The 144,179-nt window shown below is 46.2% G+C and overlaps 1 protein-coding gene and 1 long non-coding RNA gene across 4 annotated transcripts; both read right to left on the bottom strand.

Moving 5' to 3' along the window:
- Positions 1–15,665: 15,665 nt before the first annotated feature.
- On the bottom strand, positions 15,666–97,322 carry Col6a3 (collagen type VI alpha 3 chain). 3 transcript variants are annotated; one of them, XM_020187569.2, is made up of 44 exons: positions 97,075–97,322; positions 81,360–81,480; positions 79,367–79,984; positions 73,132–73,734; positions 68,311–68,895; positions 65,871–66,470; positions 64,088–64,660; positions 61,990–62,598; positions 59,642–60,247; positions 57,580–58,194; positions 55,794–56,393; positions 54,819–55,156; positions 53,920–53,998; positions 52,722–52,867; positions 51,359–51,451; positions 50,767–50,820; positions 49,872–49,943; positions 49,191–49,217; positions 49,043–49,087; positions 48,871–48,924; positions 48,133–48,195; positions 47,472–47,537; positions 46,968–47,021; positions 44,521–44,556; positions 43,911–43,973; positions 43,268–43,330; positions 41,788–41,850; positions 40,537–40,599; positions 39,338–39,388; positions 39,092–39,127; positions 38,599–38,661; positions 37,576–37,638; positions 36,079–36,111; positions 35,957–35,993; positions 35,841–35,852; positions 35,254–35,747; positions 33,335–33,431; positions 31,955–32,653; positions 30,547–30,649; positions 28,043–28,539; positions 26,468–26,731; positions 25,274–25,372; positions 17,398–17,562; positions 15,666–16,415 (listed from the first exon to the last, which is right to left on the bottom strand). In XM_020187569.2, the coding sequence occupies exons 2-44, from the start codon at positions 81,448–81,450 to the stop codon at positions 16,375–16,377; spliced, it is 9,633 nt and encodes a 3,210-aa protein (XP_020043158.2). In that variant the 5' UTR covers positions 81,451–81,480; positions 97,075–97,322; the 3' UTR covers positions 15,666–16,374. The 3 variants fall into 3 exon arrangements, with proteins under 3 accessions (XP_020043158.2, XP_073928169.1, XP_073928168.1); XM_074072068.1 differs by lacking the exons at positions 15,666–16,415; positions 17,398–17,562; positions 25,274–25,372; ... (5 more) ...; positions 35,254–35,747; positions 97,075–97,322 and adding an exon at positions 95,829–96,035 and having other exon boundaries at positions 35,797–35,852; XM_074072067.1 differs by lacking the exons at positions 15,666–16,415; positions 17,398–17,562; positions 25,274–25,372; ... (5 more) ...; positions 35,254–35,747; positions 97,075–97,322 and adding an exon at positions 93,697–93,876 and having other exon boundaries at positions 35,797–35,852.
- Positions 97,323–99,639: 2,317 nt separating this feature from the next.
- Positions 99,640–103,301, bottom strand: LOC141422412 (uncharacterized). Its single transcript, XR_012446955.1, has 3 exons — positions 102,572–103,301; positions 101,777–101,901; positions 99,640–99,918 (listed from the first exon to the last, which is right to left on the bottom strand). It is a non-coding gene; the product is annotated as an uncharacterized lncRNA (long non-coding RNA).
- Between the last annotated feature and the right edge of the window lie 40,878 nt (positions 103,302–144,179).

Here is a 144,179-nt window from a genome sequence, read left to right on the forward strand (position 1 = left end):
GGGGCTGGGACATGGCTCCAGGCAATCCCAAGCAAAAACACCTCTGTTCTTGTACTGGTGACAGATTTGCTTCTCGGGATTGCCATCTCTCTCACCTGAGGATGCCTTGCAGGTCTTGAGGGCATCCCCAGTCATGGCGGATATTAACTCCCGAGTTGATATTGGGAGTAGATTATAATACAGTAGAAGACAAGGTACCTCTTTTGTCAGGTTAGCGGGGTCAAAGTGTGCCCAATATTGAAGGATATAGCTGAGTGCAGAATCCACTGGGATAAAGGTGGCTTCCCCCATTTTGGCCTGTGAAAAGAGAAGGAGCAGAGAAAGACAAGATCCCTTAGAGGATCTTGGGAATTCCAAGAACCCTCAAGGTGTCCTGTAGGGGTCCAAGGAATCCTGGAGTCTAGAAGACTTCCTTCCATTTACCCTGACTATGGTCAAATAACTCTGGCTCAGGATGGGCACTGGTGTTGCTTTCTCTTTTGGCTTTCTCCCAGGGCCATGTCCAACCCCTATTTGAGGGATCCCAGGGTAAAGAGCTTGACTCTGTGCCTTTACCCAATTATTATACTTTTCTCTGATCCAAATGCTTGGTTAAATAAGGTCAGAGAACTGCACTGAATGACTGAAACAAACAAAAGGGGAATTAGGCTCTCATTGACCTCTTTTAAGAAAAGAGACTTAGGAACTGGAGAGAGACCTCAGAGGACTTCTCGAAAACCTGAGCAGATGAAGAATGAGTCAGAGCCAACTCCCAGGGCCAGCTGTGAGACCTATGTGTGGTCTTCATCGAAGGCAAAGCGGGAAGAACAGATGAAAACCTGGGGCTGCCAGCCAAGGCAGGTAAGAGTTGCAGAGAGCTGCCGGGAACTAAGGGCCCATATGCCTGCAGCTCTAGCTGTAATACTAGGAGGTGGCAAAGGGCAGAATCAGCAAAAAGCTAAAACTGCCAGAAATAGTGGAAGTACTGAGAAGGTGAGACGTGGTAGGAAGGCTGAGACTGTGGAGGGCCAGAGGTAGCAGCCAAAGCTATGAGAACTGAACGCCCTGGTCTCTAGGCGGGTTCAAAAGCACAGCCATGTGTTAAGAACTGAGGGTCCCAACACCGTGAGCTTAGGAGCTGAAACTGCCACTGGGTGTTAGTACCCCAACCCTACAGCAATAAGCCTCCAGCCTTAAAAGTTTGGAGCCATTAAGCCTGTGGGTTTGGAAGCCTAGTTTGTAAGACTCTGCAACTCCAGGCCGTCGGCATTAAAGGGAGCTGCTCAGTGCCTCTCCATGATCTCTATCAAGATATAGTGCAAAATATCCCGCAGTCAGCCATTGGAAGTGAACTGTAACTCAGTATCTGTAAACCAGAGATTAAAAACTGGCCCAAGAGTCAGATTGCCTGGAAGACATTTACTTGGCAGTAGTCCACTAAAATCTTCAAACGTAAATTGTCCTCCTTATTTGCCTCAAACCTCAGCACTCCTATTGTCCCATCCCTCCTGTGGCTTTCCTCATCTTCAAGCCCTTCATGGCCCTTGAAGGCATGTAAGCATGTGGTCCCACCTAAGCCAAGCATCTCAGCGAGCTCCAAGAGGACCCCAAGGGACCGAGACAGGGTGGTCTTGGAGACTAGTGGTAGGAGCTGTCCTGGCTACTGAGGCGTACATTTCCGCTTCATTCTACCCAGCTTTGACCATCTCTGGTTAGAGACCAGAGCCAGGAGCCTCGTGGTCAGAAAGGTTCCAAGAGGAGGAACTGAGAAGCTCTAGGCTCAAGCCATTTCTCTGAAAACCGACAATTAGTTTGGGGTGGGGTGTGATAACAACTTCTGCCAAGCAAGGAGATCAGAAGAGCCCCAGTGAGACCCAGCAGACAGTTCCTATATTTTCAGAGTCAATGAAAACCGGCTGGTGCAACAGAGCCTGCTGACTGCTGAAGTTCACCCAGCTATTTTTAGTCCTCCTTACTGCCACGCTGGCAGAAGCTTCCTGCTAAATGGCCAGCAATGGGCGCCATGTGTGCAGGCTGGAATGCAGCACTGAATCCAATCCAGGGCCAGCACGTGTTTCCTTAAAAGGCATAGGAAGAGAAAGCTAGGGAACAGGGCATGGACCCCAGGTGGGGATGCATCTCTGTCCTCCACAGCTCTCTGTGGACTATTGGCTCATCAGAATCTTCTTACTAGCAGACTTGCAGGGAAAGTAGACTTTTATTTTGAAACCCTGAGAAGGACGATTTGAACCTGTAGTTATGATGCATTGTGGCCATCTGAGGAAAGACAATCCTAGTGTGAGTCATTTGGGGCAGGGACCCTGGAGCCACTCATATAAATTCCCCCAGGCATTTACTTTATAAATCAAAGCTGTTCAGCCAGTTGGTTACAGATCAACGCTAAACAAATCCAGCCCTCAGTTCAAGCTTTTCCCAAGGCAACCTCACAGGAAGAAAATGCCTTCAGAATATATTAAAGAATGGAATGGAATAGAATAGAATTAGAATATATTTAAATTTGAAACCTTTATTCTGAATAATGCAAAATATGTATAAGTTATTTCTGGAAATGGCTCATACTTATTTTTGGTGAAACATTAATTTCCTTGATGAGGTAGGAGAGTCAATAAAAGTGGCAGGCACTCTGTTACCAAAGTCCTTTTTTGGTTTGCACACACCCACACAAAAAAGAATAGAGACAGCCAGGTATGGTGATGTGGTTCGTGCCTGTAATCCAGGCTACTCAGGAGGTGGAGGTAGGTGGATTGCAATTTGAGGACGACCCTGTCTGAAAACAAACTTAAAAGCAAAAGGATGGGGGGAAAAGAATGTGTGGCTCAAATGGTAGAGCACTTGCCTAGCAAGCTTTGGGATCCTGAGTTCAATCCTCAGTATGGAGTAAGAGGGAGAGACTGCGAGAGAGAGAAAGAGAGAGAGAGAGTCTTTATGCACAACCCTAAACCCATACTCAACATCTACTGTCTTCAATTCTTGCCACAGCCCACAGAGTTGGATCTGGCCCTGAGATTAATGAAGGAGGAAAGGAGGGAGGGGGTCTAGGTGTGGCTAGAGGTTGGGCACAGATCACCCAACTCTAGGGTTTCAGCAAAGCCAGTTGACAGTCACCATAAAGACCTGACTTTCCTGGCCCACAGGGAAGGAACCAGGTAGACTCCAAATGTCTGTAAATCCTATTAGTTCAAGTATTTCCTGTCAACAAATGCTGTACAGATTTACTTCTGATGACTTGTTTTTCTTTGGAAAAGATCCAGGAGTTAGTTGGGAAGAATAAAGCTTAGACCATTGAAATGCTTGCATAGTCAAATAACACAAATCATTGAGTGTCACGGGTGCTCACAGAAGCACTCATGCCGGCACAATCATGGATGTCCTCAGCTCAGGTCTCCTTCCCAGAGCCCCACCGATTGCCAGGTTTCTGGACCTGCCCAGGACGTAGGTTTGCTTAATCTAAGAGGAATCCCATTCATCTTGCAGACCTGGCTTAGGAAAGGCTGTGTGACCCAATTTTAACCAGAGAAAGCCACCTCCTTGCTTCAGACTTCCAATGGCTTTCTATCGTGTTGGAATAGAATCCCCAGTTCTTTGCCAAAGTTGAGGGATCTGTAGAACCCAATGTGGCCATTCTCTCTCTGACTTCAACTCCTGAGACCCCCACCTCTACCCACATTGGTCTTGATCTAGGCATGCTGGCCGGTTTGCTATTTCTGAAACACATCAGGCTCCTTCCACCTGGGGCTTTTGATTGAGGATCCTCTTCTGGACCTTCTATGGCTGGCTCCCTCTTGCCTTTTGAATTTCAGCCTATGACTCACCTCCTCTGAAAGGCCTGTCCTAAACACAAGGAAGTTCGTCAGACTGCTGCAAGTGGTGCGGCCCCATTTAGCAAGGGCTTTGCAGGTGCTGCCTTTCCTCACCATGTAAGGTGCACAGGAGTGTCTGCTCACCCTGTGTCCCCAGTGCTTGACTAAAACCTAGCCTGCGTTAGGTGCTCAAAAAGCGTCTGCTGTGTCAGTTATTGAATGAATGAATGGTTCTCAGTTGCACATTGCAGACACTTAGCTGGTTAACACAAGAGAAGATTGTTTAATCAGAAAGGTCTTGGGAAAAGTAGGAAACCCAGTTCCAAGAATGGATAGGAGGCAGGGAGCTAGTGCACAGATCCATGCTAGAACCGACATCACAGATGGGTCCTGCAGAAGTCTACATGCCACCTGACATCAGCAGAGTCCTTTACCAGAGAAGTTTGCTCACCCATTGGGTACAGTGTATACACAGCAGGCTCTGGTAAGAGCTCAGAACATGTGCTCAGATGGGGCAACCCCTCCCTTCTTTCCACTGGAGTAACCATGGGTGGACAATGCAGACTCTGTCACCATCCTCATCCACACGGCTCTCTCTCATCCCCTTGACTTTGTCTCCACTTCAGTTTCTGCAGGTGTCTGTCCAAACTCACTGGTTGCCAGTGTTGTTTGTGCCTTACTCCTCAGCCCACCTCTGAATCAGCACCTACGGTGGCTGGTCCCAGGTCGCCAACAGCTCTCCACCTCAGTGACCATGTCTCCTGCTTCTCTTCCCACGGACGCTGTCCAGCAAGGGTGTACACAGGGCCACCTAGAAACACAGAGACTTAACACCCTCACCAGATAACCCTCAATCAAAGAGAGATAAGAGCAACAGATAGCACCCGGCTTCCTCATTGCATGGTCCCCAGCTCCTCAGTGGCTCCCAGCTACTCACATGACAACGTGCTCTAAACTAACACACTTTTTGTTGAATTTCTCATCTCTCTGTCTTGTTTCTCAGTAATTAAACTCCTGCATCCCTTATACTTTCCCAGTCAAGCCACCTGCATCCAAAATGTGATCAGGGTCTGCTTTGGGGAAACCAACGTAAGACTGAAATATTCTTCCTCAGGCGTATAGGTTCCCCCAATTTCTTTTTATTGTGCTCACTATTTCTGTTTCTACCATCTCTGGAAAATTGATGCAAACACTGGAAATTCCTCATTCTCTTAAAATCAGACTTTGCCTGGCTCATTCCCTCTGCAGATACCCAAACACCTTCCATTGGCTGACTTTTTTGCAACAGCAGCTGGAAGATTTGCACAGACACCTCTGACTCAAGACAGGAAAATGGTATCTCTTTTCCAGGCTGAGAATTACTTGGAAGGCATCTTCGTTATGCCCAGAGGCCCTTTCTCTGTTGGTTGTTACCCACCCGCCACTACCAAATGGCTTCAGGCTACAACAGTTGGATTTTAAAAAACTGCTTCTTTGGCATTTTGCTCTCCAGTAATTTGGTGCCCACCATGTGGGCAGCAGAGTCAGGACTGACAGAGAAAGGGCTCCCTGAACTGACTCCACCTAGGGCCTTGACTTCTAAAAGACCATCCAACTCAGACACATGACTCCAGGAACACAGCCAGGCCCCTTTGAATGCAATGGGCCTTAAAGCAACTTGCCACCAGCTGCAAAGGACCATATGAGACACAGACAGCATTGGAGTTCAGACCAGCAAGTAAACAGTGAAGCAGCAGAGCAGAGAGCCATGCCTGGCCTGTGGCCTGAGACACATGGCTTGGCACTGTGGCAGCTCCCACCTTCCCCAGAAGCCGCACCCAACTAGGTGGAACCCCTGAAAGCCTAGCTTCTGAGGAGCAGCTGGGTCCAGCTGGAGACCTAACCAGGGGAATTTGGCAGGAAAATATGACCTGTCCTCTAAACATGAATCACTGTGAGGAAGAAATTTCAAATGTATCTCAAGGGCTCACAATATTAGCTTCCTACAAAAAGACTGGCACCCATTCACTTGGGGTGGGATTCCTTTCTAATTCTGGAGGAGATTCTAAGAAGAATTCAAGTCCAAAGCACTTGTGTTCAAAACCCTGTGAAGATGCCCATGAAAGGACTGAGATGCCTTCATATTTGGTCCAAACAGATGCACCCTTATCTGGGCCTCAGAACCCAGCAGCAGGTGGCCCTTAGCCCAGGCCACTTCTGCACAAGCCTGAGACACATGCCTGGACACTGACTTCACCAAGTCCTTCCAAAGCAGCTAAGGAAAATGAAAAAGGGATGGAAAAGAGCAATGAAAGGACAAGGGAGGAGGACAGGGATGCAGTACACCCGAGACAGGACCAAGAGGTCACAGAAGGGTCTGGGGAGGGAATGCTTAGCTCTGGGAAAAGACACATGGCTTGGATCCGACCTCCAGAGAAACAGCTGGAGCCTCTGAGAGTAACACCGAGCATCCTTCAAGGATGTGCTCCCTGGAGCTCTGGGAATGGTGCTGGGTCAGGGTGACTTGTACATTAGGTCACAGCTGGGTAAACGGGATGGGAGAACTGGACCACTCCGACCCTCTGTTTCGTCATCTGCAAACTAGGCTAACAACTGCCATGGACTGCACCTCTTGAGACAGTGTGCATAAAGCACCTAGTCCCGTGCTATACCAGCAGTGCAGCTGGCTGGAGGTGACGTGTGTGCACTGAGGTCACACTAGTTGTTAGAACACCAAGACCTCAGAGCCTCATTCCCACACAGGTTTGTTTCTAACTCAAAAAGTCCAAAACGGGTGTGTTTTATTGGCAAGCCACCTTCCACTCGACCACTGCGTGGATGTTAGGATCACGGACATGCCAGGGGTCAAGACAGGACAGTCCTCCATGTGGTCTGGCAAGGAACCAGTGTTGGAGAAGGAAAGCAGCAAGCTGCCAGGGGTCAGGAGTCCCGAGGCTCAACAATCACTCGCTAGCTGAGCCTTGTGACCGGATGGTCTGACACAGGGTTTGACATTGCTTGCTTTATGGGAATAAATGTGAAAAACTGAGCCTGGAAATTATATCAATTGTTACATTTGTTGAATCAGAACATACCCTGCAGCCCACCACTTGGTGGCACATCACTCTGGTCTCTCTGTGTCCCTGCCATCTGCCTGGCTGACCTGGCATCTCGTCCACACACAGCCTCAGAGGGTCCTTGAAGCCTCTCATTTAGTGCTCACCCACTTACACAGGCCACCACACAGCTCCCCTTTCACTGAGTGCGGCCAGCTGTTTGACGGCCCCTCGCGCTCCTTCCTCTCACCCACCCCAGGCCAACCTTGCACCTCCCGTCTTCCTCCTTCATTGTACCTCCTCGCTCTGCTCTAGGGATCTCACTTCTCCTTCTCTTTCTCCTTCTCCTTCTTCTTCTTCTTCTTCTGGCAATAATGAAGGTTTGAACTCAGGGCTTCAATCTTGGTAGGCAGACCCTCTACCATTTGGGCCCCTCTGCCAGCCCTTTTTGTGTTAGCTGGTTTTGAGATAGGGTTTCACTTCACACCCAGGAGGGCCTAGACAGCAATCTCCCATCTGTGCTTCCCCATATAGTTGGGATGACAAGTGTTTACCTGGTTGAGATGAGGGTCTTGTGAACTTTTGGGATGGACTCTAACTGCAATCCTCCTAATCTCTGCCTCCCCAGTAGCTAGGATTTCAGGCTTCAGCTACTGCACCCAGCTTCAAAGTCATTTTCTTGATGAGGCCCACGTTGATCCCCTATTGAGGTCTGGAGGCACAGGGATGACTGCCCCAATCCAGTGCCAACCCTTCTCTCATCCACCTTGCCATCTGTACAGGCACTATCATCTCCCATGGCATCCTGTCCCTGCTCATTGTCTTGCTTATGACGTTTTGTCCATCTCCTCCTCGGTCATGGATCCAGGGTTGCTTGTTCCCTGAAATCCCAGAGTGGGCCGTAGGACCTGCTACGGAGAAGGTCCTGTTGGGTGGGTTAATATCACCCATTAATGATCATTACTGGACAAGACAGAATGAGGATGTGGAATCTCCATGTGAGCTGAAGTTTGGGGTGGCAGAGCCTACTGATTGCCCTCTACTCCATCCCCAGACCTCGTCCTGGGTGCAAAGCAGATTTGGAGGAGCCCAGGTGTGTGGGCGGGGACAGCATTGCTACCAGCAGAGGAAGCCAGGAGCAGCACCTGGAGGGCTCTCTGTGGCAAGGCTACTCCTCACGGTCACAGCTTTCCCTCTGGAGTCACAGCACCGCTCCAAGTGTCCCTGCATGGAGGTGAGCATAGTTTCCCTTTCCTGAGCTGCCAGGTTTCTTCTGTGTAAGTGCAGGACAGGAACCCAAGGAAGGGGACGGTTGCCATGGTTGCCCTTCTCCTCAGCGCTTCCCTCCCCACACCTTACAGACTTACTGTTTTCTCTAGTTCCCCCAAGGAGCTTTGGGTCCATGAGAACTGCATTTCCAGGTCCTGCCATGCAACTTACGCTTGTAGAACATGGAAAGGGATGGATGGGTGGATGGGTGGGTGGATGGGTGGGTGGTTGAATAGGTGAATGATGGGTGGATGGGTGGACTGAGTGGGTGGTTGGGTGGATGGATGGATGGGTGGGTAGGTAGGTGGGTGGATGGATGGGTGGATGGATGGGTGGATGGGTGGGTGGGTGGATGGGTAGATGGGTGGATGGGTAGGTGGGTGGATGGGTGAATGGATGGGTGGATGGGTGGATGGGTGGGTGGGTGGATGGATGGGTGGGTGTATGGGTGGATGGTAGATGGGTGGATGGATGGGTGGATGGATGGGTGGATGGGTGGATGGGTGGGTGGATGGGTGGATGGTTGAATAGGTGAATGATGGGTGGATGGGTGGATTGAGTGGGTGGTTGGGTGGATGGATGGATGGGTGGGTGGGTGGGTGGGGGGATGGATGGGTGGGTGTATGGGTGGATGGTAGATGGGTGGATGGATGGGTGGATGGATGGGTGGATGGGTGGATGGGTGGATAGGTGGGTGGGTGGGTGGGTGGATGGGTGGATGGGTGGATTGAGTGGGTGGTTGGGTGGATGGATGGGTAGGTGGATGGGTGGATGGTAGATGGGTGGATGGGTGAATGGATGGATGGATGGATGGGTATATCCATCCATATGGGAATAGTGCAATTCCAATATGAAAATATTCTCTAGTTTAGAATAACTTGTTGGTAAAGGTAAAATAGTTTATGATTAAAAAAAGGTTTAAGTCCAGAAACATTTCAAGAATATTTAAATCATCACATCAGAAATTGTCACTGCCTAAATTTTGTTGTATTTGTTTTTCAGATTTTTTTTCTTGCAAAAGAGAAGCATGTATTTGTGAGTATGAATGTGCACTTATACAAGGAGTTATCGCATTAAATATACAGACATGAACCTTTTTAAACATTCTACCATAACTATTGACTGGTTATCTGCATGTACCATTTAGGAACTTTATGCATGTTTAATGTCCACTTCTGTTTTCCTCTTGTGAATGAAGCACGGTGCATTTAATAGGCAGGCTCCTCTCGTCGGCCATTTTCAGGACCCCTAACTCATTTTGTCAGGGCAAGTGATTCCATAAGGAATGTCCAGACCTTGCTGCGTCTCTCCTGTCCTGAGGATAAATGTGGCTGTAAACTAACTGGGAGAAGAGTCACGAAAGTGCAAATGCATCCTCCACACCTGCCAGGGAACTGCAGAGTGCTGCCCACCTTGAGGAAGTTCTGGCTGCTTAGGTAGACTCGTCTGTCGAAGCTCATTAGTCAGCCCGCCTAGGTGAGCGCCTTTATTCTATGTACAGTGTTTCCAAATTGCACCTTTTGGATGCAAAGTTTATATTTTAAAAATGCAATAGGATGAAGGAACCCCACATGAACAGCGCGGGAAGCAAGCAAAACCCAGGAAGAGGAATGGTTGCCACCTGCCATCCCTGGATTGTTATCCCAAGGGAAGTGCCTGAGGCAAGGGTCAGGCCTGAACTGTAAGCAGCTGAATGCCAGACAGAGGCGGGGAGGGGCAGGCAGAGATCTAACACAGGGAAGAGGAACTCTTGAGGGAGAGGAACTTTGGGGATGGGACGGTGTATATGGCCATATGGATTTGAACCATGGAGTGGTGATGGTAATGGCTTTTCTTCCTTCTCTCAAAAAGCCTTCAGCAAGCCAAGCTTGGTAGCACACACGTATAATCTTGGCTACCCTGGAAGGTGTAAATAGAAGGATCATGGTCCAAGGGCAGTCCTGAGCCAGATGAATAGACCCTATACGAAAAACAACTGGGGAGGGGGCGCTGAAGTGATAGAGTGGGTCCCAAGCAAGCACAAGGCCTGAGTTCGAACTCCAGTACCACAAAAAAAAAAAAGCCTTCAGTAATATGTCACTTTGTTGCAAATGTGTGTGACAGTGGCAGATTCCTAAAGCTACATGGTGTTTCCTTGATACACTGGGCTTTTCTTCAAGGAGGGCAAAGAGCAAGAATGGAGGCTATGAACAGAAAAACATTCACACCTGAGTGAAATGAAAATGACTTAGCCCCCTCCGCTGTCCTGGTGGGCCACCAGTCTAGTTGAGGGGATAAAATTAGTTGATGATTCATATTGGGAAAAGTGGATTGTTTTTTATCTTTAGAGCTCTTTATTTATGAAGGTTAGTGCTATTGTTGTCACGTTCATTATACCTACTTTTCCATTCTGTAATAACTTATTTTGACAGTTTCCCTGGGTAAAGTGGATTTAAAGCAAAATGGAAGGCAAGCATGATTCTGCCTCATAGGGGATGTGGCAGGAGGACCCCTTCCTTCCGCAGCAGCTGAGGACATTTTTGAAGGCTAGAAAGTGCCCCTGGATATTCCCCAGCGCAGGGACACACAAGGAGGAGGACCCTCGAGGCACAGGGTCTGGAGGGGTCAGCAGAAGGCACTGAGGCCATGCAGATGGCATCAGTGACCTCAGTGGCACAAGGTGCTGGACAGTGACAAGGGGGCTGTCTCCAGCAAGAATGTGTTGCACCACCCACCCACAGCCCAACCCCACCCCAGCCCTGATCCATCAGACAGTGCTGGGTGGTTCTGTTCAGTGCAGTTTCATGCCACACCACAAGACCAGGAATGGTGATGGGGGTCCTCTCTGCATCTCATCCCTGCCTCCAAGCCATCACCCTCCCTTCTCCTTCAAACCTACATGGGTCTATGAAACTCCTGCCTTCTAGCCCAACCCCCAGCCACGACTTCTCGCCCACCACCTCCCTGTCTCCCTGACGAACCACCTTCCTCCCTGACTACCATCTCCAGTGGTCTCAGTATTCACAGAGACAACCCACTCAGCCCAGTCCTCTCACTCCTAGCACCTCCACTGACTTAGTCACTCATGTCAACGGTCACTCCCTAGACCATGTCAGCACCAGTAACTGAGCTCTCCTGCCACAACCTCCACCATAGCAGACTCCCTCTGTGGGGTTCCAAGAGCCAACACTGTAACCACCTTTTGGTGACCCCTTACCTGCTTTGTCTCTCTCTTTAACAAATCCACCTGGAAAAATTGCAACCCTAGGGAAAGCTGCTGTGTGCACACAAGGACACACAACCCCTGGGCTCACTCCCCAGGACAGCCAAGTCACCAGTGAGAGTTATGGAAAATACTCACTCACTCCCTCACGCCTCAGCTGTGCTGAGAGACACATGTGCCACAGTGGCCCCATGGGATTAAGCTTCAGGCCCCACAGTGAGAGCTGACTACCCACATTTTTATTAGCATACATTAATTGTACAAAGGAGTTTCATTGTGATGTTTCCAAAGAAGTGTACAGTAGGCTTTGATCAGATTCATCCTATTAGCCCCCTCCCTGCCCCCCTTTATTATTTAGTGGGTTTCATTACTATATTCATCCCCAGTAGCCTCTCCCCTCCCCACTGACCACCCCTCAACAGTTCCCCTTTTATGCTCATGCCCCATTATCGTTGTTATTATTGTTATTAATTAGGTCTAGGCTCCTTATATGAGTGGAAGCATGCAATATTTGGCTTTCAGGGATTGGCTTGTATCATTCAACATGATAGTCTCCAGTTCCAACCATTTTCCTGCTAATTTTGACATAATTTCATTCTTATTCATGGCTGAATGATGCTCCATTGTGTGTATTCCACATTTTCTTTATTCATTTGTTGGGTAATGAGCACCTAGACTGATTCCACAACTTAGCTACTGTGGATCGTGCTGCTGTAAACATGGGTGTGCAGGTGACTCTTTTGTATTTTTGTTACAATGGGGACATGTCTATGAATGATCCAGGTTCTTGGAGAATTGAACAAAGAATTGAAGATAAAGCACAGAAATATCAAGCAAAGCATAGATTTATGGCAAGCAGAAATACACTCTCACAGAGGACTGGAGCAGCCCTGAGCAAAGAAGCTGAAGGTGCTGATTCTCCTGTCTGTATTATAGTTTAAGACCCAACCTATGGCTGAGGCAAAGCAAAAGGGGGCTGAGAGGGTGTTCCTCTTACGATTGACAGCTTTGATTGACAGGAGGAAGTTACATAACTTATTTTTGATTGTGCATGTCTCTACTCAGAATGCATCCTGTTATAATCACATGCATGGCCTGCAGTCCGTATGTATGAAGATTTAAGTACTGGGGGGTGTCTCAAAAGGTCATCTGAGGAGAGGTTCCCCAGCTGTCAGTGCATGCATTAGTTCCAAGACTTTCCCCTTGGTGTAAACTTCCTCATAATGGAGGCCACTGAGCTGACCACAAAAAAAATGGGATTCCCAAGGACATTCTAAGTCAGATGCTTCCTGAAGTGGGTCATGCCCTACATGGGATTTGGGACATGACATTTTATGCGGTCAGTCTCCACTCCCTCCTGACCAACCTATACTTCCCTATTCTCCTGCCTCCTGCTGACTTACTGCCCAAGAGTGGTATAGAAGGGTCATAGGTACGTCTATCTTCTGATGAGCTGCCATACTGATTTCCATAGTGGTTGCACTAATTTATACTCTCACCAGTTCTGTATAATCCTTCTCTTCCCTATCTCAGTCCCCACACCCCAGCTGATCAGTAACTTCATCTCCCAAATAAACTGCTTAAACCCAATCCCTAGATCTAGGAGCTGCTTCTGGGGATCCAAGAAATAATACCAGCTCCTGAGGCACATCAGGCCCATTTTATATCCATGGCAGAGAAATCAGCAGGGAGAAAATGGAGGGCCCCAAACTCTTTGCTCCTTAAGTTCCCATGAAGGTTGGTGCTGCGTGTTTGGTGGAACGTTTTCACTGAACTAATCACCAAGGGCCACAGCTTGGATCACTGAACTGGGTCCACCACAGTCACTGCTGAGGCAGAAGGAGGATCCAGGGAGAAGGTCCTGGTGGCCTTGTAAGAAGGGCTTCTGCAAAGAAGTTGCATGCTTCCCTCCACTCCATGAAGAAAGGAGAGGAATTCAGCTGGTTGTCTTCTGAAACCATAGCCTACACGGCCTTAAGAGAGTACACAAAGTTGCATGGGGCAGGGTTGGGAGAGAGGAGTATCTGAAACATTTTTTCCCACCACCGAGTCAAGGGCTGAAGCCCTGCTCTCCATTGACGCCATGCCCAAACACTGAACCTGCACAGAGATGTAGTGATTGATCAGAAAGAAGAGGGGAGACCACTGGGTGTGGTAAGGTCACCTTCGTTTCCCATGGATTAAGTGATTCTAGAAAAGGATGGGAGTTCACTTGCTTATGCTCCTCAAAGGGGAGTCTGTTGGATAAAGGAACCCAGCACCCACTCATAACCCTCCTGCTTCATACTTCTGAGTTCTCAGATTACAGGCAGGTACCATCACGCCTGGCAACACATATTTAATCTAAGGAGTCAAGTATGGTATTGTCCTTAAGTGCTATTATGAAAAATTATTTAAACTAAATTGTTAGTAAGTGAAGTAGGGCCTTCAGTGGATTTCACTTAAATGGAGATGCACAAGGGGAGGAGAAAGTTCATCAACAGCATATCCCTCAAGCTAGGCCCCCAAGCTTCCTCCAAAGAACCAGTATGTGCCACACTAGGGAGTTAGCATGGGGAATCTCCCACAGACAGGAGCCAAGGGCAAGGCAGAGGGGAGAGCAAAGCAACAGACAAACATCAGATGAAACCTCCCCTGTGGAGTCCAGTAAGGATCTCCAACATGGCACCCTACAGGCCAGAGGATAAAAAGGGAGGCATGAGAGATCGGGGCATGGTCTCCACTCAAATTCCATCCAGAGCCAGGAGTCAAACCTGTGTTGGGTTTAAGACAGAAAGGCCTTGACTAGAATCTGAGTTTAAGATTTTTAAGTTGGCAGGACCCAGCCTTAAGACCCAATGGTGATGGTCTCACTATCCAAGAATGATGAGAAGGTAGGATTTGGTCAAGATCTCATCGCGGGAGCTGCAACCTCAAAGGCAGTGTTAGAAGCAGGTGCTGGAAATGCTAAGATTGTGTTATGGGTTGAGCTGAAAAGATGAAGTCCTAACCCCCCAAGCACCTCAATGTGACCTTAGTTGGAAATAGGGTTATTGTTAAGATGGGGTCATACTGGTAGAGTAGGAGCAGCAGTGCCCAGGCTGGCAACATCAGAAGGTGAGCAGAGTCAAGGAAGGAGTCCCCTCACGTTTCAGAGACAGCACAGTACTGCCAATACCGTGATTTTGGACTTCCAGAGCTAGAGCTAAGAGCTGTGAGAGAATAAATTTCTGATATGTCACTTTGTGACAGAAGCACTAGCAGACTCACACAGTCTGCTTTGTGTTTTATACCTCACCCACTGTTCCAGAAAGGATCCTCTTCCTTGGCCTCACTGCAAACATACCTTTACTCTGATGGGATAAACTTGTCAAATACACTCAGCCCGAGGGAGGCATGCAGGCATACTTATATTAAAAGGGCTATTCCTGTGGATCCAGAGAACACACAGAACAGTCCTGAAGAAGGGCATTCCAGGAGATATCCGAACACCATGTGAGGCTACCAGGCTGTGAGGGCTTATGAGGGGTCCCCAAAGCTTGGTAATTCTCCTGAAGCTATCTTGATGCTCAGCTGGGGCCTCCAGGCAGGCACACTACAGAAAAACTCAAATCCCTACCATCATAGACCATGAAGCCATGAGTCTGTCCCAGAATCCCCCCAAATTCCTAACAGAGCCCGCCTCCCACACTGCCCTTTGCTTCTCGCACACTGACATAGACACAAAGCTCAGTTCTTTCCCCAGTTTCTACAAAGATGTGAACAGTCTAAGAGCTTAGAAATTTCCCTACATCAGTGTGATCTTAGAACAGTTCTGCTCATACCTGAGGTGCTGGGTTCCACCCTCGGCAGCTGTCAGGGTGTATTTTGCCCAACAAATTCAGTTTCCTGCCTATGTGGGATTCAGGTACCACCTGAAGATGTATTATTTGGTTTTGGTTTTTGTGTGTTATTTATGAAGATAGGAGAGAAGGTCTTTAAGGGGGGGAAATACACACTCACAGACACTCAAATCCAACTACAATAACTGTATGCTTTTGTCTTGGAGACTCCAGAAAAGGGGTGACGTCCAGAGAAAACACTGCATATTAGCCATGATGAAGTAAGAACAAGACAAATCCCAGGTAAAAAAAACTGGAGAGGCAGGGACAGGCTGAGGCCCTGGAGTCACCCAAAAGTCAGAGAGAACAATGAAAGCCAGCCCTACCAGAAAGGAGCATGCTGTCTATGGAGTGGACTTCCTGGCACACTGTCCACAGAGCTCTCTGTCCCTGAAACCAAAGGGCAGTGCCCACAACCAGAGGCTGTGGTTCAAATTTCACCAGCTTAGGGGTGTTTCTGACAATGAGTGCTACAAGACAGCCAAGAAAGACCAATCAATGACACTTTCAATATACTTTATTAAAAAGTTTCTTTGTATAAATTTCCTAAAGATTTTAAAATTAAACCCCACCCCTGCATTCAAAAAAAAATGACATTTGAGGAATGCCAAAAATATTCTCTATTATGACTTTCTTTCAATCCTTAATTGAGGCGTTGGTCCCAACAGTGCACACAGATCAAGGAGTTTGCTTCATTCTATCTAGACCGTTTCTCAGAAGATTTTGAAGAAGAAAATGAGCTTGAAGCCTAATCCAGGAAACTGGGGGGAAGAAAAAGGTGGACTCTTCTTTCTCCACTAAAGCCATGCTTAACTAAGGGGAAAAATGAATCGAGCATAAGGATACAGAGGAGCTGTGACATTGGGGTTATTCTGTAGACTTTACTTTTGCCCAGTACAGGCATAAGGTGAAACTTCAGAGGGAATTTGGATTTATAGGAATGTTCACATAAACACCAGCAGTGGCTAACTAGTACATCAAGTTCAAAGTATACGATAGAACTGCCTGGAGACAGAGCGTGGGGTCCACAGACTCGTATAGCACCATATTGACAGGTCGCAGGGCAGAAGGCTTCCTCCCGAGGTCGAGTATCAATCAAAGCAGGAAATGGCACAGTGCCAGGGAATCCGCCCCGAGCTTCTACAAAGACAGGTGGAAATGGCTGCCTCCTTCTTCTCCTAGAGGTAAGTGTTGCTGGCCAGCCACGCCTAGGTTCCCATCACATTGACGACTCTGGGTTTGGGGACCACTGAGCATGGAGAGAAGGAAGAGTGGAGTGAGGGATGGAGCAAGAAGACAGGAAAAGGCCATGTTAGATGCTGCATTTACCATGACATGCCCTGTGGCTTCTAGTCCTCCTCCTTTTCTCTCTTTCCCACTCAGTACTGTCATTGGTTCCCTGTGACATTCTTGCCTTCAGGGTTGGGCTGTCTGTGCAACGTGAGTGCGTCCTCATGACCTTTCTGCCAATTCAACCCTCTCTCCTCTGGCACTGACCCCAGGCTCCCGTCAAGTTGCTGCTATTTTATTGCCAATCAAGTCACCCAATATGACAGAGATATTGGGTGACCTCAATGTCAATGTTATTTACAGGAAGCAAAATTACTTAAAGATGTATCTATCTATGGGGATACTGATCTTTAAGTGTTACCTGCAACTGATCACTCTACTATTTTTCTAATAACCATTCTTGGTACGATATTTTATGAGTAACAGGTAAAGAGAGACAAGTAGTTGGCCATGTGTTTCTTCACTGGTAGAAACACAAGCATGGTTTTTGGAAGCAAGATAGTAATTCAAAAAATGAATTTCAGGCTGGGTGCTGGTGACTCACGCCTGTAATCCCAGCTACTCAGGAGGCAGAGATCAGGAGGATCACAGTTTAAAGCCAGCCCCGGGCAAACAGTTCGTGAGATCTTATCTCAAAAAACCCTTCCACACCCCCCCAAAAAATAGGGCTGGTGGAGTGGCTCAAGATGAAGGCCCTGAGTTCAAGCCCCAGTACCCTCCCCACCAAAAACCCCCCCAGAATTTCATAAGTGTGCTTGTAAAATTTAACTTTTTGCTTATTTTAAATGTATTTCATTTCAACATCTTCCTGATCTGAATGTGTAATGTTCTTCTTTTTCAGCTACGTCACGATCATGGTACTTCAAGCATTTTTCAAAGGCAAGTTTTTGACCTGGACCTCTTATTTGCAGTGCCTATGAACATACAGAATGACTGCTTACCAGGAGCACAAACTTTTTCACATTCTTCCTGTGATTTAAATTTGTTCTCATTTCCCCCACAACCTCCAAACCAAAATCTCCCGCAGCTTTTGGTGTCTGGATCATAGTACCAAAACAGATTAAAACTCCTGCATGTTCCTGGATCTTTCGGCAAGTGACATATATCTGCAATATCAAGATGAGAGGAAAAATATTATTACACAGAGCTGGTTACACCCAGCGCTGGGGCTGACAGGCTGACCGCAAAGATGAAGCAGAGAACTCAGAGAAGGGTTACTGGTTGCAAAACTCTCGCAATCAGCCAAGCCTCAGTTTCCTCACTGAGGTATAATATAATAATCACCCACAACTTTGCCAAGGGCAAATAAAATCATGCCTCTGAAAGGGCTTTACAAAGTACACTTGAACTCTTAAGCGTTATTGGATATTGAAAATGAAAAGAACTGGCCTTTCCCTCTCTCTGGTCTCTGCGGCATTTTGCTCTCCAGAACCATGGACCTTTCCACTCCTTAGCAAAATCATACTCAAATTCTACAAGAATATACTCCAAAAGTAAGGCTGCTCAAGCCATGTAGACTGAAATGAGTGGAAATGAGCATTCGTCATGATGCGTGTGCACACACGCGTGTAGCTGAGTGCCTTCCTGACCTACCACGTGAAACTAACGCAAAGATCTGCCACTGAGCTTCAACTCACGCCACAGAAATGTCCCACAGCAAAGCCCTTTGTAAGCCCAAGAAGCATTTGTTCTCCAGTTAAGGAAGTTTATGTTTTAAATGCGCCCTTCTGACGTCGCCCAGCTGCAGAGGCATGCTGAGGTCCCCCCAGTAGGGTAGAGGAAAGTTTATGGTTCATGCAAAGTGAGGCTTCTGTTTACAGAGCTTTCTGGCAAACCCCTGAGTGTGCTGGGAAAGACATACATGGATGTCAACTGCTCTCTGAAAGTTTGAAAAACTAAGCCTTCTTTCAACAAAGCCCCTGGAGCAGATAATGCTGCGTGCTTGTGTGGGAAGTTGTAAGCCTGAATCTTCCAGCTCTGCCCTCACAGGGCTCCTTGGTCTCCAGCTGGGCAGGTCAGGCACCACTGCAGAAGGGGTGGTATGTGCAGGTCTGACTGATACCAGAAGGGAATGGAAACCTTAAGTCTTCAAGTTGATCATCAAAGTCAGGTCAGCCACGACATGTTTACTCAAAGGTATGCAGGACTCCAGCTCAGAGTTGGTCTCAAATGAATCCTGGTTGCTAGGTGGTGGGGGCGAGGGGATCGTCACCAAGCTGGTGAAACACAAAATCATCTACCTGCAGACCCTCTCCAAAGCCCAGGGAGCCTATGGTCCACCAAGAGCCTCAGAAGACCCAAGGAAAGCAGAGTAAAATGGTGACACCTCAAACAGACTCCTTTCTCTGGAAAGCACCAGTAAATAAAGGCAAATGCCTGGCTTTCAAGGAATGTCATGGAGAGAAATTAGGTAGGCAAGACTATTTAGCCACCAAGACACATTCTTTCTCTGCCTGTGGGATCTCCTGCAGATGTGAGGCCCAGGTCAAATGTCTTGTGCTTTTCTTCTTCATTCCCATGCATTATCCAAACAATCCCGGCTTGTTCCAAATTATTTGTTCCACATGCTCCTCAGTCCTGGCCATCTCTGTTCCCACTCGCCAGGCTCTTCTGAAGCAGAAGCAAGAAGTCCATCTGGACCCCAGGACTCTGGGCAGCGCTGTAGCAGGCACTCTGCCCCACTGACCCATCGACCTTCCCAGCTTCCTTTGCTTCTCACCATGGCTCCTGCATTGTCCACCCTTATTCCAGCAGGAATCACTGTGAGACCCTGTCAGGCTTACTGAGGGACCCTAAGAACCTGTTACTACAGATAAATGCAGATGTGCAAAACAAAGAGAAACGTATGAATGAGAGATCCACACTATTCACAGACAAAAACTTGGGACTCTCCATTTTTAAAGCATGGTAAATTTTATGTTCTTATAAAGTCTTATAGTTTTAAACCCCACATCCTGACTGCTGAGACCCCATTAGTCTTGGGGGGGGGAACTCTCCTAGCTATATCTAATCAGCAAAAACTAATTAAAATGTCCAGCAGCACAAAGGGAGATGGCTCCCTGAGTTTAATCTGGACCTTTTCTTAGAACAATAAGGTTTAGACTCAACAGTTGTTCCTGTTTTCTTTCTCAAAGAAGGTGGCCCCTTTGGGGACAATTCTGTGGTGTTTGGCTGTGTAGTCATTAATTTTCTCCTTTTTATTATTGAGAACCTAATACAGCCTAAAAGACATGGAGGGAAAGCCATCCGCAATCTTTCCTGGCTTACTTAAATACAGAATCACAATGAAATAATCTTCATTTTATAAGAGAGAATTATGGGGCTCCTTGGTTCCAACCATCCTCTGTTGGTCACTGGGCTTGAGTAAGCATCCATGTATGAGAAAGAAGACCAAGTTCAGGGAATCCCCTATGTTCACAAAAGCCAAAACAGAACATCCTAAAAGCAATCCTCCCTTAGCAGGGTGCAGGGCACCCTGGAAACACAGGCCATGTTTGTGACAAAGACATGTGTGTGCACACACATGTGACCTCTCAAGGCATGCACGTGCCCACACATAGTCTTCATGGAAAGAAACCAGGAAGGCTGTGCCTCAGATTCCTAGTGGAGGTCATCAGTGGCCAACCCTGTTGCCACAGTGGGGAGTCATGTAGCTCTACATTGCTCCCTATGTCCTGAGTTCCTCAAAGTACTCTTTGAAACAGAAAATATGTCAGCTGGAAAACCTTGCCTTTTTTTGTCGTTTGGGATTTCCAGTGTGCTTTGACGGTTTGCAAGCCTGCAGGTCACAGTGGGGATTTCAGTGCTTCCCTAGCAAAGTGAAGGGGTGGGGGTGTCGAACCCACAATGTAAATGCGTCAGCGTCATGGTCTTAAACTCAGAGGGATTTAATTGCTTCTGTCTGGCGTTGGTGTGTTGATATAAAGTGTTTCCAAAGCTCAAAGGCAGGTACAGGTTTCCTGAATGAGAAAAACGTCCTCATGGCTACGTTTTGGTCATTGGCTGATTCCAAAAGGGCCAGCAAAGCATTGGTATTTTCAGCTGTATTTTTAAATATAGTTGTGACTAAGTTTCGGACCCTTTATTCTCTCAGATCTTGACCAAATACACTTTTATTTTTTAAGATTTCACAATTTAAAAAAATCCAAATACCCTTTGATGCTCGTCATAATCCAATTGGAGCACTTGATCACATTTTCACCAGAGATAAGCACACAGCCTCAAAGTGGGCAGTTTCCCCTAGCCAAGTAGCAAGAACATTTGTGGCTGTTCGTCTCCACTGGAGGGGCTTAGTTCCTAATTATCAACCCACAGTCAGACTTTCTCCATCGCATCACCTTGGGTCAGTCAGTGATCTACTTCCCCAGAGGAACATGACTAACCGAATGCTGGATCACATCAAATCTATCTTAATTTAGTTTCTGTTCTACTAACTAACACCAAACACCACCAATAAACCATAACATGCCACCAATTAGAATTCACATTTTGGTTTCAAAAATCGTTTTACAGTGAGAAAAAAAGTGTGCACCTTAAAATCAATAAAATAAGCAAAATGTTGGTGAATATAAAATGATAGTTTCTTCAGAGCTCTCTGATTGACCCAGTTATGCTTGCTCAGACAAAATGTGCTCCATTCTGGCCGGGCACAATGCCTCACACCTGTATCCTAGTTACTTGAGGGGTGGAGAACAGGAGGATTGAGGCTCACGGTCAGCTCAAGCAAGAAGTTCACAAAGTCCCTTCCCAAACTATGGCCGGTACAGCAGCACATTCTCACCAACCCAGCTATGCAGGAAAGCACAACTAGAAAGGTCACGGTCTGGTCCAGCCAGTGAATAAAGTGAGACCCTATCTCAAAAATAACCAACATTGAAAGGGCTGGCTGAGTGGCTGAAGTGGTACAGCATCTGTCTAGAAATTGCAAGGCCCTCAGTTCTACCCCCCAGTACCTCACACAAAAAATTGATCAGACCTACAGATTGTTGACTTTCAGAATAAGTAATAAAAAATATCAAACGTTTGATTAGTTAATTTTGGCTAAATCCAGCATTCAAACTTTCCTCCAATACATATGGTTAAGTTAATAATTTGGGATTCATTTTGTAAGCACTACAAAAAGTAAGTTTCTGGATTTCGATGTTTTTGCTGTTGCAAACAAACCTCAAGAGTCTTAGCATGCAAAGAAATATGCACAGAAAATGTCTATCCAAGGCTTCTCTAGGGAAAAATGAGAAGGGTTTGGGGAGAGGTGGTGAGAAAACTCTAAAACCAAAATTAACCCAAAGCACTGTCAGACCTAGCAGTGATAAAGCATGTGACCAAATGCCTGGTGCGCTCAGCCACTCCACACTCTCCTGTGATAATGGAAGATTCAGCCAGTGCTGCTCACTGCCACTTACAGGCAACAAAACTGGCTGGATTATTTTTTAAGTGCTGAAGAAAACTAAAGGTAGAGTGTAGCTTGGGAGGAGGGGAAGGATTCATTTTCCTTTTGTTTTAAAAAATACCAGTTTTAACTGTTTCCAGTAAAATCATGTCATATTGCAAAGGCTAGAATCTTGACCAGAAGTAACAATGCTGCAGGTTGGCTGGTGGAATCAGCCTTGCCTCCAGCCAAGGCCACACAGCCGCTCACCCCCTGCCCCAAACAGGGCAGACAGTCCATGGGGAGCAAAGCAGCCCCCATGCTCACTGGCACAGCATGTACTTAGCATGCACAAGGCCCTGAGTTCAATCCCCACCACCACAAAAGAAAAAAAAAAAAAAGGCTATCTCCTTGCCCTGCACTGGAGAGAGAGCCTAGGACTCAGGCCACCACACTTCCTGAATCCAAAATGGGAAACTATGATAAAGTGTAAGTCCTTAAGACAGAATATTTTATTCATGGAGGTAAAAAAAGCAAGGATCGGTAGCTAACATTTAATACAAAGAAAGGGATACATCTCTGCAAGTCTAAACTGTGTTTCTAACTAACTTGCTACAGAAAAGAATAAAATATCCATACAGAAAAAATAAATATAAAATAAAATATATAAACATGCAAAGTAAAAAATACGTGTCTATGTACAAAAGATTATTTTAAAACCTAATTTTGTCTGAGTTGTCGAGGAAATATATCTTTGGAGAAATAAGGGCCGTTACAGTCATTGCTATTTGGATAATTGCTATCTGGATGCAAAACTTGTTACTTTGTTTTTACATAATCACATAAAGAGTGGTTTAACACGAGTGATTATACAGCGATTGCCATTGCTTTTTCTATCTCTAAAAATGTAAATATCACTAAAATATTTTATTCCCTGAAAAAAATATCTAAGTTAACAAGGGGGAGGGGGAGGGGAGGGAAGAGGCTGGGGACTCCTAAGAGGAAAGATAAGAATTCATTTCTTGTTCTGCTTATCCCCTTTTTGTCCTCCATTTTGAACTTCCAACATTTTGAAGTAAAATACCTAGCTCATGTAATTCATAATGCATTCTCACGAATGGCTGGCGGATGTCCAGACAAAGAATTCTAGGCACCTTCTCCAGGCTTGCCTCGTGGCCTGTGGCTGTGTGGATCAATGGTCAGTTGTACAGGACCTTGCCCTGAAGCAAAGCACGGGATTAATGTCTGCACTCTGTCCTGAATCACTGGTAGGAAATTCACACATATGCACGTGCACACATGTACACACACAGAGAAGAAACATGCACACCCCCTGTCTCAGCACTGTGTACCACCAGAGTGAAGGAGACAATTTTAGATTCAACTATGTCAGGCTACCTGTAGCCTTAATAGAAGCACAAACCCCAGATTTTTAAAATCTTTTCTCTTTATCACATGGAGCGAGGAGATCTATGTATTAAAGGTTTGGATTAGCGGAGCCTGTGGTACCTGCCTGAAATCCCAGCTATTTGGGAAGTGGAGGCAGGAGGAGCTAGAATTCAAGGTCAGGCTGGGCAGTTAAGGAGACCCTATCTCAAAACCAAAATACAAAGAACAGGGCTGGAATACAGCTTCCGTACCACAAAAAAAAGTCTGGGTCAAAACCACTTCCCTAATTCTGAAACTTGCAACTCTAAAAAACTAGCCCCAAAGAGATAGAGGTGCAGAGTTAGGAAACACTCCAAACTATCCGATTGGAGTTAAACATAGATGAAATGAGATGCAGACGCTACAAAAATGGTCAGATAGAGAAATAAGCATTATTCTAAAACTTACAGTGGGAAAGAGCGAAATGAGGACTATGTGTGTGACCGCTCAAAAGCTAGTGCTGACCAGATTTGTGTTTAAAGATTAGGTTGTTTACTTTAGTTAAACACTGTTTATATATTCTCATCCTTCTGGACCACACATAAGAGAACCAGAAAATCCCTGAATCTTGCAGTCTGGTGCTTTCTCCAAGTTATCATCTGTCAGTGGAGCAAGAATTGGCTAAAAACTCTGTTCCCCACACTTGCGAGGGACAGAGTTAGAGTGGGGAATGGTGCACACAGATTTCAGTGCTTTAAAGTGAGCACCAGGTCTGTGCCGACCCTGGTCTTGGAGGAAAATCTAGTGTGTTCTCTTTGGCTTCCCTTTGAGGTCAAACCCAGTGCTTGGTGAGCCTCGTCAGGGCCCAGCATGCTCTGGGGCATTGGGAGCTGCAGGGCACGCCCAGCCCCTTCCAGGCAGGCGACAAAGTCCCATCTGCAGGCCTTCAATGCAGGACTCAGAAGTAAAAGGGTTGAGACTCAAGTTTTCTTCCCCCACACCCTACCACATGGACACAAGGGAAGTCCATAAGCAGAAGAGGGCCTTCTAACAATCTAAAAGAACCAAGAGGCCTCTACTCTTCCACTAGCCCCAAGGAGACAGAGGTGCAGAGTTAAGAAACACTCCAAACTATCCAATTGGATTTAAACATAGATGAAATGAGATGCAGACTCTACAAAAATGGTCAGATAGAGAAATAAACATTATTCTAAAACTTACAGTGGGGAAGAGCGAAATGAGGACTATGTGTGTGACCGCTCAAAAGCTAGTGCTAAAGCTTCTGCAATGCATATTAGCATGTGCCCTTTGTTTACATATTAAAGGCCATGGCTGTTCTTAAATCTAGCTCAGTACAAAAGCAGCTGCAAATGGCTCTTATAATTATTTACAGAAATAAGCACTGTGATGAGAGATGCTTTCTCCTACCTCACTGGGGCTGATACACCAAAAAATAGCAGATTGTGCCCACACTCAGCAGAAACTGTTTGCTTTGGGGTCTATAAGAGAGATATCTAAATTGCCATGGGATTTTGATATTTTGTGAGTGTTCGCGTGTACATGTGTGTGCACGTGTGTGTGAGTATGTATGTGTTGGGATTGAACTCAGGTCCTTGGGAACGTTGCTGAACTACACCCTTAGACATACTCCCAGCTTGGAAGTTTGATTTGTGCAATGTGGGTCCCAGTGGGTTCCTGTCTGGGTTGTCTTGTGTTCTCTTGTTAGATTAACCCCTAAGCAGATGAAACCCTATTCTTGCAGCACCACAGACCACAAATCAACCCTACTGTTAGTGTGAGGCTCAGGGGAAGTGACTAATTGATGCACAATCCTGCCTACAGCCTTGGAAGCAACTCTCATCCGACTTTCTCTGAGAGGCAGGGTGCATCTCCATTTGCAACTGGAAACATACAGAATGAGACCAAAGAGGACCACTAAGAGTCCGACTTTGGAACTTGCCCCTTAGAAGTCATTAAGTGTGGTCCCAGGCAGATGAGCTAGGATAAAGACCTCAAAACATTTGCAGTTCTTAGAATGCTTTCCTGTTGTCATTGACGGACCTGATGTTTTCACAACTCACCTGTTTTAGTAAGAGATAACGGTTCCATGTCCACCACTAGATTAATGCCTGAACTAGACACTGACCGTGATGACTGTGCAGGAGGAGGCTGAGTTTTCTCTGTAAAAGAAAAATTCAAGCAGCTAGTAAGTAAATTAGAAACCAAAGGGCTGAGGAGTCCTTGCTTTCATGATTACCATTTCTCTAAGGGTGGCCCAGCCAATGCAAAACGCAAGAAGTCTCTGACACAATGGGATATGTGTCACATTCCTCTACTGACAGGCAAATGAGGGAATCGCAAACTCCTGAGCAAATCCTCGTCTCCACGTAATCCCTTCTGTTGCTACCCCAGAGAATGATGTCTTAGGGTTGAAGAGGTCTTTGGGCAAGCACAGCAATTGGTCTACCCCAAGGCTGCTGAGCGAATTCCTTCCCTGAGGCACAATTTCTCCATGTGAATCACACTGACCTAAAGAGCACAGGCATCTCCTTCTCTTTAGAGCAGATGGGTCAAGAAGAACTCAGACAGAAGAGAGGAAAGGGGCCATGAGTAATTAAGAAAGGCTAGAAAATCCTGGCACAGAAGCGGGTACCTGTAGTCCCGGTTACTCAGGAGTTTGAAGCAGGGCATACAAACTAAGCCTTTAAAACATAGTGAGTTCCCATCCCCACCCCCCAAGAAAAGGAAAACAGGCAGCCTGAAAAGGTATGTGAGGGCAGGCAGCAGAGCACAGGACTTGGGAGACCCAGGAAGGAGGCACTGGTGGCCTCTCTACCATAGCTACAGATACCCTGCAGCCCCAGGCATCAAGCCTTCTCAGACTACTCCACTACTCTCTAAGGAGCCCAGTGACTGGATTGGGTGGGGCGTCCATTTACTGGACACAGAAACAGAGGCAGGGCAGTGGCCACAGAGAGCTTCCACCAGGATTGAGGCCCTCTTTCCTCGCTGCTACCTTCGGTGGACTGTTCTCAAGCCCAGGAGATCTGGTTTCCTCCACCCAGTAGCCAAGGCCCAAGAGTGGGAGCACATTTCACGTGGGACCCCATCTTCCACTCTGCTGTTTTGTAAAGTTAGAGTGCAGCCTAAGATTTTTTTTCATTTCATTTTGGATTTTGTTGTTCTTGTTACTATGTTAGGGTTTCTTTTATGTCCATTCGATATTCTGTGCAGAAAGCAGAGCTGACCGTTCTTGAATCAACCAAGTTACTTACTTGTACTAAAACTTCCTTGGTAGATGGCTTTGACCTGAGACCGCAGGTAGCAGACAGCTGCCACGTGATATGTGTGCCCAGCCAGCAGGCCCCCAATGACACGGTCAGTGATTGTGAGGTTCTGCCTCAGAACCAAGGACTGGTCATGGGCTGAGGTGACAGTGAGGTCATAAAAATAAGAACTAGGGGGCTCGGGTCTGTCCCAGTGGAGTTTGGCGCTGTTCTCTGTGACTTCAGACACTTGGATGTCTCGATACGCTTTAACTGAAAGAAAAATCAAAGCAGAGTGTCAAGATAAACAATAAAATCTTCCTCCCCCATAGTACTCAGGTGAGAGAGGAGAACTGAAAGGGGTGTGCACATAGACAGCTGAACTGAAATTTGGGTGACATAAAGTACTATCTTGTTCAATCTCCCAAGAAATATCAATCTGGACATCTGTCAGCATGCATGACATGTGACAATCACAGTAATGACAAGTCTCTTATTCATCAGCAAGGTGCACAACCACCTTTTTGGTTTTTGTTGTTTGGAGTTATCTTTTGCTATTAGGGAGATACCCTGAAAATGCAAGTCCAGTGCACTGTGCTAATAGGAAGTTAAATGTTCAGTACAAAATGAGCCTGTGATTGAAAATGCGTGAAGTCATGAAATTTTAGGACATGACATGAATTCTTTCAGAGGGATTTCTGCTTTCTCTACTCATGAAGTGCAATTTCCATCCTTAGATGAGCAACATATTCCACCTTCATCTTCCTTTATGGCTCGTGACATTACATAGTATCTTCTAGCACCTTCTTTGAGGAAAAGGGAAAAGTGAAATAACACACTCTAGGTTTTATTAACACCTCACCACAATTCTCATGTCCTGTCAAGTTGGGAACATGTTTTACTTATGGTCAGAACAAGCATGCAGGCTAGCCTTTGGGCTGGGGTCTGACTTCTGTTTTCTGGGCCTCCTTTCTGTGACCATATGCCTCGTGGAAAGAACAGAGTTTATGGTTGCCAAGGGCCCCATCCAGATATTTCCAAGTCAAGGCAGGACTGGCTCCAAAAAAAAAACAGAAACATCTGACATCTGGCTTGCAGCCCAAGAAGCAAGGGCAGGCTTTTCCTTGTCTAACTCCATCTGTAGAGTCTAAACCCTCTCCCACTTAGAACCTCATCCCTTTCACTTGGGCAACAGGATTTCCAGGCAAAGTGGCTATACCACAATGACATCCCAGGGAGAATGGGAGCTCCCACTCCATGTGGAGGCAGGGCTGGGGCAGCCTGGAAGCACAGGAAGGAGATACTGAAAGCTGGAGGCTCCTCAGCTGCACATTGCATGGACCTCACCAGCCTCAAGAAGGTCCTAAGAGGAAGAAGACTGCTTTCTCATATAGGAAAAAACAAAAGCAATGCTTTGACCATCCTGTGCTTGGACTAGTACCTTTTAAATACATCATCCAGATGTACAAATCTTAGACCAGAGACCATATTCCAACTTCTTTATAAGAAGGCTTCGAGAGCCTTGCCCTCAGAGCAGAAAATGAGGGTGTAACAAGGTGGCAGCCCTCATCAGGACTTTCTTACCTACAGACTTAGCAGTGTCTGACTTGGTGGCAGCGGCTGGTTTGGCCTGTGGCCTGGGAGCCTCTGGCTTGGTGGCAGCTGGCTTTGCAGCAGTGGCAGGTGGTCTCACTACTGCTGGCTTGGCCCCTGCAGGCTTTGCTGCTGCAGGCTTTGCCACCACTGCAGGTCTGACTGTGGCTGTGTTTGTGGCCACAGGCTTGGCAGCCATGGGCTTTTCAACAGCTGACTTTGCAGGGGCTGGATTTGCAGGGACTGGCTTTTCAGCAGCTGACTTTGCAGGGGCTGGATTTGCAGGGACTGGCTTTTCAGCAGCTGACTTTGCAGGGGCTGGATTTGCAGGAGCTGGCTTTTCAGCAGCTGATTTTGCAGGGGCTGAATTTGCAGAGGCTGGCTTTGCAGGCGCTGGCCTTGCAGGTGGCAGATTTACAATCATTGTTGGTTTTGTTGTGGTCACTGGTTTGGATGTAGGACTTGAAGTAACATTGTTTGGAAAGTTTCTGTTAAAAAAAATTAAACATTACCTCTCCCCATACTTTTTTGTACACTATCTGAATAGACATACACCATGAGCTATGTGTAATTTGCCATTGTGGCAAAATGCATGCTCTAGGTTTTATAGATTATGTGTATATGGTACATGATGCATTAAATTTCTTATTTTTAGAATCTATGCTACTAAGATGTTGTATAGCATATAAAAATAGAACCCTTCAGAATGAAGTTTACATTGCACTACAAATACAGCTGATATCTTAGTTTCAATTTAAAAGGAAATTAAAAGAGAAAAGAATAAGTAATAGTTAATAGTGTTTTAATTATTACAATTAACACACTGAAACATACACTAAAATTAAATAGACTCAGTAATAGCTATTTTCACTATAAGAAAATATTCAGTCAGCAAAATGCCACATTGTGCTGTAAAGTCGTAAAGTTAAAATATAATGTTTTGGTCCTACATCATATTGTTGGAAATGTATGTATTTTCATTTGTGTTAACTTTTGTGAGGGGTAAACAATTTCTCAATCTATTATAGCAACACCATCAGACAACAGGGATGCACACTTTGTTCTTGCTTTTAGATGAAAATTCAATCATTTTATAGACACATCACACTACATACCAAATGTTAAGTTACTTCGGTCATTCTGTTTTCCTAAACATGTGAAGGGAATAATCCAGAGAAATAATGAGGTCAATTAAAGACTAGAAAAATAGAGCCCATACCCCAGACCAAGCAAGACCACCAACATAATGCCTGGGGAAGGGTCTTGCCTGCCTTGGTAATGATTTTTGACTTTCTAGCCTGAGATCTGGAGCTAGTCCTTGTCAAAAAGAAAGAGATGAAACACTCGAGGTGCCATAGAAGATTTGCAGTAGGAGGAGGTGGGCTCTCTTACCCCACCCTGAAGTTTAGAGTGAACTAGGGACTTATTTTCCAAGGATCATTTGAATCTCATCTCATCTGGCATCTACAAAGACCAGAACCTCCAACAAAGCATGACATGCTGTGGCATTCTCTTGAGGGACACAAATTACTGGTATTCTAAATGCTCAGTTCCTTCAGCCACAACCCCCTGCCTAGCCCTCTGTCATATGGCCACCATTGATGGAGCAGGGCATGAGCCACTGAGCAAGTGCCAGGCAGCAGCATCACCCTGGGTACCACAGTCCTGCTCATCTCTTAGCTCTGTCATTCCTCTTCCTGGTAGGACACACACAATATCTTCTATTGTACTACCATCAAGTTAGTGCAGAATTGATCATTTTAAGAAGATACAGAGCCCAGTTTTATGTATCCAGTCCTCCTTTATGAAATCCTTTCACACTAGATGTGGTAGATTGTTTGCACATCTGGCCTCAACTTTCTGTCTGTGCCCACGCCCATGTATGATATGGCAGGTCATACCCTCAGACCCAGTCCTTCATCCTTAAATCTAGCTGACCTTTAGACATGCTTTGATAAATGGAATGTGTCAGAAGGTAGCAGTGTGCCAGGTCTGGCTTATGTATGTCTCAAGAGATCTTGTACACTTCTGCCTTTTCTCACGGAAACCTGCTTGCAACCTTGTGAACAAGCCCAGGTTTTGTCCCCTGGAGAATGAGAGACCACATGGAGCAGAGATGAACTAACCCAGCTGAGATCACCCTGCACCATCCAGGGCACAGCTGACAAACTCATGACCACAAGCATAGAAGGGAGCCCAGTGGAGACCAGAAGAACCACCCAGCTGAGCCCAGCCAGAAATTTCTAACCCACAAAATTACAAATCAAATAAATTATCCATTAAGTTTTGGGTAGTTTGTTATAGAGCAAAAGCTAATAGACCTAACAGATTCTTTAAGAATCTTAAGTTCTTAAGAATTCTTTAAGAATGACCCACGTTACCTTCATGTTTTCTATATTTCAATGTCTTCATCCACAAACTTAGGGGTTGGTTGGAGGACCTCTGCATTTCCTCTAGCACTACGATTTTTTTAAAGAACAATTATAATCACTTACACTTGTTTGTCACCAAACTTCACACCATTCCTTGATGGTTGGTCTCCCTGGAACCAATCACACTGCTTCCTAATGTCTGGAGACAAGTAAAAAGCATTCTCACCTAGAGAAAAGAGGAAGAAACAACATTTGAACCACATGTGAATTACATAGAAATTGGAATTAGTCTACTAAAGAGTTAAGTGGATCACATAATATTTATTTAGTCAATAAATAAAATTTGAATTTATTAATTCTTCCATATAAGCTAAGTCCAGTGATTCCAAACACTAAAAATGATGGTATTTGGTCCATAAAACATCTTAAGACAATATGTTCTATTTGGTAGTATTTTGGTCATTAGGTTAAAGATAATATTTACTCAATGTGAGGGGGAAGACAGAAAAATTCAAGTGGAGATTTAACAACTTCCAAACTCTGAACATCAAATTATAATCCAGTGACATTTAGTGGATTCTCAATGCTTTGCTGAACAAAACTTTGGTTTTAATCTTCTGAAGACAGGAACATTGGTTTCTGAGAGAACCTGAGCATTACTTTTGCTTCACATTTTTTTCCCTAAATCTTTCAGAAGACAGGCTTCACAAATGTGAATACTATATTCATGGACCTCAACTTTCCCTTGAGTAGTAAATATTCAGCGTGGCCATGCTTGCTTATGCTTTATACGTTTCCCTTATTTGTTCGATATGTGGCCTGTGCTGACTCACTGTGCCAGACCCTGGGGAATATAACTGATGCTGCATGTCTCCAGGAAACACACAGTATACCACGACCACAGACCCACAAACAGAAGACCAACATGTCACAAGATAGATGCCTGGGTCCAGTGTCCAGATTGACCATGAGCAGGTCTTAGGAGAGGGAGCATCTACAGTGAGGAAGAACATGGAGAGAGATTTTGAAGACAAACATGGCTTTGCTGCTAAGGCAGAGGGAGAGGACATTCTAGGAAGAAGAGATCCATTGGCAAAGACCCAGAAGAACCACGCATGGGGTTGGAGGCTAAGCCCAGATTGATGAGACCCCTTCTGGAATCTTTTCTCAACATCCACACCAGGATACACTTCTTCATGACACACCAGCATATTACTCATAGTAAGTGTGTGCTTAACCCATTTGACTACCCCGGTATAAAATCTTGGGAATACCAACACTGCATTGGGGCCCAAATACAGTGGAATAAATGAGTGAGTGAGGACAAAGATTGTTGTCTGTGTGTCCCCTGCTTACTCTGGTTCCTAAAAAGCCTTTCTGGCATATGGCTGGTGTCAATATGTATTTGTTGAATGAATGGACAAGTTCATGGTGGCCCACTGGTATCTTTCCCATGACTTGCTTCTCCAAGGATTTGGGCCAGCACAGAGCACAGCCAAGCAAGTCACGTGATCTGTGACATGGTACTTACTGCTGACAAAGGATGGCAACAGCCTCCCAAAGCGCATCAAAGGCTCCTCATTGAGCTCGGTTGACTTATCCACTAGTTTGAAGAAGACGTCATTGGGCTCACTGGCGAAGCCATACACCTCCTTGACGTTCACTTTCCGGCCAATGCCCAGAACCACGAAGAAGTAGCCCTTGCATTTGGCCTGCAGGATGGCTCTCTGTGCCTCCTCCAGCTGCTGCTTCTGCATCTCACCTGTGATCATCAGCACCACAATTTTCAGATCGCGTGGGTTGGGTGTACTTTCAAAGACGTTCTCTATGGTGTAGTCAATAGCTCTGCCCAAGGCCCTGGTTCCCTGCAGCTGTGTCATTCCTCTACTGAGGAAGTTAAGCAGCTTCTCCTTGGAGCCATAGTCCATCAGGGAGAATTCCACCTTCCCAGGCGGCACGCTGGCATTGCCTGCAGACTCGTAGGGTGTGTGCTGCACAACAGCCACTCTGGCAAAGTGCTGGGAAGCCTTGGGGTCTGGGCTCAGGTCCAGCTGCCTGACCAGGTAGCTGATATACTTCTTCATCTCGTTGAACTGGAACAGAGTGGTGGACTCTGAGCTGTCCAAGATGAAAGCCAGGTCAATGTCTGCATCGCTGCCTGCTGCTCTCCTGTCCCTGAAGGAAGGTCTCCAGCTGCCGAATCCACAGGATGGGTCAATGTTGCAAATGTCTAGAAAGAAACACCATTTTTTATTCTGTGACCCTGAGCTGCCTGTCCTGCTGGGAGACAGAGTGACTGAAACTGTCACATGAGATAGACACCTAGCTCGGTGTGATGACACAGGCCTGTAATCCCAACACTGGGGAGGCCAAGGTAGGAGGATCCAGAATTTAAGGCCAGCATGGGCTACATGTTGTTACCCTGCCTTTAAACAACAAAGGAAAAGAAGCTTACTTATGCCTCACTGCCTTAACTGTGGCCAGATTTCATTACTAACTGAAAGGAGTAAACTAAAATCTTTGTAGTATGCTCTACAACACTGATACTTAAAAATCAAGATGGGAAAAAACATTACTCTCCTTCTTTGCCACTCTGAAGAAGTATGTTCTGAGAAGTCACTCAATCCAAACATTTGAATTCTAGATTGTAAGGTCAGAACTTGAACAGAGCCTTTCTCCCTTGTTATCTGTAAAATTAATTAGTCCCCTTAAGAAGAAAAACTCTGTTTGGGGGAACCCACTTTAACTGTGGAAGCTACTTACACAGCTTTTACACTGGTGACGAAATTTTTACATGAGTCTTACTTTACTGCGAGCTCTTTACACATAACTTCACTCAAATGTCCCTCTGCAGATGTTGGGTTTTGCAGCTGCAGGTGCACAGATTTCCCCTGAGATAAAAGAACCTTACCCAGGCAAACGTGGCAAGTGAGGACATTCTTCAGAAAGTCTGTGAGGTCCCCCCTGGCCGGCAGGACGAGTGCATGCCCCACTGCTGTGTTGTTGATCTGGTTTAAACAAAAGGAGTGCTTGGTACAGGAGTGTACAAGGTAAGAAACCACTCAAAACATAGCTGAGTAGTAAGTCAGTCACACCAGTGAGGTCAACTTCCCCACGGCTCAGGTTCTTCTCAATATATTTTGGAATGGGGGGCACAGAGCCCAAGAAGGAACCATGGTTTTGTTCTAATGTGATGCACTGAAGTTTAAACACCACTCCTCCATGTTCTTCTGAACCTAAAGCAAAATTTTTTAATCTTTCTGGGTTCCATTTCCTCTGCTATAAAGTGGGAATAGCGACACCTTCCTGATAGGGTTGTTTGGAGGATTGAATTAGGTATCTAAGTAAAGCACCTGGAGTTCCCTGTAGCAAATAGTAGGGATGAAAATATGTTGGGCTCAAACTCAGGGCCTTCTGTATGCATGGCATGTGCTCTACTGCTGAGCTACGCCTCCAACCCTTCATGATGGCTATTTTTAGCAAGCATGGCAGCTAACAAATATGAGTTCCATTCCTTCCCTGTCCTCTTGGGTTCAGATAATGACAAAGCAAGTGAGGAAATCACTCCCAAGAGATGTGAAGTATCCCACCTATCACAGTGGCCTGTGTGCACTCAGTTATTATCCACTCAATTGAATAACTAACTCAAATGAATGAGTGAATAATGAGTAAATGAATGCTTTTTATCTTGCAGGAAACATGCTGTTAAGAACCACCATGCCCTGGTCACAAAGGTCCCCTCAACAGCCCAAATCTAGTACTGGTCTCCCAAGTCCTGTGTTTTGCACTCCAACCGGCCTGCCATCTGGCAGCATAAACACTGAGGGATGGCAGCAATGACCCAACTGTCACTTGCTGACACCAGCAGTGATAAAACCATAAAATGCCCAGTTAAGAAGGAAAGACATTAGAGACCATCTTGCCCAGCCTGGCCTTTGAGGAGAGAAAGGTAAGACAGAGAGGTAGAGCGCCATGTCTATGCAACTTTAGATGGATAGGGGACAAGAATAAGGATCAAAGACTCCTGACCCTGGTCTGGAGTTCCTTTGCATCTGTTGTCCTTGTATCTTGAAGAGTACCACCGGAAGTTCCCTAAATAAACATCAACTGATCAAAATTTACTTGTAAGCAAGTTATGTAAGCAGCTGAGAAGGGGCACAGGCCTCTCCATAGGTGGCCTGGAGCCTGGCTAACAAAAGGTTAGCACAGTGACGCACACTGGGAGTGCCAGGGTCACTGACGTGTAGGGAACCTCACTGAGAGGCTGTAGTAGACCTCAAGGACCAGCACTGACAAATTCCCCTCCAGGGCTGGTTGAGGCAGAGCAGGGTGGGCTGTTTGCCTAGGGCTTCTTCTCACTTGAGCCCATCACTGATTTGGGATCTTCCTCCCCACAGGTAGGGACTCATGCTGCAACCTTACTGACCTGTTGCAGGCACTAAGTGCCTGGATGGGGTCATGGGAAACAGAGAAAGATATCTAGGGAGAAACAAGACTGTTCCAACCTTCCAGACCCTCATGAAGAAACCACCCATTGGGAGACAGAGAATTCACCAGTACTAACTCCTTGGCTTGGGGGATGGGGACAGAGCCTGGCTGCCTGGCCTGTGCTGTCAGCACGTGTGGGGCCTGAAGAGAGCAAGTTACAAACATCTGGATGTTGACCCAGTGCCAGAGTCATAAGTGTATGGAAAACTCACAAGAGGTCTACCTTGCTATAAGCTTTTAGAGTTAGGGGACCCAAATCCACCATGGAAAGTGCCATGTGCCTGGCAACCTTCTCAGGGACAAGAAGTGGGGAGAGACCACCAAAGCACCCAGACTCCAGACCTGCAAGGCATTGATGAGCTGTCGGTCCTCCTGGCTGGTAAGGAACAAGGGTGTGATTCCTGCATCAGAGAGTTTGAGCACCGCCTCGCGCAGCTGCGGGGACTCTCTTGTGGGCTTGTTGCTGAAGAAAATGGCCACTTTCCTCATCAGGAACCCGTTCCTCACACGCTTGAACGTGTTTCTGGCCACAAATGACATGGCTGTCTCCAGACTCTGTTGCTTGGATGTCAGAGACACCTGGAGGTTCTGAATGCTGTCCAAGAGGGCGGACTTCTTCCTGGAGTCAGCAAAACGGATCTCGGTGGTCACCTCATTGTTATAGGTGACCACAGCTACTCGGGCCCCCCTCGGGCAGTTGCTTTCAGCAATGGTCAGATCACCCACGATCTGCAGCAGCACATCTCTCATCCGGCTAAAGATGTCTTGGGTGACCCCCTCTGAGGTGTCCAAGGCAAAGGCAAGCTCTGTCGGGAAGACAGGGCACTCCAGGGGCCCTGTGGAAAGTAGGTATTGTAAAGACAAGCTTTACTCACTGGCAAGGGTCTTGCTTTCCTCAGAAGAAAGTCAAGCCACCGAAATCCACTCACCATAGCAGCAAGCTGTAAGGAAACACAGAGAAGAAAAGGGTGAGAGGCAGGCCTACTGTGTGAGGGCTGCAAGAGTGAAGCTGATGGGCTATGGACACACAAAATTATGTACTCACGGCATTTATCCTTGATGCTCTGGATCAGCGCACATTGCTTAAAAAGAAAACAGAAGAGTACGTAAGGAGAGCAGCTAACACGCAGACAAGACAATGGTTCACACTGGGCATGGGCTACTTACATCAATGGAGTCGCCTCGGTTGCCCTTGTGACCCTGTAAAAGCAAACAGAAAGGCTGAGAGATGGAGGATGTGGTGGACAGGGGTGGTGGAGGAGAGGGTAGAAGGACGGGTGGGCATGATCAGAGCGTGATATATAATGTATGGCGATGTCAATGAAACCCATTGATTCGTATAGTTCATTTGTGTTAAAATTTGTAACAATAAAAATAAATAGAAAAAAACAAAAGAAGTGCCTTTGGTCACAGAAACATGACAGGAAGACAAGGTGGATGTTGGATAACCTTGGTCGTTTATGGCCTCTCCCTCTAAACTTGACTCCAGCTCTTGCAGAGCAAAAGAGAGAAGACTTTGACAGTAAAGTGTTTCCCCAGAATGTCACCTGGCTTTGAAGTAGCTCCACACCCAGACAGCCTGGAGGCTCCTTTGCTCAGCCATGTAGATCACATACTTGAACTTGAATCTGGACATTGCTTCTTCCTAAGAAGAGCTTCTGGCTCTTGTGTGTGCTTCATCTATCCTGTACCCCAGAAGCCAAGGTAAGGAACCACTGAGCTGTCTTCACCCCCTCCATGGAGAAATCACCTGATCTCCACTGGGTTGTCCCATCTGGATCTGGGGACAGACTTTTGACTACTCTTAGCGTCTGTCCCAATGTCTTGTCAGCCCAATGGTCAAGCAGTCATCTCACGGGCCAGTTAGCCATCTTGCCCTCTGGCAGTTTCTCCTACTTGGCCTTCTGCAGTAACTGACCTAGCATACCTCTTAAGTGCTTTACTCACTGAAAGTGAGAGGGTCAGACCCACCAGACTCAGTCCTCTTCTCCCTGGTCCCTCAACCTTTCCTTCTAGAAGTGAGAAACTGACTCCTGAATCGTGTCCATTCTTCTTTAAACCTCATCCACTGCAATATAGGGACTAAGTCAGATAAGGAACAAAGATATCAGTTCTAAAGAGTCCTCCTGGATTCTGGTGGGAACAGGACAAGTAATTTTAAACCATGTATCGGTAGCCACCTTGGGGATTTCACAGACCAAAAGAAGTATTCCCCAAACCTGGACCTGAGATATTTATACATTTTCACAAGACACAAGCAAAGGGTATTGAAATTTATTCCACTTTCCTCTGTACAAATCTATATCAGGAAATCATAAGTTAAATTATAATATTCCCTAGGCTACAGAATAGCACATGAAACACTTTTTGTTGTTCGTTTTACAGTGCTTGGGATCAAGCCCAGGGCTTGAGCTACCTCCCACTGTTTTCATGAAATACTTTTTCAAAGTTTCTTGTTACTCCAAAACTCTAAGTTCTTTTTCTCCATTATGGCATCAAAAGGAATAAAAGTGAACAACAACCAAAAAACAAAACAAAACAAAAAAGCAGCAAACCTTCTGTGTGAGGAAAGAAGAGGCAGAGACGTCTTCAGGGATCAAGTATAAAAGCCTCCAGCCTCCTTCCCTACCCCAGGGGTTTGCATGGAACTGGGTGGGTACTTACAGATGGCCCTGGGTAGCCAGGGTCTCCCTTCTGTCCTACTATCCCCGGAGGTCCTGAATTTCCCTAGAGAGGGCAGAACAAGCATTTTTTGGTTATGGTAGAAGATGCAGTTGGAAGGGATGACAAAGGTGACCTACCCTAATGTTCCCCCATCCCTCACTTTAAGGGAGCTCAATTGTCTCCAAAATTCAAGTGCACAGACAATGACCTTAGTAAAACTACTGTGAGTCGCTACAATTGTGCTAAAGTAAGACCCATGCTTGTCTCTGAACCATTAATAAGATTATCTCTGAATGCCAGAGAGAACTGGAAAGTGACAATGAATTGAATTAGACAATTGTTCACTGTAATGAGTCCGATGTTTCAAAATTCTACCTTCAGCAGTACTGCTCTAGCTCGACCGTCTTCACTGATCAAATTAGCAGGATAGTTGTAATTATTAGCTGTATTTCAAGCTAAAAACAACCGTTAGCAACATTTACCTATATCTGGACCACAATTTGCAATTCGAGACTCAGTACACTCAGGAGAATGAGTGAACATCCATTGGAAATGGGGGTCCAGAACCAAAAGCAGTTAAAGAGCAGTCTCATTGGCCAGGGGTTGCTGAGCTCCCGGCCGCAGCCTGGCTCAAGCCCTCAGAAGCATCCCGTGCACCCATTAAACCCTGCTGCCTCACAGTCTGGGAGGCCAATGGGACTGTGCACGCTGTTGACATCATCCAGACGAGACTTAAGCCTCTCTTGCACCACGCTGGGGGTGACTATGGGCTATTGAGGTGTGCTGGAGGAAGAGGCTCACAGGAGGTCCCCACAGTGGGTATTGCTGAAGGAGGACAGTGCAGCTCACAGCCTGGCAGGATTGTGAGCACATTGGTCTGAGGCTCAGGGTTTCCCTTTTCCACCCTCAGCTATCCCTGGCCAGGTCAAGCAGGAAGAATGATGGTTTTCAAAGGCCCCAGCAGTCTGCCACACTGCCACGTGCTTCTCATTCCCACCAGTAACAAGGAGCAGGTGGACTCACCCTTCGGCCTCTGACACCTTTTGGTCCTGGTGCACCATCTGTCCCAGGCTCACCAGGGGTACCCTGGGAAAAGAGCCAAGAAGCAGCACATCAAGTTCTAGACCAGAAGGCCCAGCTGGACCCAGTGGGGCATCTGGACCACACTTTCCAGGGTAGTGGAAGAGTTAACTGAATTACTTCTCCAGAGGGTCCAGTGTGTTTGTGGCATTTGCAGACATCCTGGATTTATTTAATCACTAAAGATAAGTTCATGTAAATTATGGCATTTTTCAGCTTACAGGTTCTGTGGATCACAGTCCTGCTCCGTTTTCACCCCCAAGAACCAGTGCACTCTCACCTCAATCGACAGGTCTTAGAGAAGGTGTGGTCTCTCCCAGGGCAGCCCCGTTAGTGACAGGCTGGCTTGAGACCAAAGCCAAGATATTCCAATACAGTTTGTGTACACACCAGGCTTCTCCAAACATGGAGTACTCCATCACCCAGGGATATTTACCTTTGGTCCTGGGTACCCAGGGAATCCTCTTTCTCCCTGTGAAAGATAAATGAATGACTCAGGGTTGGGTCCCAACTTAAGTCTATCTAAAAAAAAAAGTTATCTTGCAAGAAAAAGGTCTGAAGACTTACCAAAACACAAATATCACTAACATACAAAAATATAAAGAAATTATTCTGTAAAAATACAAGCGGGCAGGATCTCCTAGCAACAGGGGCTCTTTATGAAGCCTGGGCAGGTACTTACTTTTTTGCCTCTGCGTCCTTCACCTCCAACTCCATCTCGCCCATCATCTCCCTAAGAGTGGGAAAGAGACCATCACTGCAGGTGGCTGTGCTGGGCACCCACACCCATCAGGTCACTCTGCTACTGCCCTGAGCAGAGAGTCCATAAGTTCCTGAAATGTTTCTGGACTGAGGTACAAAAGCAAGTATACTTCCTGCCATATCCCATCCTTCAGGTGCTTAAGCTAGGCCATGTCTGTAGGATGATCTAGCAGCATGGTGCTGGTAGACAAAATGCAAAGAACTGCAAATGCTCTAATATGATAAAGAAATGTAAAATGCAAATGTGACGTAGATACCGACAGACGTGGCATCAGAAGCTCATCGAACCAGGGAATGTCAGAGATGGAACAAGATTCCCTCCTGTGTCCTTGAGTCTGCAAGGTTACTTCAAAACAGGGACATTGATCTCGACCCCTCAGGCCCCCTGAGTCTCCTGTGTGCAGGTCTCTCTTCCCTGTCCATAGGCCCAGGCCCCTTCCTTCCAGGCATCCCTCTCCAACACCTGTGCACCCTGCACGCTCGGATCCATTCCGAATGGACACTGTTTATTATTCCAAAAGAATCAGAGAATTTATATGAAATACATATCTAAGCTTTGGGTGTAACAGCCTGATGAACTGGGTCTATCAGTACAGCTTTCAGACATAGTGATTCATTTTAGAAAAATTCCATATGAATACGGATCTCTTTTTCCTACACAGAAATGTGTGTCAAAAAGTATTATTAGTGAGTAATTGGAGAATTCTAATAACATTTCAAACATAAGCTGTTGAGGGAATAATCTCTATTCCTAGGAACCCCATTCGAAAGAAATTGTCGGTATCTGCATGGAGACCTTACGAAGTCCCGTTCCACTTTAACCCAAGGACATTTACTTTCTGCAGAAAAGCGTCATCGAGCCACATGTGCAGGACCTAAAAGGAAGGTGCTTCCAGCTCCAGGAAAATATACTCACTCATCAGGAAAAAAATGTCCTTACCCACTCTCCTGCCCCACCAGTGGAATAAAACTTATGTCAAAAGTCATTGTCTGTTTAAAACAGCAGGTTTCACTATTTTCAATGGTATCCCCACTAATACAAGAAGCAACACTCAACACCCCTTGAGAGCACACATCAGGCTTCCTGCACCCTCCAGCAGGGTCACTGGGTGGCCTTACCGTCTCCCCACGGGGCCCGCGGTTCCCGATGCCTCCCTTTGGCCCTGGCTCTCCAGGCTCACCCTATACAGAGGGAAAAAAGAAAAGGTGCTGTTTGCTGAAGCTGGCCTACAGGGAGCCCAGGCCGGCTGCTTTAGTGGTACCTCTGTGGTGACCAGGGGGACTTGCTGGCCACATAGGTTTGAATGAAATTATTTTTTATTGCAGTAATCCAGGCACAGAAAGACAGCTACTACATGTTCTCACTAACATGTGGAAGCTAAAAACTGGAGGAGCTCGTAGCAGAGAGAAGAACACAGTCACTAGAAGCTCAGAAAGCAGGGCATGGAGAAAGGTTGCATAATGGGTGCCAACACACAGTAAGGAAGGAGGAAAAGTTACAGTGCATCATAGCACAGTACAAGAAACACAGTTTATAACAGCTTATTACGTATCTCAAAATAACTAGAAGAGAGGCGGTCAAAGGTTCCCAACACAAAGAAAGGCTAACTGTCCTGATTTGCTCTTGACTTGGTACTTCGATGTACCAAATAACACACTGTACCAATTATAAATATATACAGTTATTATATTTCAATTTTTAAAAGAACAAATGTGTGTTTTAACTGCAACATTTATGTGTGGACTCCTGTGCTTGTTTCTTCTGTAGCATAGGGGACAGGCTAATGAGGATGAAAGACAGAGAAAGAGAGCAGGTGGCAGGAAAGAGACCCAGGTCATTCAGCAGTGATCCAGCACCAGGAGACACAGAGCCCACCCAGCTCTTTGACTGGGAAAAAGTCATTTTTTTCAGACTGGTGATAGTTGTCATTTTCCTCCAGGCTGTAAATTTTAGCAGGGTCTCAGCTTTTGTGTCCCAAGTTTGCTGTATCCCCAGTGGTGGGATCTGGACCTCCTGGGTGGTCTCCTGGGTCACAGAGCTGCCACGTGTGAACTGCCCATTCTGTGTAACACCGTGACTGTACAGAGCTCTGCCTGGCTGCTCTGGGGCTCTGAGGTCACTGTTCTGTTGGCACATGCCAAGGCAACGATAGATCAGACAATCAACCAGAGGTTGGAGGAAGTTGAGAAAGAGAAGCCAGTCTACTAAGCCAGTGGCAAGGACAGTGACCCCACTGATGGAATGCTACAGCAAAAGGATAGGAGATGTGCAAACTAAGCCAGTGGACAGAATGACAAATGAGAGAGAGGAAACAAGTGTATCTGGCCAGGTCCCCACCTTGGCAAAGCTCTACCTTTCTCCAGACAAACCTTTCTTCCCAGGGGACCAGTTCTGCCACGTTCTCCAGGAGCCCCAGCTGTACCTGCGCCTCCCTGCAGCACAAGGAGAAGGAAGTGCGTAAGGTCTTCACTGCCTGGGTCTCTGAATCCACACTCTTCCCTGCACTGTCGTCTCAGCCCTCAGGGCAGGTGATCTGTTTTGCCTACATCCCACAACTCAACGTCATGCTTCGTGCCACTGATTCAAGAGGCTTCAGCAAACTTGAAGTGTGGTTGTTGCCTCCCAGGACCATTCTCCACAAACTGGTGCATGAGCACAACTAGATCACAACTAGACACCACGCCCCGACTTCATGTGACTTTGTTCCCCCTCCTGTTCTACACCCCACACTGAGCAGCTGACGTATACAGGTACACAAATACTTATTAAGTGAATGAGTAAATCAATGAATCAAAGTAACTCTTAAAATGAGGTACAGGCTCACACCTGCAATCCTAGCTACTCATGAAGAAAAGATTAGGAGGACCATAGTTCAAAGCCAGTTGGGGCAAATAGTTCTCAAGACCCTATCTCGAAAATACCCATCACAAAAAGGGCTGGCAGAGTGGCTCAAAGTGAAGGCTGTGAGTTCAAGCCCCAGTATTACAAAAAAAAAAAATGAGGTGCAGCCTATACAGTCCAGAAATGCCCCTAAAATTGATAGTGGGGAAGCACAAACTGATGCCCGTTTCTGGGGCTAACGATTTTGCTGGTTTAAATTCTTAGTTAATTAGAAGTTAAACAAATGTTTTAAAATGCAGAAATTTTAAAAATAGGTATTTCTCAGCTCTCAAGCATAGAACTTTCTAAGTGAATGACAGCCTTGCAAATTTCCTGCTGGCCTCCACTTTTTTGTGCATTTCTTTGGCAACAGACCTGCTTGTTACCAGTTCACTAGTCATTGTGACTTTCTGTAACAAGTGACAGCATCTCTCCCTCCGTATTATCTTAGTCTCAAGAAAAAGCAGGACAGAGAGTTCCTGGCCACTGACCCTGGCCCAACAACAACACCATGTTTCTGCTCCTCACAGCCAAGAGCTGAGATGCATACTGGTGTCTGAGGTCCAAGGACATTTAAGGAACATGAGGATAGGGAAGTCCTTGTATCAGAAAAGGGGTTATATCTAGTCAGAAGAGGCCTGGTATGAAACATTTCACATAATCTAAGTATTTTAGTGACTTTAGCTAGATTTTACACAGTCTCATCCTAAGACTTCTGAGACGAGGCACATTCTTCCCTTGCCTACCACAAGGGCCTACAATCTGGAAGGAGTAATTTGGGGACTTAGAAGTCACTGGAGCACCAAGAATGGGGGGAAAGATCTCTTATTTCCTGGGGTTTATTTAGTAGCCAGTCACTGTGAGGATTCAGGTTGGATCCAGGATCTCTGTTGCCACAAAGTAAGGTTACAGGGCAGGTCTGCCTATAATACTTCATCCACAGAAGTCTGTGGATTGAGATCAACTTACCCGAGGTCCAGAAATGCCTTGTTCCCCAATCAGGCCTGGAGGACCAATGGGACCAGGTGGGCCCTGAAGAGTAAAAGGTCACGGTTACAGGCAAGTACTGTTGAATTCACTCTCCATGAGCACCCCCTGGATGAAATCCATTCACAGTAGCCAAAAGATGGAGGTAACTTAAATGCCCAGCAACCGACAAATGGGTAAACTATGTTATATGCATGCAATGGAGTATTATACAACCATTAAAAGGAATGAAATTCTGAAGTATGCTGCAACATGGCTGAACCTCAAAAAATTACACTAAGTGAAAGAAGACAAATTCAAAAGGCCACCTATTAAATTATTTCATTTATATGAAGTCGCCAAAGTAGGCAAATCCATAAAGACAGAAAGATAGCTGGTAGCCAGAAGCATGGGGTAAAGGGTGATGAGGAGGCTGTGTCTCGTTTGAGACAAAAGAGTCTCCTATGAGATTAATAAAAATGTTTTGCAATAATTGCACATGGTGAACATCCAACACGCCACCTAACTGTTCACTTTAACAGGGCGAATTTTGTGTTATGTAAACATCACATCACCTTAGGGTTCGTAAAGTACCCAGACACCTGGGGAAATATCACAAGGCATGCAATGCTCAGGGGCCACTTACCTGTCCACCTCTGGTACCTTGTTCTCCTTCAAAGCCTGGCTGGCCTGGATTGCCCCTGTTGCCCTTAGAGACAAGAGAAGACGCAGGGTGGCATCAGGATGGCTTACAACATCGGTTCTTTGTTCTATGGTCAGCTCTGAACTAGGGAAACAGGGAAAATGCAGCACCCCCCTCCAGGCCACAAGTAAACACAGTAACCCCAGGATGAGGTACTGAACCCAAAGCAGCCGTCTCTCTGCACTTGTACAACTGCTTCTCACCCTTGCCTCACCTGTTTCTCAAGAGAGTTTTGTAAAATAAGGATATTTTTAGACTTAAGCTTGTCTGACATAGGTGAGAGGACAGATATGTGGGTTCTTCGTGGAAGGGAGCTCCCCAGGACACCACCTTCTCAGCTGTTTTCCTTCCTTTCACCCACTCTGGGAATCATTTCAAAGACCTGTACCAGGGACTGAGTTTGCTGTGATGGTGAGAAAGAGGGCAGTAGCTCTTTGTGCTTGGCTGCGGCAGTCTGTGCGGTGCCTCATTGCCCAGGCTGACTGTGTCCTAGAAGTCACCTGGGTGTGTGACAGTGTGACTGAAGAACAGAAGTATCAATGCAGGAGCTTACCTTCACTCCTGCAGGTCCCCTTCGGCCAAAGCCACCCTGTAGAAAAAGTCAGACAGCTGTTAGAGGCAGATGGAGACACGAGCATAGGGTCTGGGGCTCACTGAGACTTAACCTGAGTATCTATCTGTTGCTGTCACCCACTTTGTGCCAGAGACCAGCAGCTGTTCCTAGGCAGCACTGGGGAAAATTGCATAAACACTCCCTTCCTCCCCTCTTGCTCCTACACTGCTCCTACTAATAGCTCCAGTGGAAGTTTGAGAATTACTTCAGACAGCCAAATAAAATACTGATGACTTCTAGCCACACTATTGCAGCCAACTTCAAGCGAGGAATGTGAAACAGGACCGTCAGTAACTTTCCTAATTGTAGTGAGCAGCAGTGCAACACATTCATTATGGTGGAAAGGAGTTCTTAGCTCACCATATCATCCTGGCTGAATACAACATATACTCAGTCAAGCAAAGTATCCTGAGTGCACATATGTGAACCTGAAAGGCTCATGTCTGGGCCACCTCTTCCTGGATGCTCCAGAGGTGACCCTTAGTTCAAATATGCGGACTTACTTCATGCACAGCCCATTCGTTCACACCCAGTTTCTGTCCTCTGGGGTGGAGAGGCGTGGGTGGGAACTTGTGGATGCTGGGGTTTGTCTTTGCATGGTCAGGGTTGGCGTTCCAGAGCCTGGTGTGTGCCAGCTCTATCACAGGCTCAGTCCACCTGCTGATCAACCTAGAACCACATTCTCCACTCCCAGTGGACATCCCAGCGATCTTCTGCAGTGATTACTGTCATCTTTCACTGTCGAGCCTCCTTCCACAGAGTTGGGGGAGTGGGTTATTCCAGAGTAACAATCTGCCCTAGTTCCTCCTAAAGGGGTCATCCTATAGTTACATCAGAATCCATTACTGCTCAGGGACTCATTGGCCAGTGTCACTGCAGAGACCCAGAAGGGGTGACCTGAGGCGTAATCTAGCCCAATGATGGGAGGGGGAGACACAATGCATCTTGAGCTAAGGAGGGACCTCTCAGCCAGTCCTCACCCTGACACAAATTTACTCTGTACTCCATCTCCCCAAACCCGAACTGAGACTACAAGAGCCTTTGACTGTAACAGGACTTCAACCCAAGGTCCTGCCTCATGCCTGACGTTGAAACTAATTGTGTGCACTACAGCGCTTTCAATCATTTCATGAAGACAAGTTTGCTTCTGCTCACAATCTGAGTTGTCATAGTTCATTGCAACAGTTACTGTGTATTTCCTTCCTTCTTTTCCATTGTGTAGCTTGTCAACACTATTCATCAACAATGCTCAAACTCTTTAAGATGGCATTTTCACATTTGGTTTGCTTATGAGTTTTAGAAGCACAATGAAGCCCTCATCTACTGTTTGCTTACAGGGGAGTCATTAGCTCCTCTGGAAAGCCCTTCACCTTGAATACCTAACTGCTGGAGCCTGAGTGTGCTGTTGTGGTTCAGGAAAATGGCTGGGGCACCATTCTCAGCTGCCCAGCCCCTGTGCACAGCTTTCATGCTGTTTATTCCTGAGCAGAGAGCCATCCTAGACACCCACCAACTTCCTGGACTTCCCCCTGAAGGCATCCGCTCCACCCATGGAGGGACACTCTCCTCCCAGCTCTAAGGGGCTAGAAAAATTATATCACCTTGGCTTCTGCCTTTCTTCAACAAGCCTGCAAGACAAGGTGGTGAGCTACTCTGCAGCGACATTCCTGAGATGCCTTGAAGAAGCAATCCCAGGATGCAGTGCACTGGGACAAACTGCACCTATCTTCCTTGTGAGTGACAGCAGCATGAAAAGCACTCCCCTACCATTAACATTTCTGTTTGAATTTTTTAAATCTTTACTGTGATAAGAGCTGGCCAAATATTTGAAAGCAGAAAAGGTATTACTCTTTAAAGTGTGTTTGGTTTGCTTGTTTTGAAGGAAAAGGATACAGGATTGGGGAACGGAGAAGAAATGGAACACAGAGTAGATTATAAGAATAAAAATTTTCTGTAAGCAGAAAGTTTGGGTAATAATACAAATCTTGCCCTTCTCCCTTCTGTCATGTGATGATGCAGCACGAGGGCCCCTACTGGACACTGGTTCCATGCTCTTAGACCTTGTGGGCTCCAGAACCCCAAATAAATGGGCTAGGGGTGCAGCTCAGTGGAAGAGTGCTTGCTCAGCATGCACAAAGCCCTGGGGTCCATCCCGACACAGAATAAACAACTTCTGTTTATTTTAAATTACCTCATTGGTTGTATTCTGTTCTATAGCATTAAAAACTGGTTTCAGAGATCCCTTTCAATTCCCTAAATAAGAGCTGCTGAGTAGCTAGCTATATGCCAGCACAGTCACTGGAACAGAGTTGCCCACAGCATGTACCAGGCTGTAGTTGGCAGACCACGTGTCCCCACAGAGCACTCGAAAGCCCTAAGGTACTCACGTCCTTCCCAGTCTCTCCTGGACTTCCAGATGCGCCGTCTCTCCCAGGGACACCCTGGTGTGGGGAAAAACCAGCATGAGTTTCTTATCTGCAGAGAAGAGCATGTACCTCTGGAGTGTTGCCTCAGACGTTGGGGTGGGGGGGCGTCCATTCCCAAGAGAGGGGCTGTGTGTAGGGGGATGGAGAGTTGTCACGCCTCCTGTGGGATGCCTTAAACTAACTGCATTCCCACCTCTTCACGTCTTTGGCTTACTTGGCACTTCCTGCACATATCTAAGGGGCATGAGTTCTGCCTGGAAACAGCCATGCCTGGTTGCTTTGGTTCCCTAGAGACTTCCTTCCTGGCACACACATGTGTTGTCACCAGGACACTGTTGCTGAGCTCATGACACACTGTGCACTTAACAGCCACATCCACACCTCTGTGACTGCTGATGAGTCAATGTGAGAGTTATTTCTTTGTCCTTGAGCACAGGGAGAGTCCATGAATATGGCACACTTTACCATGGGGCCAATGTCACCCGTCTCTCCTTTGGGTCCTCTCTGCTGGCTGTCCTGTCCTGAGTCACCCTGAAAACAACACAGGCAAGGTATAGAGCCACGGTGCATGAGAAGGAGAGCCACTGCTGCCATCACGGATAATCCAAAAATGATCAGTGATGATGTGACAATGTGACCATGAGGCCCCAAAGGGCAGTCCTTCAAGTCACACATCCAGCTCTGACAGAGCATAGCCATGGGCTCAGCATGGCTGAGGTGGCCAGGGTCTTCCCCAGGGAGGAAGACACTTAAGGCTCACTTTTGCTGTCCTCAACCATAGAGGCAGAGAGCCTGGAGAAGAGGCCAGACAGGTGATGGTCATTTACTTAGAGGTTTTATAGAGCCAAGAAATAATGAAAGCTGCAAATGGTTCCCTTTTAGAAAAACAAATTGAAAGTGTCCTGAGACAGCACCATAAGAACCTCTTGCTTCCTGTTGTAAACTTGCAAGCACTTATCTTTATAGCTGGAAACCGTACGCATCTCCAGCAGCCCCGAGGTTGCAAGAGAAAGACAATGCACGCATTTCAAAGCTATTTCAAACATAAGAGTCTCCTTCCATTTTCTCCCATAAACCTCCTCCCCCATTGCAGATCTAAGATTCCCAAGAAGCAAATCTTCCTCACCGGGTCACCTCGAATCCCAACGTCTCCTCTTTCTCCTTTTTCTCCCTTTGGTCCTTTGTCACCCTAAATGAAACACACAAGTACAAGCTAAAAATTCAATGTTTCCAGGTTCTTTGTAAATTTCACTGTGGGTCTTTCTGGTTCTCAACATGATACCATGAGATACAAATGATGAAACAGCTGCCACAATGAAGGAACCACACACTGTCATCTCCCACCACTATCATCTCACACGGTTGCTTCATTCTTGTGACAAGAGCAGCTGAAATCTATCTACTTAACTAAAATCCTAAGACAATACCATTTCATTCGCCAGAGGCATCAGGTCCTCAGGCTTGTTCATCAAACTTTTGTCTCTACCTGCAAAACCACATTCTTTATTTCGTAAATCTTAAATAGAACAGCACTGAGCATTTTCACATTTTTCCATAAAGGTAAAATCACTTCCAAATATATCGGATTTGTTCAGGTAATCAGTGAATATTTACTGAGGACCCTCTCTGTGCCAGGCACTGAGGAGTTATTTATAGCAAAACCAACTCAGCCCCTGCCCTGTGGGATGTGCTCTTCAGCCAGAAAATACCACGTGATGTGGCAGAGCTGACCGGGCATATGGGGGACATCATGGTGCACCTGTAGGGAGGTGAGGGGGCTGCTACTACCTACATGGTAGAGAAAATGTCCCTAAGGGATATGTTCACGTTCTTTCTGTCAGAGCAGCACTGTGGAGGCACCTACCCTTCTGCCAGGATTGCCTTTCTCTCCAGAAGAACCCGGCAACCCTTTGTCTCCCTGCAAAGACAACAAGAAGAGGTCACGCCTGGCACAACTGCACCCGCAGACTGAGTTGTTAGTTGGTAGAATTCTCGGGACTGGGAGCAGTGTGGGCTTAGAAAGTCAAATCACTTACATCTTCTCCATCAAGACCATCCAGCCCGATTTCTCCTAATTCACCCTGAGAGGGAATAAGGCAGACGGGTGAGTGCAGGAAGTTATTCTGGCAAATGAGAAATACCAGGGAGGTTTTCAATGTAAAAAGCAAACACGAGCTTGAATACCTTCTCTCCTGGGAATCCTCGCGAACCCTAGAAGGTAAAGGGACAGGGGAAACCTCAGGACAGAAGCCAAGACATGTCCTCCACCCCCATCTGAAAATTTACTGTTAGAGATTCATCTCTTTGGCTTCCTCTCCCACCATCACATGGAGTGTTATAAAATTACTTTGCCTGGACCTGGACACTTGGTGGCCATGGCTCTCTCAGCAGCAGGGGTAACTTCAAAACCCAGGGCAAGAGGCTCTGAAGGCAAAGCCCACTTTATAACTTTTCTGTCCGTCCCTTCAGTACCTGCTTTCAAGCTTTAGCAAGTAGGGGGAAAAAGTTTATCTGCCCTGGAATCCTTGTGCTGCTCACTGGCATTCTCCCTTCTTCCCTGTTTCCTCCCAGGTCCCAGGGCCCAAGGCCACCTGGACCAGCCTCCTGCCGAGCCCTTGTGACTGTCTCCTGGCTGCTCTGTGTTTCCATAGGAAACTATTTCTCCACTCTCAGGAGGCCTTCCAGGCCTGGCTGTGCTCTGTACTCCCAAGCCACCTGACATGGAGCCACCTGCAGATCGAGGCTCCAGCTGCTGGACACTGAGAACACAGAAACCCAGGCTGGTGGTCCTCCTCTCCCAGGCACTTAGAGAAGCCCAGTGTCACCCAGTATGTGTCTATCCTGACTCCCGGGCCCCACACTTACCTTGACTCCTCTCTGGCCTGGGCAGCCCTGGAAGCCTTGAGTGCCGTTCACACCAGGAGGACCTCGCTCACCCTGTTGGGAAAACAAATGCAGATTAGAAGTTGATCTCCTTCTCCTGTGACTCTGCTGGGTCTGCCCCTGGAGAATGGCACGGCACGCCATGGAACACACATCTCACTGTGACCATGCTGCATGTGTGTCAGGAGCCCTGGCACCTCCTAAGAAGCTGGGGCTCCCTGGAGGGAGTGGTTCCCAGGGTCTGGCTAGCCAGTCAAGGGTGGGTGGCCCCAGATGCTTGGTGTGTGGGTCCCCAAAGAGGTTCATTGGCCCTGATAGCACCACTGCATGCTTGCGGTCCCCAGCTGTCCCACGGGGCTGGGTTTAGCCCTGATACCCAGCACCCAGGCTGAGGACCTGGAGACCTTATCTACTCCCCCATGAGCCCTTCTATCTCCCCTCCCAAGCCTGGACCTTGTTCTACAGGGCCTGTAAACCTCTCAGATCCACAGATGTCCCTTGTTCTGCTCACCCCACCCCCAGACCCTGTTTCTGGGCAGTTCCCTCACCAAACATTGGTGGCTGATTCAGCAACAGCTCTCCGGGATACTCCCTCAGGTGGAGAAAGTATCCCGTTCAGGCTCTCTGCTCCCCACCATAGTTCAGGCTTATTGCACCCTTCTCTCCGATGGTGGCCAAGTGTAACCCCTGCACGTCATACGTGCATTTGTCATACACAGAGTCTCCACAGTCTTCCACAGTGGGACATTTTTGTTAAGGAAGTTAGAAAATAATCTTTCTCCTAATGAGAAAGCAGGTTACGAGCTCTGCAATTCAATCCCACCACGTGGGGACAAGAGGAAGTAAGAACTTAAGGAAAAAGGCAACTTTTACTCACTGGTCCGCCCTCGTCACCAGGGTAGCCTCGGTAGCCATCTTCCCCGGCAATGCCCTGAAACAAAGCACACGGGTTCCTGAGTTAGATCAGGGCTGTCTTTGTTCTGTGTGGAACGTCTCTGAGACCCCCTTCATTTGGCAGAGCAGTGCTAAAGGTTAGCATGGTCATGGGTGTTGCCTGGAGCTGGACGGTGTTCCACCACTCCAGTGGAATAACTTTCTATCCAGACCTTACCAAGAAATCCTGTTGGTTTCCTATGAGAGGCAAATGAGAAGGATCCAGGCTGACCAGCACAGGCAGCTACCCACCAGTGATACCCACTGGTTTTAACATCATTTTATGAAACAAAGAACAGATTCCCTGGTCCCACAGAAAAGGACAGTGTGGCAGACACTTGGACTTCTGCACCGTCTCCAGCAGGTTGTCTCTGGGCAACGCAGCTTGTGGGTCTGCACCCTGGAAGCGCTTGTCCACAACATGAACGGCACTCTCTCCTACCTCCGTGCTGTGACACGAGAAGTCATCCAGACAAAGTAATGCTGGACTTTGAGGTCTGGGCTCAGGCATCAGAAGAGGGTACGAACCCCCCTACCTTCGGTCCAATGCTGCCAATGGGTCCTCGGTCTCCCCTTTCTCCTGAGCATTTGCAGGGAACCCCACAGCAAGCTTTCTCAGCAATGTTGTCCTGCCAAGATGGGGGGGGAAAAAAAGGTTAAATCTCAGGCCGAGGGTCCTGATCCTGGCAGTCAGGGTGGGGTGGGAAGTCCTCACGGGAGAGAAAAGAGCAACCAAAGCACGGTCTTAACCACAGTGTCCTCTTAGACTTATTTCTAGAAGTTTCTAACAGAGAGCACAAATTTCAAATTTTAAGTATAATTTCCATATGTTTAAACTACAAATGCAAACCCAACAAACAAATTGCAGCTAACCAGGACTGAAGGTGGCTCCCACAGCATGGTGTGCCTTCCTCAGAGCCGTGGTCAGTCATGGAAAATGGTACCAGCCTGACCAGCCTGGAGGGGGCCCCAGAGCAGCCATGGGGCAGAGCAGCACAAGGCTCCCAGCCTTGCAACTCCAGGTCACTGACGCCTCCAGCAAACACCCTCAGCATTCCTGACCCTGTGTGCAAAGTACCCACCTTACACACTTCCATCTGCTGCACGTGCATTTTTTGCAATGACCTTTCTAGACTTTCACTTTCTGCCATGTCCTAACAATGACCTTTCTAGAGCTTTCACTTTCTCCCATGTCCTAGATTCTTCAACAGACTCCACCTCCTTCCACCCCACTAAAACAAAAACAAAAACAGACCAATTCTGGAGAAGGAGGGTTGGGGGAGCAAGGGCAGAGCCAGTCCCTCCCACTCACCCAGCCATACTCCCCATCGCCACCACAAGAAAGCCTCTGAGGTCAGCACTCCACCCACAGCTCCCACCCCCTCCTCACAACATCTCCCGCTGTTGGAGGCAGGACTGGCTGAGGCACAGGGAGCCTGGAGGGCTCCTTGGTTTGTGCTAAAGGAACACGGAGGGAAGGAGACAAAAGCACTTCTCCATCCAGAAATGACTCGGTCTTTCTTCTCCTGCATAGCCTTGCTCTCAGCACATAAACTTTCAGATACTGTGGACACGGTTTCCTGTCCGGGATGGCCAGTCTCAAGGTTTTGCATTCCCAGCAATCATATGAATGAAAAGACATCAGAGGAATTTAGCTTCTGCTAGAGACAGAGAGTGAGTCCTGAGGCTACAACACCAGAATGCCTGCAGTTCACTGTGTTTCCAGCGACGTGCCAGCTCCCCTTCCAGGGCTCACACATTACAGAATAAGACAGGTCATCAGTGAATTAAACCATCTGCCCAGACACCCCTCCCCTGCTCACCAGGCCATAAGTGGCTGCATAATCTTGAGATAAAGTTTATAAAGTTTATAAAACCCTTTAAAAATAAAAAACTCACAAGCTGCTCTGCAAGTTCGTAATCTAAGTCCAGCAAGTTGAGCCGCAGGGGCCTGTCATACATGAATCCCCGCCCAAATTCCAGCTGTGACAGCAGCTCCAGGTTGGCTACACGTTCAAGACCCACCAGGATCAAGGCCTGGACACCTATGAGGAAAGACACATTTAATTCCACTTATCTAGGGGTTGAGAGCTATGGCATCAGGTTTTCCTGACTTCGGTTTATCCTTTTGTTTTATTTTGTTGGGGTTTTCCTGTTGGTGGTGGTGGGGATTGAACCCAGGTCTTCACGATCACTAAGCATGTGCTCATGTAGCATGAGCTGCACCCCAGCCCTTCTTGACTTTTTTTTTTTTTTAAGGAAAACTTCAGCACAAAATTTGGCTTTAATCAAAGCATGTTTAATCAAACTAATTAGCTTCGCTGAACCTTTGAACTCCTGTGAGTGATTGTTTCCCTTGTGTCACAAACTAAATGTATTATTGTGCACATAGGAAGTGACATACACGAAGAGAATCAGCCGTATGTCTTTAAACTCTGGCCGTACCTAACAGGGTCGGGCTGTGGAAAAGCTGACATATTAGCACCTCCAAAAGCAGGTAACATCAGCCAGGGAGGGGAGCATTGCTTGGGAAAGAAACTAATAAAGAGAGCATTCTTATGATTGGCTATGCTTTCACAGATTTCACAGATTCTTCTTGACATCCAAAGCACATCTGACAACAGGCGTGCTGTTTCCCCAGTCACCTTACATTTGGTAAGTACACTAAGTTCATTTATTTCATATTATTATTTTCATGTATGTTCATTTAAATGCTGCAGTGTTTGAGCTGTGGTAACTGTCAGCTGAAAATGTGGTTATTCTTTTGCCTAATACATTAAATTCCTAGCGTGTGGGGTGAAGTAAAATAAAAACAGTGCTTCTGTTCTTTTGCAAAACCATCATGCATTCTGCATTCTACCAGCTAAATGGGTCTCTGAACCTGCATGTCTGTGGCAGTACATGGTAATAAAACTCTTTGTGATTCAAAAGGCATCTTTGTAAGCGTTATCGCCCAGCCCCAAGAAGGCAATGAAAGGCCAAGATGATGGGAAGAGTCCTCCAACAGCCGAGCCCACCCAGAGAGCTTGGGGTCAGCAGAGTAGCAGCCCCACCTCACAGGGGATTACTGCTCATGATTAGGAAGCTTGGAATCTACCTTCTTGTCGGAGCTCCTCAGAAGCTCTGTGTAAGTCAGCCAGGTCTCCATCCACTCCATCGGTAAAATGAATGACCACCTGCGAGCAAAAGAGGAGTCAAAACCCACCCCAACAGAAGAGAAACATCACAGACCATGGAGCCAAAACCCTATGTTACAGATGAGAAAAGCAAAGGCCAAGGTTGAGCATATTGTGCAATAAACAAAGTGTAAAATAAAGAGGTGTGTTTTAGTGTTTGGTTTGTTTAAAAAAACACAAGCACTAATGACCAAAAAAGCCATTTATGTCATTCTCCTATTTATAAGGCATGGTTTCTGCAAACTACTGTGCACCTGTGCTGCATGTGGCTAAGGCTACTCTGGGTTGAACTGTGTTCCTCAAAAGCCAGATGCTGAAGTTAAGGCTCTCAGTTCTTCAGAATATGACTGTGAGTGGAGCTGGAACTTCAAGTCAAAGAAGGCCATCGGGTGGTCCCTAATCCCGTGTGACTGGCGTCCTATAAAAATTGGAGATTAGGCAGCCAACAGTCACAGAGGAAAGACCCTGTGGTGACCCTGGGGTGGCGGGAGGGAGAAGCTGTCATTTTCAAGCCAAGGAGGGAAGCCTTGCCCTCCTTATGGTTATTCCTATAACCATTTAAGAATTAATCTTAAAGTCAGTTCTTTCAAGCTTAACTAATTGCCAGGACTCCCAGGCTAGCAGGGTGAGGAAGACAGCACATGAAGGTACGGTTGTTTAGGAAGTGAGGGACTCTAGCACGGCACATGTGGCCCAGGCCCGTGTGCACGGTGCGTAAACGGTGCGTAAATGGTGCGTAAACGGTGCGTAAACGGTGCGTAAATGGTGCGTAAATGGGCATGACTCCAGCGGCTCCTGGGAAAGGCTCCAGGCCACTCACCTTCACGTTTTCGGGTGAGGCCTGCCGGAACTTGTTCTGATAGACCTTCAGCGTGTCGGCCGTAAGGATGTACGGGTGCTGATTCTGCATGTTCTGGAACTTCTCAAACAGCTCCGGCTGGTACTCAGCAAAGTCAAAGGCCTCCACCGGGCCTGAGGGTGTGTTGGCCACCACCGACACCCGAACGACGGGCAGCTGGCTGCCACTGCAGCTGATTCTCTGCATCTGGCTGATTCTGTTCAAGATGGTGTCCACCTTGGACTCGAGGCCCTTCTGGGCCACAAATACATTCTGATCTCTGGATCCATCGAACCCCAGAATCACATCCAGGTTACAGGCTAGAAAGGAGAAATGCAGGCCATGAATTCTAAGTTGAGGCTGCTGAGAAGAATTCAACTTAAACCAGAGACAGGCACAGACAGCCCAACACTTGGACCGTGACACTCTCTCTGCCCCATAGCGAACGGAGATCATCTGTGTATGAGCTCTGAGAGCGGCAGGTTAGGTCTGCTTCTCTCACAGGGGAAAATGGCGGTGGGCGGGGAAGGTCTGAGAAGCCAAACTTGTGGCTCATTTTAATATACATTTGCTCTTTGGCAGGTGTTCATCGAACTGGACACCATAATGTACACTTGGTATTTAAATATATCCCAAATACATTTGTCCTCTAAATTAAAAGCACTTTAGAACACAAAACACTCATATCTCAAGTATTTGGTCCAATAAATGTATAATTGAAAACATGGATGAATAAATCTGAATTATTTGGGGTATAAAGTAATAGGAGAAAAAATGAGCTTATAAGGGCAAAAAGATAGACTTTTCCTGGAGGCACATCCTGCAGCCACGGTCAGGTGAGCACCAGGGCCAGCCCACGTGGATGTAAGGGCACTTCCAAAGCAACCAAAGGCCTAAGGAACTCACAAGCCGACGCTTTCCACAGGAAAGGACTGAGATGTGTACATAGGGGGTTACCTTTGGAAACATCGGTCACACCAGGACATAGGGTTTCGTGCATAGCGTCATGCAGTGTTTCCAAAACTTGCTCGCTCAGTTCTGACAGCTCCTGGACGTTCCCTACCCGGAATGCTGTGGCACTGTTGGATGCCATCTTTCCGACCTCTTCTGAGTCAATGTTCCTCACACCCACCGCGAACACCTTGACACCTCTCTGAGTGAGTGCCAGGCTCGCATCCTGGGCATCCTCCACTGACTTTCCTCCTGTGATCACAAAGGCAATCTGAGGAACCCTCTGATCCAGTCGGCTGCCAGCCTCAGGCACGAAGTGATTGAGCCGCAGGTGCTCCATGCCCACCCTGGTGTTGGCGTGTCGACCCCCTTTGTAGACCACTTTGTTGATGGCATCAATAATCTGCCTCTTGGTGGAGAAGTCCTTCAGGAAGAATTCATCTGTGGGGTCAGAGTTGTACTGGACCAGCCCCACTTGGATGGAGTCACCCTCTTCATAAACTGTGTCCACAATTTCAGATGCAAAACGGAGCACTTCCTGGAAGCTGTCCCTTCTGAAATTGATGGACCCATCCAACAGGAACACAATATCTGCCTTCTTCTTCTCTACAAGAGGTGGCAATGAAAATGAGGAGGGGTTAGGTTTCTATGTCCAGAATGTAAAGAGACAAAATGTGAATCAAAATAACTGAAATAGACATTTCGAATAATCCATTCACAATGAAAACCCATGCTCTATCCCACACCTCTCTGGTTCTAGCCCCAGAACACTATGCTAAAATCAAGACGCCGAATGAGAAATCATCTAAACAAGAAGGAAAGGAGACACAAGAACTCAGTGGGCCAGAGTTCCAGCTCTTCATGAAACATGGTAGGGTGCCAGGAATTGGAGGGGACCTGCGCTGGATGGTCTGTGAACTTGGATGCCTTAGGAAATACCACTAAACCATTTTTCTAGTAAGAAATAAGTGACAGTGCCTGCCAGTGGTAGGAAGAGAGGCCTTGGGCACAGCAAGGAGGCACTGCAAGAGATGGACTGGAAAAACGGAAAGGTAACCCCATGAGTCTTTGGAAGAGTGCCTGAGAGCTTCATGGGGCTCATGAACCTCAGTCATGTAAGGGTAATTTCCTGTTCCTACCAACCAGTCAAGACTGCACTGAAGAGGAGGGAAAGTTGGGAGTCAGTGCCACAGTCAGCCCAGAGAAAAGCAGTCAAAGAGTGAAATAGTAATTCATATTCCTGGGGAAAACCAACCCTACTCATGCACCCTGGATGCCTGAATGGGCATCATCCAGAGGAGGAGCAGGGAAATGTGTGGGTGGTGAGGGACGCAATCTGCCCTTGGCAGCCCCACAGGTAAGAACCAGGAGCATGGGGAAGAAGCTGTAAATGGACGGTCCCGATGGCCATGTCCGTCGAAGGATGGAGGTGTGCCTAGACCATGGTGGACATCCTGCCCGTGGGAACAGCCTGAAGTCAAAGCCATGTCCAGTGGGGCATAGACTGGCTGAGTCAAGATACCATCCTGTTTTGAGATCTGATGACGGTGATACGTTCTGCCCTTACAGAAGCTTTCAAAAGAGCTATAATGAACCTCAGGAATGACAGAGCGATACCATGCGCTCTAGGGATATGTTTCCCCTCCACAGTTTCAACTGAACTAGTTTTCCCGTATTTAATTTCTGCAGAAACAACCCTGAAAGAAGAAAACTGTTGGAAAAAAAGCTAGTTATGTCTTAATTTCAAGATCTCGATATACCACTCCATAGTCATGGGTCATACAGCTCATACCTGGCCTTGAAGGAGAAGGTGTGTCCACTCCTAGAGGTGCAGGTGTAGCCCCAGAGGGTCCAAATGAGCTCATGACCCTGTCTTCTATGTTGGGCAGCTCTGTGAACTCTCTCACGGGGAAGACCAAGCTGGGGTTGTTAGTGATGGTCTGCAGCTCCACCCTGTCAGTGTTTCTGTCTCCTATTCCCAAACTCGCAATCCTAGAAGAGCTTAGGACCTGAGAGATCCTGGAAATGTCATCCTGGGATTTTCCACCCAGAAACAGTACGAGGTGTTGGGGCACCCCATCTTCTATCCGACTCCCAGCAGACTTCACAAAGAGGTTTCTTGCCACAAACTCCAGAGCTTTTCCAGTGTTCCGTGGAGAACCTCCCTTGAACCTCAAGCGCCGTATGGCGTCGAGCACCGAGGCCTGGGATTTGTAGGTCTTCAAATAGAATTCTGGGAAGGCCTCATTGCTGAACTGTACAACGCCAGTCCTCACTCTGTTGGGGCCAATGTTGAGTCTTTGGACGATCCTGCTAACAAAGTCTCTGATATGAGCGATGCCATCGGGCCTAATGCCGTCAGAGCTGTCGATTAGAAAGACGATGTCAGCAGCGTCACTCTCGACAGCTGCAGGAAAAAGAGAAAGAGGAGCACTCAACAGGTGCCAGCTTTGTCTGGTTTTCTTCCCGTTACCGTCTGAAATCTGCCTTGTGTGGCACCATAATGTCAACCAACATTAAAATCATATCCTCACTCACTTGTTTTTGTCTTTTGGACTTTTTGAACTTAGTCATTAAAAATTAGGCCTTTTTCAGAAACCAAAACAATTTCCACCTCTTGAAACATTTTAAGTTCTTCAAAACTGTCTCTTTCTGAATTGACTCTTTTAATTTTGGCTTTCTTGGTTAGGTTACAACTGCTTTAAAAAAATGTCAGCAGCATTTAGAAACGTGTAGATTACCACAAGAATCATGACCTGTAGCCACCAGGAGGGACCACAGCTTCCCAAGCCAACATCTTTGTGGTACAAGAAGAGGGAAACAGCTGAGGTCAAATGTCCTCACCCTGTCCAGTGATGGTCCCGAGAGCCCCAGCCCCTGCATTGTGCCCCATCTCAACCCACCAAGGCTGGCTCCCTGTCATTCAATGCTATCTGCATTCATCACGCTCTCCCTGGATATTGCCTACCTTGTATTTCTTTTTGACCATGTATCTCTAGCATTCACACAAAGGTCTTGTTTTTGCTATCATTTTCCCTATCTCTTCGCATCAGATCATTGTTAACTCCAGGTTGAACATCCCTAATCCAAAATGCTACAACCTCCAAAACTTTGTGAGCACTGACATGACACCAATAGGGAGAAAATTCCACACCATGAAACTTTGTTTCTTGCACATTTTCTTTGATTGCATAAGATTAACTTCAGCTATATGCATAGATTTCAGACACATATATGTGTATAAGAAATATAAGTGAATTTCATGTTTACACTGGAGTTCCATCTCCAAGGTATCCTATCGGGTATATGCAAATATTCCAAAATCCAAATAAATCCCAAAAACTTTTGGTCCCAACCATCTTGTAAAAGAGATTCTCAACTTGAGGTCCTGGGAAAGATGAGCCACAGCTTCCTATCAGAATTCTATAAACTAAGATGCCTCCACTCAACAAATTTCAGCCTGGCTTTTGCCTCATCCATCACTGAGCGATATATAGTGGAAAGGCTACACAGTGGAAGTTGAGCCGGTCATGGACTTCTGAAAGAAAACAGCATTCCTCACACTGGGGAGCAGGCCTGGTACACTGGGCCTTGGGTCCCCTCCTGAGCACAAACCATTCCACAAAATATCAGCAAGCACCTCAGACCACAATGGGGCAAGACAGAGTGACAGCACTTTGCAACCACATCTAAGCATAGACAAAGAGCTGCATCAGGTTGGTGGGTGTTGACCGCGGAAAGGTGAAGCAGCCTCACCTTTATTGTAAATTAACTTACCGTGTGTACCATGACCTTTGAGTCTGTTGTTTTTATATCAAAACTGCAGCAGAAGCACCCCAGCCCCAAGAGCCTACCTGGGGGAGGATAGCGCGTGCTCGCCAGGATCTGCTGGATCTGTTCGGCCGTCAGGGTGGTGATGGGAGTCAGCAGTTTCTGCTCCAGGGTGGGCAGCTCCCTGAAGGTGCTCACCGAGAACACGTACTCAGGGCTCAGGGAGATCTTCACCAGCTCCTCCTGGTCTGTGTGCCTGGCTATGGCGAAAGGGGCCACCCCAAACTGCTTAAGCTCCACAGCTGAGTCATCCACCTCATCATGGGACTTCCCAGATGAGATGAGGATCAGGAACTGTGGAACACCCTCCTCTATCCGGCTGCCCAGAGGCCTCCTGAAGATATTCTTCAGCACGTATTCCAGGGCACCTCCAATGTTGATCTGCCTCCCGCCTTTGGGCCGCAGCCGCCTCACAGCGCTCAGTACTTCATCCTTGCTAGAGTGAGCATTCAGTGGAAACTCCACCTTGGGGTCCTCACTGAACTGGATCACCGCCACCCGAGTGGTGTCAAAGCCCACATCCAGGTAATCGACCATCCTCTCGATCAACAAGCGGATGTACTGGAACTCAGGGCTAGCATTTTGGGATCCATCAATGAGAAAGACCACATCCTTCTTACCACCAACACCTGCAAAGCAAGCAGGAGCATTGGCACAAGATTCCAAGAATTATTGAGTCATCTTCTAGTTTGTCGTGGGTCACCACCTAACAATAAATCCTAACACCAACTGCTGTGGTTAAAATGCCAGGCCAAGGAGCAAGTCCCATGCACTTCACCATCTATGTGTCAGAGGAAGAGGAGAAGCCAGCAATGGACATGGGGGAGGCAGAAAACAGAAGAGCTTCATCTACACCAAGTGAGGATGATGTTTCAGGTAGCAGAGGACCTCAGCTGTGGCAGATGCTGCTCGTAGACCAAATAAGATGGCACCTAAGATCCAGTCCCTAGGCTTTGGCAGATGGAGTGAACTGGACAAGAATGTGTTCCAAGCAGGGACAAGGGTGAGTGACAGGTTTGAGCAAGCTCAAAGAGAAGGAATTGTGCAGCATAGGTAAGTCTTTAAAAAGGGGCTGGTGATGCTGGAGAGAGTTTGTCAGAGAGAAGAAGCAGCAGTGCATTTTTATCGTGAGCAGAATCATCGAGTACCGTGGAGAACAGGTGGAGCAGGAAGGAGAATTGCAGACAATGCACTGAGCAGGTGTGAGGAAAGAAATGAAGCAGGCAGGGACAGGCCCTCCAAGAAACAGAATGGAGATGAGGCGTGGCCCCTGGGAAGAGCCCGGGAAGGGGCAAGTGAACTTCCAGAGATTTTCTTTGGTTTAATTGCATTTTCTCCTCCAAATGGGATTCAGGATCACCAGCTGAGAGAGGACAAGTGTGAAAGAAGCAGAATGGGAAGAAGGAAGAGGGTAGAGAGTGGCCATTCTGAAGCATGGAGAAGTGAATGGACCGGGAGGCAAATCACTGTAGAAGTATGTTTGGTTTTGCAGTGAAGATGCAGTGACCCACAAGGATGATATTTCTACAGGTGCTTGATGGCAACACTGCGAGCTCAAGATGCAGCATCGTCGAGATGGCTGTGGTCAGATAAGGTTTGAAATGCTGCCTTCCCTCTTGTCAGAGATACACAAAGCACATCAATGAGAGAGAGAAAAAGAGAGTGAGAAAACTCTTTCACTTTGTTTTCCCCACTGTTCCCAAATTTATCTGATGGTGAATGCCACAGAACATTCCATGGAAGTACTCCCTCCCTCACAACCATACAACATAGCATCCTGCCTCTAATTTTCTTTCACTTTCTCAATCTTTCCTCCATTACTTCCCTCTCCATGCCATAAGGCCACAAGGAGACTCCCTCGGGACTGTGTCTGCCCTGTCCTGGGTGGGTATTCACTGAGGGTGGATGTGTTTTAGCCCTCTTGCTTCCCAGTCACCAAGACTCCCCCAGCTTACTGTATCAGACCTGGGAAGGGAAAACAGAATAAACCTTGCTTATACAAGCCAGGTGGCCTTCCTGATGGCTGATGGCTGCTGCTCAGACTTCCAAGGACACTTGGAATTTGACCAGCAGACACCCTCCCTTCAAACAGACTCCTACACCAAGGTTTTAAGGCATCTGAATCTAAGCCAAGTAGATGACCTCCTGGGAGAAAAAAACACAAATCTTAGCCTCTCCAAAAAAAAAGGCACATGGCTCCTAATTTTTCCTGTAGCTCTATCTATCACTCTACATGGCAGAGGAAGCAAGATTGAAAATGCTTTGAAGTCCATAGGCTAAACATATGTGTTTATGTTTAATCACATATGAGGGACATATCACTCAGGGGATCATAAGGAACAAGGACCCAAAGACTTGATTGATCCCTCACCTGGGCTTGATGGGGGCAGAAAAATTGGCTTCAACCTGCTCAGTTCCTCACGGCTGAGGTGGGTCACCCGCTCAGAGATGACCTGCTGGACAGTCCCCAGCTCATGGAAGGTGGGGATGGCCACGGCAAAGTCTGGGATGAAGGAAATGGTCTGCATCTCTGAGATGTCGGCATTCCCAATACCGATGCCTATGGGCACTGCCCCACCCCTCTTCAGGATCACAGAAGGGCCCCTCACGTCATCCCCAGACCGCTCAGCCGTGAGCACGATCAGGAGCTGGGGGACGCCCTCTGCCATCCTGCTTCCAGTAGAGCTGGTCAAGATGTTCCTTAGGACAAAGTCCAGGGCAGCCCCCGTGTTGGGGATCGGTCCCCCCAGGAAGGTCAGCTTCCGGATGGCATTGATGACACCCTGCTGGTCCATGTGGGAATTCAGGTAGAACTCAGGCCTGGTCCGGTCACTATACTGCACCACAGCTACACGGACACGGTCGGGGCTCACATCCAAGCTCTCCACCACTCTCTGCATAAAGTCTTTCAGCAGGGGGAAGCCGCTCCTGACACCCTCAGAGCCATCGATCAGAAACACCACATCTTTTTCACCTGAAACTGGAAGAGACACCTGATTACTCTCATGGATTCTGAGAGTGGACTGTTGTATGTTGTTGTGACCCCCAGGGAGGCCTACCTCCCAATCCCTGAACTCATGAAAAGGACTTTGCAAGTACAATTAAGTAAAGGATTTAAGAGGTGGGATTATCCAGATGGACCCACCATCATTACATCAATCTCAGGTGTCCTTACCAGAGGGAGTCAAGAGGGTCAGAGCTAGAGAGAGTAGGGAGCACAGTTCAGAGAGAAGGGAAGGCTCCACACTGCTAGTTTCAAGATTGGAAGATGTGGCCATGGGCCAGGGAACTTAGGTGGCCTCTAAAACCTGGAGATGCTGAGGTGATGGTCAATCTTCTAGGACATCTAGAAGGAACTCAAACCTGCCGACACATAATCGTGAGCTCAAGGAGGCTGCTTCCTATTCCTAACCTCCAAAACTGTCAGGAAAAAATCCATTCAATTGCCAGCTGCTAAATATAGCTATGGCAGCCGAGGGAACAGAATGCACCAAGATTTAGAACTTGCCCACACTTGAACACAACTGTTAACTTTCAAAGGTGAACTCGAGAAAAAACTTGGTGCAGGGGAGGAACATCGGATGGCAGAGCAAGGGCATTTCCTGGTCAGGGAGGTCCAACTGGTTGCTGGCAGTCAGAAGTAGATCAATGGGAGAAACATAAGCAGAAGTCGGGTGACCACTCCAAACAAGCCTCAAATGGGACCCAGTCCTCAGTGGATGCTCTAGTTTTTAATCAAAAGGAGAATATGGGAAAGTAATTACTCTTTTTTTGCTGCATTTTTACCACCAAATAAAAAGTGATTAAACACAAAATAATGGAAGTGTAATTGAACGGGAATTGATCTGGCTCCTCTAGTGCCTTTAATTCTTAATGAATGTAGTGAAGGAATTATAACAATGAGAGCCCTTAAAATAAAGGCACTGTTTCAGCTATAACATACCCACACTATATGGTTTTTTTATGCATATTAAAATTTTTATAATACTATTGATATCTAAATCCTTATAATGTATCTTATTATAAAATTTTCTAATCCTCTTAAAAATAATCACCCAGGTTTTCCTGTTTTACCCAAGATAACAGCTAGAAAATCAAAGCAAAGAATGAAAAATCACCCGGGCACAATTGGCTCACGCCTGTAATCCTAGCAACTCAGGTGGCAGACATCAGCAGTATCGAGGTTCAAAGCCAGCCTGGGCAAATAGTTCTCAAGACCCTATCTCGAAAAACACCCATCACAAAAAGGGGTGGAGAGACTGGTGTCAAGATGTAGGCCCTGAGTTCAAGCCCCAGTACCACAAAGAAAAAAGAAAGAAAAGTCATACTCTTTGTTCCATTGAAACCACCTGTTACTTCTCCATTTCCCTGGGAGCCCCTGTATCTGAGGACCCAGAGCCAGCAGTCTAAGCCCAATTCAGGCACTGGGGAATTGGGCTGCAGGAATGACCCCCATTGATGCACCATACCTGGGGCTGGGGCTCCATTGCTCACTGATTTCAAGAGGTTCACAATCTGTGGCTGGAGATCCCCAATCTTGGGGAGCGACTCTGCAGTCAGGATGAAAGCAGGGGACGGTACAATCTGGTCCAGCTCAGCAGGGTCAGCGTTCTTGGCTTGGAAAATGAAAGGCACCACCCCACTCTGTTTCAGGGTACTTGCTGGTCCGTCCACAGCATCAGATGACCTTCCGGCAACCAGCAGTACCAGGAACTGAAGCACTCCGTCCTCGAGGCGGCTGCCCGCAGACTTCACAAAGATGTACTTCTGTGCGTAGTCCAGGGCATAGCCGAGGTTAAGGGCTTTGCCCGTCTTGATCTTCATCTTCTTCACAAGACTCAGAATCTCAGCCTTACTTGGATGCTCGTTGAAGCGGGACTCTACCTTAACGTCATCACTGTACTGAGCTACTGCCACCCTGGTCCCATCTGGCTTCACATTGAGCTCATCAATGATCTTGTAGAGAAAGTCACGGACAGCAGGGAATTGGCCCACAATGTTGGCTGAGCCATCAAAGAGGAACAGAATGTCTCGCTTGCTCTCTATAGGGAAAGTAGATTGGGACATAGTCAGAAAAGAGATCAGAGACAGACACCAATTGGGCTCAGCCCAGCACCAGCAGCATTTGACCATCTGAGAAGCACTGTACCAGGAGGGAAAAGAACACCCACACCTCTTGTCATGGAATGTGCTATTCAAAGCCATGCAGATTTGCAAACAAATAGAACCGGGCTCTAGGAACCATGCTTCTGTTCTCAAATTGGGTGGACTCACTCCAGGAGAACAGACAGCATTTTAACATTGCTAGCAAAAGAAAATCAAAAGTGTGATCCTTGTTGAACCTTTGCTAGAAAGTTGACCTCAGTCTCTCGTGACAGAGGCATACAGATTAACCAACCAAGGATGTCTGGGTTGGCAAGTGTCTGCTCTAATTGGATCATCTTTTCAGTAACTTTGAGTTTATGGGTTAGGACCCAAAACAGCACCTGTCGTTGCTGTGTGAACCAGCTCTCTGCTAATGCTTTCCAATCCTCTGTAACTGACCACAGAGAACAAGGCTGACAGGCCAGAGGAGACTACACCATGTCATGTAAACATCATGTCCAGTTCAAATAGTTCTTAGAACTGTTTTGACTTAAGTTTCAAGCCTTGTGTGAAGTGGGTCGATACATCCACAGCTTGGTACCATAACCAATTGCCACAATAATAATAATCCAGACTTCCTTTGGAAAGCATTGTACTTTTGTATAAAGATGCACAGCTGGCTTTTAAATACAGCAGTCTAGCCACTTCTAGAGTGGCTCACATGGTAGAGTGCCTGCCTAGCAAGCATGAGGCCCTTAGTTCAAACCCCAGTGCCCCCCCAAAAAAGTTAAAAGAGCAGTCTAAATGTAAAAATGCCACATAAAGAAAAGAAATTCAACTTTTAAATTTGACCAAGGTATGAAACAATCTCTCTCTCTCACTCCCTCTCCCAACTTCATCCTCTCCCCTTCCCCCTCCCTCCCTTCCTTTATCTTCCCCCCCACCCATCTCTACTGTACAGAAGCTGCACTGGCATGGGGGAGGGAGCTTCTGAATAAAGGAAAGATGAACAGAACAGAAGCTAGATGTTTAGATTTTCATTAATAACGCCCTTAAGAATCTAAGCTTGCTGGTACAGTGACTTAAAGCCCCACTCCAAATACTCCAGCCTCTTCCTCCAGGGAGGCATCCTAGGAGGGAGGGGACCGCGCTGGCAGGGAGGTTTACCTGGCTGGGCGAGTGGAACTTCCTGCACACCTCCACTAACATATGTGGTTAGGGGCTGAATCAGCTGCTGAGGCAAAGCCGGCAGGGAGCTGAAATCATCCATGAGATACACCAGGCTGGGGTTAAAAGCCATCTGCTCAAGCTCTGCCTTATCCGCCTGGCTGGCCCCCACACAAAAGGTCAGCACGCCCTCGCGTGCCAGGGCGTTGGCAGCTTGCAAATAGGCGTCCTCAGACCGCCCTGCGGTGAGCAGGAGCAGCAGCTGCGGCACGTTCTCACGGATCCGGCTGCCACCAGCCTCGGTGAAGTGGTTGGCGTGGACGTAGCTCAGGGCCGCGCCCGTGTTCAGGCCCGAGCCCCCCCTGAGCTGCAACCGGCTCAGGTGAGCGAGCAGCTCTGCCTTGCTCTGGTAAGTGTCTAGAGAGAACTCCGTCACCGGAGTGTCACTAAATTGCACTAAACCAATACGAATATTTTGACTTCCAACATCAAGGCTGTTAACTAGGTTCATTACAAAGTCACGCACATAAGGGAAATTGGTTTTTCCAACGTTGACCGATCCATCCAAAAGGAAGATGATATCCCTTTTGTTTACGTGAACTGCAGTGAAGCACAGAAAACACAGTGAGACATAGACAACCGCGGGGCTTTCCATGTGTGCCTGTGACACGGGCACACATGCCAACACTTAGAACACAGAGGAAGGCAGCAGGGCACAGCATGTCCACCTGGTAAAATATGGCGGCAGCTGCATATTTTCCTCTCGTGGTGACTGGTGTTTGTGAAGCAAGTGTACAAAACCAAAGTGGCTTACAGAGAGATATGTGTCAGAGTTAGAACGTTTGCAACCAACAAAATGATAGGAATCCCTGAAACAGAACATTCTTCCCCTGGAAATGAGTTCTACAAGTGTACCAGCCCTGCATCAGTCATCTCCAAGACCACCATCACAGTGGGCCTCCCTGTGCTCCACCAGGTTGGGGTCTTCAGGGGCTCAGCTGTGTGCACTTACAGGGGGCTTTCCATTGACAGCTCAGGAGCAGTGAAGCCCACATGAACCTGGGAACAGAAGTTCCTGAAGATAAGAACAGAAGGCTGTTCTCATCCTGAGTCCCCTTGGGCCTCCCACCTGTCATCCTCTACTGTCCTTCTCTCCTCCTGTTGGGGTCATGGCAGCCCTAGGCAATAATCCAGCCAGATACTCAGGGCAGTTCCTTCAAAAAGGGGACCAGATAATGGGTAGCCAGCAAAATACAAAAGGACTATTTCTGTGTATTTGGCCAAGGCTATACTCACGAAGAATAAGAGCTATAATTCTCAAATTAAATTACCATAGGCCCACTTTATCTGTGGGTTCCACATCTGTGGATCCAAGCAGCCAAGGTTCAAAAATATTTTTTAATTAGGTCTTTACTGAATAGATGCAGATTTTTTTCTTGTCATTATTCCCTAAACAATGCAGTGAATAACTACTTAGGTAGAATGTGCATTGCTTTACTCATTATAAGTGACTAGACATTATTAAAGCATGCAGGAGCATATGCAGAAGGGATAGAGACTTGAGCATCCATGGTTTTCATATTCAGAGGGGTCTTGGACCAATCCTCCTTGGATTCTGAGGGGCGACTATTATTCCCCAACACATCGATAGAATGACTTTTAAAAATACCCTTTTCCTTTTCTCCCCCTGATGCCTCACTGTAATTTAGACTAATTGTATCCTATGCTCATCAAGTTGAACTTTGGCTATAAAACAGAGGATAGGATGTTTAAAGAAAATGAAGAGAGAGGTCTTTAGAGTCTGGAGAGAAAGCAGGCATCCATGCAGCAGTCATGCAGCAAGCAGTCCTCAGCGTGAGCGCTGAGAGGCAGACAAGCATGATTCCTGTGATACTTCATCTTCTCTTCATGAAGGATAGAACTGCATGGATCCAATTCACAGGCTCGGGGCTGTGTGACGCCAGTCATTTGAAATCACACTGAATGAGGGATGTGAAGAACCCTCCGTTCAATACGCTTTCCCACTGAGGGGGGCTGACAGTTAATATCTATGGACATGACGTCCCATGTGGGCCAGCCAGGGCTGTTCAAAGTACTGTGAACTCAGCTGTGGAGGAGGCTGCTGACTAGGGAGTGACCCATAGAAACAGAAGGAAACTGGGCCCCAAAAGGCATAAGAGCTGAGACACGATCTCCTTGGCCAGAAGTCATATTGATAGGTGGCTCCATGACCCTTATTTAAGTCATACAAGTTTACTGTATGACATCTTAACTCTCCAGTTAACCCAGGGTAAAGGAACCCTTAAAAAAAATCACGTTTGTTGCTATTCTCATTGAACAGGCATCTCTCTGCTAAGCACCAATACAAATCTGCTGTGTTTTTCCTCAAAGGTTCTGCCTGCCAACCACCCATCTGCAGATCTGAGCCTGGCCACCATACCTTCAGTGGTTCCGGAGAGGGTTCTGAGAGGTGCCAGCAGGCTGGGCAGCATGCTTTGCAAAGGGACGGCGCGGAACTCAGGGGCGATGAACACCAGGGATCTGTCGAAAGCGATCTCTTCCAGCTCCGCCTCATCAGCAGCCTTGTTCCCAATGGCAAAGGCCATAATGCTGCTTGTCTTCAGCTCCTGGGCAGGCTGGCTGATCTCATCTAGGGACTTACCACCTGTGACCAGCACCAGGATCTTAGGAACCCCTTCGGCAGCCCTGTAGCCAGCTGAGCTAACGAACAGTTTGTCACGAACAAAGTCTAGTGCAGAGCCCGTGTATAGGGCTGAGCCTTCCAGGGGCTTCATCCTCCGCACAGCGCTTATGACTTCCCTTTTGCCAGGGTAGCTATTGAAATAAAACTCAGGCTTGACAGTGTCTGCGTACTGAGCCACCGACACCTGGATGAGGTCTTGTCCGATTTCCAGCCTCTGGATGACTCTGGCGATGAAGTCTCGGATGGCATTGAAGTTGGCTAGCCCCATGTTGGATGAGCCATCCATCAGGAAGACTATGTCCCTCTTGTTCACTTCGATGACTGTGGGTAGCAACATCAACAGGTGAGTGGAATGGCCTTAGCAACCTCTTTCAACAGTGACTGCACAAAGCTCCCATTTGCTCTGGGGCTTCCCCAGAATTTGTCACAACACACATATCAGCTACATTTGCATCCTTCCCTACTGGATGGCAGATTGGATCCCCTCTCACCCTGCCTATTCTTAATACGTTTAACAAAATAGTTACACAAAACAATTTCAGTCTAGTAGCCACCTGCTTACATGCCGTCACTTATGTTCTATCATAAATGTATAATTTGGCCAGAATGGAGTCATAGCTTGAATAATGAAACAACTCATGCCTGGTCAGAGAGCCCTTTCTGTCACAAACCCAATTCAGTATCACACATTGCCAAGTGCAAAAGCAGAGAGAGAATAAGCATTCAGATTCTCTTCAGTTCCAAATTCTACAAAGTCTTTTTTCAGGCAAATTTTTTTAATGATAACATAATACTTAAAAAAAGAAAGCCAACATCAAATTCAACAAGTGCCATGAGAGTTTCACTTAAGAGACCTGGGTAGGAAAGGTCCTCAGTGACATATTAAGTCCATGATGACTTAAAGAAACCACAAGGCAAAAAGCCTCAAAAGACCATTGACCATGACCTTCAGTGCAGCGATTGTCTCAGAATTTTCACAACCAGCCCACAGAGCAGGACAAGAGCTCGCCTATACTTCCGTGCCCAGTCCAGAAGCCTGCTGGGCTCTGAGACTTGTAAGAACACAACCACTTGAACCTGAAGGGGCGTTTGCAAGAGGGCCCCCTGCTCCTCCCTTGCATCAGACAGCTCAGAGGGCAAGCTGACTTTGTGATGCCTGCAGAGGAAGGTTGAAGACAAAGGCAAGGACGACCTTGAGAGTTAGTGCTGCCTCCTCTGAAGCATTTTCAAATACAGCCCATTCCTAGTCGTGGGGCTGGGGGTGGGAGCATGATGTCAGAACCACAGGTACGTGTCTTTACGAATGGTTTTAGGATCGCTGTACTTCCTCTACACGCTTTCGGCACCAGGAGGAGATCTGTGTCCTACTGCTTGAGCCACTTTGTCAGCGAGTTAGGCGTTCTAACAGAAGGGTGATGTTTGTGCACTGACATCTTTTGCACAGGTAACCAGGTACCTACTGCTATAGCAATGTACACGTGACATCGTTTAATCTTTCCTCACCATGGTCCTAGGTAAGAGCATCCATTCAAGTCTTCTTTCCTTCCTTCAGTTTAGAACTTGCTATGTCTCTGGGCTATGCCTTTGATTTTGGTTTAAAATATCTTTGCAGATAAAACTAGTGGGCTCCTCACACCTTTATACCATCAGGGATAATGCATATAGACACATATATATTCCATATATAATGTGCCATGTCTGTATCACACATGTATTTATCATGTACATCTTATGTAACAGATAAGTAGACAAACACATAATGTCCTTCCCACAAAGATCCTGGCTCTAGATTCTTACACCTGATAAATATCACACCTCTAACAGCCATGTCACTGTACACTTGAACAATGGTCCATGGGTGGGATGTGTGCACACACGTGGGATCTGGGACTGAGGGGAACATAAAGTTGGCTCTGTGGACTCTGAAATACACCTGACGGTCTCATGCGTTCTGTGGCAAGTCCACTTAGGTTAGATAAGAGTTGTGTGCCTAACGACCTGGGAACGCATAACAGTTACGACTTCTAGAATGGTGCTTAGCCAAATCAAGTAAGCACCGCCTGCAGCACATTCCCCACTCCTTGATGCTCCCCTCGTTTCTGCTCCATGGCTCCCCATGCCTTCTCACTTCTCTTCCCATGGTCTTTTTATCCCTGCCCCTTTTAGTGCCCTGTGTAAGTTATTATACTCAGGGAATGTTTTCTTTGGTCATTAATTTACATTTTTATTATATATCTTCCCATTTTACTATAACAGACCAACAACCACCTCTGTCTCCTTCACCAGCACCACATCCCCAGTGCTTGGCATGCCAGTTAATCAAGGATGTTTGTAAGAATGTTTGAATATTTATAAGTTAATCTCTAAGATTAAGCATGATGTTTATGAACAAGGAGTTCAAACTCTAGGTAGCTAAGGAAAATCTAAAATGAGGCCACCACCTGCCCACTTTTATAAAGAAACTGCACCTTCTCCTCAAACAAAAATATTTTCATCTAGTGCAACTTCTTTGGCATAAATTCAAGAGATAAGAGCCCAGAGAAGTTGTGTGATTTGCCCAAAATCAAACAGCTTCTCAACATAAGACCCAAGACCAAAAGCCTGGTTACCCACTACAACCAGAGTTAGAGAAGCCGTGAGGATGGGCTGTGTTTTACAAAATAGTTTGCTTCCAAAAGCATGCAGTGCCAGAGAGACCTCAGTAGGTTGTAAATTTTCACTTGATGGTTTCCTTAATTGCCAGGGCCACAATATGGCACCATGATGGAAAGAAGTGTAAGTAGCTTCCAGCGCCAGGCAGGTACATTTAGAGTCTATGTTGCCACTGTTCTTCACTGCTCACTTCCACCCAGAGCACTCTGCTCAAACTTCTGACCTCCCTTCCAGCTTCCAGCTCTTCTGAGGGACTGTGATCAGGTCTATGTCCCCATGGAGTGAGGAAAAGCTGGAACCCCAGGTGAGAATGAAAACCAGAGGTACCAGTTTGCCCTTTCTGAGCCAAGTGTTATCCAGAGCCTTCTCTAGAAAGTAACTCACAAATATACTTTTCTAACTAGCTCGTGGTCCTGAACTTTCTATTACTACAACTACAACAAAACCCTGGTTTTAAATCGCTTGGAGGAAGCTTGTGCTAATTCTGTTTGAATTTTGCACACTTGTAAGGAAATGCAATGAGGTTACCTTTACATTTCTGCAATCACCAGAACTAATTAGCAAAGGGCTCTTAAGTAGAGGTCAGTCCATATATGAGCCAATAAAGAAGTTTTTAATAAAGGCCTTAAAATCTTCCACTCTTAACTTCACACAATGGCATGCCCACCAAAAGGTTTTGTTTTTTGGGTTTTTATTTTTTTAATTATTTTCACTCCTTTTCCAAAGGAAAACCAATCTGGATCCCCAGTGGCTATCTGATTTACCAGTGGGTAAAGCTATCTGCTGTAATATCATTTCACAGACTCAGCACCTTTACTTATGAGGTTAGAAATAGGAGCTATGAAGATGCGTTACTCCATGTTTAGTCGTTGATTGCAGATGTCAGCCAGAGCCTCACATGAGCTCCATTCATTTCCCAGTTTTCAATGAGCCCTCGCTCTGCTGAGACACTGGAACGATGGTGAAGGCCAATGTCTTATATTCAGTGACTGACCTTGTGAGAGTGTACCCATGTACCTGGCCTTGTGAGAGTGCACCATGTACAGGCAACACCCAAAAGTGAGTTGAGTGATTCCTAGATAAGTTGGGGACCACTGTGTCCCTAATTTACTGAATGGCATCCAAGGTCATGAAATGGATACATTCTGAAAAGTGACAGGTATGTCAGCTCATCAGATGAGGAACCTGTGCATTCCTGATGCCCTCACACATTTGTATTTATTTGTGTATATTTGTTAAATATACATTTCTTATGTGACTTGGTTGCTTGTATTGGTTTTTAAGTGACTTCAGTTGACTGTGCCACCAAAGGTTTTTCATTTTAGCGTCTACCACAATCCTTGCCATTCAGAAAAATTACTCCTAAACTTGATAAGCACAAAATGTTCCATAAGTAGGTCATCCAGGTGCTCTGTTGTCCCTCACCTTCAGAAGAGTACCTCCCAATGCCCAGGACAGAGAGACTTGGATGAGACACCACAATCCTTTGCTGCTTGGGGGAAGAGACTGTCTAGGAACATGCTTTTAACACACCGACCATACCATTATCCTGGAGCAGCCTTCTCAGAATTGTACCCAGCCTCTCATTGCAATTTTTAGGATGACTGGATCACAATGATGTTTAATAATTACCCAAAGCAGCAGGTTTGAGGGCTTAGCCTGAGAGACACATTTTCTCCAGGACTCATGCTGATAGAGCACACCATTACTTGTTGATTTTTGGGTTTTCCAAACACTGTAACATTCACACACATCCCATCCAGGAGCCAGCTTGACACAGAAGGACTGGACTGTGGGTACTTACAGGTTCTCCCAAGGAATCACTCAGGTGCCCACCTTACTTCTATGAAAGCCACCACACCACACACCCCCCTCCCTGAGGGATGGCGAGAAGAGCATACGTACCTTGTGTGACAATGGTTGGCGGTTGCAAGACAATGTGCCCTTGGGCCACGCCAACAATGTACGGCAGTAATTGCTCCTGGAGGTCCCCAAAGCTACGGAATTCGGGGACAGTAAACACCAAGCTGTCATCTGTAGCTATGTGCTGAAGCTCTGCCCTGGAGGCAGCCTGGGCTCCGAGGCAGAATGAGAACACACTTGCCTGCTTCAGAGCTACCACCCCGTCCTGAATCTCATCACTGGAAGGCCCAGCACTTATGAGGACCAGCACCTGGGGAACCCCTTCCTCCACACGGCTGCCCCCTGCCCGCACAAAGTGATTCTCCACCACAAAGTCAAGGGCCAGGCCGATGTTGGCCAGTTCCCCCCCAGCAAACCCGAGGGCCTTCACTGCATTCAGAACCTGGGCCTTAGAGGGGTAGCTGTCCAAGGAGAACATGGTTCTGGGCTCCTCGCTATACTGGACCACCCCCACTCGGATCTGCTGAGTTCCAACTGAGAGTCTCTCAAGGAGATTTACAAGGAAGTCTCGAATGACAGCAAAATGGACACTTCCGGTGTTGTTTGATCCATCAATAAGGAAAATAATGTCAGCAGAGTCTTGTGCTTTAAAAGAAAGAAATGCAAAAAATGTGAAAGCGTTAGAACAAGTGATCACATGCACCATTCAGTGTTCTGGCATGTTTCTTTGGAAACCAACAAGAAACACGCAATATGGACAAACACGTTGACTAAGGGACGTGAAACTCTCTTTTTCAGTTCTGCATTCTGAGTGGATAAGAGGCAACTTTTTAGAAACCATGGAGTGAAATGTGGGCAATTCCTATCCAGTTTTCATCTGTGCCATCTTTGTAGTTCAGTTTCAAAACATCCTGTTCACTATTCCAAGGGAGAAATCTTGGGCACATCATCTAGAAGTTTCTACAAAATTTGAAGAGCTACGTTCTGCATGGATTTGTGCATGACCACACCACAGGAGAAGATAAACATGCAGATTTGCAAAACCCCAAAAGTTATTTCTAACTGGGGGCATTACTCCTGCCTCCTCACGTGATTGTAAGAATTTTGTGCAAATCCACAGCTTACAAAACAGAACCCCAGGATCACAGCTTGGTGACTCCTCACTGAAGAATGTTACTTGATTCCTTGTATAACTGTTGTTTCTTCATTTTTTCCCCTTAAAAACCAAAATGGCAGAGCACATGCAACTTTGTGAGTTGGAACTCAAACTGCATTTAAAGTTTTAATTTTAAAAATACGTTCATGAATTTTTGGTTCAATTTTGCTTTCACACATGTCATTGAATTATGTGAACTCAAATGCAAGTCCAGAATCAGACAGGATGTTTCATTCACTTATTTTTGCCATTGCCTCTATATTCAGTCATGCAATGCAGAACACTGTTAAGCAGAGTGATGTGAAACCAGTCATGACACAATTATCCAACCTTATTTTTATGACATCCTAACTGGGTTAATCTAGCAGGACTGGGAGCATCTGATAGCTCCTTTGTCAGAATTAGCTGTGCAGTCATACAGAGGATGTAAGAATGGCTGGCCAAGACTTCTTTTTCTCCCCTGGATTGTGTACTTGAACCTTCCATTCTGATACTGTAAATGGGGGTTACACAGATGCACTGGATGAAAAGTAGCAATTAGTACACCTGTAAACCAGGACCTTGTATTTCAAAGGCTCAGTTAGAACATTTAAATCAGAATGCGGTGAACCATGAGAATTATTCTAATTAATGTTTTGAATAACTTAAGTGTGTGTGCTAGAGATTTTATATGGGCATACATCTTCATATTCTGGGATTTCAGAAAGTTATGTTTCAGCAAAATTGTAATATTTGTATGCATGCCCATTTGTTCTGATCTTTTTCATTCCAGTGAATGTTTTTATTTAATATTGTTTTTATTCTCACTGTGGAAAAGGATACAAATCTTGTCTCATAAAATTGACAAGCTTTGCTCTGGAGAAATGATGCTGTTGTGCAAGCTGGGGTGTGGCCGTGCCAGCCTTGGAAGTGCTCTTTCTTTCCTGAACACATGAAAGCTCTGATGCCATCTTTGCAGATTAATTCTATACGTAGGGAAAGGAAGTAACTTGGAAATATTGGTATCACAATCCTTCTTGTGAGGTGTAATGAGAAGGATAATTGTTTTGCTACAGTAATTAAGGTCTTATGGGGTTTATTTAATTGTCACACAAAGGTATCAAATAAGACTGGGCCTTTGCTTTGAACTTCATGGTATTTGCCACTCTTGAGCCAAAAGGTAAGATTCCTCAAGGATCTGGGAGAGTGCAAAGCCCTGGAGTGTGAATTGCATAGCAAGCCATGGAAATGGCTCACATCGCTGCGGGAGACACATCACAAAATCCTTCAATGTTTCTAGGCCTAACCCAGTGACCCCAAGGGACATAAAAGGATCTGCCACTCCTTAGCACATTGGAGAAGGAGAACTTCTGAGCAATATGGCCAATAAAAAAATGATACTGATACCATAGCACAACACTTCCTTCTTCATTCATTACTTACTTCTTGCAATTTTTGCAAGTGTGAATAAGACAAATGAACTCTGAGAGGAAATTCCTAAGATTCCTATGGTATGCAAGATACCATAGCACAACACTTCCTTCTTCATTCATTACTTACTTCTTGCAATTTTTGCAAGTGTGAATAAGACAAATGAACTCTGAGAGGAAATTCCTAAGATTCCAAGTGTCTACAGCAACATGTCATGAAAACCGTTGGATAATTTGCCATCACTGATAAAAACATGGTGGTCTACACACACTAATGGGACACATAGAGCATGCTTGGTTATCCGGGAGAGCTGAAGCCTCGCAGGGCTCAGGAGCCTCAGGTTCTTGCGTGTAGTAAGGCACACAAATGACCAACACTAATTCCAGGAGAAATCAGGTTTATCTGAAATTGTAAATTTTTGAAGATGTCTGGTTTTCTGCTTTTACGATTCATTCATCACACCATCTGTGGCTCTTTTATGGAAAAGTTTCTCCTGTCCAAGGGAAAATCATGGGCTCCTTCAGCAGCTCTGGAAACCCTATTTTCCTGAGCACATGGTGTGGGCACCGTGCCTTCCTAGGTCACATGTACTTCCCTTGGTTAAGAAAAAAATGCCATTCTCATATCCTATGCAAAGCATACAAATGTGTCTACATTCACACATTTTTTATATCCTTGTTATAACCTTGAGTTTTCATTTTAGAATAAAGGCCTTCTGTCTCTGTTGTGTCCAGTTTAAAAATAGTGACAAAAGAAGTTTTAAAACACAACCATTAAAGATCGATTGCCTGAGAAGAGTTTATTTAGAGCAGTGGTGACCATTAATGCTTTGTGTATAAAATGTTCTTTTATGGGAACAGGTAGAAAGGGGTCTATCCTACCAGCAGTGTTTATAAAGCTCTTTGACATGCCTTTTGCAAAAGCTGTAAGCAGAGATGAACTACTTTGATTTTGTCTCTTTCATTTCATCTTATTTTATTTTTCTGTGGAACATGCAGCGGGACCTGATACCAGAGGAATCGCGGAGCGCAGTTAATTAGAAAAGATGACAGAAACAGATTGACATTCCACCCTGCTGCTGCTAGTGGCTTGGGTACTAGAAGACAGAGATGCTTTCTTGGCATAAAAACAAAGGTTTTTCTCATCGGTATGGGAACACAGCAAGTCATGGACTCACTTAGCATCTGCTGTGGCAGCTCTGTTTTGTCCATTTATGCAATGGTTGCATGAGGCAAACTCGTTTATTATTTTTTGTGAGTTTGCCATGTCATCGGTTTTTCAAGTACACTTTCTCTACCCATCCCTTCACTGTTTCTGACTTCTTTGTTGTTTCCCCTGTAAGCTGAAAGGTGATGGATTGGGGAACTATTGAGGCTGAGACTACTGTGGCAAACTGATGCCCTCCTGTCATCTCCTTGGAACCTGGAGTATGTGATCTGGGACAATCCTGGGGACACCTGTTTTCTTTTCCTATAGCTTAGCAGCACAGACATTTGTGTCACAATGCCAGAGGTGAGGCCCATCAGGAAGAAGCAGGGAACCCTTCCCAGTGTTAAGCATAAGTCATCCAGCCTGTCTCTCCCCTTCCCACTGAGCAGTAGACCCACTGGTGAGAGCAGTAGCTCCCACCCCTTCAAAGCCAAAATCACGGGGAACCATCAAGGAACCTTTAGGAAGCACCTTGGGGTAGGTTGGCTCCAAACCCTTTCTCTACCTGACCATGACAGCTGGCTCCTTTCCGCTGACATCTATTGTCACTCTCCCTAAACCCTGCTTTCCAAACCTCTGCTATGAAAAACTATGTCTAGTACTGGTCCCCTACAACTGAATTGTTCTGATCACAGTCCAGAAGGCTCTGCCTTCCTCCAGCCTTCTCTGCTCCATCTACCTTCCTTAGGTGCCCCCATTTTGGCCTTACAGACTGTGTGACTGACGCCTCAAAGCCTCAGCTCACTCTTCTTCCACTCCCTCCACCACCCTGATTAACAAGAGACTGACTTTCTGCCAGTCATTTTGACTTCTGTGACCCTCTAGAGACTTGTATGCCCATGGGATGATCCTGCTCGGCACCAGCCTTCAGCTCTTTGGCCTCCTCCCCCTCCCAGAGGCACGTGTGCTTATGTGCAAGCATCACCTGAAACCCACCCATCCCAATCCTCCCCAAAAGTCACCCTCTCAACCCACTGGTAGTGTCCCCCTAAGACACTGCCTCAAGGGACCCCCCTCCTCCTGGCATCTCATCCTCTGATTCTCAGAAGTCTCCACTTCAAATTCCACTCCAGCTCTTGTTTGCTTCCCCTCCAAGTCAGGGTTCCACTGCAGGCTACTGCAGGAGTTTCCCAGCCTCCCCTCTGCACTTCGTTCATCAGAAACTGTCCTTCTTTCCTCTCTGTCATTCTCTGGTTTTGATCCAAATCTGAAAAGTCCTTTAATTCTAGAAGTGCCTGAAATGTCTGCAGAAAGGAGGCATCCACACTGATCAAGATGACCAGTCTCTTAAAACAAGTGGACATCACTGCCAGTCAGCAGTTGCTTCTGGAGCATTGGGTGACTCCTGTCACAACCCTGGAGCAGTTATCCCAAACAGCTCTGACCCTTCTAGTCTCCTGTGCCCAATGCTTTCCTTCTCTGCCATCTTTAGTGTGGTGACCCACACCAACTTCACTGCACAGCCTCAACTTCCTTCCTATCCAACACAGAATCTTGGGGACACAGCCCCTCCTTCTCTTCCTTTCCACCATCTCAGAGGTCATGTGTCTCTCTCCTGCCTTATTCCTCCCTAGCTCCCTGCCCTTTCTACTTAGAATTCCCACTTCTCCTCAAATGACTGCATGGACTAGTGCTCTAACACAGGGTGTCCCTCTGCTCTGCCCCCACCACTGATGAAGAAGCTAGCCCTGGAACTCACTGGCATGGCTGTGATGTGGTTCAGTTTGAAATCTGACTTGTCAAGTCCACTTCTGGTCACTTCATTAGGCATTCAGCATGGCTGGTTAAGCAAGTTGCTAGCCAATGAGCTCTGCCCAGGTCACTGTACACTAGCACAGAAAGATAATGTCCATGTAATCAACACTTCCAGGCTCGCCCTGATGAGGGCCACAAGGATCCAAAGAGTCTCTGTAGGCAGAGTCAAGGTGACACATGAAGGATCCCAGCAGTCCAGGTCAGAGCCAGAGCTCCTGTCCTCCAGCTCTGGCATCTTCACCAACTACATGTCACCCTCAACCTTTTGGACTCAAATTTCTTCCAACCCATTTGGACCGAATCACAGCTGATGCTCCTTACTCTGATTCTATCAACTCTGAAATAAGTTGTACAGAGCAGAATAGAGGAGCACAAAAGGGAAACCCTTTTTTCCCTCTCAGTTCACGCACTTCCTGATATGGAACTGTCCCAGAAGAATGCAGGCTCATCTGCTCCAAGGGTGGACAAAAGGGCTTCATTAGATACCCACCTAGTCAGAACACCTCTTCTGGGACCATAACAGATTGTGATTTCACTGAGTTAAAATATCAGCTGTTTCAAAACTGAAGGCCTCCTGGTGGGGAAGGCTGTTTGAGAAGGCGACTTGGGAAGAACAGTCAAACCTTTGTTTTTAAGCCTGAGAACATTCATCTCTTCCCTAAGTCCCCGCCATACCTAGGCTAGCATTGGCAAGCTCATCTCCACAGAACAGCAGGGCAGGGAGCAGCCTGGTGATGCAGTCATTACCTGTGATGTCTTTAATGGTTTCCGTGTCCCCAGCCCTCTCTGGCCTCACGGAGGAGTGCACACAGGACACTAAGTTTCCTACTATGTCATGAAGTGAGGTAAAGTTCTCTATGTTGAAAACATGCATATTGAATGGTTCACTTGCTATTTCTTTTAACGATCCTTCATCTGCATCCTCAACTCCAATTGCAAACACGTTAACGTCAGCAGACTGAAGTTGTGCAGAGGGCAGAGCCAGGCCGTCCCCCGAGCGTCCGCCGGTTAACACTACAATAACCTGAGGGACTCCGTCACTGACCCGGCTTCCAGCAGCCTTAGTGAGGTGGCTCTGAATTACGTATTCTAATCCTTTTCCAGTCTGATTGCTTCCCCCAATATAGGACATGTTGGAAACATGGGAAAGGACTTCTTGTGTAGTGTGGTACGTATGTAACAGGAACTCGGTATGTGGGTTTCCGTTGAACTGGACCAGAGCAAAATGGAAATCATTTTCTCCCACAGCTAAAGATTCTATAACATCATACAGAAACTCTCGAACAAGTTGGAAATGTTCCTTTCCAATGCTCCAAGAGGCATCCACTAGAAATATTATATCAGCAGCGGCACCATTTTTGACATCTTTAAAAAAAGACATTGGTTTAGATTTTTCTACTGTTCAAGCAGTGACTTCCTATCATTGCAAAATCTTCCTAACAAGTTCAGTTGACACTCTGCTAAATAACTCACACCTCACTCCAATGCAGTCAGGAAGGCGGACTTACCTGACGAGGAGTCCCCAGGCATGAGGACTCATCAGCTGCAGGGCCCAGCCCTTACCCAATTCCACACTGAGTGACCACCAATGGGAGAAAGTTTTCTGGGTGTCTTTGAACTCAAATGTGATTCTCTGTGGCAGTTTCATCCCCAAAACCCACCTGACCAGGCCAAAGGGATCTCTTATCACAGTTAAAAAGCCATCATTCTATAAACTCATTCTTCATTTTGGGCTGTGAAAGTGGGCTTTGACAAGAAGGAAACCTGACAATTTCTGTTTGACATGAACTTGACATCAATGCTTTAGGTCATTTGCAAGACATCAATGAAGAAGACCTGTGTCAATTTGGAGAATTTTTTTCTCAGATTATTTAGCATGATCAAAGGATCTCTAATTAGTTACTGCATATTTTGCAGGGCCAGGAAAGCCCTCATAGATGCTGGATAGCATTGGTCTTGTTCACAGATGAGTCCTGCTCTTCCCCAACTGTCCCCAAGAAACCCTTCAGCTGCTATGGCCAGGCTGGCTCCTAGACTCTACTTACCTCAGGCTGACTGGAGCCCCAACCCACATTCCTCTTGCACTGAGGAGTGCTAGCCTCCCCTCCATCTAGGGTGACCTGACCTACGGGGAGACCTGCCAAAGGCCCAGCTCTCCAGGCAAAGGAGTGAGAGACCCAGGTCCCTTCCTCACCACCTGTGATGCTTTTCTCACTTTTCTAAAACTGAGAGTGAATCCTTAAAAGAATTATTGAGGTCAATTTTTAAATATTTGAGAAAACAGATTTTTTTCCAAGGATCCAATAATTCTGGAAAGTGTCTTTCTGTGTACAGAGTTATAGAGAGAAGGTGACCTTTGTTTTGTCTTGTTTTTCAGGGAAAAGCATTTTTACTCAGTAGGTGTCTTCCACTCAGACCAGTGCCACAAATCTTGAAAAGCCCCTCAGATTGTGAACCTTCTGAGATGGGAACTTTCTGCTTACACCCAACATAAAAACAGGCCCCTTTGAAGCCAGCTCCCAGATACCAAAGTCAAGTTTTAGCAAGCATAAGTCATCGCTCACTGAATAAGGAGCATCTGAAAAGGTCCATGAAGTCAATCTATTTCCTCTAACAGGTGACTGAGCTGTCTCTCAACACATCTAGGCTCTATGTTAAGTTCATAATGTCTAAGATCTAGAAACAAAACTAGATTTTACAAAACTAGTTTTACAAAGATGAGGATGTTTCTGGACCTTACCTGCTTGTTGTTGTTGGGCATAAGTCGTGGGAAAGCCTGAGAGAAAGAGGCAAAAGATGACCACTAAGGGCAAATGTCGATGTTTCCTCATTTTGAATTTGTCTAAGCACCAAGTGTGAACCTAAAAGAAAAAATGGGGCAGAAGAAAATGATCAGACTTGACCCTTGCCCTGCAAACTTCCTCAAAATCCAGTGCTTTTGATGTCTGTTTTAGACTTCCAGGGGAGCTTTGTGCCTGATTCATTCTTTGCACCAGAAGCAAACAGATAGATGATAAATAAATAGTAACTAGGTAGGTAGGTAGGTAGATAGAGAGACAGATGATGGATGGATGGATGGATGGATGGATAGAAACAGACATACATCATATACCATATAGTGATGCTTCAATCAACAATGGACCCCATATATAACCCATAAGATCCCATAAAGTCTGTCCAGTGATGTCATATCCTTCTTACTGTAAGTATACTCTAAGATGTCCACATATGACAAAATTGCCTAATGATACATTTTTCAGAATGTCCCATCATTAAGTGACATATGACTGTAGGAAACATATAACCAAACACACACACATATAATACATACATAGATGATAGAGAAAGGAAGGAAGAAAAGGAGTGAGGGAAAGAGGGAGGGAGGAAGGACGGGAGGGAAGAGAAGATTCAAGTTACTAATGAACTAGGAATGTAGCTCTCTTATGAAAAGTATTTTTAATTAAACATATAAATGAGAATCTTAGAATCTGGTGACTGTATTACTTTTTCCACAGTTAAGAACACTGCAATTAAACCTTCTTTTCTTCCCAAATTGAGCAGGCAGCAATTTGGAAGTAGTACACCCCTGAGTGAATGTCAGGAGAAAGAAAGCTCAGGAGTGCATGGGCACAGAGGGTGGCAGGTGGGTGACAGCAGCTCCTGTTTGTAAATCATGCCTAAATGAATCACAAAGGAAAGCTCTGGTTCATGGAGGGATGAGTTTTACCCAAGTCATAGCATGTGCTGTCCCTAACCATAGCAATGGGACAATGTCCAGCCTCCCCTTTTCCTCTTTTGCTAGTCAGCACTTTCCCTGCTGTATGCCAACTCCCTCCCTCGCAGTAGAACAAGCCTGGGAGGTTTAATTAGCACAGATACAGAGTCAGAACTGAGAGCCAACTGCTTGCTGTACAGTTTCCCATGCACCAACTGGTGGTTACACAACACACGACCTCCAGACAGCCAAGTTCAGGTTCACGTAGGCTCAGTGACCCATAACATCAGACCTCTCTTCTGCCCACCACACCTTCTCTTCCTAACTCAGGGCTTCACACCAGTCTCCTTACCCTCCTCTCCCTCAACCCAATGAGATCAGCTTGGGACTGGGGTCTTCCTCAAGACCCCTCCAGACAGCTGCCTAGGTCTTCACATCCAGACTGAGGATCCCATGCCAGAACAGCACACTTCCTCTCCTCCCCTTGGCTCAAGACTCTGGTTTCTCCTGATTCCATCTTCAGCTGCAGCCAGGGCTGCAACAGGACCTTGTGTTCAGAAAGGTTCCACCCTTGGTCCGATACATTGCTATCGCTTTTGTGGAATTCTTCATAACTTTCGGACAAAGGGCCCCTAGTTTTCATTTTGCACTGCTCCCAGAAATTCTGTAGCTAATCCTGCCAGTATCTGTGACAGTGACTCTTCTTGGCCAGAATGGTTAGGGGCTTCCTGGTCAGTGGTTCCCGGCCTAGGAGTTTGGATAACAGTATTAACGAAGAAGGGCACTAGTGGCACCAGTAGGCTAGAATGGTAGCAAAGCACATTTTTGATGTTATGCTACCAAAGCGTTCCAGCACTAACTATGTGCTGGCTTTTCATGATGTCATTACCTTCATGTGATCTTCCTAGGTAGATGCTGATTCCTGTGCTCACAGTGCAAACATTGGGGTTCAGAGCATAAGTAACCCAAGCCACACAAAATAACAGGTGCCTTAGTGTTCAAAAGGCACCAGAGAAGTTAATGAGAGAAGAAGATAAGAAGAAAACCTTTTTCTCCTAATTACAATGCCACTGTTCATGGCAACTTGTCAGTCAAGTTCAATAGCCCGAGTTGGGCTTATTAAGGACTCAAATAAGGAGCCAGAGACGCTGGGGAAGACAAGGTGCTTGGAGTCAGATAAACCCGATCCTGGGTCCACCTCAACCTTTCTTGGGAAGGTCATTTACTCTCTCTAAGACTCCACTGCTCATCTAAGAAAACAACAGGAACACCTCTCCTGCCAGCCTCCTGGAGAGCTCCAGGACAATCTGCTTGTTAAATGTCTGAAATGTCTGACTCAAAACAGATGGTGAATCTGTTCTAACTACGATTGTCTTGCTAAGGCAGGTTTTGTCAGCATTTCCCTAAGCAAATTCTACAGAGCACTCCTTCCATGGAATGTTCTAGAGGAAAAAGGAGGGGGTTCCATGAGCAACTGAATTTGGGAACACTGAATCCCAAGCCTGCTTCTGGAATAATTTCAACGTGTACTTGGACAAGTACACAAGATGGTGGAGGAATGAATGCTTCCTGCATCAGGCTGCATGAGTGAGTTTGAGTAACAAAAAAGAGACTGCATACAGAGGAGCCAACATACAGAAGACAAACATAGAAGAGTAAACAAATATCTGAAAACTACACCGGATCAAAAAGACTACACAAACAGTTTACAGCGCCTGCCTGTCCATGTTCCCCTGCAGGGAGGGAAGACTATCTGAAGGTAAGCCAAGCCATGGCCACGACAGACTAGCAAAACTAGCTCTGGAACAATATTTACACCACTCACAAATCCTAACTCCAGAGTGGGGACATCAAGAGACAGTAATTCCCCGCTGTATGGCAGGCCAGCAGCAAAACAGGATAGCCTTGCATTTCTCAAACCTCAGAGAGCTGTGGCAAGGCACAGACCAAGTCTGGTTTCTCAAGGCACCTGGCTTGTACTTGCAGCCAGCGAGAAGTTACGTGGTGCTGGGGTAGGGGACTGGCGACTCCGCCTAACTGCTGAGGAATTCACTACAGCAAAACAGCGAGCCGTACCTGACAGCTATCTGAAGCTCCTTGCAGGCAGGCCAGCTTGGACACTGAGCATTGGATGATGTGGAAAATCACAGACATATTCCTTGGTCTCCAAGCCATATTGTCCAGGTAGAAAGAACACCCCTGGCAGGAAACACTCAGAGGTCAAGAGCCCCATTGAATAAGGTCAATTTTAAAAAACAAAACACCCAGCCCCCACTGGCTGAGAGCCCCAGTTACTGCAGCTGCTTAATAGCAAATTACAGCAAGCAACAAGCATCTAACTGAGCAAAGCTGGGATTTAAAAGACAACACCCCTAGGCACCCTAGGTCTCCAAACCACAGCGTCTGCTTGGAAGTCCACCACCAGAGGCAGACATAGAGAGGGGGAGGTTTGGACTGGGTCCAAGTGAGGAAAGCAGTCAGCAGACCAGGACTGTCAAGCCACTAGACCCCACCGCACCAAAGAAGCCAGCTCCTAGCTCTCCACATTTCAATAGGAAGTCTCAACCCCCTGTCTACAGAGGCACCCCAGACCCAAAACAACTCAGAGAGCAAAGCTCTGTTAGAGAATTTACTGTCTCAGCTGTCCCTTTCTGACACCCCGGCTAAAAGCCCAACTCAGTCTTTCTGAAGCTGTTTCTATAACAATCAGGGTCTCACAGACAAGAAATACAAGCATTTTGTTTGCTTGTTTGGTTATCTGTTTGTTTCTTTGTTCTGTTTCTTTGTTTTTGTTTTGATTCTTTATTTCCAAGTTTGCTCTTGTTATTCTTTATTTGTTCCTGTTTGACTGTTTTTCTCCTTTTTCTTGCATCATGTGTTTCCCAGTTACTAATACCTCTCATTACTATCATCACCTTCAACTCCCTCTCCTTCCTCCCATCACGCCCCTCCCTTCCCCACACTCTTCCCCGCAATGCTCAATGTCCAATCCTTACACCCTCAACCAGTGTTGAGCTCCCTGATCATCTCCCTAGAATCAGAATTTTACTCCCACTCAACCTTACTGGAGAAACGGGTTTGGGCTTCAGTTGTTCCTTATGCATTCAAACACCTGAATTGTTTACCTCACTTCTACTGTAGGTTCTCCACTCACCCAAGGAAGTAAAAGAAGTAATAGACCAACAGGTGCACAGATCGCAGCATAGAAACTTACATATGAAAACTAAGGCAATGTTTTATATCCAAACTCCCACCACAACAGCTCAACATCTGAATCCAAGAATAATGAATTGGCTGAAATGTCAAAAGAGAATGCAGAAGCCTACTATTGAAAATGATCAGAGACCTTAAAGAGAACTCAAATAAACAGATAAATGAAGTTAGGAAATCAATCCAAGACCTAGACAAGAAAGTCAGCAACATGGAAGAGAAATTCAGCAAGGAAATGGAAATTATGAAAAAAATCAAGGTGAAATGTTAGAAATGAAAACCTTAATAAATCAAATACAAACCACAATGGATAGTATTATCAGCAGACAAGATCAAACAGAAGAAAGACTATCAGAGAAGGAGGACAAAATTGAAGAGTCATTGCATGCCATCAAAAAAGTTAATACGCATGAATAAAACATACAAGAACTCTGGGACAGGATCAAAAGACTAGGGTGGAAGAAGGAGCTGAAATACAAACTAAAGGCATAGAAAATCTATTCAATGACATCACAGAGAAAATTTCCCACATCTGTGTAACAACACAGACACTGATATACAGGAAGCATTTCAAACTTCAAATAGACATGATCAGCAAGAACAACCCCGAAATACATTCTAATTAAAATGCCAAATCTAGAAAACAAAGGAAATTGAAAGCTTCAAAAGAAAAATGCCAGCTTACAACAAAGGTGAACACATGAGAATCACCCCAGACCTCTCAGCACAAGCCCTAAAAGCCAGAAAAGCACGGAGCAGTAAAACTCAAGCTCTGAGAATGAATAACTGCCAACCAAGAATACTTTATCCAGCAAAGCTGTCCTTCAGCCTCGAGGGAGAAATAAAGACCTTCCAAGACAAGGACAGGCTACAGCAGTTCATGTCCACCAAGCCTGCATTACAGATGATACTCAAAGGAATAATAATCATGGAAGTGAATGAAAAACATCACAAATATGAGCAGCTAGGAAAGAATAAAACTCAAGGGGAAGTGATAAACCTACAAGAGTTAGGAAAACAGCAAGCATGATCAACTCAGAAAACCAGCAAAACCCAAAGGTGAACGAAGTCAAAAGTAAATAATGATCATCACAAAACTCAATCTGGAAAAAACCAATAGAAACACAGGAATCAGTAAATGCCTCTCAATCATAACCTTAAATGTAAATGGACTAAACTCTCCCATCAAAAGACACAGATTGGATCAAAAAGCAAGATCCAAAAGCAAGTGCATTCATTGTCTGTGGTTCTTGTGTATCCTCAGTTAAATGACAATGTACCCTTCAGAATGATATAAAAGTTCACTGTACATGTGCTACCCTTGACTCGTCCTATTAAAACTGATCACTAGACTTTTATCAAGAATTAGCATTATGTTCTTTTCAAAACAACCTGTGGTTGTATAATTACTCTAGACCAATATTTTAGTATGTTACTGACAGATATAAAAGGTTTCTTGACTCTCCCACAATTATGTGCAAAATTGTATCTGTGAATGTGGGGTTTCCTGAGCACAGAGCCCACATTCTTTGTGATTCTAAAAGACCATAAACAAAACAATGCTACCTACCTATTCCACCCCAAAGATTAAGCACCACAACTTCAGTAAAAAACATTCATGAACATTTTCTGGGAGACCCGGTTGGATTGTTTTAAATACTTAATCCACAAAGGGGCTGTGTGATTTTAAGTAGCATTTTGCTGAAGAATGAAAGCACAAGAATATTATAGTACCCCACTGCAAAGAATTGGGCTATGTATGTAAGCCATTCAGGAAAACCCAAGACATGAGAAGAGGTGTGTCTGACCACTGTTGAGTCTAGGTCTAGAATGGGAAGGGCGTAGATGTCTCTGCAGATGCTACGAACCACCATTTGAGTCAGGTCTGATGAGTCAGGTCTGAGCAGTTTTTACTAATGGTTTCTTAACCATCTCTGTACCTCACATGGGAGACTCCTTTGAACCCACTACTTCTGTCATGTGTTAGACTTTGAGTGGGTTACCATAGAACAATTCCAAAATACTTTTCTAGCCTTCAAGAGCATTCGATAAGATCTAAGCAGTGATATGACTATTCTAAGGAAAATGACATTTAAATTGGTTGAAGGTCACATGGAAAGATGTTCACTTCACTGACATTAATCTACTTTATAAGAACACCTCCTTGATGAAAGGCTTCCCATTGGGACACAGAGCAATGAAATAAATGCATTGTGCACAGGAATTTTTTTTTTTTCAAAAATTCATCCTGGTATTGAGGGGAGAGTAGGAGAGGGCAAGGAGGAGAGGGAGAAGTTCCTCCAACTCTGAGAACTATGTCAGGAGCTGATGCTGATGGGATGGTGAATCATGGAGGCCCCACTTGTGTGAATCCATCCACGTGGTTTGCCCCAGCTGAGTTCCCAGGTGAGAGAACCACCTTCACTGCCACTCTTTTCCTGACATTGTACTACAGAGCTAGTCACGTGACCCATGGGTTCCTAGCACAGCTGGTAGATATTTATTAATGTTTTTGTTTGCAATTAAATCTATTCTATCATTTATCATATCCTGGATTTTTCAAGTCAGATTCCCTGGCAGCAAATCCTGGTAAATGTTTTCATGTAGATTAGTAAAAGATGTCAAACACTATCTTCCCAAATGATCACTCAGCTTCCCCATTTTAATAAAGAGAAACGAGGCAGTCACTCTCTTCCCCTCCCATCACCCACAACTGCTACCTCCAGAGAGGAGAGACTAGAACACAGATAATACCCACTGGGGTTCCATCCTCCAAGGTGGGAATCCACACCTTCCTCCAGCAACCCAATGGCTGATCCCCCTACCCCCGCCACACCACTCCATTTTACAGCTCAGTAATTAAAGCCAGATGAGACCAAGTGACTGACCAAGACCACATAGATAAAATAAGGTAGAGCCAGGAGTCCTAACCCAAGTCTACATTTACAAAGCCCAAGGGAAGAATCCCAGGAAACCACAGAGACTAGGACAGATTAGGCCTAGATGTCCAGGAAACTCCCCGTCTTTGGGGAAAAACAAAAAAGACTTCCATAGTGGTAGTGAATGTCTGATTCTGTTCTTTCAAATATGAAAAAATAAACATCAGACTGACTGTGAAAGACCCTATGGGCTGGTGGGTGGAGTGCCATTTGTCAGAGTCTGTACCCTCCAGGCAATGGATTCAAAAAGAGAAGCCCATTACATTTTTATTCTTCTCTTTCTAGTTAATTCCTCTAATTCCCTTACTTTACCCGCCTCATTGTAAAAAGTATTCGAGGTGTCTTTCCCCATTCATGTGAAATTTAGGACGTCTCTTATTATAAGGTCACCCTGCAGTCTTCAACTTGACATCATTTTCAACATGATTGCACTCAATCATAGTCCAGAGACTTTCCCAAGCTATTTTGCAATTCTGTGAAATTAGCTTTCATTAAGCCTCCTCAAAAGCGTTTTCATTTTCCATGTCTGGAAATCTTTTTTAAGAAAAAGACACACACATGCACACAAGGAAATAATTTTAAAACAAAGGCTTAAATACATCCAGAGCTCTCATTTTGAAGTCTTTTATTTGGTTTTCTCCAAGCACTGCCCTTTAGAACCCAGCTGTCTCCTATTGCATTCTAGGACTCCTGTTAACTCCTCACTGTCCTGTTTTAAATGGGGTTTCAGAAATCACCAAAGACCACAGCGAAAAGCCGTGGATATGCACATGAAATGAAAGACAAATTTCAGCACATTCGGGGTGCTGGCCCACCCTCAGCTTTGCTGACTCTCCCAACAGTCCTTTCTTGAGAATGGAAGCCCCTGGCTCTCTCCCTTTTCCTCACTCTTTCTCTTCTTTCTTACCTGCATCCCATAGAAGACACTAGGGGTAGCTAGATCCCCCAGATAGGAAGACAAGAGTGGAATTTAATATCTGTTGCTGTTTGATAGGTCTTTCAGGGAATCGTCAAAGCAACAACTTGGAATGACTCTACGAAAACCTCCCCAAAGAAATACATCAGAAACTATGTTTTCTCTGTTCATTTAACAATTCTGATCTTTCTCTTCTAATCTATGAAAATACTCTAAAACAATAATCTGCTTTTTCCTCAAAAAACTAAAACTAAATCTGCCATACGATCCAGAAATCCCACTCCTAGGGATATACCCAAAGGAATGTGTGTCAGGTTACTCCAGAGGCACCTGCACACCCATGTTTATTGCAGCACTATTCACAATAGCCAAGCTATGGAAACAACCAAGATGCCCCACTACTGATGAACGGATTAAGAAAACGTGGAATTTATACACAATGGAATTTTATTCAGCCATAAAGAAAAATGAAATTTTGTTGTTTGCAGATAAATGGATGGAACTGGAGAACATCATCCTAAGTGAAGTTAGCCAAAGGTTCAGAAAGCCAAAGGCTGCATGATTTCTCTCATATGTGGAATATAGACCCAGTACAAATACAAACAATATTATGAAAAAACAGGTCACACTGTGGGGGGGTTTACTAACAGGAAAAGCAGGGTAAAAGAAGGAAGTTAAAAAAGTGAATATAGTTGATGTACTTTCTATACAAGAATGAACAAAAGTTGGTTTTCCCTTTTTGTGGTACAGGAGTTTGAACTCAGGGCCCCGCACTTACTAGGCAGGTGCTCTACCACTTGAACCACATGCCAGCCCTCATACAAGAATGATTATAGAATTTTTAAATCTGTTTGAAATCACCATAAGAAGGGGACTAAGGTAGAAAGGAGGAAAATATAGGAGATGAACCAATTTGGGTTATAAAACATATGTACATGGAAATAGCACAATGAAACTCCCTGCATAGCTTAAACAAAATGTCTTTTTTTCAAAAACAGAGAACAGGAAGATAAAACAGGTTCTGTCTGGGGGCTGGCACCAGTGGGAGGGGAGGATATAAGGAAAGGGTGTAGGAGGGTGAGTATGGTGGAAATACTGTGTACTCATGAATGAAAATGGAAAAATGAGACCTGTTGAAACTATTCCAGGAATGGGAGGAGGTGGGATAAAGGAGAATTATGGCGGGGGTGGGGGATTGAACTCGACTATGATGTACTGTAAGAACTTTGGTAAATGTCACAATGTGCCCTGAGTACAACAATAATTTAAAAAGGGAAAAAAGTATTCCTGTGTGTACTAACTGTGATTACCACTCAGATAATAAATGTTGTCTAATAGTGAAAAAAGAGAATCTGAGTGTCTCCTGGGATGACAAAATTTTTTAACCTTTTCATCATGTATGACGATGTGACATCCTTACGACCTACATCCTTGTTAGATACTGAGTAGCTGACTCAAGATCTTCTGCTCTTTCTGGTAGAAACTTACAGAGCAACACCCTTTCCACACCTCAGGTATTAATTATCTGCATGGGGCAGAAAGAAAGGATGCCGCCCTGGGAATGAGGCCAGTGCATGAAGGAGACAGAGGCAGCCGGGCCCCAACCTGGCACAAGCTGAGCTCCTCAAGGGATAGCGCCTTCTACAGAAACTTTAGATTAATCATCCAGATATTTTGGAAATTTGCTTAAAAACATATTTGAGTGTCCAGGATAATAACCACGAAGCAGGGAGTTCTCTATCTGCCATGGTTTAAAGCACTGGAAGCCACCAAGCAGTCATAAAAAGCAGGCTACATCCTGAAACGTGTGATAGTTGATGAGGTTTATGGTGACATTTATATCCCTTTATCCTAGCCATCAGGGGAGACTAGTTTGACTTCAGTATTAAGGAAGAAGGTGCACTAGAAAATGCTTCAAACGTGACTGTACCCTCCTGGAATGGTAACTCACACATGTAATCCCAGCTACTTAGGAGTGGGTGATTCCAGGCCATCCATGGCAAAAGTTTACAAGACCCCATCTCAATCAAATAGGTCTGGTATGGCAGCCTGTGTCTGATCTCAGCTACTCCAGAGGTGTAGGTAGGAGGATTGTGGCCTAAGGCCAGTCCAGGCAAAGAGAAAGAACCTATCTGAAAAATAACCTAAAGCAAAAAAGGGCTGGAGGCCCGGCTCAAGTGATAGAGTGCTTGCCTCACGTGCAAGGTCCTGAGCTCAAAACCAAGTACTGCCAAAAAAAAGTGCTGGAACACACACCCTTTCTCCTCCAGTGCAGAATCTGGGGTACAGCTGGATTCGAGCGGAGCTCACCCGTTTGGTTCCACTCTCTACCTAGCTTGGCCAGAAACTTTGGTGCACTGGCCTCTCTGAAACCATGACATTCCCTTGCAGAATTATTAAAGCAAAGTGGCAAAAATGTTCTCACACTGTAAGGAAGAGTTCAATTTTTCTTTGCTTTCTGATTCATAAAGATAGAAGAGAAAATTAGTCTTTAAAAAGTAGGAAATTCCTCCTTGTCTCTAGCAGTAATGATCAATCTCTCCCAGGCTCACTTTGCATTGCTGTGCAAAATAAGGCTAAGTGGGTGAGTGGGCAGTGGTCCCTGCACCCCAATCTTTCATCTGCACCCCTAGGTTCTGACCGAGCAGGGTGTCAGACTTCCCTGCATCACCCCAGGGCTATGTCAGGGTCATATGCAGAGCTGGCTGCAGCTCTGATGTCTGCACTGGTTGCTGATTCAACTCATGAAGTTTCCAGAAGTGAAAAGCCAGTTTCCTGGAATGGTTTCCCTTGAGACCTGAGTCAGATCCAGCTGCTGTACAATTTTTAATTTTGAAATTAAACCAACGCATAAGCTCTTCCTTCCAGTGGCCAATTTCCAATGTGCTGGGTCCATGAAAATCAGTCACACAGCACACACCAGGGGATTTCACAGAAATACTTCCCAATGAAGTCTTCCCCGGCCACACCCAACTCTCTGAGTTTCTCAGGTCTTAAGCTTCAGAGCAGTGGGACACAGATGTGCTAAGAGCAGCCGACCCCTGCAAGACGAGCGCCTTGCCCTGGGAGAAGGTCTAGCAGAACTTTTCGTATTTGTTTCTTTTTTCTTCTCTCGCTCTCCAGATTGTTTTAAACAGCACTTCTCCTCTGCTAAATCAACTGCAAAGACGCTACTCCAAAGAAGAGCTGATCATGCAGTGGCACTCTGAAATGTATTCTGAAGACCTTATCCCTCCAATGTGCAGGTCCCAGATACCTGCTAGTCTAAAGACAGCAGGCAGGAGCAGAGCCCTGGGGAAACGCTGGCTTTGCTTCTGATATGAGCCCTGTGGCCTTAGCCCAGTCATTCACCTCTCTAAACTCCATGTCTGGAGTGGACAAGATATGACAAAAGCATCCATCAAGACAGTAATTTTTCAATAATTCAAAAAAGAAATCAAACTAAGCAGAAATCATTTATTGCCAGCCAGAAGAGCAGGGACTATGTCTTAGCCATTTTTGTCCCCTCGCCTGACCCTGAAGCTCAGTACCCTGAAGCAGGGACATAACAGTCTTGTTAAGCCAAATGACTGTGAGAAACATAGGCCGAGTAAAGGCAGGAAGCTTCTTCGCCTTGAGCTGGAATTCTGCACCCCAGGCTCCTAGGAATTGTTAACTCAGGCTAATAAACATAAGTCAGAGCGTCAGAACTCCCTTTTCAAAGTGGGCTCCCCTGAGAATAAGACACATCACCATGGCTTAGAGAGGCAAGCGATGTCTTGTCTTTAAAGAGCTAGATTGTCTCTTCAAATTTTTACAGTGGAAACAAACTTTATCTAGAAACTGGGGAACAGAGAGAAATGTCCTCCTCTAGTTTACAATCATCTGAAGAAGTGGGAACCTTTCAAATTTCCCTGCTTTAATTTGAATCATTTGGTGCCTTTTTAGTTAACGAATATTTAAATGGGACATTCACAACTACAGTTTGTGTGAATTTCTTAAAAGTATATTAAAACTGGTTGTCCATTAGGGGGAAATGGTAAAAGGCAGGTAATGAATACTTTATGAGCTAATTCAAATACTTCTTCAGTGTTAAAATTCAAAAACTCTACACAAACACAGATCCAGCTCAGCACACAGCATAAACATGCAAACCTGCTTTAGCTCTCACACACCTGATTACTAGTGTAAACTTTTGTAAATAGATCCAAGGAAAACGCTTCATTTCTCATTTGCCCAGTGCAAATGAGGGTAATGGGGCTGCTTAAGAACACAGAACGCCTCATTCAAAGGCTTAATTTCATCTCAACATACTCACCCAAGAGCGTGGAAGTACAACGAAATCCTAAACTTACGTCCACCTCTGATACTAGGCACCGGCACGGGCTCTGGGTCCATCGTAACGCTATTCTCAGGCTCTGTTGGGCGTAGACCAAGTGAGAGCCCAAGAGCCCTGACCCTACTCTGAGAAACTCCAGAAACACGTTGAGATTTTTTTTCTGGAGCTCGGAGGGAGACGCCGCCCTCTAGAGGAAAGAAGCCAAAGTGCATTTGAGAACCAGCTATCCCAGCACAGAGTCTCACCCCCTCCCCACACCCACCTGGGGAGACCAGAATGCATTAAAAGTCACATTCTTGAAAATCAACAGAACACCTTCCTGAAGAAGGCTCCTCTTTTTCAAAGTGGGCGCCCCCCTGAGAATAAGACACTAGTTATAGAGGCCCAAGCAATGTCTTCTATTTAAAGAGCTTAGAATTTTTACAATGGAAACAAGCTTTATCTACGAACTGGGGAACAGAGAGAAATGTCCCCCTCTAGTCTATAGCTGTCTGAAGTAGCAGGAACCTTTTTAATCTTCCTGCTTTAAAATTTGAACCGTTTGGGGCCTTGGCTAGAGCTACAAATAGGACTTTTAAATGTCAGGTTCCTCAACTATTTGTGCTGCAGTGGTGTGTTTTTTATTGCCTGCTCACCACAGCTAGGACACTGTGTAAAGTTTGCTCCCGGAGATCACTGTGGAAAAGCCTCCTTGGGACACAAGGTCCCATTCAGACGGGGGACACCGCCTGTCATTCTTCCCCATAAGATCCTACAAAGAAGTGACAATAGCTAATTTTCTAACAAAATTTTTTGCTAAAGTTGTTAGCACACCTGCAAGAAAGTCTCATGCAACAGACTTCTACGTGTGGAATTTCACGTAGAAGTGAATGGTGACACAGGCCACTGATAAAGCTACTCTTTATCCTAGTAAGGACCCAAACACTGAGAAACGAGCAAGGATTGAAGAGAAGCCCCAGTGCAGTGGCAAGCGCTCCTCACCCACCTTCCAAGAGGAAGGAGGTCCCCAGGAGCAGAGCAGACACTGATTTTAAGTCTCTGAAACCAAGGTCAAGACCTAAAGCTTCATTCAAACCACAATCGATAGTCGGTTAAATAGAGAAGTTTCTGCCTACTGTGTCATCAGTGATACATTGCCTTCCAACATGTGAAATTGCAAACGGCACTAATGAAGAGAGGCAGAGACACAAGCAAGTGCAGAGGAGAAGACAAGTCTCCATCTCAGAAATATCGGGCATTCACTCTCCAGCCCTTCACCTGATGTCCTCAACCATAGTGAGGTGGGGCACACACCTCCCAAGTGCAGGGTGAGCCTTGGCCAAGGGCTGGCATTCTAAGAGCATCCCTGCCCACCTCCCAGGAAGGTGCTGTAGCCACACCCGTCAATTCCCAGACAGGAAAAATCCGGGAGAGCCTCGCGGTGCCACCCCAGCCATGGCGTCCTGCCCACGTCCACTTCCCCACCCAATATCTGCTTAATGGCTTCTCACTGCCATGAGTGAGGAAAAGAGAAAAACACACTTCCTAGTAATTAAAAAAAAAAAATTCTTGCCTAAACAAGGATGTCCAGACACGAGACCATTATTCCTATAGCATAAATTTCTGTAAAAGAAATTCCCTACCTCACACCCCTGCTTCACCCCCAGTGGCAAGCCCACACCAAAATGGAGCAAAATTCAGTTCCTATCCCTCTGGGCCTTCATGACCATGCGGTAGCCTGAATGCAGGATGCCAGCCGTGGTCTTCCAGTCACAGAGTGGAGACACATGGCCCTGGTGTGTCTCACTTCTTTCTCCATTAGCTGGTATACCCTTACGGAACTTAAACTAATTTTCCTATGACTTGTGATAGAATGTGACAGGAGGAAATTCTCTCTTAGGGGGACAAATCAGCTAGCCCATTTCAAATCCCAGTCCAAATTGAGCTGGGATCTCCACGCCTAGCTCATCAGTCTCAGTGCTCCTGCAAGGGGAGGGGTCACTCCTGGAGCCTCAGCCCCTCGTTCCGTGGCACCGGCAAGAGATGCAGCATCTCAGAACCTTTAGTTCTGCATCTTTAAAGCCGAGGAGTGACAGCATGTGCCGCTTCCAACCGAGAACCTATTTCATTACCTTTAGCACAGCAAAAAAGTTGGGAGTTCCAATGTCATTAACAGCCAATCAACCAGATTTCCACATCGTTTTGGTTATGAGTAATAGAATTTAGATTGTAAAACCATTTCTGTTCAGCTTTGTGCAGTACTAAGAATGGTTCCCCTGGAATGTTGGGGACCCTGAAGGCTCTGAGACTTGGTGGTTCTCTGGAATCAGCTGTGGGTAAGAGAGAGAGAAGCCCATCAACATCTCTGCCTTCCCATGGGGTACAGGGTGCTCCTCTATCTGTATTCAGTGAGGCTTGTTCTTGGGGTTCATACTAGCCTCTAAATTCTCCCTGGCCTTGCTGTGAAGCTCTGAGTTTCTTTAACCACCCCCAGTACACCACAGGACCCTCCCTGCCTCAATCCCAATCCATCTTCTAACACAGCAGGCTAGAAATAGGTCCCCAAACAGGCTGGCAACCATCAGTGAACAGTTTCTATCCTCCACGAGAGAGGAACTGAGCCCCACCCTGTGTCCTCCTAGCCAGGGGATGGCCCTTGGGCCTTCCATCTGGGTGACACAGGCAGCTCACAGCCCCAAAGCTCTGCCTTATCCACTCGGCACATTGCCTGAGTTTCACATTCCTTGTCCTCTAGCCTTGAAGCTCCCCCCAGCAACTCCAAAGGATGGTCTCTCGCAGTGACTTCAGATCCCTAAAAAGACGACGCCCTGATGATCGGAGCTGAGCAGCTAGCTCTGCACTGGACCCCAAGCCTAAGCGCCATCGTGAGGGCATCGAGTGTGCACTATCAGCACTTCCTTCCCACGAGTGTCCCAGAGCAGAAACTGCTGTGTGCACCCAACCCGGTGTCACCCTCAGAGAGCCCAGAGATCTCCCACGGATCTCCTCTGTGGTCCCCAGCCAGACTTCTGCAAACAAAGCAGATTCCAGCCAGCCTGGGAAGGAGGAGACAACTTCAAATAATTCACAAGCCGAAAACACAGCATTCAGAAACGCACTGGGTGTGCACAGAGCCCGCGGACACACCACTGAATTCGCCTTCTACGCTTCTCCTCTTAGGCAACCCATGACCTTCACCACGTTAAAGAAACCCAGTCACCACAGAGCGTGAAAGCAAGATCGGCAGAGTCTTCCAGAGACCTAAAACATGCACAGAAAACTGACAGAGTGATCCTAAGAGCCTCTAAAGTGGTCACCTCCTGGGTTAAAGCATTTTCTTCAGACCCACAAACAGGAGAAACAGGAACTCACACTCACCCTGAGAAAACCTGAAGATGTGTATCCCTGGGCTTCTAGATTCAATTATGTTTGGCCAGGATGCATATTTTCCTCCCTCACTGAGTCTCCTTTTTTTTTCTGCAGCCTCTCTCCCCCAAGCAGAGGGGACTCCAGCAAACAGAGGAGGCTGACTCCTCTTGCAATCCTTGCAGGAGGCTGGAAGAACTGAGCGGCCTTTGGTGGAAGACTGAACTCCAAACTGGACAGGGTCCAGGGTACAGTCAGGGCTTCCTCCAGCTCCTCCTCCTCCCCCTCCTCGTCCTCTTCCTCCTCCTCCTCCTCCTCCCTTCCTCCCGACCCCTCCTCTCCCCTCCTCACTGCAGGACAGACCCAAACTGTAAATGAAAACCAGACCCTGGGCTCTGTTGCTTCTGGCCTGCGCTGTGAGCTGATGTCACCTCTGAATGCTGTCTTCACTCTACAAGCTAAACGTTTAGATAGACTCCTGCAAACCCCAACTCTTAAAAAAAAAGAAAATTGACCACTCTTCACCTTTTGGGCCAGACTCCTGGCAACCAAAAAAATGAATTCTGGAATTTCTTCATGAGTATCCATGGTTTTTCTGTAATGTTTTCCAACACCATCTGAAAGGCAAACAGGAAATGCAGTGCCACCCCCCCTACCCCCCACAATCCTCACCACACCCTTCCATTTCTTCTTGAAGTTTCTGAATTGAGCCTTCTCCTAATAATCTTCCCTTTCAAATATAAAACCCAGCAATTAACATCGCCTCCTGGGCTTTCTGCTAACCAAAGCTCTGTTTGCCAATGAAAAGGCAAGAAAAGGAAAGTACACTTTTTTAAAGTTCTATATATAATGATTCTGATTGTGAGACTTGGTCGCTTTCTGAGACACACAGTAGGGGTCTGAGGGTAGTTATCTGGCTCCAAGTTCCCAGAAAATTCTTGAGGAAGAATGGGAGTCTCTCCAAAGCTTTTTGCACCTTCCAAAGTTCTTCAATATACATCTGTTTTGATGCCTCCATATCTCACAAACATCCCCACCTTAAACTCTGTTAAATAGATTGATGCTGTTTTTTGTTAGGTGAAATGAGGTTCCGTTCTATAGACGAGACAAGCCATATTCAAAGAGGGTAAGTGACCTCATCACCATCATCCCTGGATTGGTAGCAGAGCTCAGATCAGAGCACCAGCCTTGGATACTCCCAACATCTCATCATTCTGCCATCACGAGGCCCAGATGGAAAGTCAGATAGTCACAAAACCAAGAGAGCTGAAGGTATCTTTGACTTTGAGAGCCTTCCCAAGCCAAGTCACTCTTTCGCATGGGTTATCTCCTTCCAGTTGAGGGAAGAAGGGGAGATAGCACCCCAGAGAGGATGCCTGCCCTGGCTTCTCCAGGGTTTCCTACTCTGAAGGGACAGTCTCACTCTGCTTTAAGGGCTCATCTGCAGGATGTCAGGGTGGAGAACTGGGATGGAGACCTGGATTGGGGGTTTCCCTGCCTCCCACCTTGAGGAGAAGAATGTAGTGGAGGCTCAGTCCAGGCATAGAACTGCAGGCCTGCGGGCCTGGAAGCAGGTCCCATAGAGAGCTGGATACTCACTGCCCACCTCTTGGTGAGAGTGCAAGGTCAGCATCAGGGAGAACAATTTCTCCATAGCCCAAAGCCCACTGCAAATAAACGGCTTTTAATTACAACCTTGCATTCCAAACAGTTCAGTTCGCTGAGGGCTCCCATTAGTGGTTACCTTTTCCCAGCAGAAATGCAACTTGGGTTTCCTCAAATGGCTAATTCCTTGGTATTAGACATTATGAGCATTTAAATGACAAGAGTGATAAATAAGATTCAAAGAAATAAGCACCCCTGCTCAATAAGAAGTCATACTCTAATATTTAACTGTATCCACAATCTAGACCCACTCCAATACCTCCTACAGCTCCAGAAACTTCTGGAAGCTGGTGCAAATCTTCCTTACACTAACCAGAAGGAGAATGTTGGTTCCTCTGGCTTTCTCACTTAATCACCAGTATTTGAGATCCTCTCTGCCACCTGGTCCCAGAAGGAACCCATCTGAAAAATCACTACTGACCTGCACATCCAACCTGGGTGTGGGGCTGGCTGCCTGAGAGACCTTGTAAGTCACAGAAGCTCTCAGTGTGGCTTCCCCTTCCCTGTTGGGTTGAAGTTGCCTTGTTGCCTCTTCCCATGCTCTTCCCTGAGTGTCACAAGCTGGAAAGTTAAAAGGGCTATCTCCCAGGTCCTTTGCAGTGGACTAGCTCTCCCTCTCAGATGCACGGTTGTGGTATTTGGAAGAGGACATGGTACACTGGTATTTTTTTCTCCACTTCAGGCCAGCACAGCACAGAAAGCACAATGATTGTCTCGCCCAGTCCACTTTGCGTAGGCGGCAGTCACTAATGGTTGACACCTGTGCTCCTTCCAGGGGCACTGCTGATGCTGGGAGCTGCCACTTCTGGAGACACAGGACATGGTAGGCAGGATTCTAAGATGACCCCCCCCCCAGTGAGTGGAACCTTTGTCTAATGCTTCCCTCAAGTGAGGTGGAACTTGAGCCTTGATTCTAGCCAGCAGAACCTGATGATAGTGATGGCTGTCCCTCCCTTGGTTGGGTTACCTTACACTGCAGTGGTGGAGGAACAGTCACTGCAACGGTTGCATTTCGTAAGACTCTGTCTTAACAGCTGGGGGAAAGGATTCTCCCAGTGGTCTTCATGTAGGGGTCCAGGACATACAGTGTTACTCCGAAGACTGGCAGGCGAGATAAGATCCAAACATCTCCCGGTCCATCCAGAAACACCTCTTTCATGGTTAACTGCAGTTCTTGTGGTCCTTTGCATCCTGCAAAGAGGGAAAGGGATGATAACCAGTTCCAACCAGTTCTGAAGTATACACAGTCACCTTTAGTAACCTCTTAGGTGCTTTTCCCTACTTAAGGTTTCATGAATATTACTTGCATCTCATTCATACAATCATAACAGAGTAAATTCTGGGAAGGAACTTGTGCAGTCAGAAATCAGTTATACAACATCTGACTGTCAATCAAATCTGCTAATCACCCTAACCCCACCTGTAGGAATGCCCAGGTTTCTCCCTCCAGCCTGTCTCAAACCACTTAAAGCCAGATAGATCCCAGACCACTGGCTCGGGCTGTGCGGCTACAGCCCACTGTTCTCCCTTGAAGTCACTACTTTCACTTTCTGCTTCCAATAAACTTTGCTGCTTTGCCCTGCACTCCTTGTCTCTTGGGTCAACCCTTCGATCAGGACTCCAGAGGAGAAACGGACACAACCCTCGGATCCCCAGTGACAGTCTGAATGTCCGTGTCCTCCCAAAATTCAAAATGCCGCAGGTGGTGGGAGATTTAGGAGGTGATTAGGTCATGACGATGGAACCCTCTTATAAGTAAAATAAAAGACCCTGAAGAGACCCTTCACCTCTTCCACCAGGTGAGGACCCAGTGAGATGGCACCATCTACAAACCAGGAAGCAGCCTTCACTGGACACCAAATCTTCTGGTGGCTTGATCTTGAACCTAAATCCTCCAGAACTTGGAAGTTGAGAAAAGAGTGTATTGTTTATAAGCCATCCAGTCTGTGGTGTTTTATTATAGCAGCTCTCATGGACTAAGACTGATCCTGACGAAGCAAACTGCCATCAAGTGAGAGGGCTCAGGGCAAGGGAACTTAGGTGCCTCCGGGAGCCAAGAGCAGCCACGGAGCAGCAAGCAAGGGAGCAGGACACCACTCTTACAGCCACTGAGCCCCACCAGCCACCCCCAGAGCATTGGGAAGACCCTGAGTTCCAGAAAGGAATGGAGCCCCAGTGGACCTTGAGGATTCAGCCTTCTGAGCCCGAGTGGGAGACCCAGCCTTAGCTGCGTCATAACCGAACTCCTGACCAAAATAACAAAAGTATGTTGTTCTAAGCTGTTTCATGTGTGACTGTTTGCTACACAGCCCTAGCTGACTAATACAGAGAGATACAGCCCATCTCCCCTCAGGTGGCACACATCCTAGACTGGCTGAGGTAGAGCACAACACTCCAGGCCATTGCCTCTGGGCCAGACAACCTCCAGACATAATCCACAGTCCAGACCCATGAGAGATTCCCCCAGCCTACATCCTAACCCCCATGGGACCTCTTAGCCCACTCCACAGCCCCGAGGACTGCCCCAGCCCATACACTGGTCCCTGTGGGACCCCCCTGCTCAGTCAACACACTGACCCCAATAGAATACTCTGGCTTCTTGTCCTGCCCTGGCCACCCCACCCTAATGACTTCCCCTGGGAATACCCTCTCAGCAGTCACTTGCGTGGGACACTGTCTCAGGCTCTGCTTCAAGGGACCCTGTTCACAGACACAGTCATGGAGCAGCACACATGGGGACTCTAGCCACCTGAGCATTAAATGGCAGCAGCAGACATGGGAGCCAGGCTCAGCCTCCTCAGCCCCTTTGCTGGCTTCAGGAGAGTCAGAGGTTGTGGTGGTAGAAGCAGCAGGCAGACTGACATGCCAGCAACCAGGCAGCTGCTGTGGAGGGTCCCATCTTTGCTCCCTAACCCTGAGGTGCAGCCTCCCTCTTCCCACCTTCCAGAATGAAGCAGGGTCTGCTGCTGGGAACTTTTCCTAGATGCTGGCTCAAGGCCACTTCTCTGGGCCTCTAACCAACTCCCACTGACAAACAGGGGCTGCTTACCATGGTTAGAGTGGTTCCCCTTTCCTGCGGGGAACCCAGCTGCTGCAGTTGTGCTGCATGAGCTCTAAAGGTGCTTTCAGCTTTACTTCTGTATGCTGGTAAATTTCACAGGATTGACACAAGCACTGCAATTAAAGGGAGTGGGGAGGGGGGCAAAAACAAGAGGGGGGTGAATCTGATCAAAGCATAATATACGCAAGTATAGAAATATCACAATGGAACTTACAAAAAATAACAGTGACCACCATGGTATCTCACCTGTGAATATCCCGTGCGTTAACCAGACCAACCCCTCTATTTCTCTCCCTTACCCTTTCCCCTCTACTCAACAGCTTTCAGTGAGTTTCACTGTGCCATTGTCCTGGACCTATCTTACACACAGGAAAGAAAACACACAACCTTTGTCTTTCAGAACCTGGCCTACTTCACTGAAAATGAAGGCCTGATCAGGGGTTGGTGTCAGTGGGAGAAGGGAAAGGGAGTGGAGGGGTACAGGAGGGTGAATATGGTCCATGTACTTTGTACATGTGACGGGAAATAGAACAAGGACATGGCTGAAATTGTTTTAAGAAGGAGGGAGGGGATGAGGGAAAATGATGGTGGGGGTGAACTTAACCAAGGTAGGAAAATCTTGTAAGCATATGTGGAAATGTCACAATGACACCTTCCTGTACAACTGATAAATGCTAATTCAAAAGTAATTATGGCTGGAATGACTTTGCAGATGCAACACAGTACTTAATTTATGTCTAGCTCTATTGTGTAAAAGGCTGTCTGTACCTGGAGGGCTCTCACCTGTTGAACCCCTCCTCTTCAAAGGATGGCCTCCATTGTTCCTCTATTGGTGTACTCACTCTTGGAATTCCTTCTGACATTCGGGTCCACATCAAACTGGCACACACACACAAAGTCCTCCTGAAGGGACACAGACTCTCAGGTGCATTATAGCATAATATAATGTGGAAGGGTACACTGCCATGTAATTTGAATGCATTCTTAAAAGAAATGAGAAATTATTTCTCTTCAAATACCACTGTTTGTATTAACTGAACATAATCAGCCCATGCTGATGGAGAAGAGAATGGAGAAAATATAACTCCATGCTCCACATGACGGTGAAGTTGTAAATAGCATCTCAGCTCAGATGACCTTGTAAGATTGTAAAGAAATTTATTGGCAAACACCTTGGGAGTTGGGAATTGAATGATTCACACCCAGTTCATAGGAGGAAGTTTCTGGAAGTCTACATGGGCTAAGCCCTTGCCCATTTTACATCTCTAATATTCCTGTTTTAGATCAGTGCCTTACCACTGCCCCCATTGTCTTAATCCAAATCACATAATAAGCACTGGTGGCATTAAAAGAATTGAAGGAAGCCAGAAACCCACCATTGTGACCTTTGTCCCCAGTTCAGAAATATGCGATTCAGGGACCTGAACCTCTGAGCTCATGGTTCCTTGATGAGATGGGGTGAAGGACACTCACTACTGTTAGCATCCGAAGGCTTCTTCAGTCACAGCCAGACTCTGACCTCAGCCCAAGAATGCTACTCAGTCCCCGCACGATCTTCCCAAGGCCACCAGCAGAGGTGGTGAAGAGGAACAGGGACAGCTAAGAAGCGCCCCAGGGTTGGGAAAGGCAGTAGAGCACCTGATTAGCCTATGGGAGGGCACGGCTCCCATCCAGAGCACCAAGGCCACCACACTCAGGGTCACATCCCCACGTGCCATTGTGGTAATGGAGTTGCTTGTTATTGTGAGGCTTCATCTTACTGAGGAGGGGTGTGTAAGGTCCAAAGTAAGCTCAGAGCAGCAGGCTCCAGAGACAGCTCTGCAATTTCTAGAAAAGAAGTGTTACAGGCCAAGCCAACAAGTTGGACCGGAGGCCGCCAGGGGGCAGCTGGGATGGCTCCTTCCATACCTACTCCCAGTTTAAGCCTCACTGATCTGCAGAGTGGAAAGTTAACTGCTGTCTGGGAATGAGGTCCCACAGCCCCCTTGGCTACTAATGGACCACTGTTCTTGGCAAGCCAGCAAAGCCTCGTGTTGTTCGGTCCACTCATCCACAGAATGAGGGGAAGCTGGGCTCCACAGCATTCAGGGTAACCCACATCAACCTCCCAGATGCTGTACCAGCCACATTTTCCTCACCTCATTCCTCACCTTCCTTCGCTCTGTCCTAGTCTGCCCACTTCTGACTCTGGACTTAGCCTCACTCAGAGCTCCGGGACAAGAATAGAAGATACACGATGGCCAGCTGCCCCTCCCCAAGCCCCTTGTACACTCATTGAAGCAAGTCTTTCACGACTCTATTCTGCATAAATCATGCTGCAGTCAGCACCGTTTGAGGTTATGGCCAAATGATACTTGCTTCAATCTACCAAAACCCTGCAGGCGGGGAGGGAGGCCAGTAGTGGTGGATGTGCGTTGGGTATGCAGCTGGCCAGCTCTTCCCATAACTTGGGAAACACCCATTGCCTACTCTCATCAGGAATTTCAAAAGAGAGCTGCCATCCCTCTGGGCAGACACCCCCAGCCCCACCTCCGCTGGACGATCCAGGATGGGTGCATGACATGAATGGTCCAATCAGAGTCCCCCCTGGGTTTCTCTGTTTTACATATAGAAGACTCTCTGGTGTGATACCTGGAGCTGCCACACTTACTGCCCTCTGGAGAAAGCCAACCAGCGAGAGCAAAGCCGAGAGGAGAGATGGAGAGAACATGCTAGTGGTTTCCTGATTCCAGACATCCTAGTGACCAGGCCTGCCCCAGAGTTTGGTCCTACCCTTCCGACCTTCACTCTGCCTTTCGTTATGTTAGCCAAAAAATACTTCCTTTCTACACTGATACTTATGACCAAAGGGGTCCTGCCTGGTGCACTAATAAAAATGGCACAAGAGAACAAATCCTGAAATGTCCTGGTGGTGTGTTAGTCGGGCTGTCATAATAACTCCCCTATAACTGGATGGTTTCTTCTGGTCTAGTACAAAGGTGCTCCTTCTTGATTTTTCTTAAAAGCGTTTTTCTAATCAGAATGAACAGGAGGCAAAGATTTTGTCACTGAGTGACACCAAAGCCTGAATATAAGGTAGATGTCAGCCACTTTCTCCACAGCATCAACCCAGTGCAGCCTGGCGAGGACTTGGAGTTCCAGCGCACATCTTGACTTTAAATGCACGGGAAAGCCATATGCACTCTTGCAAAGAAAAGCCTAATGAGAAATTCTCTATTTATCTTGAATCAGTAACTTGAGGGGAAATGTTAATCCCTCCATTTGGGGGGAGAAGAGAAGATTACATTAAATAGAAGGAATATGTCAGCATTGAGCTGGCTCTAGGAAAATTGGTGTAAAATTGCCCAGTTAAAAATATAGCACTCTTCCTAGAATTTTATGAGCTATAAACCAGATTCAGCTGATTAATTTTAAGGATGTCAAACCCAAAATGAAGAGCCAAGAAGCTTCTTGGAGCTGATTGGAATTCAATAATTTTAGCAAGGAGATTTTTGGTTTTAAAATTATAGGACTACACCAAAGTTCTAATTTGACTCCTCGTTTTTCAGTTTGAAATATACATTTCCATTTGTAAAAGATGGGTGGATCAATTCTTTCTTTAATAATTTTAGCCTTGGGATTGAGTTTCTTCAGGCATGAACTCGGACATCCACTCATTTTAGCTTCAAAGTCATCTCAATTTCTTCATTCGTTCACCTGTTCAGCAAATGCGCACTGAGGGGCTATTGTGTGGAGAGCTGTGCAGGAAGAGGAAATGATGCCAAGATGAATACTTCCCCAAGATCTCAGGGTTTGCAGACTGGACTTGGAGCTGAAGGAGGAGCCCTCTGGAAACACTGTGCACATTCTCAGAGAGGCCGGAAGAGGGCGCCCTCACTTCCATCTGCTCCAGAAAGCTGGGCCCTTTGGCTAAAGGACCTGAAAACCAGAAATCTGATAGAAATGATGTCAGGATCAGGAACTGGAGGCTCAGGTTATTTTTCAAGAGCAAGCTGAGACCGAAAGCACAAGGATTAGTTGGGGATATGAGTAGGGAGGACACAGGATCTTACATCTACACCCCAAAATTTCAAGAGTAATTATACCAGAGAAACTCCTAGGGACACCAGGCCCAGAAGGGCAAGGGTGAGATCTAAGCTACAAGGGAAGAGAAGGGAGGGGTTAAGTAGGGTTGCTGTGCTGAGTGGGGCACTTAAAGGATCCCAGAACCCCTGTTCTCCTAGGAACCTTAACAAGCTGCACTGGGCACAGACTCCCTCTGTTGCTCCCTTGCTCTGGCTGTCATAACAAAGTGCCACACACTGGGTGTCCTAAACAATAAGAACCTGTTCTCTCACAGTTGTCCTGGAGGCCGAAGTCTGAGATCAGGATGTTTCAAGGGCCCATCACCCCCCAAAACCTCCAGGAGAGGGGCCTTTCTGCCTCGTCTAGCTCTTGGCCGCCCCAGGAGCTCCTTAGCTGTGACAGCACCACCCCAACTCTCTTCCTTATCCCATGACTTCTTCCTGTATGTCTGTCTCCACATGCATTCTTTGTGTCTGACTCTCCTTATTAGGATAGCAGCCGTATTTGATTAAAGTCCAGCATACTCCAGGATGACCACCCCACCGCTTAACTAATTACATCTGCAATGACCCACTTCCATTTTGGGACTTCGGTCCACTCTGACATCCTGGGAGTTAGGACTTTAACACATCTTTTAGGGGAGGTCACAAGTCAATCCAGAATACTCTTCCAGCAGGAATGGGAGATTCCCCTGAGAAGGAGACTGAACCTTAAAAAAAAAAAAAAAAGTATATATGTACTGCTATATAAGATCCCCCAGAAAAATGGTAAGCCCACCCAACCAGAAGCCCCATCATTCAACAAATGATTCCATAGTGAAAAGCTTCCAACTAGATTTCCTTCCTAAACATGACCAGCCCATCAAGCTCTCTAAGAAAATCACTAAATGAGTAGAAGAAATGTAAACATGGTGATACATGCCTATAATCCCAGCACTCAGGAGGCTGAGGCAAGAAGATCATGAGTTCAAGGCCAGCTTGGGCTACACAGGGAGATCTTGTCAAAAGAAGGAGAGGAGGAGGAGCATGAAGAAGGGGAAGAAGAGAAATGGAAGGAAAGGAGGGAGGAAGGGACGGAGGGAGGAAGGAGGCGGGCGGGAAAGAAAGAACTTGAAGGAAACAGGTAATACAGAAAGAAAACTTTTCTGCAGAGCAATGATGAATACTCACAGGGATCACAGAATAGATGCTACATAAATGGAACAACAAATAATGGTACATTTTAACAAGAACACTTACGGAATGTGTTAGGGAGAAATACAATGGGTTCAGAGACAGGCCAGCAATCCCAAAAAAGAATAACTATAAACTCATACTCACACCCACTGAAGAATTATTTAACCAAAACTTGTGATATGATTATGAAGGAGAGGAGCGTGGCTGACATAAGACAGAAGAATCATGTCCATAGATGGACAGCACAGCACATAACTGAAAGGGCTAGAGAAGCAATAAGCATTTCACACGGGGAGACAGAGGCCAAAAGCTGCAAACTGCAGCCAGGCTGGAAGAGGGAAGATGGCTGTGGACAGAGGGCTGCTGGATTCAGGTTTATAAAAATTTCTGGTCCCTTTTTTAAAAGAAAGAAAACAAACTCAATAAAAACCAACTAACAGAGCTCCCGGTTTAATTCTCCTTGATGATGAGCGGGTAGAACATGGTGGGGGTGGGGGGGACAGGAACCCAAGTATCAGCATCGAGTTTGTTGATTCTTCAATTAGAAGAAAATGGAATTTTTGGCTTAAAGTTTAAAACTTTCAGTCATAAATTAACATACACAAAGCTGTTCCATTTGCATCATTTAAAAAAGGAAGAAAGACGAAAGGCCTGGCACAGCACCCTTTGAAGCAGCCTCCGAGGGGAACTGTGCCCAGTGACCACAGTGCAGCTCCCGTGGCTTCGCACCTCCACGTCAGGGATCTGTCTGTAGAAGGCTGAAGCAGGAACTTTCATTCAAGGTGAGTTCTTCTCATCATTTCTTGTTCCACAACAAGGATTAGAAGATAAGTTGTGTTTAGTCAAACCAATTGCAACCATGTCCCGAAACAAGATGGAAGCCCCATCCGTGCTGGTCTCTCAGAGTGCTGGTTGGTGGCAGGGGTGCTGTGTGCATAGAGTGCAGGGAGGCCAATGCTGCTGGGGAGCCAGCCCTGATGGTGACATGTACTGACGTTTGAGATGCGCCATGCTGCAGTGCCCGAAAAGGGTGTTTTTAATTCTTCTTCCAAGGTGTAGGGTTTATTGAAGGAAAGGGTCCAAAAACACCCAAATAGCTATAGATAACTGCTCTTCACTAATTCCGAGTAACTGCCATTTCACGTTCCCAGGAATTTTTTCTGCCTGGAGTAGTCTAAAAGATAATTAAAAGGTTGCTCCCCAAACATACTAAATTTTGTCAACGAAATTCACTGCAGCTTTTGTGTTTTGAAATGTTGGAGACAGCACTCATCAAACTGTTGGAGACAGTCCCCAAAGAACATGGCACATGGTAATCCCAGTGACTCACGTGTCCATAATTCTTCAGTCTTTTGACAAGACGCATTAAGCAATGGGCTCTACACTCATCATGAGCACACAGCTGCCCCACAAATCCATCTGAAACACTCAGTGACCCCTGTCTTCCCACCTACAGGGAGGAGGAAGAGTCACTGGGCGTGGGAAGGTGTGTTGTTGACCCCGCTCTCCATCCTCTTCCCAGGAGAAGGCAGACGTGCTGCCAGTGCTCACTGATTCACCAAACCCACCTTCATGCAGATTTAGTTCCCCACCCCACATCACACTGGAGCACGCGACTAGCTGGGGCCAGGGGAACATGGTAAGACACGCTTTGTAAGAAATGCATTGGCAATTTCCAGCCCTCTAACCCTCTCTCCTTCATCCCCCTACAAAAGCAATGTGTCCAGTACAGAGGCTGCTTCTCCAGGCTGGGCTTTTCCAGGCTACAGAATGTGTGGAATCAAGCTGTGTGGAAAGCCATTGAGAATCACTTGCTGGCATGGCAGAGCTGAAGAGTAGGTTAGGTTAGCAGTGTGATTCCAACAGTTGTGGATCTTTGGAAGACAGTGGGAGACAGTCTCCTAGGGTACTGAAGCCTTTTCCATTCACACCCTCTTTCTTCCTAAAACATGTCCACTTTTTTGCTGCTTGGGATCAAATCCTAATCTTGACTTTTTATCTGCACCCCAGAATCTGAGCTGAGTTCTTTGAAATGTCTGGCAGAAGCACTTACTGAACAAAATGATTCTACTTGGTGTCTAAACATCACCTGCTTTCTTCTTCATGACAATTTTCCAAAGAATCTACATACCACCACGCAGCTCACATTCTCTTTTTTATTGTTTTTATAGCACAGATTTTTAATTTTTGATTTATCATACATTAATAAGATGTGTGGACTGCATTGTGCTAATTCCACACACGTGTGCAGTGCGTCTTGAACAACCTCACCCCTCCACGTCTTCCCATGCCCCTCTCCTCTTCCCCCTTCTTTCAGACAGTGTTTGTGGGTTCCACTGTGCTATCCTCACAGGCATCCATGCACGCACCTCAATCCCCTTCACCCTCAATATCCTGTCCTTCCCCCGCCTCGCTGATCCCCCCAGACAGTCCTCCATGTACATTCATGTCCCACTGCTATTGCCATCATCATCATACTTTAGGTCCAGGTTCCACAGATGAGTGGGAACATGCGATAGTTGACCTTTTGAGCTTGGTTTGTCTCCTTCAGCAGCAGCATCTCTGGTTCCATCCATTTTCCTGCAAATGACATCATTTCATTTCTCCTTATGGCTGAGTAAAGGTCTTTTTTGATTTAATTTGTCACTAGCATGTGTGAGGGCCCTGGGTTCAACCCCCAGCACCATAAACATATATGTGTGTGTAATATTATATATGCATATAACATATAATATATAGAATAAGAATAGAATATATATGTGTATGTGTGTCTGGGAGTGTCCTGCAAAGTCACAGTCCTGCTGTCCTGAGCTGCTCAGGCAGTGGCAGGACGCCAGGCCTGCTGAGCTCCAGCAGCGGTTCCTCACTACACAGTAGGCTGACTTCCTGCTACCAGGCTTCTCTGTGACTCATTGTGTTCTCAGGCTCTGAGTCACTTGAGGGATGCCTGGTCTCTGGAAAGTGAACCCCTGGGGGGAGAAGCCTCATCTGACACAGGCTCTGAGCACTCTGTGGGGGCCCCACCACCCCCCACCTAGCTGCAATAAGCAGGATCAGGTGTTAGCCCGGCGCTGAGAACACCACATGCCTTGCCTCCCCTAACCTCATAGAAACTTCCTGAGACATTATGTCATCACTGACACCTGCCAGTGCAGAAACTGAGACTTGGAGCAGCAAAGAAATTTGCCCAAATTCACCCTTCTAAGAAGTGGTGGAGCTGAGATTTGAACCCTGCATATTTTCCCAAAGAGGGGAGATGAAGAGAGACTTCACATGGACCCAGAGCTCAGTCCTAAATGTGGCTGGGGCATGGGCAGAGTCCCATGGTCCAGGAGCTCACTGGGCATTCTCCCCCCATTCATAACTTCCTCAACACTCTCCCTTGCTCCCTCTCTTAAATACCATGCTGTTCACAGAGATCACTCCTGCAAGGAAAATGGGAGACACAGGTTCCTCACTTCTAGTATGTCAACAAATGCTGCCAGCCAAAACCACGTCTCCTCCGTTCAGCTGGATGTTGTTGGGTGGCAAAAGAGGCCAATGTACTCTCTGCCAGCTCTTCAGTCTAATGAATGTCAGTGCCTCATGCCACACCAACCTGTGCCCATCCACAGAATTGGAGCTCTTGGTCACTGAAGCTACCTGAGAGAGCATCTAGCTCAAAACCCTCACTTCACAGAGGAGGAGCTGGAGGTCAGAAAAGATCAAGACTCATTGGACCAAAGGAAGATCTGGCTACAGAGCCAGCTCCAGAAGTCATCCCCCAAATTCCAGCCCTGCAAATCCCAGGGTTCCTCGATCTCATTCTCTGTGGTTCCCCTGTGGGCTGCTCATTCTCTCACCCTTAGCCACAAGTTTCCTGAAAAGAACATTGGCTCTATTCTGCCTATTTTCATCCCCAAAGTATGGCGATCCTTTACTCTTTAGATTCTATGGTTAGACTTTTTTCTTCACACAGCAAATCAACCTTGGTTGTTCCTTCACATCATCCACACTGTCTAAGTAACTCTAGATTACATCTCTGCCATGTTCACAGGGAAAGAAAACAAGTTTCCTTTGCCTTCCTTGCTGGCTGTCCAGCCTTTGGTTCCTATTCAAGATTAGAATTTTTGAAGTTTCTGTATGGGTTTCCAGAAAGTTGTTTTGAATCACAAGCCTCCAAGATAATAAACATGTGAGAAACCCAAGTTGGCTATATAAAAATTTAAGGCAAAATAAATATGGAATTGAGGGCAAATTTTTCTTCTCTTGTTAACCTCCAAATAAGCATAAATTTGTCCTCAGCTTAGTGATAACTTTTGACAAAGAATGTTAACCAGCCCTGTTGGACTCTGAGCATTATTAAGGTGGGTGGATTAAAGGCACCAAATCAAGCCCAACCAAATCAAGCTTGTTCCATGGCACAATTAGAGTCTATGACTTTGGGCTGCTCCCTCACTCCTCTCTCGCCACATTCCTCTGTCTCAATAGCACCTGACTTTCTTAATACTTCTTCCATTGCCAATCTGAGCTTATCTCATGAGGGTAAGAAGACCAGGATACAAAAACCTTGATCAACATAAAGGGAAGAGCTGACTTCTTTGCAGAAATTGACAAGCTGATAGCAAAGAACACGGAATATCTTGAAAAAGTGAAGTAAAGTTGGAAGATTCATTCTTCCTGGTTTCAAAACTTACTACAAATCAGCAATAATCAAGACAATATAAGACTTCACAATAATAAACATCTCAGTTAATTGAATCCAACAGAGTCCAGAAACAGACCCTCACATTTATGTTCAATAATAATGCCAAAACAATTTCAAGGGGAAAAATAGTCTTTTCAATCATTGTTGGGACAACTAGATCTCCACAACCAAAAGAATGAAGTCTGATCCCCTACCTCACACCATATTGAAAAGTAACTCAAAACAGATCAAAGACCTAAATATAAAGATTAAAACTGTAAGACTCTTAGCCAAACATCACAGGGTAAATCTTTACAACTTTATGTTAACCAATGGAGTCTTACATATGACACACACACAAAGAAAAAAATAGATGAATTGGATTTCACCAAATGTAAAAACTATTAAGTTTCAAAAGACACTTTCAAGAAAGTGAAAAGACACTTCACAGAGTGAGATAAAATATTTGCAAATCATATATCTGGTAAGGAATTTGTATCTAGAATATATCATGAACTCCTATAATTCAATAATAAAAAGACCACCCACTTTCAGCAGTGGGAAATGTACCTAAACAGATATTGCTCCAAAGAAGATGTGCAAGTGGCCAATGAGTGCTCAGAAAGGTGCCCACTTCCCCAGCATCCGGGAGCAGCAAGTCAACTCCAATAGCAGCCGTTCACGTCCACCAGGATAACTGCGTTAGGAAAGGCTGGTGAGAATGTGGAGAAACTGGAGCTCTCGTACACTGCTGGTGGGGACAGAAAACAGGAAACCACTTCATAGGAAGTTCTGGAAGTTCTTCAAATGGTTAAGCATAGACTTACTTAGGAATTCTATTCCTAGACATATACCCAAGAAACTGTGATGCTTGTGTCCACACAAAACCTTGTACACAAATGTTCATAGCAGCATTATCAATAACAGCCAATAAGTAGAAACAACCAAAATGTCCATCAGGTGATGGATGAATAAACAAAACTTGTGTTATCTATACAATGGAATATGAATCACCCATAACACAGAATGAAGTGTTGATACACCTTACAATGTGGATGAACCTTGAAAACATCAGGCTAAGTGAAAGAAGCCAGATAGAAAAGTTGCATATTATATAATTCCATTTGTGTGCAATAGCAAAAATGGCAAATCTGTAAAGGCAAAAAGGTCAGTGATTGCATAAAGCTGGGGACAGGGTAAGGAGCATAAAATGAAGTGAAGTGACACAGATCATATGCATCAAACAAGCAATGGAAAAAAAGTGTGGGGCAGGTGCAATATGAAGACATCACTGGCCTGACGAGGGGTCTTGGACCACGGGCACAGCTCTCCCTTGACTAGTACACTGTTCCTATCATTCTGGTTTCATAGGACTGTCATGGAAATTGGTTAAGAAGAGAAAGTAGAACAGTTTCAAAAGCCACAGAATGTTCTAGCACATACAACAAACAGTCTTGGAATTTCATAGCCATTCATGCTATTCTCTTAGCCTGGAACACCCTCTCCCCTCTATGCCCAAAACACTTTCCACAGTTGCCTCCTTGGCACCCTGGACAGAGCCAGAGTGGGCCTGTCCTGCCAGGGCAGCCAGCAGGTCACTTTGCACTCTGATGAGACCCTGCTCCCAGACACAGGATGCAGCCTTTCCCATCTGTGCCAATCTCCTGCTGATAAGCAGAACTGGGGGGAAGAGCCCTGCAGGAGGGGATGCCAGGCATTCTGGGGGGTACAGACGAAGAAGGCTCTGGGGAGACCAAAGGGAGGAATATGGGCTCCATGTGGAGGCCGTCTCAGGACAGGAGACCATCAATAACAGGTGGGCGGGAGCATGCCCGTGTGGATGACACGGCGATGAGTAACTTTGGAGGCAAGCAGAGGAGAGCCAGGCTCAGGTCCCACCCGCCCACCGTGGCCACAGACTGGGAGGGGTTGGAGCACTGAGTTGGGGTCCATGAGGCATGTTGAGATGAGTGGACGGCCAGGAAGCCACTCATCGGAACTGGCACAGATGCACATTGTTCCCATTGCCACTCAAACCTCCTTGGTGGTAAAGTGAATGAGATACTCACCGAGGAAGCTGTTAGCCAGGGCGGTCACTGATTCATGGCTTATAAGCAACGGTGAAGTCCTTTTTCCACTGGCTGCAGCTCCAATGGCCAAGAAGCTGTAAACAGTAACTGTAACCATGTGTGAGCGTCCGTCCCTCGCTGTCTCCTCGACTCACCTCTCTAGCCCTGGGCAGGGTCACTGGGCCCTGGAAAATTGCCCATCCCTTCTCACCTGCACAGCAACAGTTTGTATCCCAAGAAACACACTTGAGTGCTTGGAAAAGATACAAAGACACTCATCGAGCCTGCCAACTAAATTCCGAGAGCGGTAGTGGGGGTCTGCAGCCTGTTTCCCAGAGAGATTACAAAGAGCAGGTAAGGAGACCTTGGTCTTCCCCGATAGGATTCCTGGGCAGCATCATGGTCAGGGGGGTGGTAGAAATAAGGCAGGTAGAATCCTGACTTCATTCATTCATTCATTCATACAAACAAGTCACCACTGAGAGCTATCACCTACTAGACCTTGCCATGAATGAAGGACGCAAGACACAGACAAATGTACATGGTCCTCAGCGCTTTCAGACTACCAGGACATCCTTTGCCTCTTTGACCCTTCAAACTCCCAAGAAACAGAATCCCTCCAGGTACCCTATAGAGTAAGTTCTGATAATCCTACCCAGCCATGGCTACCAGTCAAGATTCTAAAGTCCAGAAGACAATCTGAAACAATCACATTTGAAGACTGCCTTGGCTAGGCTTAGAGCTGTTGGGCTGAGTCACAGCTCTGGTTATGGTCAAGGGCTTTTAGAATCACACCACTGGCTCTTACCAGCCCTGGGGTCGTCTTTCAGGTCAGGAGCCCATCATCCAGAAGCTACAGGTGCTTCTGATAATGACTCAAACTGCTGCTCCTCCTAGAGGATGTCCTGGAGCACTGAGAGCTGCCTCCCCAGAAATACCAGGAAGTTATGGCCCTCCATAGGGAGGGCCAAGGTCAAAGGCTGGCAGAGGTGGAGTGCAGAATGCTACAGAGCAGCTCATTATGTGCTCCAGAGCTGTATGAGAATGGTTGGGCTGTCCCTTGGGTCCCCCTCCACACTTCCTATTCTCTCCTGGAGCCCTCCTTCCATACCAGTGTCTCCTGTGGCAACTCTGAAGCAGCCACCTGCAGGAGAATCTGCCTCTGGTTCTGCTTTTGGAGAGCCAGACCTAGGACAGTGTGAGCCAGAAGGTCTCCAGTCACCTGGCCAGGTATTCAATCTCCCCGGGTCTCGGTATTCTCAGTAAAATAAGATGGTAGAAGCACTTGCCTATAAAGTGTCCAGCTGATCAAGTACATATGTTAATACACTGAAGTGGCTGGAATATTCCTGGCCCTTCCAAAGGGCCTGGAGATGTCAATTATTGCTCACCATGCCAACAGGCAGGGGGTCCACTCTAAGCTGCATATCAGACACAATCCCTGTTCAGTCCACTTCTATAGATGTTTGCAGTCAGAGCAGCGAGAACCTAGTATGCACCGTGGGATGCATACCCAGGGTCTGAAGCTGAAAGACACTTCTCAGAGAAAAAGCTAGAGGGACCAATGACGCCTTCAAAGTTAAATAAGTAAGCATAGCTTTGCAGGACACTTTGAGGAAAACATGACTGCAAGCTGACAGCATGTCAGCTTCACCTGGGAGTTTATTAAAATGCTGGCTGCCCTCCAATTCGCCCACCCGCTCCCAAGCATCTACTCAGTCAGATCTGATGGGGTCATGAAAGCCTTTGGTATGGTTTGATATAATGTGCCCCCCAAAAGGCTCATGAGTTCAAGAGTTGGTCCCCAGCTGGCACATCCAATCACTGGGGGGGTGACTGGATCATGAGGGCGCCAACCTAATCAATGGATTGATCCCTTGGTAGGTGGCAGAGGGCACCAGGGCATCTCAGTGTGTGCTGTGGGAGGTGGGCCTGGCCAGAGGAAGTGGGTCACTGAGGCTGTGCCTTTTAAAGGTATATCCTGTCTCCAGTGTCATCCTCCTTCTGTCTTTGCTTCTTGGTTGCCATGAGGTGAGCAGCTGTGTTCCACTCTCTGCCATGATGTTCTCCTCAACCTAGGCCCACAGCAATTGAGTCAAGCAACCATTGACTGGAATCTCTAAAACCATGAGCCAAAGCAAATCTTTCCTCCTGTAAGTTATTTGTCTCAGATGTTTTGTCACAGCAAGGAAATGCTAACTATCAGCCTTCCCAGGAGAAAGATGCCTGAACTGGGTCTGAAGGATGCAGCAGAGGGACTGTGAGAGCGAAAGCATGGTGTTGGAACCACAGGTCCACAGTGGTGGGTGTAGAGAGCCACAAGCATTTTGCGTGGCTGGAATAGGATTGTCACACATCCCCAGCAAACTAAAACTGGGAGAACTGACTTAATGATGCCCACGATGGATGTGTCGCTGTGCATCTGCACTCAACGGTGCTCACAGTTCCTCTGGATGCTCCCCAGGCCTAAACTGTCTTTCCTCTGCCCATATTCCCCTGCATCACCCAGGAGGTAATGAATAAAGCCCTGCACATGGGATGAGGCCACTGCGACTTAACAAAGACAAGACTCGAAGTTCCTTCTAGAAGCTTCCCTCGTTGCCATCCCTCAATCCTTTAGGGCCATCTTTGTTGGCTGAGATGGAGCTAGATAAAGGTTGGGCTGCTTTCTTCCATAATCCCATTTCAAATGTCCCAAGGGCAGGTGGCCTGCTGTCATGTTGCAGGGTGGTGCTGGCCAACCCTCAGTTGCTTCTTACCTTCCTGCACTAGCCCCGGAGTGACATGCGCCTGCCTCCCGAGGGCGCAAGCCAGGCAGTGATCAGAGCTGGGTCATTCCCAAAAGGAGCACTCTGGGATATTTGCAAGGAGAGCCTTCATGCGTGATGGAGTGATCCATCATGATTTCTTAAACATTTACCAGGTCTTTACTGTTAGCCAGCCTATGGCACAAGCTGACCACACAACAGAGTGACAGACTGGCCTCAGCTCTGGTGGAGCTTAGAGTAGAATAAAACTCAGGGATACATAGAAAGTGCAAGTCTAGAATCTTGGTGATTTTTGTCATACCTCCCATTTTAAGTTAGTGGTGTCTAAAAAGATTGACATTGATCTGCAGAGCAGTCTGCTACAGACCTATAATGCTATTTTTAAATAAAAATACCACCAAAGCCTTAGGAGAAGGAGGAAAGGAGGCAGAAAGGAGGGGAGACAAAGCCAGCCACACTCAGGGAGCGCTGCTCTGTGCCCTCTGACCAGGGTTGCCCTGCCCCAGATGGCTCAGTGTTCAGAGACGGGCAGGTGCCCCATAGAAAAAGAGCCTGGAGACTTCCATGTGACCGTCAGCCTGGAGGATCTGAGCCTTCCATAGAGGGAGGGCAGCGAAGCCCACAGCCTTCCCCACACCAGTTAATCCATCTGCCTGGCGATCCTATCATGACAGAGGTTTGTTTTTATGATCGGTTTTGCTCAAAATCATCAGGAAGAGGTAGGGAAAGGAAATTGAACAAAGTCAATTGCAAAATCTTAACATTGGATCATTCCACTAAATCTGTGCTTGGTGACGGGTGAGGTGATGACATCTGCACACTTTTTAAAATCACTTTTAATATCCTAACTGGTAGTAGGAATTTAAAATGTCATAATAAGCACTGTCTCCTGCTTCTTCAGGATTCCTGGCATATGGAGAGTTCAGAGGTACTTCCCGGTGGTGAGATGCACACCCACGGTTCCCCAGACTCTAAGCCCTGTCTCCACCTCAAACAAAAAAAAGAGGTAGGTTAGCTCAGGCATGGAAAGCTGTCCTTACCCATCTTCTCAGCCTCTTCTCAGCCTCTTCGGAGCCACTGGGCCAGACTACAGAAAAGCACAACAGGCTGACAATTCCAGATGAGAATTTTGTCTCAGAAGCTGCCTAATAATTCCCTTTACAACTAACTTAAAAAACAACAACAAAACCCCCCTTTCCTGATCCAAGCCATCATTTAATGCACTCCCCAGCTGATCTGGCCTCTCGCCTTATCCTAATGACTCTCCATAGAGGGGTTTGACATATACAGTAAGGCATCTCAAAGCACTTTAGAAGATTATGGATTCTGTATTAATCAATTTACCATTTAATTAAACACCATGCGTGGATCCTCAGAAACCAATTCTAAACTGTAATTGCTGGGATGTCTCCTCTCAAAGAGGCCAAGGTAAGCAACCTGGGCTTTCTGGATCCCTGGGGGATTTCAGGTGCACAGCTGACACACAGTAGCTAAGGTGTGACCCTGCCTGCCCTTCATCCTTCCCATCCTTCCCCATATCTTCAATGCCTAGCATGCCAGGGAGCTATGGAAGTCAACTACAATTCTTCTCTCCCCAAGGAATCCATATGACAGCAGAGCCCAGGCCACAAGGCTGGTCTCAGTTACACCAGTTACATCTTCCTGTCATATATACATTCTCACCTGGTATGTGTGCTGCAGAGGGGTGTTGGGGAGAGAAGTGCGTGCCTCTGTGTGTGTTTATATACCTGAGCCTCCTACAGACCAGTCTGGGATTCCCTATGCTGGCCTCCACCTCTCTGCCCCACCTCTCCCTGCCTCTGTGGTTAAGGTGAGGTAGAAAATTCAGGAACCTAAAGAGAACAGGGGTACCAGCCTGGGCAGCCAGAACTTCCAGCATGCCAATAGGAGCCAAAAATCCCACTTTGGTGCGAAATCTGAATTTTAAGAGCTAGAACAAATTTTCTTTGATACAAAACACATCCTGCAGGCTTCCAGCTGTGACTTCCTCAGGGAAGAGGGACAACGGGAGTCAGAGGACCTAAAGACAGGTCTGGGTTCCATCACCTGCTCACAGCAAGGAAGGGGGAAGGCCACACGATCTTTCAGCTCCTCCAAGTTCCACGTTTCTGATCTCTCTGCTTTTCCTCCACACCCTCTGAAAACTTCTAAATCCCTCTCAGTGTAATTTTATTAGAGCATTAACTAAAGTATAAATGTGTCTATTCAAACAAGGGCCTGGCCAGTGAAATTTTAACCAACTACCAGATTTTCAACTGTTTTCCATTGACCCATATATTAAAATAGTAGAAGCCTTTGGTCTCATGAGGTTTTTGGACAAGTCTGAATCCAGGAGAAATGACGCTCTGCTTGTGGAATTTCACTAGGCAACAGGACCCAAACAGAAAATGTTAGCACTTCTGAGGACAAATGCAGCATTTCTGGTGTACTCTCCCACTACCTCCTTTGCTTTATCCAGTTTCTTTGCTGCTTTGTTTTTACTATTACTTTGAAGTGTTGTGTATATTTTTATTACTACAATTAAATAACACCCACCCCTTTAAAATGCCCCTTTCTGACTCACCAATAGCATTACCTGAACTTATCATGCTGGCCATGTCCTGTTGAAATACACATCTTGGAGGAGCGATGAATTCGTGCTTCATCACCAGGCTCTGGAAATTCCAGGACTTGTTCGTGGATTGGCTTTAGCAAATCAGAAAGATGGCCAGACAACTGGTCAACCCCAGAGGATAAACAGCCAAGGGGAGAACAAGGCCTGTGTATAGGCCCAACTGAGGGTTTGTGAGCTGGGAGATTAATTCAGACACCAACAATCACCCAAAAGAAGGCATAGATATGTGTCGACAAGAAGCTTCCTGCCACTGTACCCTCTCTGCCACATGGAATATAAATTCTGATAGTCCTCAACTTACAATATGATCACTTCCCATAAACCCACCTCAAGTTGAAAATATCATATGTGAAAAATGCATTTAAACACGCCTAACCTATTAGCCACTCAGCCCACTGCAAAGGACCAGTTGCTCCCCTCATGGTCATGGGGCTGACTAAGCTGTGCTCACTGCCACCACCCAGCATCACAAGAGAGACACATATCACTAGCCCAGGAAAAAGTCAACATCGAAATCAAAGTTCAGTTTCTAATGAGTGCATAAAGTTCAAAAACTCATAAGTGAAGTCATCATAAGCCAGTACCTGTTAAATGAATGCAAACTAAGAGATGTCCCCTTCTCCCTGAAGTCTATTGTCCCTCCTTTTAATGCAGGGAGCAGAATAGTCCCCACAGATCCAACAAGGTGACCAATTCACCTCCTCTTCATCTGTGAGGCACAGAGCACACTACATGGAAATTGAGGCGGGAAGAGGGGTGTGCCAGGAGCTTAGGGAGTATGATAAGCCAAGTGAAGGCCCCTAAAAGATACATCCATGTTCTAATCCCCTGAAGCTCAGAATGTGACCTTATTTAGAAAAAGAATCTTTGTAGATATAATTAAGTTAAGGATTTTAAGATAAGGTTAGATTCCAAGATGGCGGCTAGAGGTAGGAAGCAGAAAGCGACCCTCCTATAGTGAAATCTTGGAGAGACGCTGGAGACACACTTTGCAGGCATAATCACCGAGAAAAGGCATAACTTTGACCCCTCCACACCTCCAGCCGGTGCAGAGAATCTCCACTTCACGTTAAATGGAGAAACGAGGACGGCCCCCGGGGCCGCCAGTGGCCGGCGCCCATACGGCGTGGGAAGACGCGGACCAGGTGAGCTTTGCGGTACCGCGGTACCCCACAGACAAGCCTGGGCCAGAGCAGCATAGCCCCCTGGACAGACTGACCTCCACCCGGGAAAAAAAGAGAAACTGAGTAATAAGCAATAAGAACAGTTAAGACACGCTGGAAAGAGGGTGGGGCGCCCCGAGCGCTGAAGATTGGGGGAAGAGAATCCTTCCCGGGACTGTAAATAAATAAGCCGGGCGGGCCGGAGAGGCTCTGGCGGGAGCGGGGCGTGCGCCCAGCAACCAGGAGCGGGGACGCTTGTGAGAGGAGGGAAGACCCACTTCCCACGTGAACTGTAAACAAACATGGCGGCCGGCAGGAGCAGCAGCACCGCCCAGTAAGCAGGAGCAGGAAAGCTTCTGAAAGTGGCAGTGGGAGGAAAACTTCAGAGGAGAGGGGCTCCCACATGAACTGTAAATAAACACGCAGGCCTGACAACACGGGGCAGTGTCACCTTTCCCAGTGCTTGGAAAGGGGAAAGCCTGCAGCAGAGGCTCCCGCACAGGAGAACTCTGAGCAAACAAAGCCTGTGGGACCAGGTGAGTGCTAGCTCACCCCAGAGATCTGCATAAATAACACCGCCAGCTACAGGCTGAGAACAGCAGGCAGGCAAGCCACAGTTGCAGATACCACTCTCAGAACTGTCTCCAGACGCTTTTTTTTCTTTTTCTCCCTACCTTTGATGAGAGAACAACCGAATTACACCTGCAAGCCGAAAAACTTACTGAAACTGTATTGCATTTGAACTGGGGACACTTGGTGGGGCTTTTTTTTTGTTTTTGTGTGTGTGTGTGTGTGTGTGTGTGTGTGTGAGTGTGTAGTTTTGTTCAACTTTATGCATACCCTTTGATGAGACAACTACAGAACAACATCTGAGGCACCAACTCCAGGACTGGAGATTGAGACGGACACCCAAATTATTAAGACTGAAACTGCATTGCATATAAACTTGGAAGTTTTTTGGGTTTTTTTTTTTAATTTTCTATTTTCCATTTTATTTTAATTCATTTTTATATATAGATATTACTTTCATTTACTTATTTTTTATTTTTTTATCTTTGATTTTCAATCCTCTCTCTGTCTCTCTATTGTCTGTTCAGCTTACTGTCGATTAGCACACTAACACTCCCTGTTTATACCTTTGAAACTTTCTTGTCTGATACCTTGTTCTGCTTTCTCCCTCTTGTCTGTATATTTGTTTTCCCCTTTTCTTTAACTTCTTGCTTTCCATCTCAGCTCACTCTTCCATTCTCAATATTACCATTGTTATTATTACAAGCTAGAAAATACTTAATTACACACAGTACAGGGACAGTAACAACACCAAGGACAATGACGGGAAGACAGAAAAAACAGGGAAACCAGTTTCCCCACAGCAAAAAATTAGTACAGGAACCAGAGGGGAATGAAGAGAACAGAAACTCAGATCCAGACTCCAACAAAATGAAGATAAACTATGCCAAAGGACCCAATGAAGCCCACAAGAATAATTTAAAAGAAGACATACTACAAGTACTCAATGAGAATTTTATAGAGATGATACTGGATAGGGTCAACCAAAATGTAAAGGAGACACTCAAGAAATTCCAAGACAATAAAAATAGAGAATTTGAAAAAGCAAAAGAAGAAATAAAGGAAACCATAGAAGCACTGTATAAACACCAAAGTGAAAGAGAGAACACAATGAATAAATGGATAAATGAACTCAGGACAAAAATAGACAACAATAAAGAAGAAAACTGCCAGGATATGGAAAACCACAGAAAAAAGAACGAAACAGAACTGCAAAACAAAATGGAAGGCCAATCTAGCAGAATAGAACAAACAGAAGACAGAATCTCAGAACTTGAAGATGAAATGGTAATTAAAGGAAAAACCGAAGAACTATTAATTAAACAACTCAAGACCTGTGAAAAGAAAATGCAAGAACTCACTGACTCCATCAAAAGACCAAACTTGAGAATCATGGGCATCGAAGAAGGAGAAGAGGTGCAAGCAAAGGGAATGCGTAATCTATTCAACAAAATAATAATGGAAAATTTCCCAAATCTAGAGAAAGATATTCCCATACAGATGCAAGAGGCCTCCAGGACCCCAAACAGACCAGATCAAAATAGAACTACTCCACGACATATCATCATTAAAACAACAAGTTCAGAAACTAAGGAAAGAATATTGAAGGCTGTAAGAGAGAAAAAACAAGTAACATACAAAGGTAAACCCATCAAAATCACAGCAGCCTTCTCAACAGAAACATTAAAAGCAAGAAGAGCGTGGGGTGAGATCTTCCGGGCACTGAATGAAAATAACTTCAACCCCAGGATACTCTACCCAGCAAAGCTATCATTCAAAATAGATAGAGCAATAAAAGTCTTCCATGATAAGCAGAAACTAAAACAATATGTGACCACAAAGCCACCATTACAAAAGATTCTGCAAGGGATCCTGCACACAGAAAGTGACACCCAACTTAACCATGAAAAGGCAGGCAGCACCAAACCACAGGATAAGAAAAAGCAAGACAGTAGAGAGTAACATCAAGTTAGGTACACACAATCAAACCTTCAAACAACTAAGACAACTAAATGGCAGGAATCACCACATACCCATCAGTACTAACGCTTAATGTTAATGGACTTAATTCACCCATCAAAAGACACCGTTTGACAAAATGGATTAAAAAAGAAGATCCAACAATTTGTTGCTTACAGGAGACTCATCTCACCAACAGAAATAAGCATAGGCTTAGGATGAAAGGCTGGAAGAAGATTTACCAAGCCAATGGCCCCCGAAAACAAGCAGGAGTAGCAATACTTATCTCTGACAAAGTAGACTTCAAACCTACATTGATCAAATGAGATAAAGAAGGACATTCCATACTAATAAAAGGGGAAATAGACCAAAAGGAAATAATAATCATCAATCTGTATGCCCCCAATGTCAATGCACCCAATTTCAACAAACATACCCTGAAAGACCTAAAAGCATATATAAATGCCAACACAGTGGTGAGACTTTAACACTCTATTATCATCAATAGATAGGTCATCCAAACAAAAACTCAATAAAGAAATCCAAGATCTAAAATATGCAATAGATCAAGTGGACCTAGTAGATGTCTACAGAACATTTCATCCAACTTCTACACAATATACATTCTTCTCAGCAGCCCATGGAATCTTCTCCAAAATAGATCATATCCTAGGGCACAAAGCAAGCCTCAGCAAATATAAGAAAATAGAAATAATACCGTGCATACTATCTGACCACAATGCAGTAAAAGTAGAACTCAACAACAAAAGTATAGACAAAAAACATGCAAACAGCTGGAAACTAAATAACTCATTACTTAATGAAGAGTGGATCATCGATGCAATAAAAAAGGAAATTAAAAAGTTCCTGGAAGTCAATGAAAATGAAAACACAACCTACTGGAACCTATGGGACACAGCTAAGGCAGTCTTGAGAGGAAAGTTTATAGCCATGAGTGCATATATTAAAAAGATTGAAAGATCCCAAATCAATGACCTAATGATACATCTCAAACTCCTAGAAAAACAAGAACAAGCAAATCTCAAAACAAATAGAAGGAGAGAAATAATAAAAATAAGAGCTGAAATCAACGAAATAGAAACCAAAAAAACCATACAAAGAATTAATGAAACAAAAAGTTGGTTCTTTGAAAAAATAAACAAGATCAATAGACCCCTGGCAAACCTGACTAAAATGAGGAGAGAAAAAACCCAAATTAGTAGAATTAGGAATGCAAAAGGGGAGATAACAACAAACACCATGGAAGTCCAGGAAATCATCAGAGACTACTTTGAGAACCTATATTCAAATAAATTTGAAAATCTAAAAGAAATGGACAGATTTCTAGATACATATGATCATCCAAAACTGAACCAAGAGGAAATTAATCACCTGAATAGACCTATAACACAAAATGAAATTGAAGCAGCAGTCAAGAGTCTCCCCAAAAAGAAAAGTCCAGGACCAGATGGATTCTCTGCTGAATTCTATCAGACCTTTAAAGAAGAACTGATACCAACCCTCCTTAAACTGTTCCACGAAATAGAAAGGGAAGGAAAACTGCCAAACACCTTTTATGAAGCCACTATTACACTTATCCTAAAACCAGGCAAAGACACCTCCAAAAAGGAGAACTATAGGCCAATCTCCTTAATGAACATTGATGCAAAAATCCTCAACAAAATAATGGCAAACCGAATTCAGCAACACATCAAAAAGATTATTCACCACGACCAAGTAGGCTTCATCCCAGGGATGCAGGGGTGGTTCAACATACGAAAATCAATAAACGTAATAAACCACATTAACAGAAGCAAAGACAAAAACCACTTGATCATCTCAATAGATGCAGAAAAAGCCTTTGATAAGATCCAACACCATTTCATGATAAAAGCTCTAAGAAAACTAGGAATAGAAGGAAAATTCCTCAACATTATAAAAGCTATATATGACAAACCTACAGCCAGCATTATACTTAACGGAGAAAAACTGAAACCATTCCCTCTAAAATCAGGAACCAGACAAGGATGCCCACTATCTCCACTCCTGTTCAACATAGTACTGGAATTCCTAGCCAGAGCAATTAGGCAAGAAGAAGGAATAAAAGGAATACAAATAGGTAAAGAAACTGTCAAAATATCCCTATTTGCAGACGACATGATCCTATACCTTAAAGACCCAAAAAACTCTACTCAGAAGCTTCTAGACATCATCAATAGCTATAGCAAGGTAGCAGGATATAAAATCAACATAGAAAAATCATTAGCATTTCTATACACTAATAATGAACAAACTGAAAAAGAATATATGAAAACAATTCCATTTACAATAGCCTCAAAAAAAATCAAATACCTAGGTGTAAACCTAACAAAACATGTGAACGACCTCTACAAGGAAAACTATACACTTCTGAAGAAAGAGATTGAAGAAGACTATAGAAAGTGGAGAGATCTCCCATGCTCATGGATTGGTAGAATCAACATAGTAAAAATGTCAATACTCCCAAAAGTAATCTACATGTTTAATGCAATTCCCATCAAAATTCCAATGACATTCATTAAAGAGATTGAAAAATCTACTGTGAAATTTATATGGAAACACAAGAGGCCACGAATAGCCAAGGCAATACTCAGTCAAAAGAACAATGCAGGAGGTATCACAATACCTGACTTCAAACTATATTACAAAGCAATAACGATAAAAACAGCATGGTACTGGCACAAAAACAGACATGAAGACCAGTGGAACAGAATAGAGGACCCAGATTTGAAGCCACACAACTATAAGCAACTTATCTTTGACAAAGGAGCTAAAAATATACGATGGAGAAATAGCAGCCTCTTCAACAAAAACTGCTGGGAAAACTGGTTAGCAGTCTGCAAAAAACTGAAACTAGATCCATGTATATCACCCTATACCAAGATTAACTCAAAATGGATCAAGGATCTTAATATCAGACCCCAAACTCTTAAGTTGATACAAGAAAGAGTAGGAAATACTCTGGAGTTAGTAGGTATAGGTAAGAACTTTCTCAATGAAACCCCAGCAGCACAGCAACTAAGAGATAGCATAGATAAATGGGACCTCATAAAACTAAAAAGCTTCTGTTCATCAAAAGAAATGGTCTCTAAACTGAAGAGAACACCCACAGAGTGGGAGAAAATATTTGCCAACTATACATCAGACAAAGGACTGATAACCAGAATATACAGGGAAATTAAAAAACTAAATTCTCCCAAAACTAATGAACCAATAAAGAAATGGGCATGTGAACTAAACAGAACTTTCTCAAAAGAAGAAATTCAAATGGCCAGAAAACACATGAAAAAATGCTCACCATCTCTAGCAATAAAGGAAATGCAAATTAAAACCACACTAAGATTCCACCTCACCCCTGTTAGAATAGCCATCATCAGCAACACCACCAACAACAGGTGTTGGCGAGGATGCGGGGAAAAAGGAACCCTCTTACACTGTTGGTGGGAATGTAGACTAGTACAACCACTCTGGAAAAAAATTTGGAGGCTACTTAAAAAGCTAGACATCGATCTACCATTTGATCCAGCAATACCACTCTTGGGGATATACCCAAAAGACTGTTACTCCAGAGGCACCTGCACACCCATGTTTATTGCGGCACTATTCACAATAGCCAAGTTATGGAAACAGCCAAGATGCCCCACCACCGACGAATGGATTAAGAAAATGTGGTATCTATACACAATGGAATTTTATGCAGCCATGAAGAAGAACAAAATGTTATCATTCGCTGGTAAATGGATGGAATTGGAGAACATCATTCTGAGTGAGGTTAGCCTGGCCCAAAAGACCAAAAATCGTATGTTCTCCCTCATATGTGGACATTAGATCAAGGGCAAACACAACAAGGGGATTGGACTATGAGCACATGATAAAAGCGAGAGCACACAAGGGAGGGATGAGGATAGGTAAGACACCTAAAAAATTAGTCAGCATTTGTTGCCCTTAACGCAGAGAAACTAAAGCAGATACCTTAAAGCAACTGAGGCCAATAGGAAAAGGGGACCAGGAACTAGAGAAAAGGTTAGATCAAAAAGAATTAACCTAGAAGGTAACACACACGCACAGGAAATCAATGTGAGTCAATGCCCTGTATAGCTATCCTTATCTCAACCAGCAAAAACCCTTGTTCCTTCCTATTATTGCTTATACTCTCTCTACAACAAAATTAGAAATAAGGGCAAAATAGTTTCTGCTGGGTATTGGTGGGGGGAGAGGGAGGGGGCGGAGTGGGTGGTAAGGGAGGGAGTGGGGGCAGTGGGGAGAAATGAACAAATCCTTGTATGCACATATGAATAATAAAAGAAAAATGAAAAAAAAATAAATAAGATAAGGTTATCCCGGATTACCTGGGTAGGTCATAAATCTAGTACATAGTGTCCTTGTGAGAGATCAAAGAAGGAAGTCACAGGCACAGGGAGGAGAAGCAACCATGTGGAAATGGAGACACAGACTGGTGATACGGCCAGAAGCCAAGGAACACCTGGAGCCACCAGTGACTGGAAGAAGCAGGACTCTCCCCTTGAGCCACTGGAAGGAGTACAGCCCCACCAACTCCTGATTTCAGACTTCTGGACTCCTGAACTCACAGAGAATATATTTCTGTTGTTTTATGCCACCAAGTTTGTAGTGATTTGTTACATTAGCCACAGGGCACTGACAAAGTGACAAGGGATCCTACCTTTAAAATGGGCTCAATAAGGGAATGGAGCAGACCAGAGGGGTGCTGGGTTGGGGTGACCTAGGCCTCAGAACCAGCCGAAGTTGGTGGACCAGAGAAGGACCCTTGTGCAAAGAAGCTTTTGAGAATCCAAGAGCTTAGCCAACACTGCCTACTCCTCAAGTCAGCTCCTGGGTCATGGGTCATCGCTGGCATGGACACGCAGGCTACCAGCACCAGATGTCAGCCAACCATGCAGTGGAACAGCTGACCAAGGCCCTCATCTTCTCTGAGCCCTCACAGACCAGACCATTCAGTCTTCAACATGTCAGGACACTGTGGGCCTGGACTGGGGAAAGAAAAGGACCGCTTTACTTGAACTTTGGAGCCAGATAGGAGCACAGTGAACCCTATCCAACAGATAGGAGGCAAGGGGAATGAACACCCTGTTACATTTCATTTTCAAATTAAAAAAAAAGAAAGAAACCATAGAGGAGGAATTCCAGTTTTAAGATCCTGGAGCAGAAATTTTCCTTTTCCATCTTGTCCCTAAAATCACCTTTTTAGCAAAGAGAGCAGGAAAATAGAGACACAAAACATCACCTTCAGTGAAATCAGGAGATACTGACAACCTCAAATCTCAGTGCAGAAGCAGGAAGCAGGGAGAGCCAGGGCAAGAGAAGGTGGGCATGTGGCCCTGAGGAAGGGAGCACATGAGCTGCTGACTGGTTGCCACAGGACTCAGGAGGCTCAGGAACTGGAAGCAAAGGCTCTTGGGATTCTCCACCCAGGCAGCAAGGCCAGAGCTTCTGGAACAAGGTCATGGTGCAAAACTCTGTACAAGGTGCCTCTGCCAAGCTCCACACCCTCCCTCTTCATAGGAGATGGGAGGCTAATGCACTGGGGAAAGAGAACCACAGAAGTCAAAGCTGCAGGGACAGGAGACAGAGAAGGTAGAAGAGAGACCAGTCTGACAACCAGAAGTAAAGAGGCCATGTATACTGAACATGGAAACTCTCTGCCCTCGCACCCAGAACACCAGCAATCCTGCCCCAGTCAAGGAGGCAACTGGATGACCCTTTTCTAGAGAGATCAGCCAGCCCCAGAGGAAACAGACAGAAACTGACCACAAGGGGTCCCTAATGAGCATCCCAGCCGCCCTCCAGGTCACCCAGAAGTAGAGCCCAAGTCACCCACATTTAGGGACCCACCATCATCCAAAGGCCCCAAACTTAAATGTGTATATGACATAAAAGTCAAAGGCCAAGAATAATCAACCAAAAGTGGAGAGGAACTGAAAGGGAAAGCCAACAATGAGGACCGCAGAACAAAATTTCAAAGAAATAAGACAAAATATGTATACTTCAAACAGGAGCATGAATTTATGTTAGTAGTTAGTTAGTTTTGGTTGGCTGGTTAGTTGGTTAATTAGTTGGTTAGTTGGTTGGTTGGATGGTTAGTTGGTTGGTTGGTTGGCTGATTGATTATTTGGTTAGTTGGTTGGTTGGTTAGTTAGTTGGTTAGTTGGTTGGTTGGATGGTTAGTTGGTTAGTTGGTTGGTTGGTTGGTTAATTAGTTGGTTAGTTGGTTGGTTGGATGGGTGGTTGGTTGGTTGGTTGGTTAGTTAGTTAGTTTTATGATACTGGTGATTCAATCCAGAGCCTTGAGCACCCTGACAAGTTCTCTACTGCTTGAGCCACACCCCAGCCTTTCTTTTTTTAATTTTGAGATAGGGTCTCCCTAATTTGCCTTGGCTGGCCTCAAACTCTCAATCTTCCTGCCTCACCTTCTGAGTAGCTGGGATTATAGGTATGAACCACCAAGCCTGGTTTATTTTAATTTTAAAGCAGAATATTTCATTGCATACATTTAATTTTCTTAAAAAATGAAAGGCAGAAAGGAAAAATAAATCTTTTCTGGGGATGGGTACCAGTAGGAAGGTGGTAGACACAAGGAAAGGGGAAATAATATGGCAGATGTGTTTTTATATCCATATGTGAAAATAGGAGAAAGAAACCTGTTGAAATTGTTCCAAGGGAGAAAGGAAGGAAGAGGGAAAACAATTGATGGGGTAAATCCAACTAAGATATATTGTAAGCACATACGGAAATATCGGAATGCATCCCCTGTACAACTATGATATACTAATAAAATCATTTTTAAAATAATATTTTATTACCACCTTGTAGTCACAAATGCAAATGTCAGAACAACAACAAAATAGCAAAAAGAGTGGACAACAAAGTTGAGAAAATCTCCAAGAAAGCAGAATGACAATAAAAGAAATGTACAATGGAAGGATAAACAGAGACCAGTAAATCAGTGATCAGTCTAAGACACATCAAAATGGAGAGGGAAATTATGAGAGAAATAACACAGGCAAGCTTTGCAAAATTAAGAGGGCTTGAGTTCATTTTAAGGGCCTGAAATCAAGCAACGATTCGTCCTCACTGGGCCCCCCAAATCCCACACTGTGAGAGGGCTTTGACGCCCTCATCTTCCCATCCACCACACTCACTGTTTGGGAAATCACTGCTCTTGTTTTATTATTTTTAAAAATATTGATATTTGATGCTGTTTCCACATTGAGTAAACTACTCAAAAATTGAATCTAAGAGTTAGAAACACAATCACTACACAGAGCTTAACATGTGCACACGTTTGTGTACTTACACTTGACGTAAATTTGTCCCTGCACAGCTGGGATGAAACTTCCCAACCACCCAAATGAAAGGAAACTGTCTCTGGGTGTAGATTCTTTACACGCCCCACCAGTGCCCTCACTGGCACTCCCAGAATCTTACCTGCTCCGTGTGTTTTGCTGTGTCCTTCCCCAGACACCACCTCTTGCAGCCTTTTCTTTCAACTTTGCCTAAGTCTGCTGCCATACACCCCCTGTAGAGGCTCCACGCTGGTGACATTGAATGCTTTGTACTCAATGCATTCAAAGGTAGACTCTGGTCTACCTTTTCTTGATGTAATCTCTTCCATTTAAGGGACTGTTCTCCAATAACTTCCCATGGATATCCCAACATAACAGCCCTTGGAAAAAGGTCAACTTGTGGAGCTCTTCCATGTGTGAGAAAGTATTTGTGTTCCCCTTATGCCTGAGCAATAATGTAAGGAGTACAGAGTACTGATGTAGGGATTGCCCCACTGACTTCCAGCTGCTTGTTAGATGCCTGAGATCAGCCTAGTGTCTGTCTGTCTGCCTCTCTCTCTCTCTCTCTCTCTCTCTCTCTCTCTCTCTCTAGGTTATCTCTTTTCTCACTCTTTTTCTGTCATTGGGAATGCCTTCCCCTCCGTTCCCTCCATTCTTGCTTGTTGTCATCTTGGAGGACAAATGAAGAACAAAAGGACAAAGAAATGCCCATGAGAGGTGAAAAGCATCACTTATGTTATGGGGCAGGCCCCGTGGGAGGATGTGCCAAAGGAGACCACTCTAGACACAAGACAACTCTAGACAGGAGACAGCTCCATACTTTGAATGGCTCCAGATCTGAGACAACTCAAGACATATGACAACTCCAGACCTGAGACAGCTCCAGACATAAGATAGACCCAGACCTGAGACAGCTGCAGACAGGAGACAGCTCCAGAGCTGGGTAGGTAACACAGTGGCAGTGGGCCATGGCAGACCTTCCACTTAGGGACATGGCATAAAATGCTCCCAGAAGATAACTCTCTCCCAAAAGGCAGAAAGTTGGGGCTGTCCTTTCCCAGTAACCTTCTCAAATTTACCAACTAGAAAATCACTTCTTTTCCTAGGGAAAGAATGAGGAGAGGAGTGGGGGAAACAGAAGTCTCACAGCAGTACAGTCCATGGGAAGACAGAGGTTGTCCCCCAAGGTGGTTTCTGAAACTACTTTAGCATGATGCTGGAGCCCCTGGAATGTCCTCTGTGGCTTTCCTCCCTTATTTTCTGTTTCTTTGTCCTTTTGTACTATTTGGGGGGATATTTCTTTTAATTCTTACACTGACTCTTTGCCCACATTTTTCATATCACAGCACATTCTTGTAACTATTCTATTCTCATCACTTTATGTTCTTGTTTCATAAGTATATTATCCTTTAAAAAATCACCAAAGAGAGTAATCTGACTGTGGGTTTGAGTTTTTGTTTTACTTTGTTGTTGCTCTTGATGGTTTTATGTGACAGAGAGGGAGATAGAAAAGAAAAAGAAGGGGGTTAGTCTGCAAAGCAGATGAACAGACAGAGTTAGAAGTGAAAGGGGCATGTTGGCAGTAATGTTCCTAGTGGATGGGGCATACCTCAGATCTTCAGGTGCAAAGTCTAAGATTAAGACACTGCCCAGATACAGCAAAAGAATCACAAATAGTAAGAAGATAGGAAGGCATGGTATCTTAGCAAAGTAAAAACACACCTTGAGGTGTGAAGCAGGAAGTTCAGATAAGGACCCATTGTTTCAGTGTTGTCAGGGTTTCAGTTTTATCATCTAATAGGGCAGGGACACCAGGTGGCATGAAGTTAGGGTCCTCTGCATATGGTTTTGTGACTGTGCAGTGCCTGTCTGGGTTGGGAATTCAGTTCAGGCACCTTCCCTTTTGAGGTGAAGGCAGGTACCTGCACATTTCATCCTTTTTGTCCTTCCCAAGTGGAAGGTCATATATCAGTCATTATGCCCCTCAGGGTGAATTTACAGCCTTGATATGGGCAAGTATGCTAGGTAATGAAGATGTAAGGACATTATCTTAACTGTTGGTCCAAGGTGTAGGGCATCTGGGGTTTTTAAATGGAATCACAATCCAGGGCTTTACCTTGTTTCTGCTCATGACTACCTAGTTACCTAGATAACAGCAAAGTCTGCGAGAGTTAAAATCAAAGGGAGAAAGGTGTTTCTAGCTTGCCTCCGAATTATAAGTGGACCCATTTGCAAACCAAGCATCAGCTTTTCCCTCCCCCTGCAGCAGTTCAGCTCAGACTCACCTGGACAGCCATCAGTGCAAGCTGAGGAAAGGGTAATGGCCTCACTATAGTAGGTGACACGGGGTCTGGGCACATGTGCATTCAGTTTGCTCATGTCCTCTGATCCTGCCCAAGCTCCATCCTGAATTGGCCAGTTCCATGTTAGAATGCACTTCCCCAGCTCATCCAGCTTCAGGCCTTGGTGAGTGGTAAACAGATTCGAGGAGGACCAGCAACCTGCCTTCTTCAAATCTTCAGTGTAGCATCAATCTGAGCTCCTCCCTCACTTCTAGGATGTGATACTGCTTTTGATTCACCATCTTGGCAGGTGGGAAGTAGAATTTCAGAGGTCTCCTCTCAGGCGATATCATAGCTCTTGCTACATGTAACACCAGACAATGAAGTCTTACAGCACCAAAACAATCAAAGTGAGTCCCAAAGAGTGCTGGCACTGCTCAAAGACATCATCGGGCTGCTCACTGAACAAAGGAAGCAGTAGGCTTTTATTGACTTTTCCAGGGTTGGATCAAGTCTGGTTATCATCCATTGTTGTGGGCTGCTTATGCACAAGCATTCTGGCATTGAGTTTTGCCACCTTAACCGGAGAGCTACTGAGCTACTCACCTTCTTGCACACTCTGGCCTCATGGTTGGCCTGGGCCTTATGACGAGGCTGAGGGACTGTAGGAACTGAGCTGCTGAAAAAAGCACAAGGGTTGAGTAGAAGAAACACATACCCACCCCAAAAGGCAATAGGCCAAGTTAACCCTGCATTACAGTCTTGAAAAACATTTTCAAATGATCAACATGTCTACATGCACAGCTGAGCAGACTCTGACCCAAGGATTAAGACAGCAAAGGGGACAGAGGTGATATAAACACAGGGATGAGAAGCCTTTTATCCCATTTTAGTCGGCCATCAGATACCTGTAGGCCCGGTGAAGAGTCAGTGTTTTAGCAAAAGCGGCCCCCAAGTTTCTGCAAAGTAACCTAGACAACCATTATCGTAACCCACACATCTGAGGGGTTTTCTTACAGCAAAGCTAGTGGGGAGCTGATAATGAATTGGCCAGTTGTGTGACCGCCGGAATTAGTGATTTTTAAAAATTAACTAAGAGCAAGTAAAGCTAAAAGGCGTATTCAGATTTTTCCTCAATAACAGCAAGACAGAAGGGCTTATTATGAGGGGACTGCGATTCTGCTCTGACAAATTACCTGGCATCTGAGTTGACGTTGGGGGTTTATGAAGGGCATTTTATGGGATGAAGTTTTTCCTGGTCTTTGTCATTTGTGTGGCTGTCTCAAGCCCCATTAATTTCAGCTTGGTCTAATCATAAGTGATCGTAGTGTGTAAACATTCTGGCATAATCTGGTGTTTTATAACAAAGCTATTGAAATCATGCTTTTAACAGATAGCAGGTTAAGGGCTCAGAGTTTGCTCTTTTCCCCATTGTGGTGTCTCTATCTGTCTCACACACGCAAGGACTAATGCAAGGACCATTTCTTTCAACAGATTGAACTGTCACCCTGGTCATGGTTTTTGCTTCACTGGGACAGTCTTCCCAGTCATCATTCAATCCCATCTAGGGCCAGGGACTAGCCATAACCACATACCACTTCAGGTCGGACCATCCTCACCAGCCAGGCACTGGGCAATCTAGTCCCTAAGCCCAATTTTTTTCTTTTTCTTTTTATTTCTTTTTTGACAGTACTGGGATTTGAACTCAGGGCTTCATGCTTGCCAGGCAAGCACTCTACCATTTACACCACACCTCCAGCCCTTTTGGCTCTGGTTACTTTTGGAGATAGAGTCTTGCTTTTTGCCCAGGCCAGTCTGGACCATAATCCTTCTATTTTAGGCTTCCCACTATAGTTGGATGACAGGTGCACACCACCACATGTAGCTTTTGTCTGTTGAGACAGAATCTCATGAACTTTTTTGACTGGCCTCAAACCACGATCCTCCTGACTACAGCCTCCTGTGTAGCACAGTATGACAGGCATGCACCACTGTGTCCAGCTATTGGTTGAGATGGTATCTCGCAATCTTATTACCCAGGCTGGACGCAAACTTCAATCCTCCCCATCTCGGCCTCCCAAGTGGCAAGTATTATAAATGTGAGCTACTGGTACCTGACTCCTAAACCCAATTCTTAAGACATCTGCAAAGTGGAAGCAAAGACAGACATGCACAAGAGGTCGTGAGTGAGAAAAATAAAGGTGAGAAGGTAGGGAGTCATTTCAGACTGCCATACATGTGTGAGGCCCTAACCCTAATCTCAGCCATCCTAAATCACATTTGAAAATGGAGGAGCCATGTTGTTTATATCTGTGCAAGAAGCCTGTGCAATGGTGACGCTTACAACTTGCTTTTCTCACCGTGTCCTACACTTTCCTCTTGAGGGTGTCTTTTGCTTCTTCCTGAGATTCAACCCCTGAATGTCTCTGTCTTTGAAGTCAGTTGTGCGCTGCTGACCCTGAGATGGGACTGGAAGCCTCATGTGCATAGAACCACGCACAGTCCCACCCAACAGAAAGGTCCAACTGCAGGGACATTGTAGGAAGCATCAGAAATGCCTGCCACTGTGTCTCGAGGTCACCCAGAGAGAATAGTCATGACTTCCAGGAAACTTCACATGACTGTGCTCAGCCTGGCTCCTTCCCTCAGGCCACCCCACAGCTCTCCTGCCTCCTGGGTGCTCCTGGGTGCCAGCACTTCCTCCTCCCTCTGCACTGCTACACCACTTCCCTCAACCTCTGGCTGGGTCACCTATACCCACACTCAACAGTCGTCATTCATTTCCAAAACCAAAGAGGAGACATGGTCCCTCTTCTCTTAGAAAACCAGTTTTTCCAGGGCACCTGGCAACTCCAGAGACGGCAGGGCCATTCTGACCCATCCAGATCTCCAACCAGAGGTGGCCCATGTAGTCAAAAGTGATCACCATGACCAGAAGAAAGGGCTGTGCCCCTGGATGAGAGGACAGTGTCCAGTGCAGGCCTCGATGCCCACCTGGAGAACAGACCAAAGGGGATACTTGGACACTGCTCCACATGTCCCAATCTGTTCATCAGCCTTGGGGAAACTGGGGGCTCCAGGGAAAAATGTTGGGAGCAACTAAGGCTGGTGGGGTGGGAAGGAAGCTCCCGTGACTGGAGTGAGTCATCACTTGGGGACCATTACAACTACGGATGAATGGGGCGTTTCATCTCCACCAACACGCCATTACAACCAAAGCTGGTGTAGCTTCTGAATTAGTCACTCAATGAACACTTATTAATACCTACTAAGTACTCAGCACAGGAATAGGCAAAATGCAAGATGGAGACAGTAACTTCTCCCCTTGAGGGGCTGTGGTCACCCATATAAAAAGTTAGATGTCTCAAAAGCCCTTCACAAAAAAGGGTTGGCAGAGTGGCTCAAGGTGTAGGCCCTGAGTTCAAGCCCCAGTACTGAAAAAAAAAGAAAAGATGTGGCTGAGACATAGCTCAAGTGGAAGAGCACTTGCCTAGCAAGCAGGAGGCCCTGGTTCAATCCCTGTTACAGAAAAAGATGAAGTTAGATGCATTAGGACTTGGTGTTCAAAGGGTTGCTTCCTGATACTTTTCTGCATTCCCCAAATTTGCATATAATTATATAGCACAGAACTCGCTGCCATCCTACAGGACCCAGGGAACATTTGGGCTGTGCCCTCAGGTAATAATGAGCATCTTCAAGCTGAAAGTGACTCCTCAAGCAATTCCGCACTTTCCCTTCTTTACACACAGCAGCACCTGCAAGTAGAGCGGTGCTTTCCTCATGGGGAAGCAGAATCTGTGATGGGGTAGTGTGGCTGTTTACCATCCTAGGGAGGCATTGAACCTCTGCTCCGACAGACACCCACTCCCAGCCACATGCTCTGTGCAGCGGCCTCATGGGGTGGGCACTTCAGTGTGTCACACACAATCACAAGTGGCTGTGCAAAGAGACCCTGAGATGAGTCACCAGTGACAAGTGCCATGAATGCTGCATGTCGGTGCTCCTACCAGGGCTGGCTGTGGACAGTACAGTGAAGTGCCTGATGGAGGGATGAGCGGGGAAATGGTGGGTGTGTCTATAAAATCCCTTCGAGTTGGGTGGGCCTGGCCAGCCTCAGGAGCCGGCAGGCATCGTTGGGATGAACTGGGTGCAGTTTGCCCTGGACTTGGATTGTGGGTCCCACTGGCTTCCAGATTGCCCTGGGGTAGCAAGTTTCTAGCTGAATATGACCCTGTCTGACCTGCAAGTCCCTGGGTCATTGCCACCCCTGCCCTGGCATTGCAAAATGGGCAGCCCCACACAGAAATGGCTTGGAAGCAGGGGGAGTATATTATCTTTGTGGGATAACATAGGGTGCAAAGAGGACAGAACAGGCAGATCCTGTTGGACCCCAGTGCCCACCCCAGCGCCTATCCTCCCCAGGCCTCAGTGAACACCACCGACGCCAAATGGATCTAATTCTTTGGAGAAAACACTGCATTTTTCTCACATATTCGCAACACCCAGTCCCGATTCCCCAGCTAAAATCCCTCCAGATGTTTCTTTGGGGTGGGTTGTTACTGTGTTGCCAAGGCAGCTAAAGTGACCCAAAGGTGTTCAGGGAGCCTGGATGCTCCTAAAGAGAAAATACCCGGGCAGGACCAAAATGTGAACATCTTAGAGCAGAGTTCTCTGTTAGAAGAAAGGGAAAGGGGTGGGAGGAGAGGGAGGGAGTAGACAAGAGTAAGGGAAGGAGGGAGGGAGGCAGGGAGGGAGGGAGGTGGAGGGTAGGTGTTGAAGCAGAACAGGTCCACCTCTTTCAGTAAACTTGGGAAATGGACAAAGGTCAGACGTTCTTCAAAGGAGGGTCATTCTAACTTCCTGCACAAGATACTAAGTATGCACAGTTCATGTCAGGCTCATTGGATCAGGGCCTTTCCAGAATCTGAGGTCAAGAAGAGGTAAGTTGTGTAAGCAACTCACTGGGGAAACACCAAGGACACTGAGGAGAGGGCAGGAGGAGGCAGGCAGCCTCTGGGGACCAAAGCATGGCTGGCAGAAGCCTCGGACTCCAGCACAGTTCCTAGAAGGGAACTCCTTGAGCTGGTCTCCCGCTGCAGGAACAGCTTGCAGGAACAGGCCTCAGTCAGGACCCCATGCACTCAGTCACTGCCTAGATACAGTGCTAGCCATGCATCCTAAAGGGCGGCAACAGCAGAAGCAACCTACCCATCTCCCACCCTCCCTCCCTCACCCACTCCCCCACCCCCCACCCCACCCCACCCCCTCCCCTGGCAGGCAGTGTATGCAGGGCAGCCCAGGCCTCTGCTTCTGTCCCTGCTGCTGCTCTCTTAGCCTCTCATCCTGCCCTGGTCCTGCTGGTTGCTGCTCAGTGCCCCTCCTCAGGACCCCCGCGGGAGGAAGCCCCCACCCCAACTGGCTCCACCCCCTGGGAGCACTTCTAACCACCAGAAACAGACCCCTTGATGCAGTTTGTGTCCTCTACGAGAATACAAGCACCCCGAGAGCCCGGATTAGTCAGAAGCATCAATCTCCAGCCTGTCACCTGTGGCCAGACACACAGTATGGGCTCAAATATTTATGGAATGGAAGAATGAATGGGGCTGGGGGTGTAGCTCAGTGGTGGAGTGCTTGATGCACAAGGCCCTGCACCAAGAAAAAGAGAAACAAAAAAGAATGAGTGAATGGAAGGAGTGATTTGCCTTGTCAATTATTCCATTAAAATGGATTTTGGAACTCTGGAACATTTAACTCATCAACTTAGAATATGAAATATTCAGATTTTTTTGCTTGATTGACATCACAAAAAAATTATTTATTTAAATTTTAAAAATTAAATCACCATAGGCACTCATTATGGGTGTAGCCATCATAACCCATGGCAGGGGATATTCTTGACTTTATTCTTCTCAGCAGAGGGTTTGTGATCCACAAATCTACATCTGGCATTATCTCCATGCCTCTGCTAGGATTTCCAAATAAAGACATTCCTTCATCAAAGAGAGGAAAGAGATTTGATAACAAGCCACACAATCTTACTTTACCCAACAGTAAACTCAACTGTTGTACATGAAAGCTTAACATCAATGAACGTCCATTGCCAGAGGTACAAAGGATCAGTCAAAGCCCAATGTCAGACTGCTTTCACCTTATCTTGTGTCTGTATCTCAGTCTGTTTAAACTGCTTCAACAAAATACAGTAAACTGGGTGGCTTCTGGACAACAGGAACTTATCTGTCACAGTTCTTAGGGCTGGAAGTCCAAGATCAAAGCACCAGCAGATGGTGTCTGCTGAGGGCTCTTTCTGGTTCATAGATGGCTCCTTCTTGCCTTGTCCTCACATGGTGGAAAGGGAGAAATGAGCTCCTTTGGGACCATTTCACACAGACACTAATCCCATTCATGTGGTCTCTTCCCACACGACCTCATCACTTCCCAAAGAGTCCACCTACTACACCATGAGCTTTGGGCTAGGATTTCAACATATGATTTTCAGGAGGACAGATGTTCAGATCATAGTGACCCCCTTCTCATTTGGGCAAAATATAAAGATGCGTACTGGGGAAGAAATCCAAATGCATTTGTTATGAGCCACAGTTAAGTTCAAAGATGTTTTCATGACACTTCAGCATATGAGTTATTCCAGAGGGGACGCAGAGCCTAAGATGAAAACAGTATGGGAACAAAACCAGACAGCTAACCAACAAGAGCAAGCGTGGGCTTCCACATTAATGACCGATCAGTGGTGCTGCTATTCTAATTTGAAAATGGAGAGCACAGCAGTGGCCAGTGGCTCACCTGGGCCTCCATCTGCCATGCTCTGAGACCCCTCTGGTCCTTCTCCACTCTTGCCTTTCTGCTTCAGGTTGGCCTTACCGCCCTCCCAGATGTTTACCCAGAGACTTGGCTTCCCAGGCTCTCCCAAGGTACCATGGTACCGTGCTTTTCCACCAAGAAACTAGTCATCTTGCAAAGACGAAGAAATGGAGTGTCCGTGGAGAGTTTGAGATGAAGTACAGGAACCTGACTTCTGATAAACACCCCTGCCAGGGGCCTCCCTAGCAAGGAACCTGGGCCTATCAACTGCTTTCCCATGTACTCCAACAACCCCTCCATCAGGTTTGCTCCATCACCTATCTATGCCTATCAGCGGAGATGAACAGTAAGTTCTTGGTCTCACCAAAGAAAGAATTCAGGGGCAGACACACAGAGGATTTAACAGAACAAGAATTATTGAAGCAAAAGCAAATGCAAAGGCGAAAGTACACTCTCAAGATAGGATGAGAGCAGGCAGCCCAGATGGAATGCTAACAGCCATATTGACTAATTCCATCACTCACCAAACCAGAGGCAGACTTGGGTGGACTATGTCCCAATGCTTACCAAAGGGTCATGCAGCTGGCCAGAGAGCCCCATGGCACTCATCTTCCAAACAATGACAGTGAGACTAAGGCACACCAGACAGGCTGAAGTGGAGCAAGAAGGGGCCAAAGTCATCCCCCAAACCTGAATGGTTCTGGGCACAAGAGTCCTTCTTGTTCCCTGATTATTCCATGAACTGAGCAGATTGTTATAGGCTGGAAGAGAACACCCAGGAAAGAAGGAAAATAACACTCACCTTCAGAATGGCAAAATGGGGAGAGTTATTTTCATAATAAAAAGAAGAAGAGCATGGTATGTCTGGGACCTATCTTTGAATGGGAAGTTTTATTTGTTCAACTGTTCCTTGTTATTTCCCTTCCCACCAGGACACAGGGTGAGAGAAAGTCTGATTTGTGGGATGCTGGGCTTGGGGCTAATGAGAGCAGGGCAAGGGGTAGCGGGTTGTCTAGGCCACTGCCTGCCCTCTCAAAGCATTTCCACTCCCTTCCTCTCTCCTCCCTTTCTGCTCCCCTCCCCCCCCCCCACCTTCCAGGAGATCATTCTTTTTGCTTCCTGTCCTCCTCCACCTCCAGTTAAGCCACACTACTGCCCTGTTTTTTCTTTCTCTTTTTTTTTGGTGGTACTGGGGTCTGAACTCAGGGCCTCAAGCTTGCTAGGCAGGCGCTCTTACCGCCTGAGTCACTTTACTAGCCCTGTTTTGTGTTGGGTTTTTTTCGAGATAAGGTCTCATGAACTATTTCCCTGGGACTGGCTTCGAACCTCGATCCTCCTGATCTCTGCCTCCTGAGTAGCTAGGATTACAGGCATATGCCACCCGCACCCAGCTACTGCCTTGCCTTGAATGAGCTTGGGAGAAGCCCCTGTGTGCTGGTGGAATCTTTGGCATCTCACTGTTTTCCCAACGTCCACAGCAGGATCCCCTAAGTTAGCACTATTGTCAAAGATTAAGAAAAAGTTTTCAGGAAACCCAAGTATTTCCTGCTTGGCAGGAGCTGCAAAAACATGGCACTGGGAGCAGGACAGACCTAGAAACATGCATGCTCACAGAAGTCGGCTCAGAGGAGGCTGCCCTGGGGCGTCTGGTGCATAGGAAAGGGGCCCAGATGATTGGTCTCATCCATTTCTTTGGGTCACTCAAGGGTAGAAAGTTCCTCAAAGCTCTCACACAGTATGGAACACCATCCCACCTTCTCTTTGATGCAGGTCAAGTCCATTCTTCTCATGCCAAAATGGCTGCTCCAGTTATGTGCTCGGCACTCAGCCTGCTCACTGGCATGGCCAGACTTCTGCATTTGGACACTGCTTTGCTCTGTCCTGGGAGAAAGGAGTGATCAGGCAAAGACGCCGCCCATGGGGAGCCACACAAGAAAACCTGTCACATTGGAGTGATGAGAGGAAGCCTTTGAGACCAAAGACTTTCCCTTTGGGTCATGCTTTTGATGCCTAGTCCTAGGTCCCAAAACTCTCCTACATTCTTTTTTTTAAGTTTCATGGTTTTGTGTTTTACATTTAAGTTTGTGACCTGTTTGGAGTTAAATTTGTGCAGGTTGAGAAGTTTAAGATGAGATTCACTTTTTGTCCATGGATATCCCATCACTCCAGCCCCGTTTATTCAAAAGAATAAATCCGTGTTCCGTCAATGCTTTTGCATATCAGTCTCCACGTTCTTATTTAGCTCACAAGCTGAGGAAAGCATGAAATGAGTACTGTGATGGCACCTGGGATGGTCCCACTCAATAGTCAACAGATTACAGAGAGAAACCCAAGTCCCCTAGGCCTGGGGTTAACTCTTGGCAGCCCAAAAGCCATTTCTTCTCCTGTGGTCCATCCACACAGTGATGGCTGCCACTCCTCGGGGCTCACACCGCCCTCAATAACACAAGGGATCAATCAGCAGGAGTTGCTCAAACACACATGTGCACATAATCACCGCCCTGAGCAGGACTCATTGCTGCCCTGGGGGTTACAGAGGCATGCAGGGACAGGGAGGAGACAGCCTGACATCCTTCCACTGGAGCACGAGGCTCTGGGCTCCCCACCATAAGTTTTGATGTCAACTACCACAGGATCTCCTGACCCCTCTCCAGAGCCAAATCCTTCTGTCTGCAAAGAGCCCCATCCTGCATCTGTCTGGAACAGTGGCACCTCCCTCACTTTTAAAATGCAAGACCTCATCCCCCACCCCCAGCTGCTGCTGAGGCCCATTTCCTCTTCAGTCCCCTGCGACAATGAAAAACAGCTGGGAACCATCTGCAACTGCGCTGTGAGTGCACTTAAGGCTCTTGGACTGCACTGCCCCAGCCCTCCCCCTCCCTGGCTCCCCTGGAGTCAGGAGACCAGTGGGGGCAGGTTTTGCCTTCCGCTGGGTAGCCCTGAGCAGGTTGTTCCACTGCTCTCCTGCACAGCTGAGCCTCTTCAACCTTGCCCCAACCTGGGTTCACACATGATAACCAAAGTGGAGACAGACAAGTGGCCTGACGGTAGTCAGCTCGCCATACTCAGTGAGCATTTTCCCTTCCCCACAGGAACTTCAGTCCAAAAAGAGGCCAGGCCCTGCCTGTGATGGTGACTTCAGAAGAACTAGGTAGGGGCTTGTTGAGAAAACCAGGAAGGTCACTGGAAGGAGCCGGTGACTGAGGCAGCTCTCTGATTCTGGAATCAGAGAGGAAAGGAAAAGAGAAAGCGAGGGGCAGGGCCCAGCATCCAACCCCATCTTCTCTACTCTTTGATGACACTGGATCTGCTTGTGGTACTAGGTTCCTTTTACCACCACCGTGGGACAAAGACTGGTGAGGTGAGAGGTCACGGGCTAACCTTGACCATTGCTGTAGAGTGTCAGGGAACTCCAATATGGGGTAGAGACAACTAAAGTGTCACCTGATGATAAATGAAATGGCAGTAGGTTGTGAGAGAGCTTTTACGTCACTGTAAGGATGAATGAGCAGATGTTGGTAAGGTCACACCCAGCCCAACACCTGTCTTCTCCATTCACTGTCTTCTCAACCAGTGTGACTTGGGAAGAAAATGTGAGAACACCGTATTTTACCAAGCGCTGCTAGTGGCTCCCCTGAGCGAGGCCACCTGGAGTAAATCACAGACACCAGCAAGCCTGAGCAGCCCTGAGAGGCTTTGGGGTACTCGGCCAAGGGCAGAGCAGGGGTGGGGGGGTGTGGACAGGCCCTGAGGGGGAAGGAGATCCTGGCAGACAAGTGGCAAAGGCATTCCCCACCTCCCCCATCCCCCATCCCCCGCTCCTGGGACAAATTCAGCTAAATTCTTGCCTCCAACACCTGAAGCTGGCTGGGTAGCAGCTGCTTTGAGATCCTTCAAGTGCAGTAAATATAACCCAGCACCTGCCAGCCAGCAACTCGTGCCTTCCAAATACCTCCATCTGGAGTTACTGGAGTTCCCACTACAGGTCAGATCTAAAGCAGTGATTCAGCTGACAACAAAGTCAAAGAGTGGCATGTTTTAGTGACAGCTGGATCAAGGAATGTGATGAAGGGTGTCAAGGTTTCTCTGTCTCCCTGCCTGGCACCCTTAGCTTATTTTCCAGGAAGAACCTCTCCCCAGTACAGCAGTGACCCCTGATAGCCCCACACTTAAAACCTCTGGGTCTTCCATCTCTCCCCATCCACTTATCAATTCCAAGGAAGGCTCTGATTGGCCCTGCTGGGGTCATATGTCAGTCCTGAGCCAGTCACTATAGCCAGGAGGAGCCCTCCACTGGCCCAGCCTGGGCAGGTGCCAACACTGTGGGGCTGGGTGGGAAGAGAGGGATCCTAATCAGTGTTCCTCTGGAGCTACAAGGAGGATCGAACTACAAGGAAAGAAGGAAGAAAGGAAGACAGCCAAAAGTCATGCTCACACAGACTTACAGAGACCTCTGAAATTCAGTCTTTGCACAGACATTACCTCATATTCTGCAGCAACCCCTCAAGGGAACAGGGCAATAGTTACAGCTGTCGGAGAAGCTGGGCACTGTGTCTAGTGCATCACAGCAAAGCAGGGGCACAGATCCAGATCTGGGGCTTTCTCTCCCCCATGATCCTGCCAACAATGGGCTTCAAGAACAGACTGTACCCCCAGCATGCCCCTCTCTCTCTCAACTCTCCACAAGCCCCTGCAGCTCTCAGGCACTGGAGCATACAGGGCCCCATATGCACAGGACAAAAGGGCCAGGTGCAGATGATCTGTGAACAGCTTCCAATCAAAGACAGGCTGGAGCTGGAAAAGAAACCCCCTATTGCACCCCTGCTTCCTCGCCCCTTGGGAGGGACAACTATGGGCTCAAG

Source organism: Castor canadensis, chromosome 4 (assembly GCF_047511655.1).
Source record: "Castor canadensis chromosome 4, mCasCan1.hap1v2, whole genome shotgun sequence".
NCBI lineage: Eukaryota > Metazoa > Chordata > Mammalia > Rodentia > Castoridae > Castor > Castor canadensis.

What these genes read in the sequence shown, in the direction of transcription:
- Col6a3 (XM_020187569.2), bottom strand. Translation starts at nt 81,450, where the DNA reads ATGAGGAAACATCGACATTTGCCCTTAGTGGTCATCTTTTGCCTCTTT. An exon ending in AAGGTGTCAGAGGCCGAAGG is followed by an intron (nt 37,639 to 38,598) that starts GTGAGTCCACCT and finishes TGCCCTCTCTAG; the next exon opens with GGAAATTCAGGACCTCCGGG. An exon ending in ACCGAGGCGACTCCATTGAT is followed by an intron (nt 35,994 to 36,078) that starts GTAAGTAGCCCA and finishes TTTCTTTTTAAG; the next exon opens with CAATGTGCGCTGATCCAGAG.